General features: G+C 35.1%; 1 protein-coding gene across 1 annotated transcript; it reads left to right on the plus strand.

Moving 5' to 3' along the window:
- Positions 1-4369: 4369 nt before the first annotated feature.
- LOC125676227 (uncharacterized) lies at positions 4370-106655 on the plus strand. Its single transcript, XM_056161018.1, has 18 exons — positions 4370-4418; positions 5176-5370; positions 6705-6812; positions 9916-9982; positions 10134-10375; positions 10963-11031; positions 14498-14548; positions 22529-22579; positions 24607-24675; positions 30876-30905; positions 54651-54701; positions 68850-69347; positions 81679-81912; positions 92103-92597; positions 96601-96855; positions 101817-102047; positions 102239-102348; positions 104500-106655. Exons 1-18 carry the CDS (start codon positions 4370-4372, stop codon positions 105709-105711), a joined length of 4017 nt encoding a protein of 1338 aa, XP_056016993.1. The 3' UTR covers positions 105712-106655.
- The last annotated feature ends 37524 nt before the right edge of the window (positions 106656-144179 follow it).

Raw genomic sequence — 144179 nt, forward strand, 5'->3', positions numbered from 1 at the left:
TTCCATTTGCATTGTAAATTTTTAGCTCACCTGAACCGAAGGTTCAAGTGAGCTTTTCTGATCACATTTTTTTCGTCGTCCGTCTGTCTGTCCGTCTGTAAACGTTTCACATTTTTGACTTCTTGTCCAGAACCACTAGGCCAATTTCAACCAAACTTGGCCAAAGGCATCCTTGGGTGAAGAGCTTTCAAGTTTGTTCAAATGAAGGGTCAGGTCCCTTTCAAAGGGGAGATAATCACAAAAATGCAAAAATAGGGTGAGGTCATTTAAAAACCTTCTTCTCAAGAACCACTGAGACAGAAGAGCTGAAATTTACCCGAAAGCTTCCTGACATATTGTAGATTCAAGTTTGTTCAAATCATGGGCCCTGAGGGTTGGATGGGGCCACAATAGGGGATCAAAGTTTTAAATACAAATATTTAGGACAAATCTTTAAAAATCTTCTTCTCAAGAACCACTGAGCCAGAAAAGCTGATTTTTACATGAAAACTTTCTGACATAGTGCAGATTCAATTTGTTCAAACCATGGCCCCCGGGGGTAGGATGGGGCCGCAAGGGGGAATCAAAGTTTTACATACAAATACAATGTATCAAGGAAAAACTTTAGAAATCTTCTCAAGAACCACTAAGCCAGAAAAGCTGAGATTTACATGAAAGCTTCCTGACATAATACTGATTCCAGTCTGTTCAAATCATGGGTCCCGGGGTTTGGATGGGACCACAATAGGGGATCAAACTTTTACATACGAACACATATAGGGGACATCTTTAAAAATCTTCTTCTCAAGAACCACTGAGCCAGAAAAGCTGATTTTTACATGAACATTTTCTGACATAGTGCAGATTCAAGTTTGTTCAAATCATGGCCCCCGGGGGTAGGATGGGGCCACAAGGGGGATCAAAGTTTTACATACAAATATATAGGGATAAAGTTTAAAAATCTTCTTCTCAAGAACCACTAAGTCAGAAAGGATGAGATTTACATGAAAGCTTCCTGATATAATGCAGATTCAAGTTTGTTCAAATCATGGGCCCCGGAGGTTGGATGAGGCCACAATAGGGGATCAAAGTTTTACATACAAATATATAAGAAACATCTTTAAAAATCTTCTTCTCAAGAACCACTGAGTCAGAAAAGCTGATATTTACAAGAAAACTTTCTGACGTAGTGCAGATTCAAGTTTGTTCAAAACATGGTCCCCGGGGGGAGGGAGGGGGGTAGGATGGGCCCACAAGTGGGGAGGGGAGTCAAAGTTTTACATACAAATATAGGGAAAATCTTTAAAAATCTTCTCAAGAACCATTGGGCTAAAGAAGTTGACATTTACATGAAAGCTTTCTGACGTAGTGTAGATTCAAGTTTGCAAAAATCGTGGCCTCCAGGGGTAGTTGGAGCCATAATAGGGACTAAGGTTTTGCATGCAAATATATTTGGAAAGTCCTCAGATATGGGCCAAGGTGACTCAGGTGAGCGATGTGGCCGATGGGCCTTTTGTTTAATTTGTATTGCATCCGAGGGATTGTTTATTTTGGTTTGTTACAAAGGATTTCATTGGAATAATCTTAAGTTATCGTTAATCTAATTTAATTAAAATTACATGTTAGATCCGCTCACATACTCGTTACACAAACATCTAAGTTTGTGTAGCGAGTATGTGAGCGGATCTAACATTTGATTTTGATTAAATTGTCGTTTATTGAATTTGGTAATGCGCGAGGTGTTAAGATGGTTTACACAAGGTCAAGTTCAGGAGCCTTGTTTCGCAGGAAAACACATGTACCATATTTGCTAAATGCAACTGCGTATGAAACCCCCCCCTCTCGAAAATTCAATTAATCGCTTTTATGCGTCTATTTTGATCAGCGCATTCAAGCTTTTCCTCGCTTATCAACCTCGTGCTTAACCAGTGGCGGATTTATAAATTTCCGAATGAAAAGATGCAGTAAACGGCAGGATGTCTAAGGGCTGGCTTGAGACCCCTAGTGAGTCCAGGGCAAAGCTTTGGTGGGGGCCCCAGGGGAGATTAGGTTCCTTGAAACTACTGGGTTCTGACAAAATAAAACGTACATGCTTTTTTGACAATTTCATAAAAGAGAAATCATATTTTTGAGGGAGGTGGGGGTGTGTGTTTGACCGCTGCTGGATTCTCCATTGCTAGCTCCGTGTTCAGTTAGTCCTACACGGAACTGGTTGCGGTAGCTCAGTGATATATTTTTTCTCATGACCGTGAAGTGGTGAGTTCGAGCTCTACTCGTGCCGTGACTGCATCAAACATATGTAGTGATTTCACCTTCGCCAAACGCTCGGTATTTAGAAGTGAGAATCACGGGTCTTTCGGATACAACCTTAAGAGCAGAAATCCCGTGTTGCGACACATGTCGTTAAAGAACCCGCTCCCCCACTGCTATGGCACTATGCGCTAAGGATAGGTCTATCTGGGACACTTCACCTACATCTGGGGATGTCTCACTAGTATAAGTGAAAAATTATCGAAGGACATCCTTCGTTGCAAATCAAAATCGGATACAATACAAAAGAGATTTTTTTTTACAAAACGAATGGAAATTATACAATGCAAATACAAATTATATGATACAAATGGAAAATGTAAATTACAAATGGAAAATTATACATTATGAATAGAAAATATACAATGCAAAGGAAAAAATATACAATACAGATGGGAAAAATAGAATACAAATGGCTAATACATAATAAAAATAGAAAATATAGAATACAAATGGAAAATCATACAATACAAAATGAAAAAGATCAAATTTTGCAACGTTTGACATGCCGTAATCGTATGACAGAGCGTTGTCACTGTTGTGACATTAATTATGTTCAACCAAACATAAATTATTTTTAAATTAAAAACTGAAACACGTTTATAGGAAATGGCTCGCCTGTGTTAGTGCAACAGCTTATTATTTATTGCATATATAATAAACATTTGTACACGTTCATCACTTCGATCGTTACTCGACATTTTACAATAAGAAAAATTAAAACATTAGGAGGCGGGGGTTATATTGCAGGTAGAGCAGCAAATGCCTCCAATTTCCTAATACCTGGACACAGGTAAACTATCTGTTCCGTTCGAGTTCATCTAACTCTTGATATTAAACAACCCAACTGAAAACTTTGCACTATTAATAACCACTAAAACACTGGATACAAACACTAACGCATGCTTATCTCAACATTCTTAAATATATTCATTTTTTCATCTCAAGCTGGCACGTAGCATCGTTTTTTTTTCAAACTGGGGGAGCAGGGCTTGTTCATATTTGAAAATGACCATTAATATTGCTTGGTGCACATTCGGTATCCTCTGGCATTTCAATCCGGAACGGTCGATATCGGTTCAGATGTAGTTAAACGTCCGTGATTGGTAAAGCGAATTTTTGAACATCTGAGTCAAAAGTTGTTGGAAATAATAGCGAGCGCAGCGAGCCAGCGCTCCGCGCTGGCTCGTACTGCGAGCTCTAATGACTAGAGCGCGGGAAATAATCCGAGCTAAATCTCAATCTCTAACAAGAATTTTTTTTTGACGCCAATCCCAGAAGTCCCTCGTACAAAATGGCGGATGGTTCAAATAATAATAAAAAAAAAAAAAATCTTTGAAGTATTACAAACCTTTCTTATTTGAAAGGAAAGGATGCCAATCATATTCTTCCCCCTTTCTTTTTCTTTTTAAAATATTGTCTAAAGAAATGTAAACAGTCACGTCACAACTACCAGGCTACGTCACAACACGCTCGTTGCATTTCCCGCTAAACTGGTTCCTACATTGGCGAGAAGAGCGTATTGACAGTGAACCAGATCAGTTTCCCTTGCTTTCAATATAATTTTTTTGAAAATGTATTCAGATATGCTGCGCTCGCCCCAACGGTCACACCGTAATCATATTAGAAATGACATGGTTCGAATTTCCTCGATAGCTTTATATGTAAAGTCTTTATTTGTATTATCCCTGACCCGAGCGCCTGTGTTCACTACTAGGTGCGATATAAGTAATAATCAATGTTGGGGACGTGAACTCACTCATTTGGAATAAAACTTATATATGCCAGTGTTTTATTCTATATATATGTGTATATCACACTGATATCAAAAGTACAATATATTCAATGTTGTTTTGTATGTATCACACTGACATCAAAAGTACAATATATTGAATGTTATTTTGTGGTCCGTTTTTAGGTCAGTGCATCATGGGATATTTGATATACAGAGACCGTGGGGCAGCGGGCACCACACATTACAGATTATAGTTTGTACGATTTATGTGGAGTAACAACAGCCGGTAAGTATAACGGTTTCTGTGTAGTGACAACAGCCGGTAAGTATAATGATTTCTGTGGAATGACAACAGCCGGTAAGTATAATGCTTTCTGTGGAGTAACAACAGCCGGTAAGTATAATGGTCTTTGTGGAATAACAACAGTCTTTAAGTGGTTTTTGTGGGGTGACAACAACCGGTAAGTATAATGATTTCCGTGCAGTATCGACGGCCGGTAAGTATCCCCTGTTGCTACAATCTTGGAGATTAATGCACAAAACAAATGTAATTATTTACATTGTCATTGCTTAACGGTTGATTGTTATATGCAATAACCCGAGAAAATCTAATACACCGATTAAACATCTACATGCGGTGGATAAAATACACAATCCTGTGACTTATTGTTGAGTCGCATTCTGCTACCAAACATAAAAACACATGTCTTGGTACTAAGTTATTTGATTGCAACATTCTAAAAACGTGATCTTTAAATCAAGCAGCTATTGTTGCATCGGAAGTGAATTGTAGTCAATCATCACTAATTTGTATACAAGAGTTCCTGAAACGAAAATTTTTTGTAACTTCTTTTGCTGAAGAGCTCCAATTTGTTTTAGTTTCAATATTCTGCATTGCTTTACATTCAGATAAGGTAATTGTACAGTAGGAGAAAAAACCATTTCTTAAATGTATTTTATTTAAAATAAAGTTAAGTTTTCAAATTCAATCACTTTTGAATCCTTTCAAAATACTATCCTCATCAGCTGATTTTTCAGATTTCTTACAATATCATACAAAGACTTAGTGTGTACAATGCATTAACACTTTCTCCAATTTTTAACTTTTGTTCCGTCTTGACACTTTCTTCTTTCTACTCTGGTATCAACAGGTATGAACTACCATGGCTTTGGCTACATTGTGGACTCCTGTCCTGTAAATGAGACGGAACAGAGAGCAGCTGCTAGGAGACTGAACTGTGGTGTGGATCAATATAGAAACAGTCAGTATGTCTGTGCTCCGAATGCGCAACGGACGGCTATTGTTGAATATTGCTACAGTGGCACTGTGGGACTTCAAAATCCAGGTAGTATGCCTTAGACATCGCCAAATTGTCCTTGTCTGATGTTAAAAAAATCATATTCTTTACAACCGTAGATGTGTAAGAAAAACTTACTGCACAATGATGTAGAGCACGTAGAGCAGGAATGCCTTTACCAGCGATGTATATTTCATGATTCCTAGGATAGGGTTTACACTTCAGGCCTAGTTAAAATTTAGTATGCAGTGTTTATGTATAAAACATACAATTCATATTCTAAATGCTATTGATTATAAATTCAAGCTAAATAGATATTCAAAAGCAGCATGTAGCCCTTTACTAAATTTGTAAATTTCATGGCCTCAGTGGTAGAGGCTTTGTTATTAGGGTATGGCCAAAGGGGTCAGTAAAACTGCCAAATAATGACAAATGTTCAAACATTTTCTCCACAACCATGACAACTGTAAGGAAAGGTAAATCCATGTACAGTAACTCGCTTCTAAAGTGGAATAAAAATATTGTCATTATTGTCCTTATCATTTAAAGGGCTTCTTTAAGTTTACTACAATTAGGGTATAAAAGGTAAATGCATATTTAGGAAATGCAGAAAAGGGTATACCAACACTTTGATTTGTTTATGCCCCCGAGATGGAAGATCCGGGGGGGGGGGGGGGGGGGGGGGGGGTATATTGTTTTTGTCCTGTCTGTCATTCTGTCTGAAACTTTAACCTTACTAATAACTTTTGACCAGTAAGGGCTGGTGACCTTGCAGTTTGACCTACTTTTTGAAAACTTAACCTTGCTAATAACTTAAGTAAATGATAGAGCTTTGATATTTTACAGGAATATTCCTTGTGACAAGAACTTTCCGTGGGTACTAAACCTTTTGACCTTTACATTTGACCTACTTTTAAAAAAATGACATTGGTCATAACTTCTAAATGGTAAATATTAGAGTTTTCATATTGCACATGAGGATTTCTTGTGACAAGATCTTTCTACTAGTAGCAATATATTCATCCTTCATTGTGACCTTGGCCATTATCGGGGGCATTTATTTCACAAACACATCTTGTTTTACTCTAGGACGGGTTCACATTAGTCAGACCGTGTTAATGTTACATATATCATTAAGTCTTTTATCAGTATAGGCACTTTCGGGGGTATGTAAGTTTTAAAAACACATATTGTTTTATACTGTTGCTGGATATTAGAATTGAACTTACATTTATAGAACAGGAAATCTTTGATACATCTGATAACCCAGGTGGCCTAGTGATCGATACGTTAAGTAATACTCAGTTCTGTACGGATATTTTGTATCCGACACTTCCTTTACTTATTGATATTGATACTGTAACCACTTGCTCTCCAACCAGGCACCTGTTTGAAAGTATACAATGATGGAAGTTATGACGCAGTTAGCTGTACCAACTTTAAGAAGGGCTGTACAACGGATTACTTCAATAGTGCTAATCTGTATAAATGTAAGTACACTATATTGATTTAAATAATGGTTATGCATACATTCTAGTGACACTCTAGTTTATAGCTCACCTGAGCTGAAAGCTCAAGTGAGCTTTTCTGATCGCTTTTTGTCCGTCGTCTGTTTGTCTGTCTGTCTGTCCGTCTGTCTGTTAAACTTTTCACATTTTCGACTTCTTCTCCAGAACCACTGCGCCAATTTCAACCAAGCATGGCCAAAAGCATCCTTGGGTGAAGGCCTTTCAAGTTTGTTCAAATGAAGGGCCATGTCCCTGTCAAAGGGGAGATAATCACAAAAATGCAAAAATAGGGTGGGGTCATTTAAAAATCTTCTCAAGAACCACTAGGCCAGAAGAGCTGAAATTAACCTGAAAGCTTCCTGACATAGTGCAAATTCAAGTTTGTTCAAATCATGGCCCCCGGGGGTAGGATGGTGCCACAATAGGTGATCAAAGTTTTACATACAAATATATAGGGAAAAACTTTAAAAATGTTCTTCTCAAGAACCACTGAGCCAGAAAAGCTGATTTTAACATGAAAGCTTTCTGACATAATGCAAATTCAAGTTTGTTCAAATCATGGCCCCCGGGAGTAGGATGGAGCCACAATAGGGGATCAAATTTTTTTATACAAATATATAGGAAAAATCTTTAAAAACCTTCTTCTCAAGAACCACTAATTTAGAAAAGCTGAGATTTACATGGAAGCTTCCTGACATAATGCAGATTCAAGTTTGTTCAAATCATGGGCCCATGGGATTGGATGGGGCCACAATAGGGGATCAAAGTTTTACAAACGAATATATAGGAAAAATCTTTAAAAATCTTCCTCTCAAGAACCACTGAGCCAGAAAAGCTGATTTTAACATGAAAACTTTCTGACATAGTGCAAATTCAAGTTTGTTCAAATCATGGCCCCCGGGGCTAGGATTGGGCCACACTAGGGGATAAAAGTTTTACATACAAATATATAGGGAAAAACTTTAAAAAATCTTCTCCTCAAGAACCACTAATTTAGAAAAGCTGAGATTTACATGGAAGCTTCCTGACATAATGCAGATTCAAGTTTGTTCAAATCATGGGCCCCGGGGGTTGGATGGGGCCACAATAGGGGATCAAAGTTTTACATACAAATATATAGGAAAAATCTTTAAAAATCTTCTTCTCAAGATCCACTGAGCCAGAAAAGCTGAGATTTAGATGAAAGCATCCTGACATAATGCAGTTTCAAGTTTGTTCAAATCATGGACCCCAGGGGTTGGATGGTGCCACAATAGGGGATCAAAATTTTACATACAAATATATACGAAAAATCTTTTAAAATCTTCTTCTCAAGAACCACTGAGCCAGGAAAGCTGATATTTAGATGTAAACTTCCTGACATAATACAGATTCAAGTTTGTTCAAATCATGGCCCCCGGGGATAGGATGGTGCCAGAAGGGGGGGATCAAAGTTTTACATGCAAGGTGAAGATAACGAACAGTGATCAATCTCATAACTCCTACAAGCAATACAAATTAGATAGTTGGGCAAACACGAACCCCTGGACACACCAGAGGTGGGATCAGGTGCCTAGGAGGAGTAAGTATCCCCTACATACAAATATTTAGGGAAAAACTTTAAAAATCTTCTTCTCAAGAACTACTAAGCCAGAAAAGCTGAAATTTACATGAAAGCTTTCTGACATAATGCAGATTCACGTTTGTTCAAATCATAGCCCCCGGGGGTAGGATGGGGCCACACGGGGGATCAAAGTTTTACATACAAATATACAGTTAAAATCTTTTTCTCAATAACCACTGAGTCAGAAAAGCTGATATTTACAAGAAAACTTTCTGACATAGTGCAGATTCAAGTTTGTTGAAATCATGGCTCCCGAGGGGTAGGATGGGGCCACAAGTGAGGTGGTGGGGGGGGGGGGGGGGGGGGGGGGTCAAAGTTTTACATACAAATATAGGAGAAAGCTTTAAAAGTCTTCTTCTCAAGAATCATTGGGCCAAAGAAGTTGACATATACATGAAAGCTTTCTGACAGTGTAGATTCAAGTTTGCAAAGGGTAGTTTGGGCCATAATAGGGACTAAGGTTTTACATGGAAATATATATGGAAAGTCTTCAGATATGGGCCAAGGTGTCTCAGGTGAGCGATGTGGCCCATGGGCATCTTGTCCTTTTAGCTCTCACAAGTTTATTGTTATTTCGAATTTCCAAAATTTCTGCTTGAGCATCACTGAAGAGACATTATGTGTCGCTATGTGTATCTGATACATCAAAATTGGTCACGTACAAGTTTTACATACATGCATGTTGTAAAATCAAAATTTAATACATGATTCCATTAATTATGTTATGTTTTATCACAGCGTAAGTAAAAAAAAAAATTAAATTATAATCAATAGAATATGTTTATAGAGAAATATAATGATGTATTGTTAACTATTGTAAATAAATCACATTTGTATGAAAAGTCATTGTAAATTTTAATTAGATACAAAAGATCAGAAAATACAAGGTAGCCATTGTTAAAGGGATAGTAAAGGTCGTTTTATTTAAATAATTGAAATGAGTCCATTTGACTAAACACGTCACTTTTGTAATTAATAACAATTCCATGTATTTATCTGCACTTATTTCCAAATTTAAAACAATTATAATATTCCTACATCCCTCAATTTTTGCTTGTTGGAAAAAAAAATCAATCTGTTATATAAGTTGGCACCTAATGTAAATTTTGACGCACAGTGGATCATTTCAAAGTTGATAAATTTCATTAATTTATCTTTTTAAAAATAATATTAGAAGGAAATAAGATGATTTTAGATGAAGAAACAAAATCAGCAAAATGAACTTTTCTACCCCTCTAAGTATGGTAAATACATTACATATCAAGCATAGAAAGTAAGTTATATGTTTCAATGGTAGGTTTAATGCTTTAAAAAAACAACACAGAGTTAGATATGTTTGACAATAAAATCCTTGCATTTACATTTTATTCTGAACATGCGGTTGCACTCTTTGTAAAATTCCATATGCGATCTTTATGTGTTGTGGATTTACAGATATCACGCAGAGTGTAAATATTTCAGGCTACCTTTTCTCTTTTTCAGATCCAGCCTGTCATCAAATTAATACCCAAGATCGATGCTATTATGAAGATCCAACCTGTCCAAATATGTAAGTTAAGAAAGATGGTAAGAAACAGAAAGAGGTTAAATCAACAAACATATTATAAAGATAAGTCTATCGTTTCTGTTTTAAATAGAAAAGAATCCTGTTATGTTCTTGTTATATGAAATTAAAATATTGCTTTCACTACATAAAACAGGGAGACAACGACTTTCTCGAATGAGACGTTCACTTCAACACCCAGAAATCTATCGAATATCACAGACACAACCTTTAATTCTACCATGAACACAGCCATTCAGTCTGATGACAATGTCCTGAAGACAATACTAACAGGCAGTTTTGCTGGAGTCCTCGTTCTTGTTCTTGCAATCTTTCTATTTTGGATAGTCCGTTTGAGGCAAAGGAACAGAGCTAGAAAAGATGGACAAAGCGAAGAAGGTACAAAGCCTTATTCATCTACAAATTACAACAAAATTGTCTGAAGTACATGTCTTGATAAGGTGTATATTCATCCAATGATTTCGTTCTTGACACCACTATCAAAACAAGAAACATTACTTGCATGTTTTACAGGAATGAAATACATGCCATTGATATTATTTCATGTTCAGATGATGCTGTGTTTGGATAATTTGAACTCCTTGATAGAAATTGTTGTGTATTATTTTCGGTTGCTTATCCACTGAATTCATTGTAATCACTCGGCAATTCAGAAGTTCTTTTCATTACATCAGTTACACTGCATTATTGTTTGAAATAGTGTAAGTGGGTGCCAACTAGAGACATCACTAGAACTAAGTAATTGGATGCTAACCAAAAGAACCAAGTTTTCTGACAAAAAAGCACTGTATTTTCCAGAATACTTATAAATACAGCATCATTAGCAATTGATCCTGAGACTTGTGATACGGTAATTGAAGTAGAATTACATGCTTTAAGATAACGGATACACATCGAGCGATATCTCTTAAATGTTAACGACTACATGTATTCAGATTATGATGTTTTCAAAATTTCTTTTTCAGAAATTTCAAATGAACTTGAAAGGTTTATCAATGCAGATACGGACATACGACGCAGCACTTCACCGATAGGTATAAAATAATATATTTACAAACTTCCAGTAAGTAAAACTGATAACTAATAAGAAAAAGAGGACCATATTGAAAAATTGATATTGATTACTACCTCCAAAAACAAAGTTCTAAAACCACAAAATATTTCAGAAGAAAAAGCGAAATCCATTTTTTTCTATACTAACGTGTTGTCACCCATGATTAAATCCAGGCACAATTTGATCAGATATCTTATGGAAGATAGAATATATCTCATAAATCATACAATATAGCTTTATAGAGGAATATTATAAATAAGCGTGTCATACATCTCATTATTTTCTGTCGCATGCCAGATAGAATTAAGTGTATTAATACTCCTGACATTGCGTAATCTCCAGAAATATTCCGAAGAAGTGAGAAGCAAAATGAATCCAGTTAGAAATATCTAAAAATGTGAACCATCCCGCGTATCATGTGATGAATTAGAATATCACATTAACCAAATGCAGATGCTTCTTAAATGATACAAGTTACATTCATATCAAAAGTTAAAACAGAAACGTGCAAAATAAGCATATTTGAAGACTATCTGGATTGCACCAAAGCTGAAGTTGGTTTTGAGCTTTTGTTTAAAGATCTTATCAATCGTTGAATGAATGCAAGGATATCATTAATGTATCAACAGGATAAACAAGGGGTCCGTGGGCCAAATCGCTCACCTGAGTCACATTGACCAATATTTAAAGAATTATCTCTATATATTCGCGTGTAAGATTCTGATCTCTAATGTGTCCCCAACTTACCCCCGGGGGCCATGATTCTACAAACTTGAATCTGCACTATGTCTGACAGCTTTCATATAAATGTAAACTTCCCTGGCTCAGTAGTTTTTGAAAGTAGATTTTTAAAAGATTTCCCTACACATTTGTATGTAAAACGTTGATCCCCTAGTGTGTTCCCATCCTAGCCCCCGGAACCATGATGTTTATAAATTTAAATATGTACTACGTTAGGAATCTATCATATAGATATAAACTTGTCTGGAAGAGTAGCTCTTTACAGTTTATGAGATATATCATGAAATATTTGAGATATCTTATACGCTTTTTTTATGAAGGTTAGAAGATATATTGTATTATATCTTATAAAGTTTATGAGATATATTCTCTATCAGATATATCCTATGTTCAATGAGATATCTTGTAAGGAATATAATATATCTCATATTTTTCTAAGAAATCTTATAAAGGATGAAAGGTGAAGATAACGAATAGTGATGACAGGACATAAGAAATCTCAAATTTTTTAAGTCACCTTATAAATTTTTAAAGATATCTTATAACATTGATGATATTTTTAGGGAGTAATAAATATGAAAACGGCGTACCATAGGAGGTGACCCGATCTGTGTGTATAATTTTATCAATGTGACGGAGATTTTGTAGGGAATTATTCATTTTACGATGATGTTCAAGAGATAAGTATAATGTGTTGATTTTTATTTATACAGTGAAAACCAGTATATGATTACTCAGCAATTCGTGGTTTTTTTTTTCAAAATAGTTATGAAGTAGATACTTATTGTTTTAGAGATAGATACCTGTGTATTTAGCAGTTTCATTAATTAATGATAAATGCTACATGTATATAGTTTTGTGAAAGACGAACCTCACTTAGTGGAACTAAAATTAATGTCGGAATTTTGTCATTGAAACAGATAACAACTTTTGAATTTCTTCCATTGAATATCTCAACATTGCAATAGTGACATCGAACCTATTTTATTAAAAACATAAATTCATTTCCCGATGTTAAAAGAGAATATTTACATTTCCAATATTTTGCCTTCAATATCTTTACCAACTGTAATGATAGCAAGTCCAATAGAAATGTTATGCAGCCGTGAACAATGTGGGTATGAATATTGATAGATATAGTACATCTAGGTCTATTTTAAAGGCCGAAGCAAATGAATGTAGAATGTAAATATAAAAAAGAATGTCATTTTGATAATATATGAGGACATGAACTGCGGACACCTCACAGCAACATATTCTTTTCACGACGACCCACGGTGATTCATGAAGTATGCTGACGTAAAACGACACAGTTCATGACCTTATGTATTTTCAAAAATTATTTTTAAAAAAATACGTTTTGGTGTTAAATGAAAATGTAATACCATTACTTCAAAATTAGTTGTACATGTGGATAGAACAGGGTGGGGTCAACAAAAACTTATAGGTTAAAACTAGGGAACAAAGGACACATTTCTCACAATATTTTTGTGAGGTTTCCAAAATGATTTCAAAAGAAATATACAAAAACAAATTTCAAGGCCAGAGGTTTAAGTATTACGTTATTCTACAATCCTATAAAACACGACAGACAGTCTGTAAAACACTTGATATTCCGTGTACCTCTAATACTTCTCATGCCAATTTTCATTAACCATTGTCGCCGTTGTTGTTTGTAATCTATACTATTCTATACTATATACCCGCCGTAAAATGGTAAAAAGGGGTGTCCGTATCGCGGCAGGCATTGGCACGTTATAGAACCATCACCGTTATGTCTCTCAGCATGGGTCTAAATTTGTGGTACTTTACGTACAGCTGCAATCAAATTAAAATTAGATCATATTTGTAGCGATAGTAGATGAGCGGGTCCTGGGATCTAATTCTTATTAGATTGCCTAGAGCTGGCGAGATCTAAATATGATTGACAAATCTTCGACGGGATGTAAAACAAACAATCATTCAAACAACGGTGGGTAGCATTATCTGTCGCTGGATTAAACATTTCATATGTACTTTTATTAAAACGTTTGCCTGAAATGGATATGTGTGTGTGACTCAAAAGTAGGTCACCATGGGCTCATCTTGCAATTCATCCACTGTATTGTTTGTAGGACTTATGGGATTAATCACTGTTTGTTACCTTCACCTGTCATTCCTCCAAATATACATCCATGACCCACCACCGTAGGCAATCCTTAATGACGAAGACACAATTTAACACACATAGTGCTCAATAAAACATGCATGCGGTATAATTATTCAATAAAGGTCCTTTGAATACAAATTATCAAATTAAGAAAAGTAAGAAAAAAGCAAATATGTCCAACTTTTGGTTGCAAAATTAAATACAACATGACGCTTATCGTTTATAATAAGAAGTGAAATCCAACACAAAACGAAATAGGGACCGTAATGGTCCAATTGAGAAAGATGTTAATATCGACGATCAACAAGGAAGTTGTTCGTAACGAATTTAACAGTGACAGACATCCATCGACCAATTGTGAGTTAGCTATGTATCTGATAAAATATCGTACATTCACAAAACTAATAAAGTTCAAGCCATTTACAATGTATTGGAAATGTATTGGATTATTCCCCGTATATCCAATATTCAATACATTATCAAACCATTCTACAGCCGGAATATTCTTACTAATTGGTGCATGTACTTATAAATGTATTTTATTAATTCATTTTAGGAATAGCACCTCAATTAAGGAATTACCGTATGTGGGGAAAACATTTATCAGGTAAGATATACATTCAAATAATGTTCTACTGTCATATTCTAATTTTTAAAATGATTTTCGTGGATTTTAGGCACCCGAACCAAAGACTCAAGTCAGCTTTTCTAATCAAATGTGTCCGTCATATGCTGTCGTCGTTAAGTTTTGGAATTTCCATTTTTCTTTTCTACAAACACTGGAACAATACTAATCAGGCATAAAACAAATTATCAGCGGGTTAATTGGATTAAAGAATAGCTAAGGTCATGTAAAAGAAAAAATCAAGAAGCACTGTGCCAGAAAAGTTGTAATTTACATGAACATTTCGTGACATCGAGTGCATTAAAAATGTCTGAAGTACATATCTTGATAAGTTTTATATTCATCTAAAAAAGATTTTGTTTTTGACACCACTATCAAAATAAGAAACGTTACTTGCATGTTTTAGAGGAATGAGATACATGTCATTGATATTATCCCATGTTCAGACGATGCTGTGTTTGGATAATTTGAACTCCGTGAAATTTATGTGTATGATTTTCCGTTGCTTATGCACTGAATTCATTGTAATCACTCGGCAATTCATAAATTCTTGTGATCATGTCAGATACGCTGCATTATTGTTTGAAATGTTGTAATTGTGTGTCAACTAGAGACATCACTAGAACCAAGTACATAATTGGATGTTAACCAAAAGAACTAAGTTTTCTTCCCAACCACTGCATTTTCCAGAATACTTATAAATACAGTTTCATTAGCAATTAATCATGGGACTTGTGAGATGGGAATTGTAATAAAATGGCATGTTTTAAGATAACGGATGCACATCGAATGATAGCTTTTTAGCTCACCTGAACTGAAGGCTCAAGTGAGCTTTTCTGATCAAAATATGTCTGTTGTCTGTCGGCGTCGTTGGCATCGTAATTATACCCCCGCAACAAGTTGTGGGGGGGGGGGGGGTATACTGGAATCGGGTTGTCCGTCTGTCCGTCCGTCTGTCTGTAGACGCAATGGTTTCCGGGCTCTAAATCATTATCCTTTCCACCTACCGTCACCATATCATATATATGAACTACCCATGGGATGAAGATGTTCCCTATCGATTTTGGGGTCAGCAGGTCAAAGGTCACGCGCACTGGACATCGAAGTAGCAATATGGTTGGGTTTGTCATGCCATTTCTTTTTTACACTCAGAAAAGAGGTAGTTTATACCTATCACCAACATCCTTTGGGAGATTGGGGTAAGCGGGGGTTATTCTTAGTGAGCATTGCTCACAGTACCTCTTCTTTTTCACATTTTCATCTTCTCAAAAACCACTGGGCCAATTTTAACCAAACTTGGTCAAAAGCATCCTTTGGTAAAGGGTTTAAAGTTTTTTTTCAAATGAAGGGCCATTCCCTCTTCAAAGGGGATATACATGTAGTAACAAAAATGCAAACATAGGGTGGAGCTATTTAAAAATCTTCTTCTCAAGAACTACTGGGCCAGAGGAGCTGAATTTTTTATGCACGCTTCCTGACATAGTGCAGATTTAAGTTTGTTCAAATTATGGCCCCTGGGGGTAGATTGAGCCACAATTGGGGATTAAACTTTTATAATGAAATATATAGGGGAAATCTTTAAAAATCTTCTTCTCAAGAACCAATGATTCAGAAGAGCTAAAATTTATATGGCAGCTTTCTGACATAGTGCAGATTTAAGTTTGTTCAGATCCTGGCCCCCAAGTGTAGATTGGGGCTACAATAGGAGATCAAATTTTTACATAGAAATATATAGGGAAAATCTTTAAAAATATTCTTCTCAAGAACCAATGAAGCAGAAGAGCTGAAATTTATATGAAAGCTTCATGACATAGTGCAGATTCAAATTTGTTCAAACCATGGTCCCCGGGGATAGAATGGGGCCACAAAAGGGGATCAAAATTTTACATAGACATATATAGGGAAAATCTTTAAAAAAGTCTTCTCAAGAGCCAATTAGCCAGAAGAGCTAAGAATTACATAAAAGCTTCCTGACATAGTGCAGATTCAAGTTTGTTCAAATCAAGGCCCCCGAGGGTGGGTCGGGGCCACAATAGGGGATGGAAGTTTTACATGATACTACATAAAGAAAATCTTTAAAAATTATCTTCTCAAGAACCAATGAGCCAGAGGAGCTGAGATTTACAAGAAAGCTTCCTGACAGAGTGCAGATTCAAGTTTGTAAAAATCATGGCGTCCAGGGGTAGGTTGAGGCCACAATACGGACTAAGGTTTTACATGCAAATGTTTATGGAAAGCCTTCAGATATGGGTCAAGGTAACTCAGGTGAGCGATGTGGCCCATGAGCCTCTTGTATAGGTTAACGAACACATGTATACGGATTGTGATTTTTTAGAAATGTCACATGGACTTGAAAGGTTTATCAATACAGATTTGGACTCACGACGCGGAACCTCAATTATAGGGATAAAAGAATATTCACAAACTCCCACTATAAGTAAAACTGAAAAACTGATAAGAAAAAGGGGAATATATTTTAAAGTTTATATTCATTACAACCTCCAGAATCACTGTTCTAAAAACACAGAAGAAAAATCGAAGTTTAATTTTTCTGTAGTAAGGTGTTGTCACTCATGATTAAATCCATGCATAATTTCGAATCTATGTATTTAATGGTAGCACTTTGTATGTTTGCCATATAGATTGTCAATAGAAATTCATTTCATAATTCCTAATATTTGCCAATGTAAAACTCGGTAAAAGGACTAAGGTATATAGGACGTGGTATCTGATGTACATGTACATAAGATACTATCTATAAATAGCATGCAACAACTATGAAACTATGACCCCATATATAATAAAATTATAACGTAGTTATGGCCCAAATTACTTTGTCTGTAATGCAACATTGAAAGCAACATTCACCAAAGTAGCTTGCAACGTTAACCCTGTTGTAACCATATAAAAACAAGTGTTTCCCATTTCACATAAAATTACAAGAACATAAATTGTTATGATGTATTCACCATCCTTCCTGATCAATGAAGTCGCCACACCACTGCTACTTGATCGTCTCCCAATCTAGGCACGTAACATCGTCTCTCAAGGGAAGGGGTTGGTGTATTTGAGAAGAATTAAAGTTGACTTGTCTAGATTTATTGATACCCCCTAAAATAGCTCGATCTCCAATATCTTAAACTGTAGGGAGGGAGAATTTGGATACGTCATTGGGAACATTACCTGAAAAGGTTTTCCCAAGGCTTTGATTTCTAAAATCATATATATGGGTGTATGGAAGGGGGACAGTGCTCATCTTTTGGTACATGGATTCAATTCCTAATTAATCTACTACCATGTTCTTTTGTTATGTCTGTCACACATACATTTTAATCAAACTGCATCAACACCGCTAAACTTTGCAAAACAATATTCCACACATCATATTTATACTTACTGACACTTTAACTGACTCCCTCATTGAGATAATTCAATACGTTTAACATACCCATACAAACATATTGAAAAAAACATAAATCTAAAATTAGTACATTGTATAGTTGAATTCTTCAAATACAGTATAACGTAAGATAAGCAAAAAAGGTGCTCCTAACAGGCTTTGTCCTTTTCCCTGGTATACTAGAGAAAAAGTCTCGCTCGTCAGTAAGTTCAGAACATACCAGATATACTTTTGGATAATCTAATTCGAATTTCCCCTGCATCATATAAGGACAAAATTGTGACATGACACTCTTTAGGTCATCTACCCAACGGAGCTTTTCTAATGAGCTGTTGTTCGTCGACTGTCGGTAAACTTTTCATATTTTTTACTTCTTCTCTAGAACGACTGAGCCAATTTCAACTACACTTGGCAAAAAGTATCCTTGGAGAAAGTGCTTTCAAGTTTATTCAAATGAGGGTTCATGTCCCTTTCAAAGAAAAGATAATCACAAAAATGCAGAAATAGGGTGAGGTTATTTAAGAACCACTGAGTCAAAAGAGTTGAAACTCATTTGACAGCTTCCTTACATAGTGCAGATTAAAATCATGGTCCCTGGGGTTAGGGTTGGGCCGCAATAGGGGATAATGGATTTACATGCACATATAGTGAAACTGTTTTTAAAAAATCGTATCAAGAACCACTGAGTCAGAAAAGTACAAATTTATTTGAAAGCTTCCTGACATAGTGCAGATTCAAGTTTGTTAAAATCATAACCTCCGCGGAAAGATTGAGCCATAATAAGGAATCAAAATTTTGCATATAAAAATATCTGGAAAATCTTCAAAAAATTTCTCAAGAACCACTCGACCAGAAAAGTTTATATTCACATAACAGCTTACTGACAAAAGCAGATACAAGTTTGTTCAAAGCATGGCCCCCAGGGGGTAGGGTTGGACCACTAATAAAGGGAATCAAAGTTTTACATACATATACATGTATATTAGGGAAATCTTTAAAACTTTTCCTTAAGAACCACTCTGCCAGACAAGTTTATATCTATATGATAGATTCATGATGTAGTGCATATTCAAATCTATAAATATCATAGTCCCAGGGTCTAGGATGGGGCCACACTAGGGGATCAACATTTAGATACAAATGTTTGAGGAAGTCTTTAAAAATCTTCTTTCAAAAACTACTGAGCCAGGAAAGTTTACATTTATATGAAAGCTGTCAGACATAGTGCAGATTTAAGTTTGTAGAATCATGGCCCCCGGGGGTAAGTTGGGGACACGTTAGGGATCAAAGTCTTACACGCGAATATATAGAGATAATTCTTTAAATATTAGGCAATGTGACTCAGGTGAGCGATTTGGCCCACTGACCTCTTGTTTACTCTGTTGTTACATTAATGATATCCTTACATTCATTCAACGATTGATAAGATCTTTAAACAAAAGCTCAAAACCAACTTGAGTTTTGGTGCAATCCAGATAGTCTTCAAATATGCTTATTTTGCACGTTTCTGTTTTAACTTTTGATGTGAATGTAACTTGTATCATTTAAGAAGCATCTGATTTTGGTTAATGTAATATTCTAATTCATCACATGATACGCTGGATGGTTCACATTTTTAGATATTTCTAACTGGATTCATTTTGCTTCTCACTTCTTCGGAATATTTCTGGAGACTTCTCAATGTCAGGAGTATTAATACACTTAATTCTATCTGGCAATGCGACAGAAAATAATGAGATGTATGACACGCTTATTTATAATATTCCTCTATAAAGCTATATTGTATGATTTATGAGATATCTTCTATCTTTCATAAGATATCTGATCAATATCAATTTTATAAGATATCTTGTGTAAGGTACAGTTTGTATGTTATCTCAAAAGATGTATATGGTATGTTATAAACTATATACGACATTCCTAAACTTTACGCAATATATTGTATATTATGTACTATACGTTATAAAGTCTATTGGATATCTTATTAAAAAAAATGAAGATATCTTATAAATTTCTTTTTAGAAGATATCATGTAAAGCATATAACATATATTTTATCTTTTGTAAGATATCTCACCAAATTTATAAGATATTTTATAAGATAATGAATATTTATAAGATGTCTCGTCAACTATATGAGGCGTCTTATAAAATAAACAAAGTATTTAATATGTTTTGTTAGATATCTTACAAAAGTAAACTCAAATGATACTTGATAAAGTATGAACTATATAACAAATTTCACCTTGATCAGTTATCTTGTATATTCAACTCGTCATATCTTACAGTTTATGAGATATATCATAAAATATAGGTTACAATATATATTATATTATATCTTATAAAGTTTATGAGATAAATTATATACTCTATAAGTTATATCCTATGTTCAATGATATATCTTATAAGGAAAATAATATATCTCATATTTTTATAGGAAATGTTATAAAGGATGAAAGGAGTAGATAACGAATAGTGATGAAAGGACATAAGAATCTCATAAATTTTTAAGTCATCTTATAAAATTTTAAAGATATCTTATAACATTGATGATATTTTTAGAGAGTAATAAATATGAAAACGGCGTACCATAGGAGGTGATCCGATCTGTGTGTATAATTTTATCAATGTGACGGAGATTTTGCAGGGAATTATTCATTTTACGATGATGTTCAAGAAATGAGTAAAATGTGTTGATTTTTAATTATACAGTGAAAACCCAGTATATGATTACTCAGCAATTCGTGGTTTTTTTTCAAAACAGTTGTGAAGTAGATATTTATTGTTTGAGAGATACGAGCGTATTTAGCAGTTTCATTAATTAATGATAAATGCTACGTGTATATAATTTTTTGATAGACGAACCTCACTAAGTGGAACTAAAATTAATGTCGGAATTTTGTCATTGAAACAGATAACAACTTTTGAATTTCTTCCATTGAATATCTCAACATTGCAACAATGACATCGAACCTATTTTATTAAAAACATAAATTCATTTCCCGTTGTTAAAAGAGAATATTTACATTTCCAATATTTTGCCTTCAACATCTTTACCAACTGTAATGATAGCAAGTCCAATAGAAATGTTATGCAGCCGTGAACAATGTGCGTATGAATATTGATAGATATAGGTACATCTAGGTCTATTTTAAAGGCCGAAGCAAATGAATGTAGAATGTAAATAGAAAAAAAAATCATTTTGATAATACATGAGGACATGAGGACATGAACTGCGAACACTTCACGCCAGCATATTTTTTCACGACGACCCACGGTGATTCATGAAGTATGCTGACGTAAAACAACACAGTTCATGACCTCATGCATTATCGAAAATTGTTTTAAAAAAAGATACGTTTTGGTGTCAAATGAAAATGTAAAACCATCACTTTAAAATTAGTTGTGCATGTGGATAGAACAGGGTGTGGTCAACAAAAACTTATAGGTTAAAACTTAGGAACAAAAGACACATTTCTCACAATATTTTTCTGAGGTTTCCAGAATGATTTCAAAAGAAATATACAAAAACAAATTTCAAGGCCAGAGGTTTAAGTATTTCGTTATTCTACAATCCTATAAAACACGACAGACAGTTTGTAAAACACTTGATATTCCGTGTACCTCTAATACATTTCATGCCATTTTTCATTAACCTTTGTCGCCGTTGTTTGTAATATGTACTATTCTATACTATATACCCACCGTAAAATGGTTAAAAAAGGAGTGTCCGTGTCGCGGCAGACATTGGTACGTTATAGAACCATCACTGTTATAACCCTCAGCATAGGTCTTGGGTGGGATGTAAAACAAACATTCAAACAACGATGGGTAGCAGTCTCTGTCGCCAGATCAAACATTTCATATGTACTTTCATTAAAACGTTAGCTGGAAATGTAAATGTATGTCGTGACTCAAAAGTAGGTCACCGTGGGCTCATCTTGCAATTCATCCACTGTATTGCTTGTAGGAGTTATGGGATTAATCACTGTTTGTTATCTTCACCTTTCATCCGTCCAAACATACATCCATGACACACCACCGTAGGCAATCCTTAATGATGAAAACAAAATTTAACACACATAGTGCTCAATAAAACATGCATGCGGTATAAGTATTCAATAAAGGTCCTTTGAATACAAAGTATATCAAATTAAGAAAAGTAAGAAAATAGCAAATATGTCCAACTTTTCGTTGCATAATTAAATACAACACAACGCTTATCGTTTATAATGAGAAGTGTAATCCAACACAAAATGAGATAGGGACCGTAATGGTCCAATTGAGAAAGATGTTAATATCGACGATCAACAAGGAAGTTGTTCGTAACGAATTTAACAGTGACAAACGTCCATCCATCAATTGTGAGTTAGCTATGTATCTGATAAGATATCGTACATTCACAAAACTAATAAAGTTCAAGCCATTTACAATGTATTAGAAATGTATTGGATTATTCCCCGTATATCCAACTTTCAATGCGGTATCAAACCATTCTACAGCTGGAATATTCTTACTAATTGCTGCATGTACTTATAACTGTATTTTAATAATTCATTTTAGAAATAGAACCTGGATTTGGGGATTACAGTCTATTGAAAAAACCATCATCAGGTAAGATATATGCTCAAATAATTAGTAGTATTGCTCTTTTTATAAAATACACACGGATTACTAATTTGAAAGCGAGCCGATTCATCTTAATACCCCTAAAGTCCAGAATAACTCGAAATAAGTTCACTTAAAAATACTCTCACTGGATACTGTTATAATAACCTGGTATTTTTTGGTAGGTTTACGTGTCCAATCATATGTCCGTGCCGTTGTTCTACTGTCACATTCTAATTTTGAAAATGATTTTCGTGGATTTTAGGCAACCGAACCAAAGACTCAAGTCAGCTTTTCTAATCAAATGTGTCCGGCATCTGTTGTCGTCGTTAAGTTTTCGAATTTCCATTATCTTCTCCACACACACTGGAACAATATTAATCAGGCATAGCATAAATTATCAGCGGGTTAATTGGATTAAAGAATAGCTAAGGTCATGTAAAAGAAAAAAGCAAGAACCACTGTGCCAGAAAAGTTGCAATTTACATGAAAATTTCGAGTGCATTAAAAATGTCTCAAGTACATATCTTGATAAGTTTTATATTCATCTAAAAAAAAAGATTTTGTTTTTGACACCGGTACCACTATCAAAACAAGAAACATTACTTGCATGTTTTAAAGGAATGAAATACATGCCATTGATATTATTCCATGTTCAGACGATGCTGTGTTTGGATAATTTGAACTCCGTGATAGAAATTTATGTGTATGATTTTCCGTTGCTTATGCACTGAATTCATTGTAATCACTCGGCAATTCATAAATTCTTGTGATCATGTCAGATACACTGCATTATTGTTTGAAATGTTGTAACTGTGTGTCAACTAGAGACATCACTAGAACCAAGTACATAATTGGATGTTAACCAAAAGAACTAAGTGTTCTTCCCAACCACTGCATTTTCCAGAATACTTATAAATACAGTTTCATTAGCAATTCATCCTGAGACTTGTGAGATGGGAAATGTAATAACATGACATGTTTTAAGATAACGGATGCACATCGAATGATAGCTTTTTAGCTCACCTGAACCGAAGGCTCAAGTGAGCTTTTCTGATCAAAATGTGTATGTTGTCTGTCGTCGTAGGTGTCGTCGGCATCGTAATTTTTCACATTTTCATCATTTTAAAAACCACTGGGTCAATTATAACCAAACTTGGTGAAAAGCATCCTTTGGTAAATGGTTTCAAGTTGTTTTTTTTCAAATGAAGGGCAGTGTTCAAAGGGGATATAATCACAAAAATGCAAACATAGGGTGGAGCTATTTAAAAATCTTCTCAAGAATTACTGGGCCAAAGGAGCAGAATTTTTCATCCACACTTCCTGGCATAGTGCAGATTTAAGTTTGTTCAAAATATGGCCCCCGGGGGTAGATTGAGCCACAACAGGGGATCAAAATTTTATATTGAAATATATAGGGGAAACCTTTAAAAATCTTCTTCTCAAGAACCAATGAGTCAGAAGAGCTAAAATTTATATGACAGCTTCCTGACATAGTGCAGATTCAGGTTTGTTCAAACCATGGCCCCCAGGGATAGGATGGGGCCACAATAGAGGATCAAAATTTTACATACAAATATATAGGGACAATCTTTAAAAAATTCTTCTCAAGAGCCAATTAGCCAGAAGAGCTGAGAATTACACAAAAGCTTCCTGACATAGTGCAGATTCAAGTTTGTTCAAATCAAGGCCCCCGGGGGTAGGTTGGAGCCACAATAGGGGATCGAAATTTTACACGATACTACATAAAGACGATCTTTAAAAATTATCTTCTCAAGAACCAATTAGTCAAAGAAGCTCAGATTTACATGAAAGCTTCCTGACATAGTGCAGATTCAAGTTTGTAAAAATAATGACGTCCAGGGGTAGGTTGAGGCCACAATACGGACTAAAGTTTTACATGCAAATATTTATGGAAAGTCTTCAGATATGGGTCAAGGTAACTCAGATGAGCGATGTGGTCCATGAGCCTCTTGTATAGGTTAAGGAACACAGGTATACAGATTGTGATTTTTTTAAAATTTCTTTTTCAGTAATGTCATATGAACCTGAAAGGTTTATCAATGCAGATACGGACTCACGAAGCAGCACCTTAACGATAGGTATAAAAGAATATTCACAAACTCCCACTATAAGTAAAACTGAAAAACTGATAAGGAAAAGGGGAATATATTTAAAAATCTATATTCATTACAACCTCCAGAATCAGTGTTCTAAAAACACAGAAGAAAAATCGAAGCCCAATTTTTCTGTAGTAAGGTGTTGTCACTCATGATTAAATCCATGCATAATTTCGAAGCTATATATTTAATGGTAGCACTGTGTATGTTTACCATATATATTGTCAATAGAAATTCATTTCATAATTCCTAATATTGCCAATGTAAAACTCGGTAAAAGGACTAAAGTATATAGGACGTGGTATCTGATATACATGTACATCAAATATTATCTATAAATAGCATGCAGCATCTATGTAACTATGACCCCATATATAATAAAATTATAACGTAGTTATGGCCCAAATTACTTTGTCTGTAATGCAACATTGAAGGCAAGATTCACCAAAGTAACTTGCATCGGTAACCTTGTTGTAACCATATAAAAACAAGTGTTCCCCATTTCACATAAATCTACAGTGTTACAAGAAAATAAATTATGGTGTGTTTACCATCCTTCCTGATCAATGAAGTCGGCACACCACTGCTACTTGATCGTGACCCAATCTAGACATATAGCATCGTCTCTCAAGGGAAGGGGTTGGTGTTGGTGAGAAGAATTAAGGTTGACTTGTCTAAATTTGTTGATACCCCCTAAAATTGCTCGATTTCCAATATCTTGAACTGTAGGGAGAAAGAATTTGGATAGTTCATTGGGAATATTACCTGAAAAGGTTTTCCCAAGGCTTTGATTTCTTAAATCATATATGTGTGTTTATGGAAGGGGGACAATGCTCATCTTTCGGTACATGAATTCAATTCCTAATTAATCTATTATATGTCTGTCACGCAGACATTTTAATCAAACTGCATCAACACTGCTAAACTTTGCAAAACAATATTCCACACACCATTTTTATACTTACTGACACTTTAACTGACTCCCTCATTGAGATAATTCAATACATTTACCATACCCATACAAACATAGAGAAAAAACATAAATCTAAAATTAGTACATTCTATAGGTTAATTCTTTAAATGCAGTATAAGGTAAGATAAGCAAAAAAGGTGCTCCTAACAGGCTTTGTCCTTTTCTCTGGCATACTAAAGAAAAAGGCTGGCTCGTAAGTAAGTTCAGAACATACCAGATGTACTTTTGGCTAATCTAATTCGAATTTTCCCTGCATCATATAAGGACAAAATTGAGACATGGCACTCTTTAGGTCATCTACCCAACTGAGTTTTTCTAATGAGCTGTTGTTCATTGACTGTCTGTTAACTTCTCTTATTTTTTACTTCTCCAGAACAATTGAGCCAATTTCAACTACACTTGGCAAAAAGTATCCTTGGGTAAAGTGCTTTCAGTTTTATTTAAATGAGGGTTCATGTCCCTTTCAAAGAGAAGATAATCACAAAAATAGGGTGAGGTTATTTAAGAACCACTGAGTCAAAAGAGTTGAAACTCATATGACAGTTTTCTTACATAGTGTAGATTAAAGTGTGTTAAAATCATAGTCCCTGGGGTTAGGCTTAGGCCGCAATAGGGGATAATAGATTTGCATGCACATATAGTGAAAATGTTTTAAAAAATCGTATCAAGAACCACTGAACCAGAAAAGTACAAATTTATTTGAAAGCTTCCTGACATAATGCAGATTCAAGTTTGTTAAAATCATAACCCCCAGGGAAGGATTGAGCCATAAGGAATCAAAATTTGGCATATAAAAATATCTGGAAAATCTTCAAAAAATTTCTTAAGAACCATTCGACCAGAAAAGTATATATTCACATAACAACTTCCTGACATAGAGCAGATACAAGTGTGTTCAAAGCATGGCCCCCAGGGGGTAGGGTGGGACCACCATTAAAGGGAATCAAAGTTTTGCATACATATACATGTAGATTAGGGAAATCTTTAAAACTTTTCCTTAAGAACCACTCTGCCAGACAAGTTTATATCTATATGATATATTCCTGACGTAGTGCAGATTTAAATCTATAAAAATCATGGTCCCCGGGGCTAGGATGGGGCCACACTAGGGGATCAACGTTTTACATACAAATGTGTGAGGAAGTCTTAAAATTTCTTCTTTCACAAACTACTGAGCCAGGGGAGTTTACATGTATATGAAAGCTTTCAGACATAGTGCAGATTCAAGTTTGTAGAATCATGGCCCCCGGTGGTAAGTTGGGGACACATTATGGAACAAAGTCTTACATGCGAATACGCAGAGATAATTCTTTAGATATGGGTCAATGTGACTCAAGTGAACGATTTGGCCCACGGACCTCTTGTTTACCCCGATGATACATTATTGGTATCCTTGCATTCATTCAACGATTGATAAGATCTTTAAACAAAAGCTCAAAACCAACTTGTGTTTTGATGCAATCCAGATAGTCTTCAAATATGCTTATCTTGCACGTTTCTGTTTTAACTTAGGATGTGAATGTAACTTGTATCATTCAAGAAACATAGATTTTGGTTAATGTAAATCACGTGATACGCGAGATGGTTCACAGTTTTAGATATTTCTAACTGGATTCATTTTGCTTCTCACTTCTTCGGAATATTTCTGGATATCGCTCAATGTCAGGAGTATTCATACACTTAATTCTATCTGGCATGCGACAGAAAATGATGAGACGTATGACAGGCTTATTTATAATATTCCTCTATAAAGCTATATTATATGATTTATGAGATATCTTCTATCTTTTATAAGGTATCTGATCAATATCAATTTTATAAGATATCTTGTGTAAGGTACAGTTTGTATGTTATCTCAAAAGATGTATATGGTATGTTATAAACTATATAAGATATTCCTAAACTTTAGACGATATATTGTATATTAAGTACTATACGTTATAAAATCCATTAGATATCTTATAAAAAATGAAGATATCTGATAAATTTCTTTTTAGAAGATATCATGTAAAGCATATAACATATATTTTATCTTTTGTAAGATATCTCACCAAATTTTTAAGATATTTTATAAGATAATGAATATTTATAAGATGTCTCGTCAACTATATGAGGCGTCTTATAAAATAAACAAAGTATTTAATATGTTTTGTTAGATATCTTACAAAAGTAAACTCAAATGATACTTTTTTAAAGTATGAACTATATAACAAATTTCACCTTTATCAGTTATATTGTATATTCAACTAGTCATATCATACAGTTTATGAGATATATCATACAATATATGATATATACGCTTTTCTTATGAAGGTTACAAGATACATGGTATTATATCTTATAAAGTTTATGACATATATTATATACTCTATAAGATATATCCTATGTTCAATGAGATATCTTATAAGGAAAATAATATATCTCATATTTTATAAGAAATCTTATAAAGGATGGAAGGTGAAGATAACACTATTCGTTATGACAGGACATAAGAAATCTCATAAAAAAATTTAAGACATCTTATAAATTTTTAAAGATATCTTATAACATTGATGATATCTTTAGAGAGTAATAAATATAAAAACGGCATACCATAAGATGTGATCCGATCTGTGTGTATAATTTTATCAATGTGACGGAGATCTTGCAGGGAATTATTCATTTTACGATGATGTTCAAGGAATGAGTAAAATGTGTTAATTTTTATTTATACAGTGAAAACCCAGTATCTGATTACTCAGAAATTCGTGATTTTGTTTTAAAAAAGTTGTGAAGTAGATATTTATTATGTGATGGATACGTGCGTATTTAACAGTTTCATTAATTAATGATAAATGCTACATGTATATAATTTTGTGAAAGACGAACCTCACTTTGTGGAACTAAAATTAATGTCGGAATTTTGTCATTGAAACAGATAACAACTTTTGAATTTCTTACATTGAATATCTCAACATTGCAACAATGACATCGAAGCTATTTCATTGAAAACATAAATTCATTTCCCGATGTTAAAAGAGAATATTTACATTTCCAATATTTTGCCTTCAATATCTTTACCAACTGTAATGATAGCAAGTCCAATATAAATGTTATGCAGCCGTGACCAATATGAATATTGATAGATATAGTACATCTAGGTCTATTTTAAAGGCCAAAGCAAATGAATGTAGAATGCAAATTGAAAAACAAATCATTTTGGTAATACATGAGGACATGAACTGCGAACACTTCACACCAGCATATTTTTTCACGACGACCCACGGTGATTCATGAAGTATGCTGACGTAAAACGACACAGCTCATGACCTCATATATTTTCAAAAATTATTTTAAAAAAGATGCGTTTTTGGTGTCAAATAAAAATATAAAACCATCACTTCAAAATTAGTTGTGCATGTGGATAGAGCAGGGTGGGGTCAACAAAAACTTATAGGTTAAAACTTAGGAACAAAAGACACATTTCTCACAATATTTTCCTGAGGTTTCCAGAATGATTTCAAAAGAAATATACAAAATCAAAGTTCAAGGCCAGAGGTTTAAGTATTACGTTATTCTACAATCCCATAAAACACGACAGACAGTTTGTAAAACACTTGATATTCCGTGTACCTCGAATACATCTCATGCCATTTTTCATTAACCATTGTCGCCGTTGTTGTTTGTAATCTACACTATTCTATACTATATTCCCATCGTAAAATGGTAAAAACGTGGTGTCCGTATCGCGGCAGGCATTGGCACGTTATAGAACCATCACCGTTATGTCCCTCAGCATGGGTCTAAATTTGTGGTACTTTACGTACAGCTGCAATCAAATTAAAATTAGATCCGATGTGTAGCAATTAGTAGATGAACAGGTCATAGGATCTAATTTGAATTAGATTGCCTAGAGCTGGCGAGGTAGAAATATGAATGAAAAATGTTCAACGGAATGTAAAACAAACAAACATACAACGATGGGTAGCATTCTCTGTCGCCAGATCAAACATTTCATATGTACTTTCATTAAAACGTTTGCTGGAAATGTAAATAATGTGTGTCGTGACTCAAAAGTAGGTCACGGTGGCCTTATCTTGTAATTCATCCATCCAAACATACGTCTATGACGCACCACCATAGGCAATCCTTAATAAAGCAGACACAATCTAACACACATAGTGCACACTAAAACATGTTATATACATGCGTATATATATATTTTATTTGATAAAGACAATTTGTTAGTTTCTTAGATTTACTTAAAATGATTTAGGCATTGTTTAAATGTTTTTGATTAATTGTTAGAAATCTATAATTGAAATTTAATTGTTTTATTTGATCATTAGAAAGAACATTGCTGTACGTGTTTGTAATTTCTCAAACTTGACATCTTTCTCCCCGTCCAACGGTATCGATGCTATTCGCTTGAAATTGTTATCAGATTTTTGGTCAGATCTAAGACTGGTGTTTCTTTGAATTTGTTATGCTTACTCTAAATGTTTCCTGTCCTGTAAATTAATGTCATTGAGCTTTTCCCTAATTTTAGTACCGTTTTTAAATTTGTTTCATTGGTTCATTTAATGAAAAGTGGGAGGAGTTGTCAAAGATGAGACATGCGTGAGTTTGTCTGTTATTCACTCTCTTTTTACTTTTTACTTTTACTTTTGACTCTTACAAATTTTTGTGTTAAAATGCAGTTTTTAATTTTGTACTTTTTGGACTTGAATAAATTCTAAACTTTAATAAGGAATCATTATTTACAAAACAACGAAAACACTACAAACACGCATGTGGTATAATTATTCAATAAGGGCCCTTTGAATACAAATTATATCAAATTAAGAAAAGCAAGAAAAAGGCAAGTTTTCGTTGCAAAATTAAATACAACATAACGCTTATCGTTTATAATAAGAAGTGTAATCCAACACAAAACGATATAGGAATCGTAATAGTTTGATTAATAAAGATGATAATATCGGCGATCAACAAGGAAGTTGTTCGTAACGAATTTAACAGTGACAAACATCCACCCTCCAATTGTCTGTAAGTTTTAATCTGATGAAATATTGTACATTGACAAAAACAATGAAGTTCAAACCGTTTACAATGCATTGACATTATCCCAGTATATCTGATCTTTAATACTGTATCAAAATAACTCTACTGCCGGGGTATTCTTACTAATTGTTGCGTGCACTTATCAATGTATGTTTATAATTCATTTCAGATTACAGTGTATGGAAAACACCCCTTTCAGGTAAGATATACTTTAAAATAATTAACAGCATTGCTCTTTTTATAAAGTACACATGGATCACTAACTTGAAAGCCAATCAATTCATCTTAATATCCCTAACGTCTAAAATAATTCGAAATAATATCCCTGGATACTGTTGTAATAACCAGGTAGGCTGTATGAGGATGTCCCATCATTTGTCCGTGTAGTTGTTCTACTGTCACATTCTAACTTTGAAACTGATTTTGGTGGATTTTTAAGACACCTGAACCAAAGATTCAAGTGGGCTTTTGTAATCAAATTTGTCCGGCATTTGTTTTTATTATTGACTTTTCAAATTTCTCTTTTCTTCTTCACAAACACTGGAACAATATGAAACAGGCATAGAACAAATTATCAGTGGGTTAATTGGATTAAAGAGTAGCTAAGGTCATGTAAAAAAAAATATCAAGAACCACTGAGCCAGAGAAGTTGTAATTTATATGAAAATTTCGTGACATCGAGTACATTCCCCCCCCCCCCCCCCCCCCCCAAGTAGGGACAGTTTCAGGTAACAGTGGGGGATAATGTTTAACATGCGGTTGTGTAGGGAACACTCTTTTAAAATTGTATATAATTTTGTGAAAGACGAACCTCACTTTGTGGAACTAAAATTAATGTCGGAATTTTGTCATTGAAACAGACAACTTTTGAATTTCTTACATTGAATATCTCAACATTGCAACAATGACATCGAAGCTATTTCATTGAAAACATAAATTCATTTCCCGATATTAAAAGAGAATATTTACATTTCCAATATTTTGCCTTCAATATCTTTACCAACTGTAATGATAGCAAGTCCAATATAAATGTTATGCAGCCGTGACCAATGCGCGTATGAATATTGATAGATATAGTACATCTAGGTCTATTTTAAAGGCCAAAGCAAATGAATGTAGAATGCAAATTGAAAAACAAATCATTTTGGTAATACATGAGGACATGAACTGCGAACACTTCACACCAGCATATTTTTTCACGACGACCCACGGTGATTCATGAAGTATGCTGACGTAAAACGACACAGCTCATGACCTCATATATTTTCAAAAATTATTTTAAAAAAGATGCGTTTTTGGTGTCAAATAAAAATATAAAACCATCACTTCAAAATTAGTTGTGCATGTGGATAGAGCAGGGTGGGGTCAACAAAAACTTATAGGTTAAAACTTAGGAACAAAAGACACATTTCTCACAATATTTTCCTGAGGTTTCCAGAATGATTTCAAAAGAAATATACAAAATCAAAGTTCAAGGCCAGAGGTTTAAGTATTACGTTATTCTACAATCCCATAAAACACGACAGACAGTTTGTAAAACACTTGATATTCCGTGTACCTCGAATACATCTCATGCCATTTTTCATTAACCATTGTCGCCGTTGTTGTTTGTAATCTACACTATTCTATACTATATTCCCATCGTAAAATGGTAAAAACGTGGTGTCCGTATCGCGGCAGGCATTGGCACGTTATAGAACCATCACCGTTATGTCCCTCAGCATGGGTCTAAATTTGTGGTACTTTACGTACAGCTGCAATCAAATTAAAATTAGATCCGATGTGTAGCAATTAGTAGATGAACAGGTCATAGGATCTAATTTGAATTAGATTGCCTAGAGCTGGCGAGGTAGAAATATGAATGAAAAATGTTCAACGGAATGTCTTTAAAAATATTCTTCTCAAAAACCAATGAAGCAGAAGAGCTGGAATTTATATGAAAGCTTCATGACATAGTGCAGATTCAAATTTGTTCAAACCATGGTCCCCGGGGATAGAATGGGGCCACAAAAGGGGATCAAAATTTTACATAGACATATATAGGGAAAATCTTTAAAAAAGTCTTGTCAAGAGCCAATTAGCCAGAAGAGCTAAGAATTACATAAAAGCTTCCTGACATAGTGCAGATTCAAGTTTGTTCAAATCAAGGCCCCCGAGGGTTGGTCGGGGCCACAATAGGGGATGGAAATTTTACATGATACTACATAAAGAAAATCTTTAAAAATTATCTTCTCAAGAACCAATGAGCCAGAGGAGCTGAGATTTACATGAAAGCTTCCTGACAGAGTGCAGTTTCAAGTTTGTAAAAATCATGACGTCCAGGGGTAGGTTGAGGCCACAATACGGACTAAGGTTTTACATGCAAATGTTTATGGAAAGCCTTCAGATATGGGTCAAGGTAACTCAGGTGAGCGATGTGGCCCATGAGCCTCTTGTATAGGTTAACGAACACATGTATACGGATTGTGATTTTTTAGAAATGTCACATGGACTTGAAAGGTTTATCAATACAGATTTGGACTCACGACGCGGAACCTCAATTATAGGGATAAAAGAATATTCACAAACTCCCACTATAAGTAAAACTGAAAAACTGATAAGAAAAAGGGGAATATATTTTAAAGTTTATATTCATTACAACCTCCAGAATCACTGTTCTAAAAACACAGAAGAAAAATCGAAGTTTAATTTTTCTGTAGTAAGGTGTTGTCACTCATGATTAAATCCATGCATAATTTCGAATCTATGTATTTAATGGTAGCACTTTGTATGTTTGCCATATAGATTGTCAATAGAAATTCATTTCATAATTCCTAATATTTGCCAATGTAAAACTCGGTAAAAGGACTAAGGTATATAGGACGTGGTATCTGATGTACATGTACATAAGATACTATCTATAAATAGCATGCAACAACTATGAAACTATGACCCCATATATAATAAAATTATAACGTAGTTATGGCCCAAATTACTTTGTCTGTAATGCAACATTGAAAGCAACATTCACCAAAGTAGCTTGCAACGTTAACCCTGTTGTAACCATATAAAAACAAGTGTTCCCCATTTCACATAAAACTAGTACTTATTGTAACGGGGACCGTTACAGATGTTCCCCAAACATTCCCCCATTCAGCAAGTGGTGTCATTTATTTCAGTACAAGTGGTTTTTACCATTGCAAACTGAAACATGTGAATATATAACAATTTCATAACGTTCAGTCCATTTCATGCTAATACAAATCAGTTATAAAGATCTGAGAGTTTTATGCACGTGCACGTACGTGCATATAAATAATTCGACCATCTCGATACATCAGAAGTCATACTATATGTGTAGAAGAGAAGTTTCACAACTGTTCAATGAAAAAGGAGAAATTAACGGCAACTCAAAACTACAAAGACCGAGATCAATGCACGTGCATACACGTGCGCGTGAGTACCACACAGCAATTTTGTTGATGCTATTCAATAGACATTTGAACAATATACTTACTATATGAATTTGGTATCAATTGCTTCACTCATAAGAAAGTTATTGGGATTTCAAAATCGTCCAATCAGAATTAAGCACACGTGCATGCGCGTGCAGGGAAGTGATTTTGAGACTATTAATAAATTGAGAGGCCCGAAACATACCTGCAACCTAATTTTCAAACCTATTCATTGCAATCTCAAAATGTTATACACCAATAATTAAATTTAGACGTCAAAAATTACAATGGACGCGCATTCACGCGCACGCAATTTTGATAATGGAGAATTTGTTGACACCATTTCATAGACATTCATATCATAGATCCTCAGGGTAAATTTGAATTCATTTCAGTTTTTAATTCAATAGTTATGACCATTTTAGTACCCGAAAAATGAAAGAAAAGATATGCACGTGCATACACGGGCACGTGAGTATGACTGAGCATCAATGTTGATGTCGTTCAATAGACATTTGATAGATATACTTACAGTATGAATTTCATATTGTTTCCATCATTTATAAGAAAGTTATGGCGATTTGAAAATCGTCCAATCAGAATTAAGTACACGTGCATGCACGTGCCGGATAGTTATTTTGACTGTTTTCGTTTGTTAAGAATATCAAGATACATATACAATACAAGTTTGAAAAGATTTTGACAAAAAACAAAAAAGTTATGGTCATTGAAAGAATTGAATATTCAAATGTAAATGCACGTGCGTGCGCATGCGCATTTTCAAATTTTATAACATAGATTTGTAGATATTTATAATATTTACCTATCCTACAAATATCATTAAATTGTCTTAATTTACTTGAAAGTTATAAACGGTTTTGTCTTATCCAATCAAATTGAAGCACACGTGCATGCGCGTGCAGAATTGAAATTTTGACGATGCCAAACGGTTAAGGGTCTCAAGTTATACCTGGAATATAAATATCAAACGATTTCATTGAAAAATAAAAAAGTTAGATGCATTCCAAAGTTTGTAAACAAAAAATCCAATGCACGTGCATGCACATGCATGCATTTTCAGACAAAATGACGTTCGTTCCGCACATCTACAAAGAGTATTCTATCATCCTAAAAAGGTTTCGTCTTGATCCCTTCAGTAGTTTCTGAGAACACTCGTGGACAAAAAAGGGTGACAAGAATAAAGAAAGAATAATAATAATAATAACTAGAAACTCATTACTAGTAATGAGTAGGTCTTCCGTTAGACCACTTCCGGTAAAGAACTTTCTGTTCCTACAAAAACCATTTAAATGTATCAGAAAATGTGCCTTAACAATGAATGAGAAATGTATTATCGAATTTTTTACTCCTTTCTCGTAACTTCCGGTGACGACCGGAAGTACTATTCAGATGCGTTTTCCTATAAATGACAGCGACTCTTTACTGTCTATATTCCCTGAAAATTTCACGTCTTTATCTGAAAGAGTTCTCAAAAAAAAAAGTAAACCTAAGAAAGAAAAAGTAGTAGGTTACTACCGACCGGAAGTCAATTTTGAAAAACAAAATGATCAAAACTTTACAAGTTGATACTTTTATTAAGACATGTGAAAATCATATGAAAGACTTCAAATACAAGCGAGATTTATGGGGACAAAGAGACGAAAATTAAAAAGGTATTTTATCAAGAAACCGGAAGTAGTCGTTTTGACTACTGACAGAGTCAATATTCTTTTGACACTTTGAAGGAGACTTAATAAACTAGTATAGGTTTCAATTTAAAGGAAAAAGTTTGAAATTTGCGATTCTTTCCATCACTTCCGGTGACGACAGGAAGTGACGTTCGACATGTTCAAACCCCTTCTGGACGCCTACAAACGGAGATTGATCATCCCGGAATATTTGATGAACCTATATTTTACCTTTTCCAAGAAAAATGCTGGACAAAATTCCTTTTGAAAAACAGAAAATCGGCCATATTTTCCGACCGGAAGTGAATTTTGTAAAAACAAAAATAATTATAGCAAGGTCATTTCATAAGACATTATTCCTGAAAATTTCAGCCATCTCTGAGAAATCACTCGAAGAAATCGGAAAATCGACATTTTTTCAAATACTTTCGGTATAGACCGGAAGTGACGGACAAAAAAATTGAATGTATGTGTACAATGGACTAATGCCAGTTGATCAACTCTACAAGTTTCAAGCGTCTATCTATATTCATTGTTGAGAAACTGAAAAAACAAGGTTTGAATATGTCCACCCTATATCTCACGACCGGAAGTGAATTTTTTCAAAAATATTTAAATTTACTCTAGACATTTATAATGTCTATAACATATGTAAAATTCAAATCATTAACTTGTTTTATGACCGAGATTTATGGCACTGAAAAATGAGCGAATGAATAATCTTTCTTTGATATAACCGGAAGTTCGAGTTTCAACTTCCGGTGGGGTCAACATTTTTTTGAGAATTAGAACCAGACCTAGTAAACCGATATAGGTTTCAGTTTGAAAGAAAAAAGTTTGAAATATATGTTTCATTTAATCACTTCCGGTGACGACCGGAAGTGACGGCCGACATTCTTAACCCCCTACTGCACGCCTACAATTTGAGATCTATTAACTCTGAAAATTTGGTGACTCTATCTTTTACCGTTTCTGAGAAAAACGCTGGACAACGAAAACAGCTAATAAGCCGTATTTGCCGACCGGAAGTAAATTTTACAAAATTATTTGACGTGACTTTAGACATTTATAGTGACTATTATATATTTAAAACTCAACTCATTAACTACTTTCATGACCGAGATTTATGGCACTGAAAAATGAGAGAATGAATAGGCTTTCTTTGATATAACCGGAAGTTGAAGATTCAACTTCCGGTGGGGTCAACATTTTTTGAGAATTAGAACGAGATATAGTAAACCGAAATAGGTTTCAATTTGAAAGAAAAAAGTTTGAAATTCCTGTTTCCTTTAATCACTTCCGGTGACGACCGGAAGTGACGGCCGACATTCTTAACCCCCTACTGCACGCCTACAAAGTGAGATCTATTAACTCTGAAAATTTGGTGACTCTATCTTTTACCGTTTCTGAGAAAAACGCTGGACAAAATATCTTGTAAAAAGACGAAAATTGGACATATCTTGCGACTGGAAGTGAATTTTGAAAAAAATGAAAAAAATGCCTCGAGGTACCATTGTTCTCTATAACCTGTGAAAGTTTCAGGAAAATCCATCCAACGGTCTAGGAGACGAAAGGGAAAAAAAAAAAAAAAATAATAATAATAATAATAAACAGTAGAATCACTAGAAGGTCTTCCGTTGAAAACAGAAGACCTTAACTAGTACTTATTGTAACGGGGACCGTTACAGATGTTCCCAAACATTCCCCCATTTAGTAAGTGGTGACATTTATTTCAGTACACGTTGTTTTGATCATTGCAAACTGTGTAGCATGTGAATATATAACTATCTTATAACGTTCAGTCCATTTCAAACTAGTTCAAATCAGTTATAAAGATCTGAGAGTTTTGTGCACGTGTACGTACGTGCATGCACGTGCATATAAATAATTCGACCATCTCGATACATTAGAAGTCTTACTATATGAGTACAAGAGAAGTTTCACAACTGTTCAATGAAAACCGAGAAATTAACGGCAACTCAAAACTACAAAGACCGAAATCAATGCACGTGCATACACGTGCGCGTGAGTACCACACAGCAATTTTGTTGATGCTATTCAATAGACATTTGAACAATATACTTGCTATATGAATTTGGTATCGATTGCTTCACTCATAAGAAAGTTATTGGGATTTCAAAATCGTCCAATCAGAATTAAACGCACGTGCATCAGCGTGCAGGGAAGTGATTTTGAGACTATTAATAAATTGAGAGGCCCAAAACATACCTGCAACCTAATTTTCAAACCTATTCATTGCAATCTCAAAATGTTATAGACCAATACTGAAATTTAGACATAAAAAATTACAATGCACGCGCATTCACGCGCACCCGATTTTGATAATGGAAAATTTGTTGACATCATTTCATAGACATTCATATCATAGATCCTCAGGGTAAATTTGAATTCATTTCAGTTTTTAATTCAATAGTTATGACCATTTTAGTACCCGAAAAATGAAAGAAAAGCTATGCACGTGCATACACGCGCACGTGAGTATGACTCAGCATCAATGTTGATGTCATTCAATAGACATTTGATAGATATACTTACAGTATAAATTTCATATTGTTTCCATCATTTATAAGAAAGTTATGGCGATTTGAAAATCGTCCAATCAGAAGTTAGCACACGTGCATGCACGTGCCGGATGGTAATTATGACTGTACACTTTTGTTAAGAATATTAAGATACATATACAATACATGTTTGAAAAGATTTTGACAAAAAAATAAAAAGTTATGGTCATTGAAAGAATTGAACCTTCAAAACACAATGCATGTGCGTGCGCATGCGCATTTGCAATTTTTATTACATCGAGCTGTAGATATTTGGCATGTCTACCTATCCTGTAAATATCATTAAATTTCCTTAATTGGTATGAATGTTATAAACGGTTTTGTATTATCCAATCAAATTGAAGCACACGTGCATGAGCGTGCAGAATTGAAATTTTGACGATGCCAAACAGTTAAGGGTCCCTTGTTATACCTACGATATAAATAGCAAACGATTTCATTGAAAAATAAAAAAGTTAGACTCATTCCAAAGTTTGTAAACAAAAAATCCAATGCACGTGCATGCACATGCATGCATTTTCAGACAAAATGACATTCGTTCCGCACATCTACATATGCTATACTATCATCCTAAAAAGATTTCATATTGATCCCTTGAGTAGTTTCTTAGAACACTCGTGGACAAAAAAGTCCCAAGAAGAAAGAAAGAATAATAATAATAACTAGTAATCCTAATTGTTCGCGAACAATTAGAGGTCTTTCCACCTTTTCTGGATTTGTTTCTTGACCTTCAATCTTGATCCATTCTTCAGTAGGTCAAATGAGGCCAAAAAACTTTCAAGTCAATGTAAACTTGGAAAACTTTCAGGGGCCATAACTATTTAAAGGGGTTGGTGAATCTTTTCGCACTGAATAGATTGAAGAGTCTACTAAATCATTACAAAACATTAATGATTAAGGTTTGGTATCTCCAGGGGTAACGGTTTCGAAGGACTAGTGATAACAAGCTTTATTTGTAAGATGGGCAATAATTTTTAAAGGAGCCCGGCTTAAGGGCCAAGAAAGATGTTTTAACTGGTTTTAAAAGAACATACTAATGATGAAATGAAAAATGATGTATGTTGAAAGAGAAAAGAGATATAAAAAGAGCTAAATTCTCAATATTTGAAGTAACTTTGACCTTTGACCTTTACCTAATATTCAGGGTCAGAGGTCAATGATCACATTGCAGTTGGTCCCATGTTTCTATGATTATCCGTTTAAAAGTTAACGATTAGCACAAACACATAAAAGGGCAATAACTCATATAAGGGGTCAGCGGATCCTTTCACACTGAATATGTTGAAGTTGTGCTTTGAGAAACCGAAGACATTGGTGAAGGTTTGGTGTCTCTATGGTCTATGGTTTCAAAGGGGTAGCGATAACAAGGTCAATAATGTAAGGGGCAATAACTTTTAGAGGGTTCAGTCTTAGAGTACAGGTATCAAATCTTTGAAATGGATTTAAAAGGACATACTAAAGATTCAATTATATATGGTATATGTTGAAAGACAAAAGAGATCTAAAAAGAGCTACATTTCTCAAATTTTGAATGACCTTGACCTTTGACCTTGACATAAATTAAAAGGTCAAAAAATGGATATTCTAATGCAGTTGGTCCCATGTCTTTAGGATAAATGATTTTAATTTTTTTTAATTTTTTGTAAAAATCAAAAACTTTCAGGGGCGATAACTCATAAAAGGGGTCGAAGAATATTTTCGCAATGAATAGATTGAAGAGTCTCCTTGAATAGTTGAAGACATTGGTGAAGGTTTGGTGTCTCTACGGTCTATGGTTTCAGAGGAGTAGCGATAACAAGGTTAATACTGTAAAGGGCAATAACTTTTAAGGGGGTCAATCTTAGGGTACAGGAATTAAATCTTTAAAATAGATTTAAAACGACATACTAAAGATGCAATGATATGTAGTATATGTTGAAAGACAAAAGAGATCTAAAAAGAGCTAAATTTCTCATATTTTGAATGACCTTGACCTTTGACCTTGACATAAATTAAAAGGTCAAACGATGAAGATTCTAATGCAGTTAGTCCCATGTCTCTAAGATAAATGGTTTTAATTTTTTTCAATTATTTGTAAAAATCAAAAACTTTCAGGGGCAATAACTCATAAAAGGGGTCGAAGAATCTTTTTGCAATGATAGATTGAAGAGTCTCCTTCACTAGTCGAAGACATTGGTGAAGGTTTGGTATCTTTACGGTGTACGGTTTCGGAGGAGTAGCGATAACAAGGTTAATACTCTAAGGGGCAATAACTTTTAAAAGGGTCAGTCTTAAGGTACAGAAATTAAATCTTTAAAATAGATTTAAAAGGACATACTAAAGATGCAATGATATGTAGTATATGTTGAAAGACAAAAGAGATATAAAATGAGCTAAATTTCTCATAATTTGGATGACCTTGACCTTTGACCTTGATATAAATCAAAAGGTCAAAGGATGAAGATTCTAATGCAGTTAGTCCCATGTCTCTAGGATAAATGGTTTTAAATTTTTTCAATTATTTGTAAAAATCAAAAATTTTCAGGGGCAATAACTCATAAAAGGGATCGAAGAATCATTTCGCAATGAATAGATTGAAGAGTCTCCTTGACTAGTCGAAGACATTAGTGAAGGTTTGGTATCTTTACGGTGTTCGGTTTCGGAGGAGTAGCGATAACAAGCTTTTATTGCAAAAGGGGCAATAACTCCTTGAGGGGTCAAAGTTCATATATGCAGGGTGAACTGCCAAAATATTTTAAGGAGTACATTCTTATGGACTATAAATCTTTTCGATAAATCTTGAAACTCAAAATCACGTGGAGGAAAAATAATAATAATAATAATAATAATAATAACTAGTAATCCTAATTGTTCGCGAACAATTAGAGGTCTTTCCACCTTTTCAGACATTCAAACAATGTCTTTGAATACAAAAAAATGTGTACTTTATATGCTTTAGACGGTATAAAAATTGCTTATTTTCAAAGTTTCTAGATGACCTTGACCTTTGACCCTGACCTAATTTTCAAGGTCAAAGGTCAGGGATGTCACTTCAGTTGGTCCTGTCTTCCTACAACAAATACTTTAGGAGTTGTAAATTTCTACGCTAAATTTAAAATTTTTAAGGGCATTAATTCCCGTTAGGGATCAACCAATCATCAAAAACAGGAAGTCATCTTTTACAATTGATCAGGCAATAAGTTTAGTCAACATTTCGTGTTCGTCCCATTTACGGTTTCAATACTGTAGTGATAACAATGGTTTTTACGCAAGTCGCTGTAAATCGAAGAAAGGTCAAAGTTCAGAGTCGTAATGCAATGCATTGACTTAAGTTGGTTCTTGACTTATTGTGCATATTATACCTTATCTGTACTTTATATGCTTTAGACGGTGTGAAAATTGCTTATTTTCAAAGTTTCTAGATGACCTTGACCTTTGACCTTGACCTAATTTTCAAGGTCAAAGGTCAGGGATGTCACTTCAGTTGGTCCTGTCTTCCTACAACAAATACTTTAGGAGTTCTAAATTTCTACGCGAAATCGAAAACTTTCAAGGGCATTAATTCCCGTTAGGGATCAACCAATCATCAAAAACAGGAAGTCATCTTTTACAATTGATCAGGCAATAAGTTTAGTCAACATTTCATGTTCATCCCATTTACGGTTTCCATACTGTAGTGATAACAATGGTTTTTACGCAAGTCGCTGTAAATCGAAGAAAGGTCAAAGTTCAGAGTCGTAATGCAATGCATTGACTTAAGTTGGTTCTTGACTTATTGTGCATATTATACCTAATCTGTACTTTATATGCTTTAGACGGTGTGAAAAGTGCTTATTTTAAAAGTTTCTATATGACCTTGACCTTTGACCTTGACCTAATTTTCAAGGTCAAAGGTCAGGGATGTCACTTCAGTTGGTCCTGTCTTCCTACGACAAATACTTTAGGAGTTGTAAATTTCTACGCGAAATCGAAAACTTTCAAGGGCATTAATTCCTGTTATGGATCGAGAAACCATCAAAAACGGAAGTCATCTTTTACAATTGGTCAGGCAATAAGTTTAGTGAACATTTCGTGTTCGTACCATTTACGGTTTCCATACTATAGTGATAACAATGGTTTTTACGCAAGTCACTGTAAATCGAACAAAGGTCAAAGTTCAGAATGGTAATGACATGCGTTGACTTAAGTTGGTTCTTGACTACTTGTGCATAGTATACCTTATCTGTACTTTATATGCTTTAGACGGTATGAAAATTGCTTATTTTCAAAGTTTCTAGATGACCTTGACCTTTGACCTTGACCTAATTTTCAAGGTCAAAGGTCATGTATTCCATTCCAGTTGGTTCCGTCTTTCTACGACTTATATTGCAGGAGTTTTGAATTTTTCCGTAAAAATCGGAAACTTTCAGGGCCATTAACTCCCTTTAGGGATCACCGAAAACTTAAAAGTAAACACGACAACGCTTCAGCTTGATCGACTAAAGAATTTAGTGAAAGTTTCATGCTCTTATCATTTACAGTTTTCGAGGTGAACCGATAACAAGGGTTTTTTGCGTAAAGTCCCATAAGTTCGTTAGGGGTCAAAGATCAAATACGCAGGGTGAGATCTGAGCATGTTTCGAGATGTCAAATATGATGGTCTAAATTGTTTTTCGATAAGTCTTAAAACGTCAAGATCTTCTCGCGGCGGAAAGAAAAGAAGACAAATAATAATAATAATAATAATAAAAAACAGAACAATAACAAAAGGTCTTTCCACAGAAAGGTGGAAAGACCTAACTAGTACTTATTGTAACGGGGACCGTTACAGATGTTCCCCAAACATTCCCCAATTTAGCAAGCGGTGCCATTTATTTCAGTACAAGTGGTTTTGACCATGGCAAACTGTCTAGCATGTGAATATATAACTATTTCATAGCGTACAATCCATTTCATGCTAGTACAAATCAGTTATAAAGATCTGAGAATTTTGTGCACGTGCACGTACGTGCATGCACGTGCTGATAAGTAATTTGACCATCTCGATACATTAGAAGTCTTACTATATGAGTACAAGAGAAGTTTCACAACTGTTCAATGAAAATCGAGAAATTAACAACTCAAAACTGCAAAGACCGAGATCAATGCACGTGGATACACGTGCGCGTGAGTACCATACAACAATTTTGTTGATGCTATTCAATAGACATTTGAACAATATACTTACTATATGAATTTGGTATCGATCGCTTCACTCATAAGAAAGTTATTGGGATTTCAAAATCGTCCAATCAGAATTAAGCGCACGTGCATGCGCGTGCAGGGAAGTGATTTTGAGACTATTAATAAATTGACAGGCCCAAAACATACCTGCAACCTAAATTTCAAACCTATTCATTGCAATCTCAAAATGTTATAGACCAATACTTAAATTTAGACGTCAAGAATTACAATGCACGCGCATTCACGCGCACGCGATTTTGATAATGGAAAATTTGTTGACACCATTTCATAGACATTCATATCATAGATCCTCAGGGTAAATTTGAATTCATTTCAGTTTTTAATTCAATAGTTATAACTATTTTAGTACCCGAAAAAATGAAAGAAAAGCTATGCACGTGCATACACGGGCACGTGAGTAGGACTCAGCATCAGTGTTGATGTAATTCAATAGACATTTGATAGATATACTTTCAGTATAAATTTCATATTGTTTCCATCATTTATAAGAAAGTTATGGCGATTTGAAAATCGTCCAATCAGAATTTAGCACACGTGCATGCACGTGCCAGATGGTAATTATGCTATACACTTTTGTTAAGAATATCAAGATACATATACAAGTTTAAAAAGATTTTGACAAAAAACAAAAAAGTTAGGGTCATTGAAAGAATTGAACCTTCAAAAGACAATGCACGTGCGTGCGCATGCGCGTTTGCAATTTTTATTACATCGGTCTGTAGATATTTTGCATGTCTACCTATCCTGTAAATATCATTAAATTTCCTTAATTGGTATGAATGTTATAAACGGTTTTGTATTATCCAATCAAATTGAAGCACACGTGCATGCGCGTGCAGAATTGAAATTTTGGCGATGCCAAACAGTTAGGGGTCCCAAGTTATACCTACGATATAAATAGCAAACGATTTCATTGAAAAATAAAAAAGTTAAGACTCATTCCAAAGTTTGTAAACAAAAAATCCAATGCACGTGCATGCACATGCATGCATTTTCAGACAAAATGACATTCGTTCCGCACATCTACATATGCTATACTATCATCCTAAAAAGGTTTCATATTGATCCCTTGAGTAGTTTCTGAGAACACTCGTGGACAAAAAAGTCCCAAGAAGAAAGAAAGAATAATAATAATAATAATAATAATAATAACTAGATGCGATCTCGTTGCGAGCAACGAGTGGGTCTTCCGTCCAATTTTAGATGTGATGAGATAAGAATTTGACTGAGATTTTCGTTCATAAATAATGATACAAATATATTTTCTAAACGTAGAATTTAGCTTCAGTAATGTTTTACAAATATTAATCATTTAAGTGTTATAAATTAAAGACTCTCTGCCCCTCTCGGGCACTAATTAGAGAGGTCAGCCTTTTTTCGAGAAAAAAGTTAATAATTTTATTTACTGCGATACAAATTCGACTGATCAGGCGAGTCATGTCGCCCGGAGGCCTATCTTTTTTTTTTTATATATAATGCTAGATATATCTCGCAAAACTGAACAAATTTTGCTCTACATGTCCTATCAAAATTCTCTTGAGAAAAAAGTTATTGATTGCGACATTTATCAGATTGTTAAGGCGAGTCATAAGGCCCGTGGGCCTTTTTCTTGATGTCTCATTAAAAGTTTCTTGACTAAAATGTTATAGATTGCAACAATAACCCAACTGTTCAGGTGAGCCATGAGACCCGCAGGCCTATTTCTTAACATCGTTAGTTAACGCTTGCGAAACTTTTGTTCTACATGTCTTGTCAAAAGTTTCTCGAGAAAAAAGTTATTAATGTTATTAATTGTGATACAAATTCCACTGTTCAGTCGAGCCATGACGCACGGAGGCCTTTTTTTATATCTATAGATAGAACTTGCAAAACTGAACAACTTTTATTCTACATGTTTTATCAAAGTTTCGTGAGGAAAAAGTTAATCATTGTAACAGAAATTCAATGGTTCAGGCGAGCCATGAGACCCATAGGCCCATTTCTGGATACGGCACGGAAGACCTCAATAAACTATACAACTTTTGTTATATATCTCTAAACAAAATATTTACGAGTATAAAGTTATGCGACATTTATCAGACTGTTAAGGCGAGTCATAAGGCCCGTGGGCCTTTTTCTTGATATCGTTTGAAAGATCTTGCAAAACTGAACAACTTTTGTTCCACATGTCTTATCAAAAGATTCTCGAGAAAAAAGTTAGTAATTGTGACACTAACAAACTGTTCAGGCGAGCCATGAGGTCCGTTGGCCTTTTTCATGATGTTGTTGGAAAGATCTTGCAAAACTGAACAACTTTTGTTCTAGATGTCTTATTAAAAGTTTCTCGACAAAAATGTTATAGATTGCAACAATAACCCAACTGTTCAGGTGAGCCATGAGACCCGCAGGCCTATTTCTTAACATTGTTAGTTAACGCTTGCGAAACTGAACAACTTTTGTTCTACATGTCTTATCAAAAGTTTCTCCAGAAAAAAGTTATTGATTGTGACACTAATCAAACTCTTCAGGCGAGCTATGAGGCCCGTTGGCCTTTTTCATAATGTTGTTCGAAAGATCTTGCAAATCTCAACAACTTTTGTTATAGATATCTTATTAAAAGTTTCTTGACAAAAATGTTATAGATTGCAACAATAACCCAACTGTTCAGGTGAGCCATGAGACCCGAAGGCCTATTTCTTAACATCGTTAGTTAACGCTTACGAAACTGAACAACTTTTGTTCTACATGTCTTGTCAAAAGTTTCTCGAGGAAAAAGTTATTAATTTTATTAATTGCGATACAAATTCGACTGTTCAGGCGAGCCATGACGCCCGGAGGCCTATTTTTAGATATCAATAGATAGAACTTGCAAAACTGAACAACTTTTATTCTACATGTCTTATCAAAAGTTTCGTGAGAAAAAAGTTAATCATTGTAACAGAAATTCAATGGTTCAGGCGAGCCATGAGGCCCATGGGCCCATTTCTTGATATGGCACAAAAGATCTCAATAAACTGTACAAGTTTTGTTATATATGTCTAAACAAAATATTTACGAGTAAAAAGTTATCATTCAAAACGTGAAAAAAAATTGGACACTTTTTAAAACTCCATTTTCGACCCCTACCGAGCTTCCGTACTAGGCACTTCCGGAAATTTTGAAAACCCAGGTGCACAACTACAACATGTCGTCTAACATCACTGAAAATTTCAGCACTCTAGCTTTTATCGTTTTTGAGTTTTTGTCTGGACAAAATGGTCATCTGAAAATCGATAAAAGGGGGATAACTTCCAACCGGAAGTGATTTTTCAAAAATTGAAACGGCGGTACAAACTTCAAATGGCAACGCATCAATCCTGAAAATTTGAAGCAAATCGATCCAGCCATCTCCGAGAAATCTTCTGCACAAAAATCGGTAAGGAGAAAAAAAAAAGAATAATAATAATAATAATAAGAAAAGTGAAAAATCAACAATAGAATAATAGAAGGGTCTTCCGCTGAAGACGGAAGACCCTAATAAGAAACAGAGTAAAACCAATATGTTCCCAAACTTTGTTTGGGGAACATAATAATAAGAAACAGAGTAAAACCAATATGTTCCCAAACTTCGTTTGGGGAACATAATAAGAAACAGAGTAAAACCAATATGTTCCCAAACTTCGTTTGGGGAACATAATAACTAGTACTTATTGTAACGGGGACCGTTACAGATGTTCCCCAAACATTCCCCCATTTAGCAAGTGGTGTCATTTATTTCAGTACAAGTGGTTTTGACCATTGCAAACTGTGAAACATGTGAATATAGAACTCTTTTATATCGTTCAGTCCATTTCATGCTAATACAAATCAGTTATAAAGATCTGAGAGTTTTGTGCACGTGCACGTACGTGCATGCACATGCATATACATAATTCGACCATCTCGATACATTAGAAGTCTTACTATATGAGTAGAAGAGAAGTTTCACAACTGTTCAATGAAAAACGAGAAATTAACGGCAACTCAAAACTACAAAGACCGAGAGCAATGCATGTGCATACACGTGCGCGTGAGTACCACACAAGAATTTTGTTGATGCTATTCAATAGACATTTGAACAATATACTTACTATATGAATTTGGTATCGATCGCTTCACTCTTAAGAAAGTTATTGGGATTTCAAAATCGTCCAATCAGAATTAAGCGCACGTGCATGCGCGTGCAGGGAAGTGATTTTGAGACTATTAATAAATTGACAGGCCCAAAACATACCTGCAACCTAATTTTCAAACCTATTCATTGCAATCTCAAAATGTTATAGACCAATACTCAAATTTAGATGTCAAAAATTACAATGCACGCGCATTCACGCGCACGCGATTTTGATAATGGAAAATTTGTTGAGACCATTTCACAGACATTCATATCATAGATCCTCAGGGTAAATTTGAATTCATTTCAGTTTTTAATTCAATAGTTATGACCATTTTAGTACCTGAAAAATGAAAGAAAAGCTATGCACGTGCATACACGGGCACGTGAGTTTGACTCAGCATCAATGTTGATGTCATTCAATAGACATTTGATAGATATACTTACAGTATAAATTTCATATTGTTTCCATCATTTATAAGAAAGTTATGGCGATTTGAAAATCGTCCAATCAGAATTTAGCACACGTGCATGCACGTGCCGGATGGTAATTATGACTGTACACTTTTGTTAAGAATATCAAGATACATATACAATACAAGTTTGAAAAGATTTGGACAAAAAACAAAAAAAGTTATGGTCATTGAAAGAATTGAACCTTCAAAAGACAATGCACGTGCGTGCGCATGCGCGTTTGCAATTTTTATTACATCAATCTTTAAATATTTGACATGTCTACTTATCCTGTAAATATCATTAAATTTCCTTGATTGGCATGAATGATATAAACGGTTTTGTATTATCCAATCAAATTGAAGCACACGTGCATGCGCGTGCAGAATTGAAATTTTGACGATGCCAAACAGTTAAGGGTCCCTTGTTATACCTACGATATAAATAGCAAACGATTTCATTGAAAAATAAAAAAGTTAGACTCATTCCAAAGTTGGTAAACAAAAAATCCAATGCACGTGCATGCACATGCATGCATTTTCAGACAAAATGACATTCGTTCCGCACATCTACATATGCTATACTATCATCCTAAAAAGATTTCATATTGATCCCTTGAGTAGTTTCTGAGAACATTCGTGGACAAAAAAGTCCCAAGAAGAAAGAAAGAAAAATAATAAGAAGAAACAGAGTAAAACCAATATGTTCCCAAACTTCGTTTGGGGAACATAATAAGAAACAGAGTAAAACCAATATGTTCCCAAACTTTGTTTGGGGAACATAATTACAAGAACGTAAATTGTTATGATGTATTCACCATCCTTCCTGATCAATGAAGTCGCCACACCACTGCTACTTGATCGTCTCCCAATCTAGGCACGTAACATCGTCTCTCAAGGGAAGGGGTTGGTGTATTTGAGAAGAATTAAAGTTGACTTGTCTAGATTTATTGATACCCCCTAAAATAGCTCGATCTCCAATATCTTAAACTGTAGGAAGGGAGAATTTGAATACGTCATTGGGAACATTACCTGAAAAGGTTTTCCCAAGGCTTTGATTTCTAAAATCATATATATGGGTGTAAGGAAGGGGGACAGTGCTCATCTTTCGGTACATGGATTCAATTCCTAATTAATCTACTACCATGTTCTTTTGTTATGTCTGTCACACATACATTTTAATCAAACTGCATCAACACCGCTAAACTTTGCAAAACAATATTCCACACATCATATTTATACTTACTGACACTTTAACTGACTCCCTCATTGAGATAATTGAATACGTTTAACATACCCATACAAACATATTGAAAAAAACATAAATCTAAAATTAGTACATTGTATAGTTTAATTCTTCAAATACAGTATAACGTAAGATAAGCAAAAAAGGTGCTCCTAACAGGCTTTGTCCTTTTCCCTGGTATACTAGAGAAAAAGGCTCGCTCGTCAGTAAGTTCAGAACATACCAGATATACTTTTGGATAATCTAATTCGAATTTCCCCTGCATCATATAAGGACAAAATTGTGACATGACACTCTTTAGGTCATCTACCCAACGGAGCTTTTCTAATGAGCTGTTGTTCGTCGACTGTCGGTAAACTTTTCATATTTTTTACTTCTTCTCTAGAACGACTGAGCCAATTTCAACTACACTTGGCAAAAAGTATCCTTGGAGAAAGTGCTTTCAAGTTTATTCAAATGAGGGTTCATGTCCCTTTCAAAGAAAAGATAATCACAAAAATGCAAAAATAGGGTGAGGTTATTTAAGAACCACTGAGTCAAAAGAGTTGAAACTCATTTGACAGCTTCCTTACATAGTGCAGATTAAAATCATGGTCCTTGGGGTTAGGGTTGGGCCGCAATAGGGGATAATGGATTTACATGCACATATAGTGAAACTGTTTTTAAAAAATCGTATCAAGAACCACTGAGTCAGAAAAGTACAAATTTATTTGAAAGCTTCCTGACATAGTGCAGATTCAAGTTTGTTAAAATCATAACCTCCGCGGAAAGATTGAGCCATAATAAGGAATCAAAATTTTGCATATAAAAATATCTGGAAAATCTTCAAAAAATTTCTCAAGAACCACTCGACCAGAAAAGTTTAAATTCACATAACAGCTTACTGACAAAAGCAGATACAAGTTTGTTCAAAGCATGGCCCCCAGGGGGTAGGGTTGGACCACTAATAAAGGGAATCAAAGTTTTACATACATATACATGTATATTAGGGAAATCTTTAAAACTTTTCCTTAAGAACCACTCTGCCAGACAAGTTTATATATATATGATAGATTCATGACGTAGTGCATATTCAAATCTATAAATATCATGGTCCCAGGGTCTAGGATGGGGCCACACTAGGGGATCAACATTTAGATACAAATGTTTGAGGAAGTCTTTAACAATCTTCTTTCAAAAACTACTGAGCCAGGAAAGTTTACATTTATATGAAAGCTATCAGACATAGTTCAGATTTAAGTTTGTAGAATCATGGCCCCCGGGGGTAAGTTGGGGACACGTTAGGGATCAAAGTCTTACACGCGAATATATAGAGATAATTCTTTAAATATTGGGCAATGTGACTAAGGTGAGCGATTTGGCCCACTGACCTCTTGTTTACTCTGTTGTTACATTAATGATATCCTTACATTCATTCAACGATTGATAAGATCTTTAAACAAAAGCTCAAAACCAACTTGAGTTTTGGTGCAATCCAGATAGTCTTCAAATATGCTTATTTTGCACGTTTCTGTTTTAACTTTTGATGTGAATGTAAATTGTATCATTTAAGAAGCATCTGATTTTGGTTAATGAGATATTTTAATTCATCACATGATACGCGGGATGGTTCACATTTTTAGATATCTCTAACTGGATTCATTTTGCTTCACTCTTCTTCGGAATATTTCTGGAGATTTCTCAATGTCAGGAGTATTAATACACTTAATTCTATCTGGCATGCGACAGAAAATAATGAGACGTATGACAGGCTTATTTATAATATTCCTCTATAAAGCTATATTATATGATTTATGAGATATCTTCTATCTTTTATAAGGTATCTGATCAATATCAAATTTATAAGATATCTTGTGTAAGGTACAGTTTGTATGTTATCTCAAAAGATGTATATGGTATGTTATAAACTATATAAGATATTCCTAAACTTTAGACGATATATTGTATATTAAGTACTATATGTTATAAAGTCCATTAGATATCTTATAAAAATGAAGATATCTGATAAATTTCTTTTTAGAAGATATCATGTAAAGCATATAACATATGTTTTATCTTTTGTAAGATATCTCATCAACTTTATAAGATATTTTATAAGATAATGAATATTTATAAGATGTCTCGTCAACTATATGAGGCGTCTTATAAAATAAACAAAGTATTTAATATGTTTTGTTAGATATCTTACAAAAGTAAACTCAAATGATACTTTTTAAAGTATGAACTATATAACAAATTTCACCTTTATCAGTTATCTTGTATATTCAACTAGTCATATCATACAGTTTATGAGATATATCATACAATATATGATATATACGCTTTTCTTATGAAGGTTACAAGATACATGGTATTATATCTTATAAAGTTTATGACATATATTATATACTCTATAAGATATATCCTATGTTCAATGAGATATCTTATAAGGAAAATAATATATCTCATATTTTATAAGAAATCTTATAAAGGATGGAAGGTGAAGATAACACTATTCGTTATGACAGGACATAAGAAATCTCATAAAAAAATTTAAGACATCTTATAAATTTTTAAAGATATCTTATAACATTGATGATATCTTTAGAGAGTAATAAATATAAAAACGGCATTCCATAAGATGTGATCCGATCTGTGTGTATAATTTTATCAATGTGACGGAGATCTTGCAGGGAATTATTCATTTTACGATGATGTTCAAGGAATGAGTAAAATGTGTTAATTTTTATTTATACAGTGAAAACCCAGTATCTGATTACTCAGAAATTCGTGATTTTGTTTTTAAAAAATTGTGAAGTAGATATTTATTATGTGATGGATGCGTGGGTATTTAACAGTTTCATTAATTAATGATAAATGCTACATGTATATAATTTTGTGAAAGACGAACCTCACTTTGTGGAACTAAAATTAATGTCGGAATTTTGTCATTGAAACAGATAACAACTTTTGAATTTCTTACATTGAATATCTCAACATTGCAACAATGACATCGAAGCTATTTCATTGAAAACATAAATTCATTTCCCGATGTTAAAAGAGAATATTTACATTTCCAATATTTTGCCTTCAATATCTTTACCAACTGTAATGATAGCAAGTCCAATATAAATGTTATGCAGCCGTGACCAATATGAATATTGATAGATATAGTACATCTAGGTCTATTTTAAAGGCCAAAGCAAATGAATGTAGAATGCAAATTGAAAAACAAATCATTTTGGTAATACATGAGGACATGAACTGCGAACACTTCACACCAGCATATTTTTTCACGACGACCCACGGTGATTCATGAAGTATGCTGACGTAAAACGACACAGCTCATGACCTCATATATTTTCAAAAATTATTTTAAAAAAGATGCGTTTTTGGTGTCAAATAAAAATATAAAACCATCACTTCAAAATTAGTTGTGCATGTGGATAGAGCAGGGTGGGGTCAACAAAAACGTATAGGTTAAAACTTAGGAACAAAAGACACATTTCTCACAATATTTTCCTGAGGTTTCCAGAATGATTTCAAAAGAAATATACAAAATCAAAGTTCAAGGCCAGAGGTTTAAGTATTACGTTATTCTACAATCCCATAAAACACGACAGACAGTTTGTAAAACACTTGATATTCCGTGTACCTCGAATACATCTCATGCCATTTTTCATTAACCATTGTCGCCGTTGTTGTTTGTAATCTATACTATTCTATACTATATTCCCATCGTAAAATGGTAAAAACGTGGTGTCCGTATCGCGGCAGGCATTGGCACGTTATAGAACCATCACCGGTATGTCCCTCAGCATGGGTCTAAAATTGTGGTACTTTACGTACAGCTGCAATCAAATTAAAATTAGATCCGATGTGTAGCAATTAGTAGATGAACAGGTCATAGGATCTAATTTGAATTAGATTGCCTAGAGCTGGCGAGGTAGAAATATGAATGAAAAATGTTCAACGGAATGTAAAACAAACAAACATACAACGATGGGTAGCATTCTCTGTCGCCAGATCAAACATTTCATATGTACTTTCATTAAAACGTTTGCTGGAAATGTAAATAATGTGTGTCGTGACTCAAAAGTAGGTCACGGTGGCCTTATCTTGTAATTCATCCATCCAAACATACGTCTATGACGCACCACCATAGGCAATCCTTAATAATGCAGACACAATCTAACACACATAGTGCACACTAAAACATGTTATATACATGCGTATATATATTTTATTTGATAAAGACAATTTGTTAGTTTCTTAGATTTACTTAAAATGATTTAGGCATTGTTTAAATGTTTTTGATTAATTGTTAGAAATCTATAATTGAAATTTAATTGTTTTATTTGATCATTAGAAAGAACATTGCTGTACGTGTTTGTAATTTCTCAAACTTGACATCTTTCTCCCCGTCCCACGGTATCGATGCTATTCGCTTGAAATTGTTATCAGATTTTTGGTCAGATCTAAGACTGGTGTTTCTTTGAATTTGTTATGCTTACTCTAAATGTTTCCTGTCCTGTAAATTAATGTCATTGAGCTTTTCCCTAATTTTAGTACCGTTTTTAAATTTGTTTCATTGGTTCATTTAATGAAAAGTGGGAGGAGTTGTCAAAGATGAGACATGCGTGAGTTTGTCTGTTATTCACTCTCTTTTTACTTTTTACTTTTACTTTTGACTCTTACAAATTTTTGTGTTAAAATGCAGTTTTTAATTTTGTACTTTTTGGACTTGAATAAATTCTAAACTTTAATAAGGAATCATTATTTACAAAACAACGAAAACACTACAAACACGCATGTGGTATAATTATTCAATAAGGACCCTTTGAATACAAATTATATCAAATTAAGAAAAGCAAGAAAAAGGCAAGTTTTCGTTGCAAAATTAAATACAACATAACGCTTATCGTTTATAATAAGAAGTGTAATCCAACACAAAACGATATAGGAATCGTAATAGTCTGATTGATAAAGATGATAATATCGGCGATCAACAAGGAAGTTGTTCGTAACGAATTTAACAGTGACAAACATCCACCCTCCAATTGTCTGTAAGTTTTAATCTGATGAAATATTGTACATTGACAAAAACAATGAAGTTCAAACCGTTTACAATGCATTGAAATTATCCCAGTATATCTGATCTTTAATACTGTATCAAAATAACTCTACTGCCGGGGTATTCTTACTAATTGTTGCGTGCACTTATCAATGTATGTTTATAATTCATTTCAGAATTAGAGCTTATACTTGGTGACTACAGTGTATGGAAAACACCCCTTTCAGGTAAGATATACTTTAAAATAATTAACAGCATTGCTCTTTTTATAAAGTACACATGGATCACTAACTTGAAAGCCAATCAATTCATCTTAATATCCCTAACGTCTAAAATAATTCGAAATAATATCCCTGGATACTGTTGTAATAACCAGGTAGGCTGTATGAGGATGTCCCATCATTTGTCCGTGTCGTTGTTCTACTGTCACATTCCAACTTTGAAACTGATTTTGGTGGATTTTTAAGACACCTGAACCAAAGATTCAAGTGGGCTTTTCTAATCAAATTTGTCCGGCATTTGTTTTTATTATTGACTTTTCAAATTTCTCTTTTCTTCTTCACAAACACTGGAACAATATGAAACAGGCATAGAACAAATTATCAGTGGGTTAATTGGATTAAAGAGTAGCTAAGATCATTTAAAAAAAAATATCAAGAACCACTGAGCCAGAGAAGTTGTAATTTATATGAAAATTTCGTGACATCGAGTACATCCCCCCCCCCCCCCCCCCCCCAAAGTAGGGACAGTTTCAGGTAACAGTGGGGAATAACGTTTAACATGCGGTTGTGTAGGGAACACTCTTTTAAAATGTTCTACTACAGGGCCATAAAAGTTGAAATTTACATGGAAGTTTCATGACATAGTTCAGATCTAAGGTTGTTCAAATCATTGTCCCCGGAGGTAGATTTGGGGCCACAATAGGGATGAAAATTTTAAATGCAAATATATCTACGTAGAGGTGAAGATAACGAACAGTGGTCATTTACATAACTCCTATAATAAAAAAATATCAGTAGGGCAAACACAAACACCTGGACATATCAGGGTGGAATAAAGTGCCCAGGATGAGTAAGCATTCTTTGTTTGCATCTGCCTGTTACACCCGCCGTGAGTTCTATATCCTGTTCTGGTAAACGGAATAATCCGTAGTCAAACTTAATGTGCAAAGAACGGCCTAGCAATTGGTATGAAACATGTTGACAGCATTTGGCCCCATGTTAGATTGTTGTAGCAAATCGAACATAGAATTTGTGAAATACTTGCATTAAAAGGACCGTTGAAACCCTTGTGATATCAAAATACAATACAAACAATCACACGGATAACAGGAGAGAGAGAACCACTTTGAACAATAGATTAGAGTAGAGTTCAAGTTTATGTTTAACATGGATCCCCATTCAGTACTACTATATACCGTAACTCATTATGTTTCTAATATTTTTCTCGCTCGCTTCGGCACAAACACCGTAAACGTCACTCCTTTATAAATATGCACTAGAAAATCATTTTCTCCTTCCATTCTGTAGGCCAGTAATTTTTTAATAACTGGGTATAATTTGTCGAAATTATAAAAACGTATTATTTTTCATAGTCTATCATACTTACAAAACGTTGATCCTGTTTCTAACAGCAAGCAAATTACTTTTTGATACGGCACATATACCTTTAAGGAGCTACTCTACATCGTCACCCTCTTATGTTGTCCCACATGAAATAATTGAAGTTTATCATTGCTAGTTGATACATTGTGGATCAGACCATTGAACAAATAGGACGTGTCCTAATTCGCTCTGTGTAAAACATTGATTAGCAAGCCCAAAACAAAGACAGGGTAAAGACATTCGTAGATTTAATGCAATTTCGATACTTTTTTCTCGTATATTTTAGCAATCTTATGTAAACCTTTTCGGTTGTTCTGAAGATGGGATTGCTGGATTGTATCTTCTTTAACGTCTCTCTTGGGAATTTTTCACTCATATGGAGACGTCACCAAGACCGCTGAGGAGCTTCAAATTTAGGCCTTTACTCGGCGCCAACGGCCATTGGACAGTAAAAGTTTTTAGCGTGCCACACCTACAGTGGCACGGGACATCTGTTGTTTAGGTCATAGCCGAGGACCCGTGACATTCGCGCCTGATGCCGAGCGTTTGGCGATGGAACTGTCAATAACTGTGTTTACGACTTAGGTATGTCGCAGCCGGGATTCAAATCCCTACCTTCCGCATGCGAGGCGAAGGCTCTAAGCTCTAGACCATTGCGGAGGTTTGGAGATGGGGTAGGTCATCCCGGAAAAAAAAAGACAATCTATATGGAAATGTCTTGTGTCTTTCTGCCTTTCGTTCCCATCTAAAACCGATCGTTCGCGCAAAACGTTCGTTCCCGCATGGTAATTCGGAACTCGCGCGTCAGACAGTCAATTAAGGTCAACATAGCGCTTGGTAGATGTGGAAGTTGCTATAGCTGAAGTAGTAGTTGAAAGCTGACTTTTCTAAATGTTTGAATGGGAAGGAAAAAAAGGATTTTCAACATTCTAAATCGTGAGAAGAGAGGGATAGAGAATATTAAAGTCTTTATAAAAGAGCCCTACTTACAAATTGTTTGGCCAGGCTTCGATATCAGGTTCGTCGTTACCTGGATTCAGTTTAAAAGTTTACATTCTTCTCATTCACTGGTAGTATCAAAAACAGGTTACAGTCATCCAAAATATATTTATTTGCATATGAAAATAAAAGTTCGGAGAGGCTCCCCCCCCCCCCCCTCACTTCAATGCGTTTGAATAGTACATGATTGGGTATAGATAAAAGTAATATTTTTAAAAAATCCTCTCCGACAGAACACAACAGCGAGATCATGTTAGCAATATTGTAAGATATTTATCTTTACGTTGTATTGATTCTACTTTATAGGTAAAGCATAACCCTGTGGGAATAAAACGGAGTCCTAATAAAACTCGTCTGATGAAGAATAATAATGTCATTGTGACTCGGGATGAGGATTGTGGTCCCCTAGCCTCTTGTTGAATTCATAAATTGATACAATTATGGGACATTGATGTAAAGATATGTCAATGTGCTATTAAAAAAATTTAGTTTATCTTTTTTATTCTCAGGTGACCTATTGCAATTGGTTGTCGTCGGTCGTCGTCCGTCGAACATTAACAATTGAACAGTTTTAAATTCTTTTCAAACTTGGTATGAAGCATTATCGGGGCAAGGGGGACATCGGTTGTAAAATTCAAGACTCCAGCATGCTAGTGCTATTGATACTAAATTGAAACTAAATAGATATTTAGAAAGAGCAGGTCGTCCTTTACTAAAACTGTAAATCTGATGCTCCCTGGGATAGGGGTTTTTGGTATCAAGGTGAGGTCAAAGTTGTCAGTTATTTTTAAAAATGTGTAAACAATAGCAATTTTTAAACTTCTTCCTGATAACTATCATTCCAATTTTTTTTCAAATTTGGTATGAAGCATCTTTAGAACAAGGGAAACATAAATTGTAAATTTCAGGACTCCTGCACCCCTGGGGTCGTAGGGGCAGGACAAATAGTGCCCCAAATTGACCAATTTTCAAAAATCTTCTCAAGAACTCCACACGTGTAAGAAAAAACTAAATCCATAGTGATGTAGAGCAGGGAGGCCTCTACCAAATTTTTAAATTTCATGATCCCAGGGGTAGGGATTTTGGTATCAGGGTGTTGCCAAAATAGTCAGTTATCAAATGTGTCAACAATAGACATTTTATCTTCTTGATAACCATTGCCCCAATTGTTTTCAAATTTGATATGGATCATTTTTAGAACAAGGGGGGACTTAAATAGTAAATATCAGGATGCTTGCATCCCTGGAGCCTTAGGGGCGGAGCAAAAAGTGCCCCAAATTTACCAATTTATTTTCAAAAATCTCCTTTTCTAGAACCGCACATGTTTAAGTAATTCTGAATGCATAGTGATGACCTCTACCAGGAAGGCCTCTACCAAAATTGTAAATTTCATGATAACCGGAGAAGCGGTTCTGACCCCAGGGTGGGGCAAAACTTACTATATAGTCTCTATGTGTAAAACACTTAAATAACACCTTCTTTTAAGTGTTCTTGATACTAAATTGAAACTAAATGGATATCTAGAAAGAACAGGTAGTCTTTTACCAAAAATGTAAATTTGAGGACCCCCAGAGTAGGGGTTCTGACCCCCAGGATGGGGCCAAACTTAGTATGTAATGTTCATATGTGTAAGTTTGCTGATACTGTATAAAATCTAAATGCATACTTAGGAATAGCAGACAAGGATGTTCAAAAAATTATGAATTTCACAACCCAGGGTTTTGACTTCAAGATGGGTCCAAATGAGTCATATCTTTTGATGTTTTAATGTTAATACACCCATTATATTATGTAAAGCCTTTCATCAGTGTATGCACTTTTAAGGGCAGTGAAGTTTTATGAACATATTTTTGGTTTTATACTGTTGCTGAACATTAGAATTTAGCTTAGATATTCAGAACAGGATTTTTTTTCTAGATTTATCATAGCCCTTGGGAGTAGTGATACTTTTTCACTAGTATTCAGGTGACCGATAATGCCTTGAGGTATCTTGTTTAAATTCAAGATACTTCGATAAAAAAAACCAAACTAGTTTAAGTATCAGTCAAGAAGAAAACAATATTTTGTGGATAATCTATTTTTGATACATGTTTGCTTAATTCTGCGGATTTGCTCCTAAATTCCGCGTCAGCACAGTGGCGAACATGACCTATTACCAGGGAAATGATGACGAAAATCAACACAAGGGAACGTTCAAACGAATAAGTAACACCTTTTTCAATAACAATTAAGTTGTCACATTACTTATATCAACATTTGGATGATTTACTCAGGAACAAAGTATACTAAAATATTAGTTCTACGTGCGATAGAAACAAAGAACATTGAAACTGTTTATTTTCAATTAAAAACCTCCCGACAGCAGCCCCCCCCCCCCCCCCCCCCCGAAAAGAAAATGTCAATGTTCCCCGCTTACTATGACTGGTGTTGCTAAAAATATATTATGCATTTATGTTATGAGGAGGTCAGCATTTCATAGAATCAAACGGCAAAAAGCAGAAAATTACAGAGAGAACAGGAAGTCACCCTCAGAGTTCACCATTTCATATTGATACCTCATACTGATGCATTATTATGTATTTTACATGGCGTATTTTGTGGATGACTGTACCAACAGGCGTTTGCTCAATATATTGCATAGCAAGTTTTAATCAGAATATTAAGCAAGTGTCTGTTTATACCATCCTTTTCCCTGGCTTTGTTATCCCTCCCCCATATTAGGACAGTATGTTGTCTCATAAATGAAGAAAAAATAAGTAAGATAACATACTGAAAAAGACTTGAATTATAATTAAACCACTTTCAAATTTTATTACTTTATTCTGGCTGCGACCGCAAGAAAAGATTTTATGAACCTATCCAGTGAATAATAGGTACCCCTTCCCCCTCCTGTAAACAACATTGTAAAAGATATTTAGAATAATTTCTTGAACAATTTCCCCCAAACAAAGCCTTTTGAAATCAAACGTGCTTTTAATCGAACTAGATATGCAGATGACTGAATTTGACTTGGAATTTAGTTCTACATCTGGTGCAAAATGCATTTTTATTATATAGCTAATGAATAGTGTATTATAAAATCTGCGTAAAATCTAGAGAATGTGAGCGTTCAATATCCTGAGAATTTATTGAACGCTAACTTTGCATTGTTTAAATTGTGTGCGCCCGGAACATTCCGAGTATGAGCTTTCAATATTTACCTTACCGTAAGGTGGCAGGGGACAGATTCTTTGGTTCTGAAACATGTGGGGTGTACATCAAAGTCAGATTATGACAGAGTGATAAAAAATATTTCCCTTTTATATCAATACTTGTATTTCATATTGGTGTAGTTAATAAATTATGACCCTACATTACATGTAATCTATAAATACTGGTGCTGGTGCACAAAACATGCTCTGAGCAGGTGCCCCTTTTTTGCTTTGATTTTCTCTCATTTGGGATAATCCGCACCCCCCCCCCCTCCCCTCCACACAAATACCATCAGAGTACCAAGAATGGAGATTTAGACACTGTGCACAATCAAGAACTGCCCTTCTTAAAAATCTACATTTCATATGGGGCCATCCACCTTCCCTCTCAGCTACAGACCTTTTGCTGGACAATGCATGTTTTCACCGGAATTCTTCAGCATCTGACCACGTGTCTTAGTTTCGTATTTGCACCCATCTATATGCTAGGAATCATGGTGACACCTACATGTTGTATATGGACCTTTTTATCAAGCACTCAGCTACATTTAACATGCATCCTAAAATTATTGTATACATTTTTACATATGTAATATCACTTTAGATATGGGGTATTTTCATTTTTTTAAGTTGATAGTGCGAAACTGTCCCCTGCTACCTAACGATGTAAAGAAGCTAATGCATGCAAGCTCGAAAGCTCGTGTATTTTTGCACCCAACTCGTGCCGATATTCACCAATATAAGTTCAATAACCCTATAATGTATCACATCAAATTTTACAGCGAACGAGTCCGGTGTATTGAAAAAAGTTTTGTCTCATTTGGGATGAATCTATGTGAAAGTTCGTACATTTACCGAGGAATTAACAGATTCATTTCACAATATATCAAATAGTTAAAAGGCGAACACAAAATGTATAGGCCTATATGCTTGAATGGAGTTAAAATTCATCTCACAATTAACCTAAATCTTAACGTATACAAGTATTTAGTTTAGAAATGAACTGCCAGTTCTAAGCCCTCCCTATTTAGTATTGGAGTACTGCGGTCACCAAGTCTCTGTTAGTTAAAAAATAATCAATTAAACACAATATGTTTAACTTGTTGACTTAATACGATCATGGATTATTGTAATTTTATACATATCACAATTCCTGTTGTAAGTACACACATACACGGTATTATGTGTAAATACATGTACATGTGCTTTAATGACTTTTTGCCACGAGGGGGGTGGTGGTGGTTATGAACCACGTGTGTTCTTTTCATTCTCTACCCATAGGTGTCACTGCTCGCTAACATCTCTGTCTGCAGAAATTTCAAAATTCTTGTAAAACTCGTTTACTAGCGTTTAGCTAAATTCGGTTAATCAATTTATAATGCAAAATTTTAAGATAAAGTTGTTTTATCGCTTGTAAACAATTCCAAAATTGTTGATTTTAACCAAAATGAATATTTTTTCCCGATTTGTGGTGTTATCTATATTAATGATTCTAATTCATAAATTCTGTTCCGTTTTGCTTTCCATTTTCTATCCCCGTTTTAGCAACTTAGCGATTTAGAAGTGAGAATCACGAGTTCTTCGGATATGACCTTCAAAACGGAGGCTCAGTGTCGCGACAAGAGTTGGCACGATAAAGAACCCTCACTGCTATGGTCCTAAGCGACAAACATAGGTCTGCACGGTACCTGTACTTCTCCTACAGCTGGTGACATCTCAAGTTCAAGATCTTAATTACTTTAAGCTTTACAGCTTATCGGTACAGCGTTACAAACAATATGAACATAAACATGACGTGGTATATCTACTGGAGAACGTATATATGTACGTAATTACAAATAGTAAAGTCACGGATTACAACTTTCTCTTAGTATTATGCTATTATATATATTTTTTCCAAGGTTACAAATTTCTTTGAAATTTTCGGTGTTAAACATTTGTATTAAGGTAAGGTTTGCATTATTTTGACATGTAGCGAACAGAGTCATGTTGCATACTAGTATGTTCAGTAGGAATTTATCTTTTAAAAATTGATTTTTTGGAAAAACTTGCCGGTGTCGGTTTTTGATCAGATAGGCTTATTTTTGTGTGTTTTACATTTTCGGGATCTTTGTACAAAAAGGAATACTAGTGGTATAAAAACTACACGAGGCAGACTTGTGGGGTAAAAACCTGGTATAATTTTTAAAAAGAGTATTATCTGTAAGATTATACTAATTGGTAGAAAAAGATAATTTTAAAACACAAAAAGTAGCATTTTTTATATCTTGAGTAAAATTTAAATTGGTTGTCATGGCAACAAAATATGCATATTGAGCAGCTTTACAAGGTCTACGTCAGAAAAATTTCATTTTAAACATAATATTTGGACCGTAAACATTTAAAGCAATACAAGCTGTAACTGACGGTATTTTTTCAACTATCCAATTATTCACCAAATAACACAATCTGATTAAAATCAGATCCTAGAATACGCTCACAATCGCTACAATAGGCCTAGTGTAGCGATCTAAGTGAGCGGTTTTTTTGGATCTGGTTTTAATTAGATTGCCAAATAACACCACCCAGTTCAATTAGTATAATCCCAAAGATCTGAAGAAAAATTCTGCAAAATAAACAAGGGAATATTGTTTGAGAGCACACATACAATGAACGTTTTGTATAAACCGCCATTGTGTTGTCTACACGGACATGGGAACGATGATTGCCGAACATGATCGGGTTGCTGAGACCGAGGCCATATACAAACGCGAGGAACTACACGTGTCGTTTGATTTAAAATACTACGTTGTTTCATGAATGACTAAAATACTATGCAAGTGTAAAAAGGTAATAATTGCGCAAATGTGCCACTCAAATGAAATTTTGATTGTGAATTTTCTATAAAATTGGCATGTTAAACTGTTAAACATGTTAAACAAATCTAACACGTGCTCAGTGCCTCTCTTTCGCGTTTTCCGAACTGGTGACCTCCAAGGTCAATGCACATCGGAGGTTACGATCAGGGCTGCGTTCAAGATCGTAACGGCTACGAAGGGCTCGGTAGCGTTACGGTCTTGAACGATGTGCTAGGCTAGCCCTACGTAGGGATAATAAATGTTAATTCATACAGTGCGTTCAATAGACCTAGATATCTAGCCTAGCAGCTAGGCTAGCCGCTACGATTTTGAACGAGGCCCAGGAATTACAGACAGGATGACAATGATTCATGAATCTTTATTTTCTGCTGATTTGACGGGTTTATTGCTTCAGATTCACTTTGATCCTATTAAGTTATATATATTCATTCACATATATGTTGACTATTTGTTCTTTTATTTTTTAATTTATTTCCGTCAGTTACAGTAATCTAGTAAAAATGACACTAATAAATATGTTTTAAAAGTCGACGACATGCAGATGTTCCTCAGACAAAATTCAAACTATTTTAAGATATACTAGAGAAGACACCTTTTTATTCTTACGTGATCAAATCAGTCGCGTTTTCTACATTTAAAAGTTCATGCGATAAATCGCTCTGTCGGCCCAAGTAGATTTCATAGCATTGAAATATAAAGTGCATGTAATTAGAGAGATAAAGCATTGGCAGGTTTATTTTTAGAAATGCTTGTGAATGTCATAAGAATTCCTAGCTTCGTTGATGTCGAACCTTGTCTTTGAGGATACTATTCACAAACAATGATCGATTATAACAGCGTCAAAATAAATCCTACTTTCCCTAGCAAGATTTGCAGAGATTACATGTTCACAATATAATTTTAACGGAAATTAACCGTAGCGCATACTACATATGTATATATAAAATCAAAGTACTGAAAGTACTCATGGGAGTTGAACATTGTGGAAATTCAGTTAGAACATATAGCACTGGAAGGATAGGGAGATAAATGACTGAATATTATCATGATTTTAGATACAAATCAACTGTTGTTGTTTTTCAAAGCGTTACAACAGCAAACATGGATAATGGAAAGCCCATAGTCCACAACGCTCCTCGAGTAACCGAAATCGTGGTGTTGTTTTCTAGAATTTCACCCCTTTATATTCTCATGAAAAATGTGACCACATATTATGGCCCAAACATTCAAATCAATATGGTTATCAATGCCTTGCAGTTATGAAGAAGTTTTTTCCCCTGTATATATACATTCAAGTTTAATCCTAGTTGTAGCTAATTCTAAGGATTCATTACTTGAAAAGGTAGTCCAATATGCTAAACTGTCACCTGAGTATACTACAGTCCTGTAGAGGATCAATGGAATGGCAAATGATTGTATAATAACTCAAAATAATTGAAATGCAAAAAAATTAAAAATCGTCCGGCATCGGAGATGCACAAACCGAGTTGCGCAAGGAATGGGCATAGAGGGAACCGGCAGAAAAGTTTGCAAGAATTATCAAGCAGGGAGCAAAATTCTGCGTACATAAATTTCAGCCGACTTAAATCCTTTGTGACCTTGACCTTTAACCCTTGACCAAAATCAATAGGCTTCTTTGTCTCATCAAGGGCGATAATCCATCTAAGTTTAATTGAGATCCTATAATTTGTTAAAAAATTATAGTGCAGAAAACAAAATTTTCTCCAAATTTCAGTCTATTTATAGCCACTGTGACTTTGACCCTGTGACCCCGGAATCGATAGGCTTCTTGTCTTACTGAGGGTGACAATCGATCTAAGTTTGATTGGGATCCTATAATTCGTTCAAGAGCTATGGTGTGGGAAACAAAATTTTCTCCAAATTTCAGTCTATTTATGGTCAGTGACCTTGACCTTTGACCCCAGAATTGATAGACTTCCTCATCTTACTGAGGGTGACAATCCATCTAAGTTTGATTGAGATCGTATGATTCGTTCAAGAGCTATGGTGCGGAAAACAAAATTTTCTCCAAATTTCAGTCTATTTGCAGCCACTGTGACCTTAACCTTTGACCTAGTGACCCCATAATCAATATACTTCCTCATCGTACTGAGGGTGACGATCCATCTAAGTTTGAATGAGATCCTATAATTTGCTCAAGAGCTATGGTGCGGAAATGAAATGTTGATGCGTGCCCGCCTGCTCGCCCAAAGGCACTTCATCAGATCATAATCCGAGTTCGACTTCATCGCAACTCCGCTAAAAATGAAACACTAGTCAAATAATGTTAATTATCGTTTATTTTTCTATGTATATCAGTATCAATTTGATCGAAATCTTGTATTCAAATTGATTTGAATACAATATCATCGCATTTACTTACATGTTAATTATCAAAATTATATTAATTCAGAAAAGTTACATGGATTATTTAATGGCAGATGTTTATAAAAGTTTATGTTGATTTACCTAGGAGTAAATCAGCTGACACAGAACCCCCGCTGACGACCACTATACAAATCAATACAAATTACTGCGCAGAAAAGTGCGTGATGACCAAGGGAGATTGAACATAGTTCAACTCCCAAAAATGTAGACTTCTATAATATCAAAGAAAATAATTTATAAATGATCATTTGAGAAACATTATTATTATTATTTTGTCATAGAGGGTTACACATACGCCGCTCGACACTTGACAGCGGTAGTCAAACTCCCCGTCGAGGCCTCATTACGTCATTTACGAATAGACCTCTACTATGTGACGCAGCACAATATACAGATTTGTATATTGCGAGTCCGCAATTATCACGCAGGCAAATAACACCAAAGAAGTAGTTCGCAGTTAAAAGTTTGAAGATATTGATATTAAGAGCATTAATATAAAAGTATGGAATTTATTTTAAACATAAAATGATCAACAGATCGTTAAAAAGTAGGGAGACTCTGTTCAAATTATTGTGTAAAGTAATGAACTTGATGTTTACCTTCCAAACTTCCACCAGAGTTCGTTTGCGCACAAACCAAACTCTTCCACTTAGGCATTATGGGATAGCGATTTCATATGCCGCGTATACTGTGACGTCACTGTAGAATGACGAAAAAACATAACGTCAAACATAAACAACCATCAAAACAAGAACGTAAACATCAAGTTCATTACTTTACACAATAATTTGAGCAGAGTATCCCTACTTTTTAATTATCTTTTGATCATTTTATGTTTAAAATAAAATCCATACTTTTATATTAATGCTCTTAATGTCAATATCTTCAAACTTTTATCTACGACCTACTTCTTTAGTGTCATTTGCCTGCGTGATAATCGTGGACTCACAATATACAAATCTGTATATTGTGACTCACAATATACAGATCTGTATATTATGCTGCGTCACATAGGAGAGCAATCGAATCATGCGCTTGTCTTTTCCCGTAACCGGTAAGAAGACTCGGACGTGGATCGGCGCAAGAATTGCATCAAATCGATGCATTTCTTCGCCGGAAGCGCGCCCGTGGATGAGAGTTAAAAGGCCAGAACCGAATCCCTGAATAATGTTATTTATATTTTCACCACAGATTTAGTTTTGGTGTCATGAACGTCTTATTTACTCAAATACATAACATGTAGGTGGAAATTGATAGTGGTACAATACCTTAGATGTGTCTAATATCTTAGATGCAGTTGAAAGTTCACGTTTCATAGTGTAACGTACGACTGTGAAGTCAAAGTTACGTTTATGTATACGTAACAACCAACTCTGATGGCGTCGATCCACATACGAGGTTCATTTGCAGTTACGGAATTAGCCGAGTAGTTACGATTGATAGGAGAGGTATATTCGTAGGTGACGTAATGAGGCTTTGACGGGGAGTTTGGTTTACCTTCTTGTTTTAAAAGTTGTTTACGTTTGACGTTATGTTTTTTCGTCATTCTACAATGACGTCACAGTATACGCGGCCTAAGAAATCGCTATCCCATAATGTCTAAGTGGAAGAGTTTGGTTTGTGAGCAAACGAACTCTGGTGGAGGTTTGAGCGGTAGTAGACAACAAGTAAATATTATGACGCTTTCCCTCGATACAACTATGACGTGACGCATGTTTTCATTATGACGTCATAAAGCGCGAAGTGAATTGAGGTATATCAAGAGTTATCTCCCTGTTGTTGCAAACCTTACCTTAATTTAAACATTGATGGTTTTTTATAGGAATATTTCTTAATATGTTTCCCCCCGTAGTTCTGTATATATAATTATAACTAATATAAAATGGTATTCATCTTCAATATTATTCCCACAAAAGTACAACATCTATTAGTTCTGATTGCATTAAAATATCTGCCTGGTTCTATTCCTAAATAGTGCGAGGATGAAGACATTTTGGATATACACCTTTGTAACTTTAATGGAATCTATTTTCTAAGATAATATTGAAGATATCATCCATCAATAAAATATTTGTAAACTGAACATTTTCTTTGAATTTTCGATCTTTGTATGAGCGAAACATTCTCGACTGGACGTAAAATGAAAAACCGAACACCCCCCCCCCCCCCCCCCAACAATCAATCTATCGCTAATCTGTTCCTGATAAAGGTGTTACTTAGAAGGGCGAATCCAGAGGGGGACCAAAAGAATTTCTTATTCAATTTCAACGAGACTTTGAGTCAAAATTATCAGAAAAGTGCATATACTTACATGTAGGCCTAATTGTATCATTCAAATTTATCAACAGCATTATATAATTTAATTATACAATAAATAAGACGACACACTGATATATATTTACGATATTTTCGGCAGATACAAGAATCACTTAAGAATTCTTAAAAAGTATATGTAACATTAATTTTTTTAATTTTTTTTAATTAAGAAGTATAAAATTCAAAAGTTAAAAAGAAGTGCCAGGGAATGCTCAAAATGCAGGATTTTGCTCCATTTACCGCAGACCCCCGGCCTATTGGGAGAACCTTTTACATGTAACTCAGTTACAACGAAGACTAGAACTTAGGAATCAAACACACTACGTAGTAAACTAACAGCATCCTCTTGTATAAACGTGTCTCAACATCTCCCTAAAATGTTGTGTACACAACCAAAAAAGTGTAAATGAGTTGGGGTGGAGATTGTGAAAAGTATCTAAAACCCTAAATCTGCCTATAACTTATTCCAAAGTCATTACTCTAAAATCGATGACGATGTTAAATTACATGAGCTATTCTGACTCTTTATTGCGTCATCAGAAACGTCAGATCATAGACAATTATGTCTGGAAAGTTGGGTCAGGGAAAGCCTGTGTAAAGCTGGATCTGGATCTCTATATTCATACCCAAGAACTACCCTCCCCTATCACACATATATACGCTTAGGAAGAAAGTAATAATTTGTCAACATAGGGCCTATGTTGAAAAAGTATTTCTTTCTATGCGTATATATGTACATTCTTGTGCTATAGTTATACTTTCTGAGACCCATTTCTACAACATATAGCCTACATACATAGACATTTAATTTAATGAAAACTGCAATCATGTTTGGTACATGTAATTATCCATGCAGTGTTCTGTTGAAATGTTTCTGATGATTAATTAAAGAAAACTGTTCAACCATTATCAATCATAATCAGACTCCGCTGAAAATATCCTGTTTATATATTTTTGAACAAAAACAACAAAGACTGCGACTTATGACTTTCAACTTTCATGGTAGTATTTTTTTCCAGACCAGTTCTCCTCCCTGTCTGATGACGAGGTGTACGTGTTATTCTGTTTTCTGTGTTCTGACTCCGGTACCCCCGACTTTACTGATGCAGACGGGCTGGACTTTCTTAATGAGATACGACGTATGATGTATGGTAAGAAGAACAGTGTAACAAGTGAGGAGGCACAACGGACTCTGGACGGACTGAAGTCACGTGGATTTCTTTGGGATCAGGACGGAGTAGACATCACTGAGGACGCCAAGGACGAGACCATGTACCGTGTTACAGAAAGTGGTATAGAACGTAGTGTTCCAGTGCTCACCGTGCATAGTTTATCCAGTTATACTACAGCAGTGAGGTATCTGAGATCACAGAGATACACCAGGAAGTCTGGAGAGAAATGTGTCATTACTGACGGCTCGTTATGTGATTCCTTACTCATACACCGTCTACAGATGAACATACTGACCCACGTCACCATGGAGGACACAAGTATCTGTGATGAAGTGTCACGTTACTGTAAGTATTAAACAGATTGTGAAACAACTGTATTCAATCTAATGTTTATCTAATTATAAATAGATCAATCATGTATTAATCTATCGATGTATATTGTTTAAAGCTAGGGTATCGTTTTGTACATTAAGGTATTTATAATTAATGATACAGTGGATTTCAGTGTATATATAAAGGTCTACGGAAACAATCCCGTATGTGTAAAAAAGTTCCAATGTCTACTATAAGTCTCGGAATTAGTTGGGACACACAGATTTCACAAGACTTGGTGACATTTCAGCTAAACATAAAGATTACACCATTATATTACAGAATATAGATATGGTTAATATATGTAAAATTGTTGTATGGGAATATGAAACTCTGTAAGAAGAAGATATATTTTGTGTCATCATTGATTTCTGAGATACTAAACGTCAGTACAGGGGGTAATCCCGTTTTGAGCCAGGATTCTGTAATGCATCAATATAGATTTATTCAAGGCATCACAGAGTTCGAACTAAAACGGGCTTAGCCCCTGTTAATGTTAGTAATCGCATAGCGATGACATCATATCAACTGATACACGAACTAAATTTTAGTAAAACAGAAAACCCAGACGTCCGATGGAACTCGTAATTGAGAACGGCTTTCACCACATATAGTGGAAGATTGCATCTCAAATGAATTATATTCATCTGCTATAGTTTCAAATACACACAATCAAGTATATTGCAATATGTTATGTACAGTATTTTGGAAGCGGCTACTTTTTAGATCGGATTTCGATCTTTCATTTTTTTTCCCGTTTTTAGTTCACCTGAGCTAAGAGCTCAAGTGAGCTTTTGTGATCACCCGTATTCCGGCGTCCGCCCGTCTGTCTGTCCGACCGTCTGTCCGTCTGTAAACTTTTAAAATGTTTGTCTTCTTCTCAAACACCACTGGGCCAATTTCAACCAAAGTTAGCACAAAGCACCCTTAGGTAAAAGGAATTCAACATTCTTAAAATAAAGGGACAGGCCACCTTCCAAGGGGAGATAATCAAGAAAAGATAAAAATAGAGTAGGGTCATTAAAAAATCTTCTAAAAAACCAATGGGTCAGAAAAGATGAAATTCATAGATAAGCTTTATTAGGTAGTGCAATTTCTAAATTGTTAAAATCATGGTCCCCGGAGGTAGGATAGGGCCACGATAAGGGATCAATGTTTTACATACAACTATATAGGAAAAGTCTTTAAAAATCTTCTTCTCAAGACCCACTGAGCCAGAAAAGCTGATATTTATATGAAAGCCTCTTCATATAATGCAGATTCAAGTTTGTTAAAATGATGGCTCCCGGGGGTAGGATGAGATCACAAAGGGGATCAAATGTTTTACATACAAATATATAGGAAAAATCTTTAAAAATCTTCTTCTCAAGAACCACTGAGCTAGAAAAGCTGAAATTTATATAAAATCTTTCTAATATAGTGCAGATTCAAGTTTCTTAAAATGATGGCCCCCGGAGGTCGGATGGGACCACAATAGGAGATCAAAGTTTTACATACAAATATACAGAGGAAATCTTTAAAAATCTTCTCAAGAACCACTGAGCCAGAAAAACTGATAGGTACATGAAAGCTTCCTAACATAGTGCAGAGTTAAATTTGTTCAATTCATGCCCCCTGGGGTAGGATGGGACCACAATAGGGGATCAAAGTTTTGCATACAAATATATAGGGACAATCTTTTAAAATCTTCTTTTCAAGAACCATTGGGCCAAAGAGGTTCACATTTACATGAAAGCTTTCTGATATAGTGTAGATTCAAGTTTGCAAAAACCTTGGTCTCCAGGGCTACCTTAGTGCCATAATAGGGACTACGGTTTTACATGCAAATATATATCTGATATGGACCAAGTTGACTCAAGTGAGCGATGTGGCCCATGGGCCTCTTATTTTTTAATGTTTTAATGTTTGATTTGTGTGTGTATGTGTTTTTTTGTTTTTGTTTTTATGTTTATTGTATCAACTCCTCTATGCAGTCACTCGGCTGAAGGTGGTGTGGATCTTGGCACTTCTTTACAAACAGATGCAAGGTTCAGCGCTAGCACTAAATAGGTCGTAAAACGTGTGTACGTATTCAACGTGTAAATGCATAATTTCTGTAAAACTCACTTTTCTACCGTCAGTCAATATGTAAATTGAAAAACAACCAAAATATTATTAGAAATGCACTCTAATATCAACAGCGATATTTCACATATTCGAAAATTCTTACACGCAGACGGAATATCATCGATCATAATACAGTACAGGTAAAAAACACGGTGCCCCGCGGACTGAAAGCTCTCGCTTTAGCATGGGCTTAGATTGATTGATTGATTGATTGTATCTTGCTTAACATCTCGCTCGAGAATTTTTCACTCATATGGAGACGTCACCACGGTAAAGGGCTTCAAATCTAGGCCTGTGTTTGGCGCTTACAGCCATTGAACAGTGAGGGATCTTTAGTGTGGCACACCTACTGTGACACGGGTCATCCGTTGTTAAGGTCATCTCCGAGAACCCTTGACATTCACACCTGATGCTGATCATTTGGAGATGGAACTGCCACTACCTGTTTTAACGACTTAGGTCTGTCGTGGTCTGGATTCGAACCCCGGTCTTTCGCATTCGGGGCGAACGCCTTAACATCTCGGCCACCGTGGTGGTTGCATGGGCTTAGAAAAGTCGGTGTCTTTGAAATTGCGGTTTCTGCTTATTCTGTAACAATTGCATGGACCTTTCAAATTCAAGGACACATATACATGTACACATGTGTTCACAATCGGGAAATCAATCGATCGACGATGATAGTCGCGTCAACTGATTTGTGCTCAAACACAAATTAAAGCGAACTGAAAATATCGTACATCGCCACATTCAATGTTAGAGTGAAAGTATTTAGTTTCCACCTTATTTATAAACCAATAAATGTGTTTATGAGTTGGGCAGTAAATTTATTTTGATTATTTTAATGTGCACACAACCAGTCATGCAGTTCAAAATTTCAGTTTTAAATCAATCATTGATAAGGAAAATATTTTGTTTTGTGTTTTCAAGAACATGTGTCATAAAAAGTTTGAAATTCAAAGTATACGCCATAGAATTTCAAGTTTTTCTTAAATGCACATTTTTCCGTGGTCGGCAAAAAAGTACTTTAAGATGACATTGCACACTTTAAAAATCCCCTACACTGATTTAGAATATTTCACAAAACTATATGTAAATTCCCTATGGCACATCTTCTGGGATTCATGTGACGCAAGTAAACTTTATTCTATTCATTGAAAAGTAAACAAACTGTGTCACTTCGTAATGGAACGCCAGGACATTCTAGAATACGCACCGTACATTCAAAATTGACCCAATATCACCTACTGAACAGAGGACTTCGGTCTGAATGTATATCTTGTGACTGTCCATTAACTCTACATCACATACTTTTAGAATGCAATGATTTTATGCCTGTAAGGGATATACTTTTTAATTTGGTAATGTGTAATCAATGCAAAACATTTTACAAATATTGACCACCATTACATTATACAACATTTACAAAAATGGGATTTTTACAGACAAGGTTGAATACTTTGATAATACAACTGTTGATATAAACGAAATGATCTGTATTTTTTCCTGAGTAAATATTCTTAACTTTTAGATCATTTGGATGGAACGTTAACGGATGTCGCGTATTAAGGAGCACAACCCCCCGGCACGCAAAAGATCGTTTCCCTGATTTTCGAGAGAGAAGGCTCACTGGGGCCGTCAGGGAAACCCAAACACTCAAAACTAAACATATTTCATCTATTCAACCGCCATAAAATGGCTAAAATATTGCCAGATCGGCGTAAAAACGCAATCAACCAATCAAATACCAAATTAGTTTTTCTTTACTAAATAGTTAGACTAAATGATTTCATTGCTTTTAGATTCACAATAACTTTCCATTATACCCGGCCGATTAATTAATATCAGGGGCGGATCCAGGAATTGCGGTTACGGGGGGTACCATTTTATGAATTAGGGGATCTGGGGACCGCCTTGAGGTGGTCCAGGGCGAAGCCCTAATGGGGACCCAGGGAGGGTTAAGCTCCGAAAGCTGCTGAATTTTACAGATCTTATAGGGCTTGAAAATATGTCTCCTATTTAAGTCATTCATACTATTTTCAATAATTTTTGATAAGGTGAAATTTGTTAAATGACGCAAATTTTAAGGGTTTTGAAAAAAATTAAATTCTCCCAATAAATTAATTCAAAATATCAAAATAATTTCTCATTTATTTCCATGGGAGTGGAAGAAATTGTTTTTTTTTTTTATCGTTTAGTACATTTTTATCAACAAGATACCTCGATTTAATTATAATGGGAGGGGCGCCGGCTCCCCCCCCCCCCCCCCCCTTCAATCCGCCACTGCAATTTTGATAAGCCATTCAGCTGATCATAAAGCAATGAGCGGGTAATAGGCCCGCGAAATCTACAGTTCCTGATTTTAATCAATGTTTAGCTTCCATTTCAGGCGCAATATATATATATATATATATATATATATATATATATATACACAAGATCAACTTTTTGAAATTCAATTCAACAATGCATTTCACCCGTATACTCATTAAATCATGTTTTCACCACAGACATCTGAACTATGGATATTACTAATCCCCTCCCTTTTTAGGTCACCTGAGTAGACCTATTGCAATCGTGACCTATTGCAATCGGTTGTCGTCCGCCGTCGTGCATCGTCCGTCATCCGCATGGTGATGGGGAGCAGGAAGGCCTGTACCAAAATTGTAAATTACATGATCCCCGTGGTAGGGATTCTGACCGCAGAGGAGGAGGGGGGGGGGGGGCAAACTCAGTATATAGTGTTTATGTGTAAAACACTTAAATAACATTTTCTTTAGTGCTATTGATACAATATTGAAACTAAATAAATATTTAAAAAGAGGAGATAGTCTTTTACCAACATTGTAAATTTGATGATCCCGGGGGGGGGGGTTCTGGTATCAGGGTAGGGTCAAAATGGTCAGTTAATAAATATGTGAACAATAGACATTTTTAACTTCTTGATAACTATCATTCCAATTCTTTTCATATTTAGTATGACGTATCTTTGGAACAAGGGAACATAAATTGTAAATTTCAGAATTCCTGCACTCCTAGTGTCTTAGGTACGGGGCAGAAACTGCCGAAAATTGACCAATTTTCAAAAATCTTTCTCTCAAAAAACCTCACACGTGTATGGAAAACTAAATACATGGTGATGGAGAGCAGGCAGGCCTCTACCAATTTGTAAATTTCATGATCCCCGGGGTAGGGGTTCTGACCCCACGACGGGGCAAACTTGTTATATTGTGTTTATGTGTAAAACACTTAAATAACAACTTCTTTAGTGCTGTTGATAGTATATTGACACTAAATAGATATTTAGAAAGAGCAGGTAGTCCTTTCCCAAAATTGTAAATTTCATGATCCCAGGGGTATTGGTATTGGTACATGTATCAAGGTGGGGTCAAAATTGTCAGTTATTAAATGTGTGAACAATATCCATTTTTATCTTCTTCTTGATAACTATCACTCCAATTCTTTTTATATTTGGCATGAAACGTCTTTGGAACAAGGGGGCATAATTTTTAAATTTCAGGATTTCTGCACCCCTGGTGCCTTAGGTGCGGCGAAAAAAAAAAACTGCCGAAAATTGACTAATTTTCAAAATTCTTCTTCTCAAGAACCGCACACGTGTAACAAAAACTAAATGCATGGTGATGGGGAGCAGGAAGGTCTCTTCCAAAATTGTAAATTTCATTATCTCTGGGGTAGGGGTTCTGACCACAGGATGGGGCCAAACTTGTTATATAGTGTTTATGTGTAAAACACTTAAAACATCTTCTTTAGTGCTTTATACTAAATTGAAACTAAATGGATAGAGCAGGTAGTCTTTTATGAAAATTGTAAATTTGATGATCCTAGAGTAATGTTTCTGACCCCAGGGTGGGGCCAAACTTAGTATATAGTATTTATGTGTAAGTTTGCTGATACTGTAATGAATCTAAATGCATACTTAGGAATAGCAGAAAAGGATGTACAAAAAATGTTGAATTTCAATTAAAACCCAGGCTTATGAGTCCAAATTAGTTATATGTTTTGATTGACTGATGTTTGCCGCCACACGCAACGATTTTTTTAGTTATCTGGTGGCGCCCAGTTTTTGTTGGTGGAAGAGAGAACCCAGATACAGTATACCTGGGAAGAGACCACCGACCTTCCGAAAGTAAACTGGGAAACTTTCTCACTTATCAGCGCGAGCGGGATTCGAACCCACGCCGACAGAGGTGAGAGGCCGCGTGATTTTGAACGCGCGTGATTTTGAACGCGATATTCTAACCACTTGGCCACGATGCCCCTTCATATCTTTTGATGTTTTAATGTTAATACACCTACTATTTAGAGCCTTTCATTGGTGTATGCACTTTTGAAGGCAGTGAAGTTTTAAGAACACATCGTGTTTTATATTGTTGCTGAACATTAAAATTTAGATATTCAGAACAGGAATTTGTGTTTTCTAGATTTCGTAGCCCATGGAAGTAGTGATACTTTTTCACTAGTATCCAGGTTACCGATAAGGCCCGTGGGCCTCTTTATTGATATTTTTTTGTGATGATGATTTCTCTGAAATATGTGAATTACCTCATACCTCCTTCGATAAATGTAATTGTGTCACGCTTTTTGTAACATTTAGAGATTGGCCTTCTACTGGTATATGATAAAATACACTACGCATCATCGACACCGGATATTGCTATATATGTACCAGTCGAAGCGGAAACTTCGTTAGGCTCGAGTAGGCACTTGCCTATACATTTTTTTTTCAAAACACATTTTGTCCATATATATTTGCAAAAATAATATGTTCATATATATTTCTAGTTTTTAAAATCGGATATAAAATTATTGTTCCGTCGGACCTTAATTTTCTTTTTATAATGCATTCTACATGACATAAATAATGGTTGCATATTTTCTATAAACTTATTGTGATCACAATGACTCACTCGACTTAACAATTACAAATCTTTGAAAAGTTATACAATATTTAATATGTATTAAAATTATTTTGATGCTCAGAGTAATGCAAATGAGTCCCAGCAGTTCAAAACATATTTCTGTGGTGACACCCCGAGCAACCCCCCAGCGGAAAGGGGCAACCCTCTCCCGCACCCCCCCCCCCCCCCTCCGGCGTTTCTCACCTCGGTCAAACCTTCATCGTTCGGCCTACACATTGAAATAGTCCTTGCTATGCCCCTGGTAATAACACACTAAGATGGGAAGTCCTTTTAAACCACTTTTTACGCATTTGCTAACAGTACCCCCGTCAATGACTTAGAATTACACGAAATAGTGTCAATTTCAGTTGTATGACTTAAAGCGACGCGTCTGATACGTGTGAAAACCGAGGAGTCGTCCTCTGTATGCGAATCAAATACAGCTATAGTGATGTTGTTTCACTGTTGCCCGTTATGAATAGTCATGATTTTGAATGATATGTACATTGAAATCAATGTTGGCCCATAAACGTGGATTTCACCTGTGGCGGAATTAGAGTCTCTCCCCCTTTTTGATATCTATTAATATTATCATGCGTATGAAGTAAAGCTAAAAGAACCTATAAAAAGAACCTAAGAAGACTCAAAACACTGGAGCCCCCAGCAAGCTATTGCCGCCCCAACTTTTAGCAAATCATGGATCCACCACTGATCATCAGAGATTAAATGAATATCATCCTAACAATGCAATCAAACTAAAGGCACTAGAAGGCCGGAATTTACAGAAGTTCCTTGAATCTGCCTGCATGACGAAGCCGTTTTGCATAAATTATCACACTTGGTGCTGTTGATTACCACACATACCCAACAAACTAGCAAGCTGAACAGTGATTCCTTACGGTACGACCATCGCAGATTTCGTATTAGTCCGCGCTCCCTTCGCGGTGTTAATCCTTCCTGCGCTATCTCTCCGCGGGATTTCATCGCGGGGCAGAGTTACACCTTCGCGGTGTGAAGTACCGTTGTTTATCTGTTATGGCAAACTACTTGTACAATGGCTTTTTCATTCGTTGAAAAAAATGAGAACGGCATGCTTATCTTCAGCTTTTTAGCATTAAATATCAGTATAACAAATGAATCATTTAAGAAATAATAAAAACGAAAATCAGGGACCTACATGTATATTGGTCCTTACTAAAACCAGATATACATAGGATTTAGCATATTTGATATATCTCCACTTTTTTATTGAAGAAATCGACATTTAATTGTATGGTGTTTTTCTTGGGGGGGGGGGGGGGGGGGGTTGTATTTTTAATGCTACATATCATGATAATGTATCTTGGATAAGAGGATGTGTCCTGATAATTTTTACATTGAAAAAATAATACGAATATATTTACAAATGACCGTATATGAGTGCAAAATTAATATGTTTCGTCTGTTTTAATGGTATTTGTGTAGACTTAGAGAATTTATTCAAAAAATTATTGATAACAAAATATTGTTGGTGCTTTTAGGAATAAAAAATGTAAATCTTATCTTATGCTAAAAGAAAGAGTTTGGTTTCCCCTTTCAATCGAACTTTGTTTTCTATGTACACCTGTTGGGTCTGGCCAGCACGTATTCGTAAAACAACACACAGGAGAAAACCCAGTGTGTATATGTTCATTACATGTACACAATGTCTCTACTCCAGAGCATGCAGGCTTATCGGCTTACAATTACCTATACCTAACAAACCAATAGTAATCAAATCAGTTTTATTTTCCAATTCCCTCGTCAAAACCTAGTTTCCTCGCTTACAAATTATTTATTCTTTTTCTTACGGTTAATGTCAGAACTATCAACAATACTTTCTAATTGCATACGACCCCCCCCCCCCCCCCCCTCCAATATAACAGATACAATATAATCATCAATTGAAATACTCAAGGCATTCCATGTTAATGTTCATAGTTCCTGCGTATTTAATTTTCATTTTCTGTAAACTGTGATATTTACATCCGGTTGTAAGTTGTGGGGAAATTGACACACTGGAGATTCAAATATCATAGAGAAAACAGGTGGCGAGGTAGAGATATACTTGTTATTACAGATTCCAATGTCTTTGTCTGAGATAAAATTACAAGCAAGGGCATGTCTTAATTTTCTCATCATGCAGGATTACCACCACACACTTCTTTCGCGACAAGAAATTAACCCCCTGACAGTTTATTGAACAACTTTTATTTTCTCTCTTACTTAGAAAAAGTTTACTTTAATTATATCCAACTTCCAATTGACTTTAATTGTATCCAAGATAAATAAATAATGTAAATATAGGGAGTTGTTTTGGTTTTATGGTGCTATCTGTCGGTTACCTCCTGTCGGTTTCCTTTGGGTTTATTCAAATTGTCACGGGAGGAAACTGACTGATAACACCATCGATTAAAACGGGAAAAAAGCCTCGATGGTCAAGGTCACCGCGGTACTTCTTGTAGACATTATACAGGCCACATTTTTGGTCAACTGATATGATACACATATACATAATGTACCTTTGGCATCAATCATGAAAGAAACCAATTGCATTCGGTGTCAAAATTCAAGTTCACTACGGGACTTAAATTCATAGTCAACGGTAGACATTCTACATATCACATTTTGGTAGGTTGATTTGAAAATTCAAATGCAGTTTTGTTATCGAGAGAGGAAAACCCAATGCTTTTTAGGAATCAAAAGGTCAAAGGTCACGATGGGACTTCATAGAAAAAGCTTGTAAACACCCTCAGTAAAGAAACGTTTTTAAATTTTGGGATCAAAAAGTTGAAGTTCATTATGGAACTTCAAAGAAAAAAAAAAACTAAACACTTTACATGCCACATTTCAATCGACTGATTTGATAGTTTGCATGCAGCTTTGTTATCAACAGTATCCTAGTGATGCGTCGTGTAACAAGGTAAGAGGTCAATGTCATTATGACATTTTGTAGAAACAAAATCGTGATAGCCATGCCTTTAGCACTGTTTATCAAAGGATGGAGTAATACAAAAATTACAGAACACTCCCACACCAAAACCTGCCAATTAAAAGGGAGTTAGGCAACTCCACCCCAATAGCCAACCTGTTAAGACCAACATTTCAGATTATCTTTCATTAATTATTTTGTAGTTTATTGTTCGTGACTGTAAGATAATAACTGCTGGGTATATACATTACACGATTTCTTATTTTGTCAAAGATTGATATCGACAAATTAAATAGGCGGTATGCATGTTTAATAGACTTGGAATGCAAAATTAATCCTGGTAATTCTGATGGAATATGTTTCTTTGTAAGTCCAAGATATAACTGTAAGTATTTCTGAAGAGAAAATGGTATGTAAATAATTTAGATATTGATAAATTTCCTTAAATTTTTTTATTTTTTCTGAAGGTCACGAGTATGAAAATCGTCATGATTTCTGTTGTAAAATTTTAAGAATTCTGAACACCTGTTATATTTCATAATTTATGACTTATTGCGATGCGTTTGGATGTACAGGTTAAAAGAGTTGTCCTCATTTCTTTGCTTCAATATTTGACTGTTGAATTTTTACCTATTATCTCCAAGACATTAATATAAAATGATTTTCATATGAACATTTTAGTTATGTTATGACTTGTTTAAAACATTCAAAACAAAAACAAAAAGAAACATCTTAATAAAAGAAGCGTTTCATTGAAAAGTTCTACCTTTTGAAAAACCAAGTCCAGTAAAGTCAAGGTCGTCAGACATACTTTAAATAGATGTAATGTAATCGTCAGTTATATGTTACAAATAAGTTAAAAGTACACAGCCCATCAGTTAGACATGCATTATACCTATGTCACATGAATAGTCTAAACCAATCAGTTAGACATACGTTATACCTATATCACATACATATTCTTAATCAATCAGTTAGACGTACGTTATACCTATGTGTCATAAATAGTCTTAACCAATCAGTTAGACATACGTTATACCTATATCACATACATATTCTTAACCAATCAGTTAGACACACGTTATACCTATGTGACATAAATAGTCTTAATCAATCAGTTAGACATACGTTATACCTATGTCACATAAATAGTCTTAACCCGTTGTCAACGTGTGGTATTCATATGAGGGAGTTCTTGTACCGTGCATAAAGTTGTACATTACTTACATGTTGCGTACAGCCGACATGTGGCGAATTACAAGTAATACTTTGATATACGTTTGAACTTAGAGTATGCACAAGAATGAAATGAATTTAAAATGAAACACGCCAAACAGCATTTGACCCTTTGGCATGTCGTATTGGCAAATTAGATCGATATAATAACCACAATATAATTTGCGAAATGTTGAGTTTAATGAATGAGATTGTTGAAACCCCTGGACATCCATTTCTCTGTCAGCAGCCTGACTCGATTAAAACAAACGATAATTCGCAGAACAACTTCTTGAGTATGTAATCAGTTGAAAGGCATAACACCATATGCAGGTATTTAATGGAAAATTGCTATATATGAATATGAGAAGATAATGATAATGAAGCTGAGGTCATTCCATTTGTGATTTAGTTGATATGTTAGTTTTCCGTTAACATATATTTTCATTCAATTTGCTGCAACTTATGTATTTCAGCGTGACTGTCAGCGTTTCCAAGTTTATCCCCAGTGCATTGAATTTATTCCAGCGTGTTTGCTTCATTTCTCTTCGCACAATATTTCACCGATTTATTGCACCTACAGCTCACAATCCGTGTTGCTGATCACACTCTTGTCACCCGTGATTCTTAAAGGTTTCTAGTGACTTATGACTCGAACTTTTACATCCATCTACGCCTCTGTGACTTCAACATGAATTCCAAGATTTATCTATAGCAGTTCTTATGCTCGAATATAATGTTAAAATATAAATATTGTGAAAAGGAAAGTAGACTTTTTGGAATTTGGTTTAGTAAGACGGAACATTAAAATGCAAAACTGTTTCATGTCTTGCATCCTTATAATGTATGAAGTACAAATAGGTAGAATTAACATTCCTAATATACTATATTTATAACATTAGATGTTGAGTTAAGATCTAATACCACCTGGTCATTATTAAGTGGATACACGTCGCATTGCTCTCCGATGTTGTAGTTTATACCACGAGTACATAAGTAATATGAATAATAAAATGTAGCATTTGTTTATTCACTGTAATACACATCAATTAAATCCTTCAATATGTAACTTACAACGTGCATGTTATCAACGATGTGTGTTTATCATTTTCTGCAGTACATGTTCCAACAACCATATTACAAGACATGACGTTTGATCAACGACAGGAGTTTATAAGGGACCTGGAACATAGTGGGGAGTGTGTGCACTGCAGAGGCGGATCACAGGGCAGTGTACAACACGTCAAGTGGCTCTGGAGATACGCGAGACCTGACATCGTGAGATCATGTATAGGTCTCCACCCACACTGGGATATTTACATAATCAACAACACAGCTTACAGAAAGCAGAGTAAGTCAAAAGTTGATTGGTTCAGAAAAAAAACCACTCAACGGTACATGTAACGACTAAAAATCATTAATTATCAAGCTTAAGTATTAAACATGACTACATATTCGTCAATTACCAAATGTTCTCGCAGACAGGTATGACTTTCAGAAACTAGAATTCTTACTATATCAGAGAGCTTTCATGTAAATATAAACTTGTCTGGTCCAGTGGTTCTTGAGAAAGTATTAAAATGGCCCCACATTATTTTGAATGTTTTCTTTTTACATGTGTATCCCCTATGAAGGAGTGTAGCTCTTTACTTGAACAAACTTAAATCCCCTTTACCCAAGAATACTTTGTGCGATGTTTGTTGAAATTGGCCCAGTGTTTCTAGAGAAGATGATGAAGATGGGGAAAAGTTTACAACGATGATGACAAACACTGGAAAACGTTCAATTTAAAACTAAATCATACTTGAGCCTTTGGTTCAGGTGAGCAAACATATGTAATTTACAGTGGTTTTAATATAGAGTAATTAACGAAATTTTAGTAACAAATTCATTTTTATTCCAAATAAAAAGGTGAAAATATGTTTCTAAAACATTTCTTGTTTATACAATACATGTGTTTGAATTTTATTTCATTTCTGTTGGAATTTTCAGCCGTTGAAATAAACGTACTATATCTTTCAAGATTCATACGCGCTTTGTTAACAATGCAGCGCATTCATGAGGAAATTGCCAATCTAATTAACATCAGATCCTAGAATACGCTCACAATCGCTACAATAGGATCTGACATAACCCAATAGGGGGTCATGTCCACATGACCTTTTGCTTGGAATATTCATGAGAACTATCAGCCAGTCAGATTGCGCCATACAGACAATGATGGCTATTTAGGCGGTTCCTGATAATTCGTAAACAAATTGCTGTAATCTCTCTCCCACGAAGTTTATTCCACACTGTAGAAATATATATTCTCGCATAACGAATTTTAAACTTTCGCAATAATGCCTAATCAATTCCGTTCATACAAACAACAAAACGTACGATATGAAATACACCTAAATTAAATCATTTGTGAATCCCGATTTATGTATGAATAGGGATGGGTACGATTTGAATAGTTTTCAAGATGGTTTACTTAAATAACGCGAGGAATAAAACGCCAGTCGATATAAACGGTGCATGGTGACGTCGCATCTAGCTGCGATATGTTTTCTTTCAAACCAAACAATCGCAGTCATTTTCCTTGAATTGTGAACACCTACGATTTCAAAGCCGACGCTCTGATTGGCTGACATAAAGTTCATCTGAACATGACACCTAATCGGATTATGTCAGATCTACTTCCTCAGCGTATACGGCGCGGATCTAAGAAGTATGATTTTAATTAGATTGAGGAAATTAATATCGTTATGTAGTAGTTACTCAGTAGATAGCTCAGTGGTTAGAGCACCTGACTAGAAATGCAGGAGTCCCGGGTTCGATTCCCGGTCCAGCCAAAGATTTTCTCCTTTATATACTACAGTTGCAGCAATTTAAGTTAAACTGTAATTCTAATTCGTTACCTTATTTAGGATCTAGACCTGTCTAAGTGCTTAGAAAAAGTTAAGGGGCGAGATCAAAACTCTAATGTCAGACAAAATACTAAATTCACATAGTTTCGAAAGTCCCCCTTAAAACTAGATACGATGAATGTTGAAACTAATCGCTTCATAAGTAAACACATACAAGTATACATAGCACTCTATATACCGGTACATTTTCTACTGTTTATTCACAAATGAAAGTTAATTAAAAGCATTAAATGTTCATTGAAATGTGATATTATTACATTTGTATGTGGTTTTTAACCGTCGCTTGTCGTTTTTCCCACTAAAATGTAATCGATGTCGGATAACATGAACTTACGGGATGTTCTATCCTCCTCTCACTAACTATTTGAATTTAGATTTTTATCCGACATCAATCTTTTGATCATGCCCCTAACAGGGAGGTCATTGATCGTGGTTACTCCTACCTTGAAACAGGACGTCGGTTATTTAAAATTTCTTCCACAATAACCACGACTTTATTGAAATACGATTTTGCTGTGTTTATGAGGATACATGAAATGCACCAGTAGAAAGATGTTTGTGAAGGATTGAAGTTTTTGGAAAATGGTTTTCCTCCGAATTTTCGAATGAAGTTTTGTGAATGATGAAATATAGGTGAATAGGAGAATGCTGTGGTAAGTATTTAAGGAATGACTTTAATTTTGGGTCATATTATACATGTACGATAAAATCTAATTTGGGTAAGTTTACTCTCTATAATCCACAAAGCGGATTATAAAAAAACCACACGTAAACTAACCCAAATTAAGTTATATCATATAAGATGTCCCAAAATTAGAGTAATTCCTTATCATTTTATGCAATCAGAGAAAGTACTAATCTTCCGTTTATCAAATTGTACAGATATACTGAAAAATACAGATCATTTGCACACCGCAATGATTCACATACATGTAGCAACCACAACGAAGCATTGCGCTGTGAAGACGGTCATCTTAGTTCTACGGAGCTTATTGATCAGAATATTGAAGGTGACGTTCGCTACGATATTCATAACAGAAATCATGTGTAGGTTATGCATGCAATGCATATATCGCTGCCTTTGAAGTCACTCCAATATTGAGAAAATGCTGGGAATTGCAGTGTTTAGTCTTTGCCACTACCCACAATATAAAATATGTTTATATCAGAAAATGCAATGATTTGCGGATTTTGATTCTATGAAAGTTTTTACTACATTAAAACTTACCCTTGCATACAACATTGCCGCTAATAATGAATCCTAGGAAGAATATATGTAAGCAAGTGACCTTTCCATGTTTCAATGTGATATGGCGTCATTATGATTACGTAAGGTCTCTAAGGTCTCTTATTCATGTTGTGTTTTTGCTTTGAGAGACCGATAAATCCCCCTTTCCAGTGAGAAATGTATTTCAAAACGAGCAAGGCAATATTTACACATACTTAGTTTACCATTAATTTGAATATTTTTGTTTTAATCTATTATTCAAACATCATACAGAGAATGCATTGATTTTTACAACAGTCATTTGCATGTAAGTAGATTATATACGTCTTGCTCACAGGCAATTCTATCCCTTGGGTTCGAATTTACTATCAAAGGGTAAAGGTGTAAAATTCAAAATATAAGGTACCCTATTTCGCTGATATGAAAACAATTGACCAAATGGTATACAATTTTACTCTATGCGCTAATATATTCATACAAAATAAATCTACATTACTACCAAAGTCAATCCCAAAATTCCGTATACCTCCAAAGATAGTAATATGCAGGAACGAATTCGGAAAATGCGTATTATAGTTTGGTTGAATTTTAGTTGGACATTGTCACTACACGACAACTCAGAATGTTTGAGTATTGTAACAAGTCATTGCATAGAATTTGCAGTATTATATATAATTTCTAAGTTGAATTTCTAACCCCAATTCATAAACTGAACAATAAATAAATAACAAACCGTCTGTACTTTCACTTATCACGTCCATTTATTACCCAAATTAACGTTATAATAAATCGTTAAACACCTGTGTTCATGTAGTTTGGATAAAAATAAAATTATAAATTTGTATCTTTTTAAAGACTTATTATTAGCATAATCTGTGTACTATAATCAATTAATATTGATACAATGTATTTGAGTCTATATATCGTTCTGGGCCTTTAATCATTTGTTGGGTAATTAGTTCCACTGGGACGATCTAGACAGTATTCGATCTAATACCAGGTATGTTTATGAATTACATTATGTACATCGTTGAAAGGACAAGAGAATTTGCTTTGCAAAATGGCAACTATAAACGAGACTGTTGAAACTCCTGTTAATTAAACATTTTTGTCAATAGTCTACGTCAATTCAAAACGTGATCCTACGCAGAACATGTTCATGTTTATCGAGTCATACGGGAGACATAAATACCATGATATATTGTAACATGAATATGAGAAGCTGATGTGCTTTCGCATTAGGGAAATCATAGTTAAGTTATGCTGATGTTGTGCTAGGTTTCTGTACAGATAAATCTGAGTTCTGTCCAAATCATATCAAAAATATATACGAAATAAAGAGAACCTTTGAAACACTCGTCTCGATTGCTCTTTATTTAAGAATATTAAACACCGTTAAATTTCAGTTGTTTACAAATCATATGACACAAAAATAAGGACGAAAACTTTCCAAACACCATCCCTGATTATCATTCAATCTGATACATTATTTCTATAGCAAAACCAAGTGTTCTGATTAACAAATGTCACTTTTTTCAAGCCTTTTTTAAAACTTTGATGCAAGCTTTACCCATTCATTTCACTCTGAATAAATATTGTTCAAATTTACTAAACTTTTAAGAAAATTACCAGAAAGATAAATACCAATTATGCATAGGTTAAATGTTCATTAGATATGAATAGAAAGGCTATCATTATCCAAAATTACTTCTAATAAAAGAGAAAGAAACAAGCACCTGATCCCACCTCTGGTGTGTCCGGGGGCCCGTGTTTGCCCAGCTATCTGTTTTGTATTGCTTATAAGAGTTATGAGATTGATCACTGTTCGTTATCTTCACCTTATACATGAAATACAGATCCTCATTTATATACTTGGGATCCCGTGGGGATCCGGGTTAGAATAGGTCCCCAGTATCCCTTGCTTGTCGTAAGAGGCGACTAACTGGGGCGGTCCTTCAGATGAGACCACAAAAAGCGAGGTCCCGTGTCACAGCAGATGTGGCTAAAAGGCCATAAGCGCCGAGCATAGGCCGAGGATGTGCAGCCCTTCACCGGCGGTGGTCCCCATGCGAGTAATATATTCTCGTGAGGGACGTTGAACAACATTCCATCAATTAATTTAATATACTTGGGTATCACACTGTGCATTGATAATATTCTTTAGGGACCGGTGAATATTTATTGGGGGTGGGACCAGTGAATTCCATATTACCATTTGAAAAAAGCCCTATGTCATATCTTTTAAAAATACAAAAAAGTTCCTGTCCTATATCAGATGTGTAATAAAAGTGTGTGTCCTATCTAATAAATAAATATCTATGTTAGAATAAACAACATTTTTACTCCATTTTAAAAATCTCTGGAGTTCTTCATAATAATCACTTAAAATTTGTCTCTCCATTGTTATATCAGCTGAGGGATTCAAGTTCCTGGGAAACGTTTGTTTACTTTGTCATGTTTGTTGGATAATTTGTCCAGCGAAGTTACAAATCTCATTATTTTCATCTTATCATTTTCTTACAGTGTTGTTTAAAGTGCTATATTTTGCAATTTTTTAAATTACTGTTTTACTGAATTGTTGTATCATGTACTTGCAGGTATTTGTACATCTCAATACTCTCTAGGTGATGATAACGAACAATGATCAATCTCTTAACTTCTATAAGCAATACAAAATAGAGAGTTTGGCAAACACCGACCACTAGTTATACCAGAAGTGGGATCAGGTGTCTAAGAGGAGTAAGCATCACCTGTCGACCGGTCACACCCACCATGATCCATATATCTTGATCACGTGAACGGGGTTATCTGTAGTCAAAATCAGTGTGCCAAGAACGGTCTGACAATCGGTATAAAACAAGTCGGACAGCATTCGACCCAATTATAAGTTGTATTGGCAAACTATCATATTATTAAATATGTGTTTAGACTTTAGTTAATTTCTGGTCTGTATCCTTCAGGTTATGACCAACATGATACACCATTTGTATTTTCTATGATTGAAATCTATACTCCATGCAAAACGTATATGTAATGTTTGCAATTTTATTCACATCTGAATACTTCTTTTGTGATTTTTTTTTATTACATGTTTTGATATTGAAAAATTTCAAAGATCCAGTATGTTCTTGCAAATTATCTCTAGTATATTCAACCTGGACATGAAATAAATCATGAACACAATTCAACATTATTGTTTGTAAGATAGTTGAATTAAAAGTTTAAATACTTTATGATATTTTTTGTTCATTGCTACATTTGCAAAAAAAAAAAAAAAAAAAAATCAAAACAATCAGTGTTGACAATAAAAAAGTTGGAGTTCTATAAGTATGTAAGTCAAGATAAATGTGTGTCCTTTTGCATTTTGCACCGGTCCCAACTCCCCAATAACTATTGACCAGTCCCTGATGAGCTATTACAAAATAGCTGTAATATTGAAATGTGAAAGGAACAGGAGGAAATCCGGTAAGGTTAAATGCACTTAATTAAAAAGATTCATTTGTAAATAATTTAATAACTTTTAAAGTGATGATGTAACAACGATGCAGATTGGATGAAAAATTCCTTTAATTTCTGTGTCAAAAAAAAAAAGTCCGGACTTCATCTGCACTAATCACGCGGGACTAGTTTTCTCTGGAATGCTTCATTCCCCTTAACGACCGATCTCATTTTAGCGCTGCTTATAGAACGGGAATTTCCAAACATGCATTGTAAACAAAATTTATTTATTTGATGATACCAAAAATAAACACAACCAAAGATGTGAATAACATACAAATTATTTTAAAGAAACAGCACACGTAGGCCTAATGATGACGTGGCAGAATAGTCAACTTGATGACGTAGGGTACTGACTGGTAGAAGTAATCGTAACTATTTCCGTAACCGCAAATGAACAGGTTACGGAAAAGGACGAGCGCGTGATCCGATTGTCCTTTAATTTGACGTAAAATCCATTTAGTTCTGCCCAGTAACTGCGCCTCACCTGAACGCACAGCCAGTTTGGTCGTTGTTTCCATAGTATTGTTATGTTTAGGTATTCCTACGCATCAGAAACGTTGATTCAACCTTTTTTTTTTAGGTGAGAGAAACTATTTGTTTTTCTATTTTAAAGATATAATTAAATGATCAGAAATAAAACTTATAATTCTTTATTTGATGCATGTATAAAACGAAAATTTGCTACGCGCAATGATGAAGTTTTCCGTCCAATTTTTTGTTTGATACATGCATGGAGTGAAGAATTATAAGTTTCATTTCTTAAAAGAACTTAATAAATTAATGTTATCTGGAATTAATCTAATGAACTATGGAGAAATGATGAAAAACGTTCAAGGTCATAGATAAGATGAAAGTCAAATAATTATGGCACAACTGAATTGCTTTTGATTTTTTTTTAATCAGTGTATGACGTCTTTGGAACAATTTTTTTCTAAGCTACTCAGTTAAGGATTTATAACGGTCAATCAAGGTCACAGAAACACAGATATAAGATAACGTTACTATAAGTCATTATAATAATCAAATATAGTAATATTTTAGGGGTGGGGTCCAGGAATTCTGGTTAAGGTGGGGGGCGTGGATTTTTTTCCAAGACGCCCCCGGAAGCTCCTTAGTTTTAGTGATTTTAAGAGTAAAATTTAATCCTATAATTAGCCTTTATAGTTGCAATTACACCCCTATTACAAATACAATTGGAAAAATTTCAGAAAGTTTTGAATTGTAGTTTAGGAAAAGTATCAACAAAATAAATAGGTAAGGTTAATATAACGTATCTTTATTTACATGTAATAATGTCGCGATTACATTATCTCCAATGTTCATGGAGCATATAAAGGCAGATATAGGCGGAAATTCATATATTTAAGCCACGGTATCAAATATGGGTATATCATCTTTAACCCATGACTTAGACCTCCATCTAAGTGGCTGTCAGGTGAAAATAAGCATGTTGGCGCTTCGACGCAGGAATCAATGTGATAGCGCATGAGAGGGAAAGTGCTTACTGATTTCACTTAACATATGATAGATATAATATATTCCATATTAATCTATTGTTATTTGTATTTGATATATTCTTGAAGTGTCTGTTATAACTTATTGACATTTCATTGTAGATTTTCATCATGATAAAAATTACATCACAATCACATTCGTTTACAAACTGCGTAGGATTTCCCGAAAGTGACGGAGTTAGGGACTTTACGTATTTTGACATTCATGCAACTTTTAGAATTAATTATTATATTCATGTATATGATTTGATTTTCCCTCTTTCTATAGTTCGATTTGATTTGTAACCTAAACTTTGAAAACAAAATAGACAGGGGGGGACGCACCTCTATATCCGCCAGTGTATTTAGAGATATTCATTATAGTGTATCCATACCGTGTTAGCTACTGCTGTGATATGATAATTTTACGTGTGTCTCTGTGTTGCAACCGTAAAATAGTGGACGCATGTATTATCTGCATTTTGTACACAATGAGAGGAAAGATTAATTGATGGGTATGACAGTTTCATATTGAATTGCTTTTGAAATCTTGGAAATCAATTAAAAATCGATTATAACACATTAGTTTTCAAATGCAATTCAGCTCGTTTTCGTGATAAACCCACACACTGAATTTTAGATCCCCCCACCCAGGTAAGGGTTGTGAACTAAGAGAGTGTAGCCCCTCGGTTTTTTTTTTTTTTTGTTTTTTTTTTTTTTTTTTTTTTTACACTTTTCCTCCAAAATAAAATTGAAAACTTGAATCTTCACACATGAATAACACCGACATATACGTAAGATAAGTATATATGACCTAAACCAAATCGTCAAGTCCGCGCTATACGTTCTTATTTCTGTAGACCAAACATTTATGTAACGTCTAAATGATACATGTAACCATTGACACAAAGCAGAGTGACGGTCGACTCTGTGTGGCGGGAAATGTGTTCTTAGTTTTGCAGCCCTCGCACCGGGATGTATAGAAAGCGAGAGGGAAAATTTCCGGTAATATAGATTAATACATTTGTACAGCGATTGTTCACGTGTCGATCTAATGACCTTTCAAAAACAATTAGATATGGCGGGTATAACATTTTTGATTAATTGTGGAATTACGACACTGGAGAAAATACCAATGATCAAACGTTCATGTATTGTATTAAAAGACCTTTTGTACATACGGCATGTCAAGCCTGATTAATCCATACAGAAGTAGCTGTATTGTAGATCGTTAAAACTGTGATGTTAAACAATGTATGCTGAAGGCCTAGTTTTTAAATGAACATATTGAATATTTTGAATGGATTAATTGATTGATTGGATATTGTTTAACGTCCCTCGAGAGAATATTTCACCCACATGGAAACTCCACCACTGCCAGTGAAGGGCTGCAAAATTTAGGCCTATCTTAGACGCTTATGGCCATTCAGCAGGGCTGGATCTGTATCGTGCCACACCTGCTGTGACACGGTACCTCGGTTTTTACGGTTTCATCCGAAGGACCGCCCCATTTAGTCGCCTCTTACGACAATCAAGAGGTACTTATGACCTATTCTAACCTGGATACCCACGGGATGAATATTTTGAATGTCTGACTAAAACTTTAACTAAAGATCGAATAGATAGCATTATAAAAGACAAGACTAGAATGTTCTACGAAACGTTTCGCATACTTTCAATGAAATGCTTGCATTTGAATAAACTAGGTATGATTTATAATTTCATTACAAGTGTTAAAACAGTCTTATCACCTCCACCCTCCCACTTTATTCTAACACTTATCGGGAGTCGTGTATCAATGTCTTTTAATTTTTTTTTACATCACTTAGATAAAAAGTGAATAATCCAAAATTCTTAATCGAGTCTTAAAATTTGATATTGTCCATAGTGAAATAATTACTGTTCGGTGTAGAGTATGAGCGTAATAAAACAGGAGGAAGCCGGAGGATGTATCACATAACAACTAGGCTAGCTCTGTTTAAAGTTTCTCCATGTGTCATTCACCAAAATTTTGATAAATGCATGCATTCTTAAAAGCTGTCACAGTGGCATTGTACTGTTGGGACAATTCATTGATCCGAAATACACACGTTTGAGTGATATGTACCATCAAGGGATCAAATACGTTTCAGCCGTCTGCCGCCAAGACCAGCAATACTGACTCCTTTCGACTCTTATCTGTCTAAGAAGTCTCTATTGACTGTTCCGAAGTTTTATTTTCTTCCCTCATAATTCAGCTGCAATCTAAAAAAATATGAAAATAATAATTCTAAATTCACTGGTTTGATTCGGACATTGTACGAACTATTCTGCTAGGTTAGGCCAGTAGACTGAGCGACATTTTGTGTTAATGTTAATGATTGTTAATGTTAATTAAGAGTGCATCATCAAATTTTACTTGTAACAGGTAAATATCACGAGTATCCAGATAATGTCAGAAGTCGTCTGTACTGTCTTCTGTTAGCTGAGGAACAGACCGTAAATACCAAGGGCCACAAACAACAAGATGTTCTAAGGAAAATCAGAGAGAGGTATTTTACAGAGCTTGCATTGTCTGATGACGTCCATATGAGGAATCTTCCAGATGATATCATTCAGACACAGGACGAGATCATCACATTTAAATCAGACGACATCCGACATGACGTCATGTACGCGTTCGTTACGGAGTGTCTGGTGGAGGACAGTGATCTGAAGTTTTTCCTGACCACGGCGTCACGTGACGTGATATCAGAATACTGCAGGTCGTGGGATTATAAGAGGGGTGAGGGAGAGAGATGTCTGTATATACCGAGGAAACCGGTTGAGATGTACGAGCTGTTCATAGACAGACTACAGCTGGACATCCTCACACACTGTACCGTGTCAGACCGCCTCATTCATGACAGTATCAGTGAACGTTGTAAGTATGATTATCATGGATCACCTGACTTTGTTATCCACAGAATGTTTCTACATTGATTACCAATACTTTATCAAGAATCCTTTAAATGACATGATTATTGATGAATAGGTGACAATGTGCTTATGATGCTAACTTAGAATAGAGAATTTGATCTGTCATAATCGTTCGTCTCCTACATTTCGTTTTATTGTTTATATAGAATCCTTCAGTACTTGTATCTTTTCGCTAGAAGTTTAGCATTAACACTCTACTGATGCTGCACATTAGTTATGAGATTTATCACTGTTCGTAATCTTCACCTTTCTTTGAATAAGTGTGAGTGGGTTAACAACATCACTTAAGTCCTGATTGTGGTCTATTGAATCATACAGTACCACGTTACGCCATTTCTCAAACTAGAGGGGGAGTCAAACATGTAAATATCATGCCTACAGAATCCTGTCACATGGTGATCAGGTGCTTGCATACGACCAAGAGGTATATTATTCATTCAATTATCTATCTTTACTTCTACATCAAACTTGTGGTGTTTAATTATTTTATGGTTTTATTCTCATCAAGCGCCCGATGTCGTATTGTGGGGACGTCCCCTCTCCCAAAATAACATTTTCCGGAGAATTGGATATATATATATATATATATATTAGATGCAGGTGACGTTTTAATTTATTTTTTCCTTTTTTTTTTCTAGAAAAAAATATTTTACAGAGATATGGTCGGGATCAAAATCAATTACTACCTTAAGTTAGATATATTTTCATACGAGAGTTATTGTGATTAAGAAAATTGATTTTAAAAAAGTTAAATTTCTTTGTCTTCCACTTTTAGAAGAAGCGGAAAATATAGTTCTTTGGTTTCATCAGTCAATAATCTGTATCAGAAACTGGGTTAATTTGAGTGGAATGTGGAATTCATTACCTCATTTTGCAACATTTGAAAATACAATATTCCGAAATAAAGGAAAATACCACAATGGCCGATGAAAATATTTTTGACACAAAAAATATTGTTTGTCATATATTTAAGCAATGAATTATTATTTTTTGATAGATGAAATGTGAAGATAACGAACAGTGATCAATCTCATAAATCCTGTAAATAATACAAAATAGATAGTTGGGCAAACTAGATGTAGCAACGGTGTGTTGATTCAAACTGAATAATGCACGTTGGAAATTGACAAGAACTCCTGTTTCTATGCACATAATAGGTGATTTCATTAGTAAAACACAGGAGCTTCAGGGGATTCATACCCGGGCCTCCATTAGGTCGTTGCTCTCGATCCACGTGGGCCTCAAGGGCCCCAGACCCCTTGCCATGTTTTGCGTACATTGCATTTCCTTTTTTGGCTACGTGCGTGCTCTGTATGAGCGACTGACGATACAAAGATTTCAAATTTGGCGAAAGCAGTAAATAAATTTATTCACAATGTCGTTCATAGATATGGGCGTAAAATCCTTGTGAAATCAGTTTCAAATGGCATTTCAGGTATCCGATCCATAAAAGCATTTATTTTCAGAAAAGACAATGTCTGTAGCACTAACTCTTTTGTGAAAACAGAATGCTTGATTTTTAGTGAGATAAAGATGAGAGAGAGAGAGAGAGAGAGAGAGAGAGAGAGAGAGAGAGAGAGAGAGAGAGAGAGAATGATGATGATGATGATGCCACATTTGAAACACCATGGTAGTAGGAATCTTTCACAATGAACTTTCTTTGGAAATCATATTCTAATTGACTGTATATGTCAGAAATGTGTTTTGTCATAGGGACTCTATAACAGATATTTCTTATATGTCTTACCAATTTTGGTGAATCACTGTGTATGTTAAGTATTTTTCATTTGATCAAGTTTTGTATAACATAGCAATTAATTATTGGGGGAAAATGTGGGTTTTATGGATCAGATACCTTAATCATACATAGGCATTAAAGTGTGGCATAGTTTTCTTTTCAATTTCAAAGTGGGGGAATTGACTTGTCTAGACTTAAGTTAATGGTTATAATTATAAAACGTGTTTTGCCCAAATTTCATAATGCGAAATTGCACGTGTGTGGGGTTCTTTTTTCATTTCCTTCTCCCTATCACAATCGATCCTAGCACTTTAGTGTTCCGAATGACAGTGCAAGGCCAAAGAGTGAACGCACAGTGGACACTTTGTGAACGGTGAACGCGAGCGGTTGGTGAACGGTGAGCGCACAGAGAACGCACCCTGAACGCACGGTGAGCGAACAGAAAAATATTTGTAAACTAGAACACTTCGGGGACTGTACCTAAAACATTACCTTGACCGGGAAAATGTTAATAAGTGTTGCTTTTCTTATAACTATGATCCCATTTCTTGTATTACCGGGTGTCTGTGATTTAAAAAGAATTTCTATTTTGTATTGATTATAGGAGTTCTGAGATTGATCGCTGTTCGTTATCTTCACCTTTCATTATTCCATTGAATAATTAGAAATATCGAAACCGGCTATTAGAGTGTACGATTTGCATATTAAATGTTCTGCAATTTTAATCCAATGTTGGAAAATTCAAATGTTCACCCCGAATGCACGTGGGGGTGACAGAAACATTATATCATTATCTCTGCCAATCAGAAAGCTGGAAATATTCCAATAAAGGATGTTTTGATATTCGCTCTCTCTCTCTCTCTCTCTCTCTCTCTCTCTCTCTCTCTCTCTGTGTTTGTGTGTGAATGTGCGTGTATGTGTGTGCCAAACATTAGTAAGCGTGTATCATACATTTATGATGATTGGGTGACCTTGTCTCTCGCTTTCACCTCTGATTTGATAGATAGGACACGTGTTTAAGTGGCATTATGTGTCTACCGCACACCATTTACAGTTTTTTTTTTAATTATTTCCTTTCTATTTATAAAATACTTCTGCGGATACCACTAGTAGCATGCATTTTGTCAGAATTCTATTTGATTTTTATAAATTCTAGTTAAACTTTTTGGCACCTGTTCAAATAATATGACTCCTGTAACACCTGTAACATACATGTGATGTACATATGTATGCATTATTTCGAGGGGGGGGGGGGGTCTGTTTATTGTTATATTTGCACTTCAAAGTGATTGATTCTACTGAGTGACTCTAGAGTCTATTATATGCACACATTGGTATATACAAATGTTTGCATAACAGATATATGATGTGATTTGGATTTGCATTGTGATTTATCTTGGATCAATTTCTAACAACGGTCTTTGAAATCTTTTTGGTATAGATAAAAAAGATATTCTAAAATCACTCATATATATACAGTGTGTATGATAGTGTAAAATGTATATTTGTGGAGTAATTATTCGTGGGTGACGTAGATTCAATTTCTCCTTAAATGTACTGTCATAAAGCATGTGTGAAAATTGAGATTCGAGGCAATTGGGGATGCCTGGAACAGGAATGCCTCTATTACAAATATAACTTTCATGAGCCCGGGAGTAAAGGTACAGAATACAGGACAGAGCCAGAATGGCAAATTAGTAATTATATGTGCGGGTGTGACCGGTCAACAGGGGATGCTTACTCCTCTAGGCACCTGATCCCACCTCTGGTGCATCCAGGGGTCCGTGTTTGCCCAACTATATATTGTGTATTGCTTATAGGAGTTATGAGATTGATCACTGTTCGTTATCTGCACTTTGTATGTAATATTCTTTAGTGCTATTGATACTAAATTCATAAATTTATACTATTTGGATGTTTAAAAAGAGCAGACAGTCATTTACTAAAATTGTAAATTTCATGACCCCAGGGGAGGAATTTCAGTATCAGGGTGAGTTCAAAATGGTCAATGTCATGTTTATTGAATATAATAAGAATTGGGCATCTCTAACTTCTTGCAACATATTCCTCATTTATATCCGTGGATTCCGATAACTGAGCCATTTAAGCAGATTATAAATGAATTCAAACGACGTTGACAATCATCTGATAAATGAGTTTTTCAAATAATTTTAATGTAAAACGTTGAATTGAGGGATTGTTTTTACAGTGGAAGTACCTCTAGAAATATTGCTCTGGGACCAAGAGGCCAGAGAGCGGTACGTGGAGTACGCCAAGAGAGGAACACAGACCGTCCACCACGCCAGGGGGATGATCGTAGGATGTGCCGGGGCCGGCAAGACCACGCTACTGAAACGGCTGCTCAGGTGTAGTGACGCAGAGATACGGGATGTGACATCAACGGAAGGACTGGAGGTCCACGAGGAGATATTCCAAATATGTGAAGAAACGAAAACATTGAAAGGTAAACATAGTGATTGATGAAATAATATTCAATGACGAAATACCGCCATACTTCGATGAAATACGACGTTATATGAAGGTCCCACGTATATATCGGTCCATCACTGATTATGACGTCATGGAACATGCACTGGTTAACTATCCATCATGACAAAATATGCACTGAATGACAAAATATGTTCAGGGGTTGTTTAAGAAAGTTAGCCACTCAGCTTTTGAGTATAACTGCGTATAATGCTACCATAACTCTGTAGATAACGATTCAATACTTATTCTATTTAACGTAGTATATCATATATTTACCACTTACATATATCCTGTTAAATGTTTGCATGCCGATTCAAAATGTAAAACGGTTTTAAATGGATTAAATCTTGTGGTGGAAGGATTCTTTAATCCAAACGATATAAATTTGCAGTTTTTGTGTCTTATGCAAAAATCGATAATGATTATATATGTCGAAATGCGCATCTGGTGCATCAAAATTGGTACTGTATAAGTTTTACATATTTAAACGTGTATATGTTATACAAGTAGCAGTTTCTACATTCATCTAGTCCAGAAAATGGATGACTTCAGCAGGAGTCCCAAAATCTGGCATTTGAATAAGGAATGTATAAGCAAACTCAAACAATGTTTAATTTGATCCAAAATTGTTCTGTGTTATATGACAGGAGATTGAAGTTCGCATAAAATTACCACAATTGCCAAAAATAAATAAAACATATTCATAAATTCAAGGGGTTCTCCCTTGAGAAATCATATAGCCCATGCGTCGAGCAAATTCATATTCAAATACATTCTTCATCTTCTATTAATGCACAATATATATTAATTTCATTTTGCTTTACGGATGGGCAAACATTTTCCAAACAATGATCTGGATGAAATTTAACAGTTACCAGGCTCCATTTGAATAAAAGGCGGGGAAACGTCTGATCCTTGACGTAATGATGCTATCAAATAAGCAATAACTTTGAATTAAGTTGAAATAGTATACTTGGCATCCATTTCACTTGCTGAAAACAGACCAAGCTTAATTCATAACACACTTAAAACAGAGAAATTTTGTGGACCTTTTTTTTTTTATTGATATACACAATCGTACCTTGTTCTTTGGTTCATATATTTTATAAATAGAACGCATGTTCTTAAAAAAAACATATTTCTGATTTACTTGAAATTTCTAATGAACATTCAGCATTTTGGCCAATAATTCACAAATTCAATCCATAACTCCTTCTTGTTATTCATAGTTCATAGAGGAGGGGCATATTGGTTTGCACCTGTCAGTCGGTCGGTATGTCGGTCGGTAGACCTCATGTTGTCTGCTCAATATATTGAGGACCATTCACTTGATCTTAATGATATTTCATATGTGGGTTAAGGAGCATTATTGTTTTTCAGGTCAAAAGGTCAAAGGTCAATTTACTCTTGACATAAGAATATATTGTCTGCTCAATATCTTGAGAACCATTTGATTGACATACGTCAAACTTGGTACACTGATACAACCTAAAGAGTAGATGGCCCCTTTTGATATTGACATCACATGATCAAAGTCAAGGGTCAAACTGGACATTGGAGTTTACTGTACGCTCAATAACTTGAAAACCCTTTGCCTGAGGGACACCTAATTTGGTATACTGCTACAGCTTTAGAAGAGGAGAACCCTATTAATTTTGAGGTCACTTGGTCAAAGGTCAAGAGTCAAACTGGACATTGAAATGTACTGTTCGCTCAATATCTTGAGAATCCTTTGCTTGCCAGACATTAAACCAGGTACACTGATATATTTGTAAAATAGGATGACCGCTATTGATTTTGCAGTCACTTGGTCAAAGGTCAAGGGTCAAACAGGACATAGGAATATACTTTCCGCTCTATATCTTGAGAACCTTTTGCTTGACAGACCTAAAACATGGTGCACTGGTACATCGTCAGAAGACGATGACCACTATTGATTTTGAGGTCACATTCTCAAAGGTCAAAGGTTAAACTGGATATAGTAAATCTGTCTCCTATATTGTAAGTATTAATTAGTTGCTTGTTTGACACCGAACTTGGTGCACTAGTACATCATAAGCAGTAAACGACCGTTATTGATATTAGGTCGCATGGTCAATTCACTCTTGACATAGGAAAATATTGTCTGTTCAGTATTTTGAATTGGTGAAGCTACTATCAATTAGACGATATGTGTGTATAACTCTAATCAATTTTGCACCATTGGGGACATCTGCGTTTTTACAAACATCTCTTGTTTCAGAACTATGGTCGATATAACTATCTAGTTTACCAACGTAACCTACCATTGGGTCACATGTTGTCCGACTTGTTTCATACCAATGGTTAGGCCGTTCTTGGCACACTGATGAAAGGTGAAGATAACGTACAATGATCAGTCTCATAACTCCTATAAGCAATACAAAATAGATAGATGTGCAATCATGGACCCCTGGTAACACCAGAGGTGGGATAAGGTGTCTAGGAGGAGTAAACTTCCCCTGTCGACCGGTTACACCCGCCGTGAGTCCTTTATCACGATCAGGTAAACGGAGGTGTCCGCAGTCAAAATCAGTGTGCCAAGAACGACCTAACAATTCCTATGAAACTCGTCTGACAGCATCTGTCTCAATGATATATATTGACTACTGACAACCCAGAAAGGGCTCACGGCGGATGTGAGCGGTTAACAGGGAATCCATAATCCCCTAGGAACCTGATCTCACCTCAAGTATATCTAGGGGCCATGTTTGCCCTAGTATCTATCTTGTATTGCTTAAAGGAGTTATGAGATTGATCACTGTTCGTTATCTTCGCCTTTCATCTATATCTCAAATATTTAAGCTAAGCTTTTTGATGATATGTAATTTAAAAAGAATGGAGTTACTCTTGAAGGACTTTCAAATTCCGTATTGTGAAAAATCCGTATATTAAGTGCGAAAAGGTCATCATTCGCATTTCAGTAGCATTGAACATTTTTTTATATAGATATCATATTGATAGCTGTCATCAGAGCGTCCTGATTTCATTGATTTCTGATGCTTCTTTTCTGTTGACATCAACAGACAAATCGAGTTCATGGTAATATTTCGTTAATACATTCTAAGTGAAAAAAGACATGTTAATACAGTGTGGCTCAACAACAAGCACCATGACCCCCCCACTTCTTCTTTTTAATTTCATAACTCCCCTTCAATGTAGAAATCAATACTATATCCAAAGAGTGACAAAACTCCCAAAACTCAGGATCGAAATTGTAAATTCTACGGATCCTCTCATGTCTTCATACTCTTATAGATGTAGACTTTGCTGTTTTAAAAAAAATATGTTATGTTTTTGATATATAAGTATTTTGACTGCGGATAACTCCGTTTACCTGAACAGGATATAGGGCTCAAGGCGGGTGTGACCGGTCGACAGGGGATGCTTACTCCTCCTAGGCACCTGATCCCACCTCTAGTGTGTCCAAGGGTCCGTGTTTGCCCAACTATCTATTTTGTATTGTTTGTAGGAGTTATGAGATTGATCACTGTTCGTTATATTCACCTTTCATAAGTTTCTTTGAAATGTATATGCCCTCTTATTTGGATTTCAAATACAACACATCCTCATCATAATAATCAAATGATGAACTGTCTTGTATCAATATGTAGACCACTCATTGTCCTATCCTCTTTCTTTTTTTTTTTTTTTTTACGAAAGTCGAAGTCACGTACAAATCGTTGCAGCATGCATAAGGTCTGGTCGTGGACAATTTAAAACAATTTCTTAAGCATATATCAAATCGGAAATCTAAGGAAGACGTGCTTTAGTAGTATCATTCCTTTATGTCAAGGCTTTGTGATGTTACACATGTTCATTGTCACATATTGCCGGAGGCGACGATATGTACATGTATACACCCTCCTAGTACGTATGTTCCGTGTGAACATATTGTCGCTTACAACAATATATATGCTGAAGCCATCCTGTTCCCCAATTTAAAGAGGTACATATTGTCGGCGACGATATCTATATTTATGAATACGACATCTTGAAATAAGTTGAATTTTTTTAACAAATCAATACTATGAAAGGTGAAGATCACGATCAGTGATCAATCTCAGAACTCCTACATGAAATACAATATAAAGAGTTAGATAAACATTGACTACTGTAACCATAGTTGGGAGCATGTGCTTAGGGGGAGTACGCATATCCTATCTACCGGTTACACCAACCATGATCTTTGATCAGGTAAATGAAGTTATCTGTAGTCAAAATTAGTGTGTCAATAACGGTCTAACAATCAGGTATGAAACAAGTCAGACAGCATTTGACCCAATGATATGTTTGATTTAAAAACAAGATTGCTATAACGACCATAGAATATGCAAACTGCTGACTTTAAACGAGATAGTTGGGATCTCTGCACCACCAACTTGTTTGTCAGTAGTCTGTCTCTTTCTAAAAATTGATAGATCGCAGAACAAGCTTCAGTGCTCTTTTGCATCGAGTCAATTGAGATGAATAAATACGCAAAACAAGTTCTTGCATAGAAGCTTAAATAATCCCGTTTATCATAAAGTTGAGATGTTCGTTTGTCGTTAATATCTGTTTTCAATAAAATATCTAAGTATGAAGCAAAGGTAAACGACTCTCGTGTTCCTTTTTCATTTGATTATGGACATCCTCTATCTTTAATAATGAAACTATTTCAAAATCCCAACTCTATCAATAATTTTCTAAGATTTCAATGTTCATTTTTTTTTTGGTTAAAAAAATCCCAATTACTCGTTTAAATGTTTCATCGTTACGCTAGACCACTAGACATGTTTGAAATTTACCTTCAATGATTACGAAATTCTTGCCACTTCGTCATATGCTAAACATCAATTGAGAATGGAAATATAACACACTTTTTAGACATAGATTTAAAACAAAACCTGTTTAGTGATAATATATTGCTTTTTACAGTTAGGTCAAAAGATATCGGTGGCAAAAAGAACAGCAATGGGACTGATGAAAAGACGGTAACTTTCTTTGACTTTGGAGGGCAGTGTGCGTATTACGCCTGTCATCAGATTTACCTGACCAGAAGAGCTTTCTACATGGTGGTAGTGGACGCCTCTAAACGTCTGGACCAGGTGGTGGATAAGGAAGTGTGTGACCAGGCGGACACCGTTTTTGCTGGATGGACATACGGAGGTACAAGTATATATGTTTCCTGTGTACTCATATTTACGGAACTTTTGAGTCTCTCTCTTATGCAATTTAAAATGTTCTTTTCACATCATTTCTTAGGTTCAGTCCATCCTCATGTTTGATCCATGTGTAATTAGCAACATGTAAATGTAAGAGTTAAGCCCCGTTGTTCGTATGGATCTTTTTTGTTATAGAATATTTCATATTCTGGCTGAAATCTGTCCATACTTATTGTTCCACAAGAGATGGACAGAAGGTGGAGATCATCATCGTGGCCTCTCACTGGGAAAATACAGTGTACAAGGTAATACAAAAGAAGGGAAGTATGTTTTACTAGGGCCCGCCATATGGATGTGTCATGTAGTAATCGTTCTGTCCTTTCGTCTATGCGTCCGTCTGATTTCCAATCAAACCTTTCTATGACACGCTCTAACTCGAGTTGCCTTGGTAGGATTTCCATAGATTTATACATAACTATTGAATTAGGCAAAGGCAAACCCCTTTTTCAGATTCCTAGGATGTGTCTATAGAGTTATGAGACTTAGAATGTCTTGACATCAATAATAAAATGACGGTTTATGCAGCACGCAGTATCATGTGACAAATTGAGCAGATTTGTATAGAATTTACACGTAATGCTAGAATTAAGATAAGAAAAAATCCAAAAAAAATATTTGGTTTTCAGTTTTATCAGTTCTGCTGTTCCGGAGTTATGTGACTTTTACATATTTGTATTAACATTTCCGATAAGAGACACTGTCTTTTTTTATATGCCAACTAAAGTAAATTATTACCAACGGAATAGACTAGATGTTTCTTCAACTTCTGTCGGTTTCGTTATCATCTGTCCGATATTCAGTTATACGTATACCAAGTTTTCAGTCAATTTTAATGAGACAGTAATGGATTTTCATCACAATGTTTGTCGTGTAATATGTTAGTAAGTTATTCTTCATAGTTGATGTATGAAAAGAATGATATTCAACATAAAAATTCACTTCATGCAATGATTATATGTACCGGTACTATGCTCATACGATAGGGAAACACCAACTGGGTTTGGTTCGTTATGTGAAAAGTGTTACTTAACTAGTGGTATTATGTTCTCCATTAGAGTTAATGAAAGAATTAGTACAATAGATGAAATATAACTCATTCAGCGAAAACGGTGCGATGCGGTGTCATATTTAGCTTCAGTAGTTTTCTTTAATAAACAAGCATATCAACAGCAATAACCGACTTTTTGAAATTTACAAAGGTATGGGAAAACATGTTTGGTTATTAAACACGTCTGTGGTACTTTCAAAACAGGTTATTTTTTATGGGGTTTTCGATGAAGTACCGCAGTGACGGTTATATTTTTCCAGAACATATTTGATAATCCTCGTCATTTTTGCTGCGATTTCACAACGTGCTAGAGGCTTATAGAATCATTAATGGCGGGTTGTCGGGCTGGCGGGCGGTCGTCCCTGTAAGAGTACCTACTTCATGTAATCAACTCCTCTCACACCTCTGACTTGACGTTCCTTTAACATTTTACAGCTGTTATGGATACATTGGAAAGGTGCATGTGCCTTTTTGAAAGTGATCAGACATTTTTCGAAAATTTTACGTCTAGTTGAACTTAGTCATTGTTTAAGCATTTCTTGAATAGACGGTACCTATTTTATGTAATCAACTCCTCTCACACCTCTAATTTTACGTTTCTCAAACTGTGTACAGTTGTTTTAGGCATATTGAATATGTGTATAGTACTTTTGAAAGTTATTATATATTTTTCAAAAAAATGCACGTGTAGTTGTACTTAGTCATTTTTCAAGCATTTATATGACATCCTTCAGACCTTGAATAGCTGTTGTGGAACCATTGAAGATGCGCATGCGTCTTTTTGGAAGTGAGCGGACATTCTTTGAAAAATTTACATGTACATGTAGCTGAACTTTGCCATTTTTTAATCGTTGTGCCTACTTTGTGTAACCAATTCCTCTAACAACTTTTACTTAGCATTTTTCAGACCATGTACATTATAGATGTTATAAAATCATTGAAAATATACATGTGACATTTTAAAAGTGCTTGCTTTTTTGAGAATTCTACATTTAATATTTCATTTTTCCATTATGTTTTGTACTGCTGTTTTAATGTTTGTAGCACTGGGTGGGGTGGGGGGTGGGGGGGGGGGGGGTAACATGTGTAATTGCAGTTGTTTATACACAGTAGTAGTACTTAGTTTCAATATTGCTATATATTTCAAAGCATTGAAAATGCGTATTTTGATATAATTTTATAGTAACAAATAAGTAATTTAGTTGTTCAAAACACCTATTCTGTCCTTGAGCAGATTCCTTGAATTAGCTTGTTTATGAAATCATACATTTGATTTCTAATATGTTCTTAATTTACAAGTTATTAAATGATTATTCATAATTTAAACATAACTATTTTAATTCAACAGGACAAGGCCAATTTCCTGGATTGCCTACTAGATGTAGTACCAGCTCAATCTGATCTTGCACAGTATATCAGAGAAGACCGGTGTTTTCTGATACAGTTTCCACCAAGTCAGTCAATCGATGAACTGGAGAGATGCATTATCGACATTACAACTCAACCAAGATGGAGCGAGAAGATACCGCACGAGTGGGTTTTTTTGAACAGCGAGATCAATGAGAAGAAAATGGAAAGAATTGTACCTATCTCGGACATTCATCGTAGACTGCCTGTTAAAGGAAAAGAGAAGGTCCAGAGTGCAGCTGATATGTTGCGTTACTATCATGATGCTGGACGGGCTCTTTTCTTTAATGAAGAAGGACTTAAAGATTCAGTCATTATTGATGTCCAGTGGTTTGTGAATGCATTTAAAACAATCATCACAGACCGGCTGCACGTAAGCGGATACAATGCTAGTCGCCAGGACTGGATTGAGTACTACAACACAGGGAACTTGAAAGATTCACTTCTGGTTGATATATGGGAGCTGGAAGAGAAGAATATCAACACTCAAAATAAGAAAGCTGACAGCGAACATTGTAGGGGTCTGCTGCATCATAAAGGTTCCATGTTGAAATATATGGAACGACTCGGGTTATTGGCTGTTGGACACGACCTTCATTATATCCCTTGCATGAACAAAAGGAAATTTGAAGAAACCCAGAAAAAGGTCATCCAAGATACAACATCGAAAACATCAGTGTTAGTGTACGTCTTTGACTTTTTGCCCTACTTCCTTTTTTATCGAATTGTTGTGGCTTGTATGCAGATCAGAAAATGGAGAGTCCTCAAGAATAATGATATCAAATGTCTGTACAAGAACGCTGCCATGTTTAAGCGTAAAGATCACTATGTCGTAATACTTGTTACATCTACTTCAATCCAGCTTCAAATAATACGAAAGGGAGACATGCTCATTAAACACATTACAGTTGCGATCAGAAAGAGAATTGACCAGCTATTGAAAGATGTCACCGACACATTTCACAAACACCTGTCTTTCAAAATAGGCTACGCGTGCATGGAAGAACAGGATCAGATTATCGGACTGGAGATAGAGGGGAGGTTTTTAGAGGAAAGTAAACTGGGGTCAGGGAAGAAAGTGAAATGTCCTCATCACGAAATGGAAGACTACCATACAGTTAATGCTGACTATTTGAAAAGGTTCTGGAAGTAAACAACAATCGGTTTATATTTGTACGCCCATCATCAGACTCGCAAGCTTCCTTTCGGAGGAATACAAGTTTAATTTGCGTTTTAACTAGATTGATTCATCGGAACCTACTTAAGTGTTAAGAGTAGGTCAAAAGTTTCCTGGACTTTTTCTCATCATGAATAAAGATATTGCGCTGACAATTTGTCACAACTTTCCTCACAGAGAAACACATAATCAGTTCACATGCCAGCTAAACTGATGTGATACTATTCACACTGATTCGTTACTTTTCATTTCCAACGTAGGACACGTGAAAGTAAATAAACACATTTGGGGTATGTTAAACTTCCTAAATTGACGCTATGTCTTTATTTGATATACTTGTACATATGTTGCCACTTACGTGCTGTTCACTAAATGTTTAATATTGTTATGTTTCTATTCTTATTTTACCTGTTGTAAACACATTTTGTAAGCTGCTATATTTTCATTTTGTATTTTCATTATAATAATGGCGTAATGTATAATAACTTATTTCTGTTGTACTTCTCTGGTCCGACAAAATATTCTTTCAATCGATTACGTTTTGTTGGATAAAAATAAGACTTAATTTTTGTAAGGTATTTGATATATCATCGAATTATCAAATTTATGTTATTTTAATATGTTTACCTATTTATAGTTAATGAAACTATTTCTTCGTTGATTTTCATAGGGCTGTTTACCTGTAGATTTAGAACGGATGTCATTGGATTGTAACGGACTATTGGGTGGCGGGACTGCGTCAAATAGTGCGAATCCTTTCTTTCATACTTTCGAACTAATGGCTCCGTAGAATAATGCGTTATATTTTCATATATCTTGTATATATATGCTACATGTACATGTCATTCAGATGTGCATTTCTATTTTCTCTTTAGCGAACATGTATATGTGATTTAGTTAATAAATAGGAAACAAAGTGTCATAGTTGTGAAAGATTTGGTCACGGTAACAATATAGAAATTACTTATTCAAAATAAAGCAAATCATAAATTGCTGCGAAGTATTCATTCGAAAAGACTGTTACGTTTATATCATAATTAATTACCTTATTCATGCACAAGTACATACATGTATATCAAAGGAACCGAATGCATGATATTTTCTTTAAAAATGTCAATAAAATAAAAGTAACATGGATCAAATTCGCAACAAATGCATGCAATTCTTCTATTCTGTTCAAGATATAGGACTTATGGAGGGTGTGACAGGTCGACATGGTGTGCTTACGCCTTCTAGACACCTGATCCCACCTCTTGTATATATATGTCCATGTTTGCCCATATCTATTTTTGCTTGCCTTTAGGAGTTATGAGTCCGATCGCTGTTCGTTATCTTAACTTTTCATTATGATACAGTTGATAGACCTTGCAACTAGTTATTTAAAACATATTTAAAAACGCATCATTTTGGAATGGTGAAAATCACGAAAAACGATCAATTTCAAAATTCCTATTAAGTAATACAAAATTGAAAGTAGGGCAAACACGGACAGCTGGATATACCAAAAGTAGGATTAGGTGCCTAGGCGGAGAAGGAGATGTCCCCTGTCGACGGGTCACATCCTATCCATTACAAGCTGATCCAGATGTTTGGCGATTTATGAGTGCCAAGAGTATACTCTGGTGGTGCACAGGTTCTAATATTTCTGCTTCTATGGGAGAAGTCTGACTAACCCTAATGTAATTGTAGGTTAGTGTATAATGAATATCTCCGCTGTTGGTAGGTGGGGTCTATATCATCGCTTCCTCTTCCCTGTCCGAGTTGTGTCCGCTTGACGTTCTGATATTTCAGTGGGTTAGATGCCCGAGACTGTTACCAGTGATATGATCGTTTGTTTGAACTGTTTGATATTTAATTTCATGTACTAAAGTAATTTTTCAAGCATTATATTTTCTAGATACAACCGTGTTGACATTTCAAAGCACACTGGAATAATTAATGTTTTATAAAGTAGAATCAGTGAGATTGGGTTGATACTTGAGGGAGGGTTATGAATGCATAACATGATACGTTTTGCTCATTAATTTTCAGGTTTTGGGTAAAGATACCAACGATTTTCAACATACCACATGCTAGTTCATGTCGTCCATGAAATGTTGGAGGTTAGGGTTAGTGACACGTCATTTCCAAGTCAAATAAAGTTATAAAGTTTGTGTTGATGATTTACTGAAAATATCCCAGGCATTCATTGATCACCAAAGCATTTCAGAAAACATAATATGTGTGCGCCTTATACCAGCTGGACATGTCATTACTGGTGATGTTGATATAGTTGAAAATGAGGACCTCAAATCACTTATTCTTAAAGGTCCTAAATACAGAGAACCTCGGCCTTTTAATTGGCGACAGAACTTCATCTCTATTATGAGTTCTGTCGAAGATTATGCCAGACGATGGGCTAAATATGAAAAAGAAGAACTTGATACATTGTCAGAATGGGTTAAAAGCATAAGAGGGATATTAAAATCCCACATTAGACACATGAAAACAAAAGAACGTACCATCTATCCTTCTGTGTTTAGTAAACCAGAAGTGATAAAAGAATTAGATAGGTTACATGAGGAATATGTTTTGGTTCCAGCTGACAAAGCTAGTAACAACATTGTCTTTGTTTGTAAGGCTCATTATTACAACTGTATTTTAAACGAACTTGGCATTAATTCCACTTTTGGTAATCATACTTATACTCCAACTGCCCTTTCAAAAGACGAAATTCTTCAAAACCATGCATCAGTTTTAGACACATTTAATATTCCAGTCAATGGGTCGAATGAATATGAGTTACCGTACCTATACTGGATTCCTAAACTACATAAAAACCCTTACAAACAAAGATACATTGCTGGATCCAGTAAGTGCTCTACCAAGCCCCTATCTTTGCTCCTCACGAAAATGTTAACAGCTTTGAAGGAGAAACTTTAAACTTACTGTGCGACTACATATGCCAGAAGTGGTGTTAATCAAATGTGGATTCTAAAAAATTCTAAAGAACTTTTAGTAAACTTGAAATCACAGAATTTTTCCCAAATCAATAGCATTAAAACCTATGACTTTTCAACACTATACACGACCATTCCTCACAATAAATTAAAGACTAGACTTTTTGACATCATAGACAGTTGCTTCTTCAACAAAAACGGAAAACGGAAATATTCATATCTCATGATCAGTCATACCAAAACTTACTTTGTTAGACACCACTCTGATTCCACGCACAAGTACTCTGAAGTTGAAATAAAAAATATGCTAGAGTTCCTCATTGACAATATCTTCGTGGTCTTTGGTGATCAGGTCTTCCAACAGTCTGTTGGAATTCCCATGGACACGAATTGTGCTCCTTTGTTAGCTGACCTGTTTTTATATTCATATGAAGCAGAATTTATTCAAAAACTTCTACGTGAGAAGAAAAAATCTCTCGTTGTGACCTTCAATTCGACTTTTAGATATATCGATGACGTTTTGTCTATTAACAATGATAGCTTTCATTCATATGTCGATTTGATATATCCATGTGAGCTGGAAATAAAGGACACCACAGAGTCGTCCACTTCTGCTTCATACTTAGATATTTTATTGAAAGTAGACATTAACGGCAAACTAACAACTCAACTGTATGACAAATGAGATGATTTCAGCTTCTTCATCGTCAACTTCCCACATTTATGTAGCAATATTCCATTATCACCTGCATATGGTGTTTATATATCTCAACTGATTCGATATGCAAGAGCTTGTTCTGGGTATAGTCAGTTTTTAAATCGAGGTAATCTACTGACAAACAAGTTGATGGTACAGGGATTTCAACAGTCTCGATTGAAGTCAGCATTTCGCAAATTCTATGGTTGTTATAACGATCTAGTTCGTCAATACAACCTCGCATTGGGTCAAATGCTGTCTGACGTGTTTCATACCGATTGTTAAGCCGTTCTTGGCACACTGATTTTGACTGCGGATAACTCCGTTTACCTGATCAGGATATGGGGCTCACGGCGGGTGTGACCGGTCAACAGGGGATGCTTACTCCTCCTAGGCACCTGATCCCACCTCTGGTGTGTCCAGGGGTCCGTGTTTGCCCAACTATCTATTTTGTATTGCTTGTAGGAGTTATGAGATTGATCACTGTTCGTTATCTTCACCTTGCATATGATACAAATGTATACACAATTGCAAAGTAGATTGAAATTGACTTAAAACTACTATTTCAATATTTCTCTGCGGTCGTCCACACTAAATTATGTGAGTCCTTTTCACCTGTACTTTACTTTTACGTTTTGACTGTAACATATACCAGTCATGAATGCTGTACATTCCCAATCTTGCCAATTAATGTTCCACCGTCTCAAACCTAATTAATATCAGTTTTCACTAATATTTTCTTAAATTCATTAATCCATGATCGTTGCAAAACCCATAATTAATACAAATATTATTGATGTTTTGAACAAACTGATATATTCTATGATATGAAAAATAGGGGGGGGGGGGCATTCAATACATTGGATTTCAGCTGGGAGTCTCAAATTTTGAAAACATTTATTTCCTTTTTATATTAAAAGAAATGCATAACTGTTAATGTATAGCTTATATCATTTTGTTCATTGTGTTATTTTTTCCATCTATTTTGTTGAGATTTTGTAACAGAATCTGTCGGATTTATAAACATTTGTAATTGACCGATATATTAACTTTATATCATAATATAGGAAAATGAATATCGTAAACGTGAGATGAATTTGAAATTCTTAGTTACCATACGTAATATTGTTTATTTTGAGCATCAATAGAATTGTAAACATTAATATATTCATTTTCAACATATACATGTGAATTAGATAGCTAAAACAGCTTCAATTAAGCCCTATACACATAGGTGTCTAAGTCTACTGAAATATGAGCAGGAAGTAAATTTTATCTGTTAAAATCAAGCACCTGTCCTTCCACCTTCGGAGTCACATTGAAATGAAATGACCGGCTGTTACTTTTCTTTCTGAAACGCTTTTGAAACTGAGTTAGAGCTGCGTTTACGATAAACAAGTTTAACGAGTTGGTAAGAAGTGGTTCTATTTATTAGATACAATATATCTCAGACTAGTTTACTTTTACAAATGATAGTGTGGATGTTGTTATTATTCAATGTTTAATTTTATTTTTACAAAGAGGAGTCCTGTGGAAACAGTGTATACAGTTGCATCAGTACGATAAAAAAAATCCTCATATCGAACCAGTCTAAATGCATGACGAGGATAGCGGGGCATTACAAAACCACACAATTGTGGGTTTTTTACTCAAGTATAACATTGAACTATTTAAGATTTTCAATAATTGAATAGCGCTGAATTATTTAAGATTTTGTCTATGCATAATTTCAAACGGTTACCCGGAAGACAGTAGCTGTACCCCTTTATTGAGTGTGACAAGCACACAAAGGTTCGGGTCGGTACTTGTCAGTTAGTGAAGGATCACCCCTGTGGGAAATTTTCGCTAAGACATTTTCGATTAATTATTTATCAGGTACACTGTCACTGTTAAAGATCATATCAAAGATATTATAAAACGGGAGAAATGTTGAAATGGTGGAGGAAAAATATTTTTATTAAGTAAGCATAATTATAGACCTAGTAATGCATGTTCCGTGGTTCTAGGATTTGAGCAACATCTAATATTCTTCAAAACTAATTGTACTGTCACAGCTTTGAAGAAATAGATGTGCTACATGTCGATGGTTTAAGCTTTATTGACCCGTATGATCAGTTGTATAAACCAGTAAACCATTCATAGCTACAACAGACCCGCAATCATTTATTCATTATTTTTGTTGATGTAGTGTCAGTTCCTATGTAAAGTTAACTCGTTCTCAAGTCCTTTCTCTTTCAAAGGTTTCAATGCTAGAACATTGCTCTGACGTCATTTCTTTGTTCGTTTGGTCTGAAAAATAAATAACTTCCGATATCGCTGAGTAGCCTGTCATTAATTTAGGTATTAATTAATGCTTAAGTACAATAAATGCCTAACACAGTTTTGTATGAAAAGAATATCAAACAGTTGTCTACTCTAACGGGCTTCACTCTGATATTATTTAAACAGAACTGTATACAGCAATCCAATATAAGTTCATTTTTTGATAATTTAATATGACGCCATTCTTGTTCTCAGAATGATACCTTCTACGTTTACTCCACCCCCCTTCTCCTACATCATTTTCTTTGTAGTTCTACATTATCAAGTAAAATAATGTGGTTTGCCATTTTTCTTCTATATGACACTAACTATACTTTGCTCTCTTTTGCTAAATCATCCACTACATCGCGCTCTGGTACATCATCCAGTTCCCTTTTAATATCGAACTCCTATCAATGTTTTTACAGGTGATTAACTCGGATAACCAGGATTTAATGCGTGGGTAATATGCATCTGTCTTAGTAAAATTGGACGACACAATACAATTAGAAAAAACGAATATTGAAATGAGCGATAAAAATATAATATCATATTACTAATTAGAAAATCGATAATAAAGATAAACTAGTTATGACATCATATTTGTTATTTGTACGGGTTTATACCACTCAGTGTGTGTTTATCGTTCCCATCCGACCATTGATGATGTAAGCTGTACAATAACTTGTTACACAAGAGTTTACAGTTGTATTCAGAAGGTTACTTTGAGAAGATCTACGCTACGGAAGCGTTGCGTAATCACTGCCAAATGAAAAACTAGACTTTATCTGTGTATTGCGTATGATATAATAAGTAGTACTATCACAGACTAAGTGATACACGTGACATAAATAAGTCGTACATACGAGATAATAAGTATGTATGTACGATAATCTGTACCGTACTGCGATACAACTGAGTAGTACGTAATATATGGCAAAGTGGAACGGTTTTGAAAAATCAAAATTTGAAATTCATTCTCTTGTATTTACATTCTGCTTTTATTTCAATCGGAATTCCCAGCAGGGAAAATGAACGTACTATATTTATCTATATTCATAAGCGCATCAACGAGGGAATGACTATCACTACAACTTCTAAAAACATTGACGGCAAACATATTTGATAATATTGAACTCACAGCGGGTGCCATTGTTGCTACATGCAACTATTTTAGACATTTCTCTGATATTCCTCCACTGTAATTAATGCTGCTGCTCACTGCGCATCTTACAGGAAGTCGATTGTAAAATCCTATAATTTACATGATTGTTTATAACATTGCAAATCATTTTTTTTTCCATATTATAATAAGTTATGAATTAAAGTATCAGAATAAAACGAGAGTGGAATCAAATCAGTGATAAGAGCTGAACAATTGTTTACTTCACAAATAAATTTCATTTTACCGCACTTCATAGAAAACGTGAAGCGCTGCAGTTTATAACCTCATGCATCTTCAACTATGAAATTTATTTTTTCATATTCAAATTTTACATTCCTTACTGTCAAAATCTGCAGGCATTAAAATGGACACAAGATACTTATATGTATTCATAGGTGCGTTGTTCACCTCTGCAGTGCATTCATGAGGAAATGTTTATCCCTAAAATCTGTAAATATATCAAAGGCAAACACATTGGAAATGTGAATATAATAGGATAAGTGCATGTATGGTGTAAAATAAATGTTTGATAAATTCTAACAGTAATACCAGCTTATTCAATGCGTGTATATTTGTAATATGATCAAGTTGAAGATGTACAATGCAGTTGAATGTTTTGTTTTGGAGTAAGAATGTAACTACCGCTAGTACACATTATTATGTTCCCCAAACAAAGTTTGGGAACATATTGTTTTTACTCTGTTTCTTATTATTATTATTATTATTCTTTTTCTCCGGTACTTTTTTGTCCGGTAGTGTTCTCAGGAACTACAAAAGGGATCGATATGAAACTTTCCAGGATGATAGTATAGCGTTTGTAGATGTGCATAGTGATAGTCATTTTGTCTGCACGTGCATGCACGCGCGCGCACGTGCATTGCAATTTTGGTACAAAAAATGCAAAATCAGAATATTGAAGGAAGCGATATAAAATCTAAATAGGATGATAGTATATCATTTGTACATATGAAAAATAAAAGTTATTTTGCCAGCACGCGCACGCATGCGCGTGCACGCACATTACAAAATTTGTACGCTAACTTTGGAATCAGTCTAACTTTTTTGTTGTTCATTGAAATGGCTTGAAATTCATATCATAGGTAGATATTGAGACCCTTAACTGATTTACATGGTCAAAATTACCAATTTGCACGCGCATGCACGTGAGCTTCATTTTGATTGGATAATGCTAAAACGTTTGTAACTATCTTATTTATGAAGCGAATGAGATGATATTCACAGCATACGTAGACAATATGTGTATCTATATGTTGGTGTAACAAAAAATGCCAACGCACACTCGCATGCGCGTGCAACGTTTTTTAAATATTCAATTTTTAAAGGACGATAACGTTTTTGTTTTTCATCAAATTCTATTCATATTAGGGGTTTAGATGTATCTTGGTACTCCTTACAAATTGCTGTGGTTAAAATTACTGCTCAGCACGTGCATGTACGTGTGCTGATTTCTGATTGGACGATTTTAAAATCGCTATAACTTCCTTATATTTGGTGGAAACGTTATGAAATTCATACTGTGGGTATATGATACAAATGCCTGTTGAACGACATCAACAAAAATTCGGAATCATACACGCGTGCGCGTGTATGCACGTGCACCGCTTTCTTTCATTTCTTGGTACTGAAATGACCATATTGAACGTACTACATGTAATTAAAGGCTAAAATAAAATGATTTTTTCCTATAGATTCACAAGGACATCACTTTTTAATTGGGGGAGGTTTGGGGAACATCTGTAACGGTCCCCGTTACAATTAGAACTAGTTTAATTTAGTGTTTCATTGTTGTCATAATTAATGTGCAAAAATATTTCTTCGATTAGAAATGTTCAGCTTATTCTCTTCAGCTTGATTCTCAGCTGGACCAGTGCTTGACTTATACTTGAAATTCTAAGCGACATCGTGCACGTTGAATTTAAAATGAAAAACAAATAGTATACCGTCCTCATAAAATATTTCGCGTTTTAGTCTCCGTTCGCAAGTAAAAGATCGCTAATTACAAAGCCAATAGAAAGTAACTCAATATAACATGTACATGTATTTGAAACAAATTAGAACTAAACAAAAATCAATGATGTTGAAAAGAACCCTGTATGACAGTTCTTTGCGTCGATGAATCGCGAGCTGTTTTCTAACGTAGTCTTGTTTTGTCAGTAGAGTAGTAAAACACATTGTAGTGATGTCTACGTCCACGATGAAAGCAATTTCTGTCCACGGACTACTCTTCTCTCTGATAGGTAAGTCAGATCCACGCATTGAAACTCTTACATGTGATGTATCATTAAATATTAATCATCAGATGAACGAAACTTGCAATACATCTATCGCTTAATTAGATTTAGTTTTACTTTTTTCAGTTCTTTCTTCATGTTTTATTAATTTATTTCTAGAAATGTTGTTTTAAATACCCTGATATTACAATTAGCAGTCAGTTTCAGCAACACGATGCTGGACGGAAGACAGTGTTTCCCCACAGTTATCAAATAAGGGTTACTAGCAGATTGATTTCCTAATGAGTTCAAAACTTGTATATTTATCGCATTACACTGTATGAAATAATACATGTTGCTATGCTAAAAATAGAGTCTGTATGATCCCGAAATCGGAGACTTAAAGGCATACAGTTGATGACATGACCGCCTCGCTGTTTGTCCGCAAAAACATAACTTGTGAGTGATAGGAACTTTATATTTCATCTGTGTATTCCTTGCAACAAGGCATTTCTTTCCGTACCATTTTTTGAACTGATGACATTGACCTTCAGTTTGACCATAACATATTGTTTCACAAACACATTTTGCTTCCATGCTCAAAATGACACGAATTGCATCCAATTTAATGAACATCACGATCGAATAGTGTAAGTCGCGGATCCAAGAAGTCTGGTTGTTGGGGGTTGATTTTATCTACTCCTTTATGCAATAACTTGGCTCAGGGTAGTGGGGACCTTAGCACTTCTTTAAAAAAAAAAAACAATATCACAAGTTTGAAAATCAAACCACACGCAATAGAATTTCCGGTATTTTTTAGCTCAGGTAAGCTGAAAGCTTAAATGAGCTTTTCTGATCGCCTGTCGTACGTCTTCTGTCCATCTGTAAAGTTTGGTGGGTTTTTTTTTTTTTTTTTTACATTTGCGACTTCTTCTCCAGAACCACTGGACCAATCATAACCAAACTTGGAATCCTTGGCTGAGGGGCTTCCAAATTTGTTCAAATTAAGACTCATGCCCCTTCAAAGGGGAGATAATCACAAAAATGCAAAAATAGGGTGGGGTTATTTAAAGATCTTCTTCTCAAGAACCACTGGACCAGAAGAGCTGAAATTTACAGCTTCCTCAAATAGTGCAAATTCAATGTTATTAAATTCATGGCCCCAGGGGTTCGATGGGGCCACACTAGGGGATCAGAGTTTTACATACAAATATATAGGAAAATCTTTTAAAATCTTCTTCTCAAGAACCACTGGGCTAGAAGAGCTGAATCTTACATGAAATCTTTCTGACATAGTGCAGATTCACGTTTGTTAAAATTATTGCCCCGGGGTACGATGGGGGCCACAATAGGGGATCAAAGATTTGCATATAAATATATCGGGAAAATATTTTAAAAACTTCTCAAAAACTACTGGGCCAGGAAAGTGGAAATTTACATGAAAGCTTTCTAACGGTGCAGATTTAAGTTTATTACAATCGTGACCTCCGGAAGTAATAGGAGATGAAAGTTTTAGGTACAAATACATAGGGAAAATCTTGAAAAATCTTACTTGTTAAAGCCATGACACCTGGGGTTATAATGAGGCCACAATAGAAAGTTTTACATAACTAATAAATAGAAAAAAAATATTTACAAATGTTCTCCTTTAAAACCATTGGGCTAAAGAAGTTTACATTTGCACAAAAGCTTCCTAACATAGTGCAGATTGAAGTTTGTAAAAATCATGGTCCCCGGGGGTAAGATGTGGTCACAGTAGGGGATCAAAATTTTAAAATTTTACCTACAAATATATAGGAACAATCATTAAAAATCTTCTGAAAAATCACTGGCCAGAAAAGTTTACATTTACATGAAAGCTTCATGACATAGTGCAGATTCAATTTTGTAAAAATCATGCCCCCCCCATGCCCCCCCCCCCCATTTTGGAGTAGGTTGAGGCCACAATAGGGATCAAAGTTTTACGTACGAATATATAGGAAATATCTTTGAATATGAGCCAAGGTGACTCAGGTGATTGATGGGGTCCAGCAATACAAAACAGAGAGCTGGGGAAACATGGATCCATGGATATACCAGAGGTTGTATCAGGTGCTTAGGATGAGTAAGCATCCCATGTCGTCCGGTCACACCCGCCTGAGCCCTAAATCTTGATCTTGCTCAATGAAAAAGACGGAATAAAAAATGAATTTCTTGATATTCTGTTCATTATGTCCAGTTGAATGATATTTTTTCATGGAAGGTGGAGAGAACGAACTGTGATTAATCTCATAACTCCTATAAGCAATACAAAATAGAAAGTTGCATAAACACGGACCCCTGGACACATCAGAAGTGGGATCGGGTGCCTAGGGGGAGTAAGTGGGAATATTTAATAGTTTGGTGAATGCATAGCATTTACCTGTCGTTTTGTCAACTGCTAAGTGACATGTTTCATCAGGCCGTTCTTTATATACTGCTTATGACTACGAATTATTCCGTTTACCTGATCAATATATAGCACTCACGGCAGGTGTGACCGATCAATTTTGTATTGCTTATAAGATTGACCACTGTTGGTTATCTTGACTTTTTATGCTGATTTATCATAAGGCCACATACTGGTTGACTAGAATATGTACTGGTCTAGTTTCCAAACGTCTTAGATTCACATTTCGTGCCACAATTATCCACAATGTGATCTTGACCATTATCTGAAATGAGAAGTTGGTTATATGTAAAACTCATTCATTGGTTTTTGTGGCTTTAAAATAGGTTTTGGGGATTTTATTTTATCAACTCCTCTATGGAATCATTCCACTCAAAATAATGCAGACTCTATCACATCTTACCATCTTTACAATTAGATTTAATATTCAGCTCTAGTAGCAAATACTTTGCTGAACGTATTTTATTATATATGATATTATGACATTATTTGTCGAAATGTGCATCTGACGCATCAAAATTGGTACCGTATAAGGTTTATATTACAACCCCTGGGTTGAGGCCTCTGCTGATGGAATGTAAGTTCCTTAGGGTCTCTACAGCCCAGAAGCTAAGTACTTCGTATACGGATATTGATCTATATTTAATTGCTGTGATAAGATTTAGAAATTCATTTGAAAATTAAGGATTGTCTCCCTCCTACATAGCTCTGATACTCAGACGAATTTGGCTCCAGTCTTTGGCACACTGGTTTTCCTTTTAGCTCCTACAAGTTTATTTGTATTTCGGATTTCCAAAATATCGGCTTGATCATCACTGAAGAGACATTATTTGTCGAAATACACATCCGGTGCATCGAAATTGGTACCATATAAGTTTCATATATATATATATATATACAACATGATCAGAAGCAAGTTCGTAAAACTCACATGTATGAGTTAGTAACATGTGTACATATTCGACGTTTCAATGCAAAATTTCTGTAAAACTGACTTTTCTACTGTCGATCAAGTGAATATGTAAATAGAAAACAACCAGAATATCACTAGCAATACAATCTAATGTCAACAGTGATATTTCACAGAATTCTATTCAAAAATTCCTACATGCAGAAAAGGATTAGTAATGGTAATTTCACCGACCATATTGCAGTATTGGTTAAAAACACGGAGTCCCGCTGACTGAAAGTCCACGCTTCAGCGGTACCTTGGAGGTTACGGTTTCTACAACAACCTTCAATCTGAAAAAAAAAATCCATGTAACATGGTGTGTTCACAGAGTGTTAAGGTGATTGCTGGAATGCGATGATTTCATGTTTCCAATTGTCATTTTTGCTGATTGTTCATTCGTGATTTGAGGAGTAACTCTTATTGATATTATGGCTATATCGTCCTTGTTATTTGTTTGTTTATTTATGTGTTGGGTTAATTGAAGGTATCAATAATGGATTTTCTAAAAAGGACATCGGCTTCAAGACTATTCGGCATATTTTTATAACACATGTGTTTTCATGCATAGACCCATCTCCAAAACCATATAGAGATTCGTAGTCATATGTAAATTTTATATAACGATAACAGTTCCGTGGACCTTTCAATTCCAAAGATATGCATTTATTTACATACGTGTCAGCAATCTAGAAATCATTCCATCGGCAAAAATAGCGTCAACTGATGTCTGTTAGCGTGAAATTGAAGCAAACTGAATATATTGTGCATAGCCACATTCAATGTTAGAGTTGGTGCATTCATTGTCCACTTTAACGATAAAACCAAGACATGCTCGGCAGTTAATTCTTTTATTTTAATGTGGAAACAACCAGTTTAAATTTCAGATGTAAATTGAATCAAATATTGATAAAAGAAATTTTGTTTTCAAGAGAACTTCTTTGAATTTTCAAATTGAGCCATACGCCCTAGAATTCCATTTTTAATCCATATTTCTCGTGGGCTGCAACCAAGTTCTCATGCAGTAAGTGTCAACTGATTTACACATAGAACACGTGTACCTCGAGTGTAACAAATCGGTAGTGACTAATAAATTGAATAGTTTTATTGCCTTTTAGATTCATAATGGTGAAATAACTTTCCATAATATCTGATTGAATGATATTCCATTAGACTTTTGCAGCACTCATTGTGTAGAATTAATCACGCTCATATTATATATGTACTTTTCTGTTGATTCACGTAATCCTCATTATTTGTATACAAAATTGAAGCTATTAAAATTTTGCCCAAAAAAGGGTCAAAATTGCTCATTAAAAAGAAGGTAATGTAAAAACTACGATTTTTTTATATTATGTTCATCATGTTGAATTATGCCACAAAGCTTGACAGCTGTATGTACAATTGTACCATCTACTGTAACTTTAGTTTTACAAAGTTGTCATTAAATCACATCTTAAACCAGAAATTGAATTATTTCTACCATTTGAATGAGAGGTGAAGATAACGAACAGTGATCAATCTCATAACTTCTACATGCAATACAAAATAGATAGCTTGGAAAACACGGACCCCTGGACACATCAGAGGTGGGATCAGTTGCCTAGGAGGAGTAAGCATCCCCTGTCGACCGTTCACTCCCGCCGTGAGCCGTATATCCTGATCAGTAGATAGAAATATGCTGGCATAACCAACAAATTTTAGAAAGAGAAAATCTTCCATATATATGCAAAAACCATTAGCTACACGAAATGTCGAAAGGGTAAGTACTAAGAGAATACTGGTAATTATAAACATGGATACAAACCCAGTGAAGGCATCGAACCCGGTCAGAGATGCCACACTTTCATTATAACTGGCCAAGCCGGTTGTGGAATGACTTACATATGCACGGATAAAAATAATAGAAACCTGTAGTATTTAGCAGATTAGTTTTCATGGATTCCGAAAAAAGACCATGAAAGCACAGTTGACAATGTTCCACATGTTAACAATATGGCCAGGTAAACAGAGTTACCCGTAGTCAAAACCAGTGCACCAAGAACGGCCTATCAATCGGTATGAAAGACGTCAGACAGAATTTGACCCAATGATAGGTTGTATTGGCAAACTAGATCATTATAACGACCATATAATTTACGCGATGCTGATTTTAAAATTAAGACCATATGGCTATTTTTGTAGATTGGATATATAAAACTTTCATCGTCAATTATTGATGCTTACGAACTTACATATGTGGGTATTTTCCTACTATATGATTTGCATAGAGCTCTGTGAAATGAATTTCAAATTTTCAGTAACATCATAGACACTTTTAAAGATAAAGGATAAGTTTGTACCTTGAGGTTTTTAGTAGAAGTTCTAGTAATTTAAGTAATGATAAATTGTTTAGTTGTGTAAGTCATGCCAATCCCCCCTTCTCTCCATTTTCTTAAAAGAAGAGTTGTATTAAACCAAAATCAAATATAAGCATAAACCAAAGAATTATTACATTAATAGTTATCAAAAATGTTCTTGTACTAAATTATCAACATGAAATATTTTAACAAAAATGGACAATTTTTAGCGTACCTGATATGTTAAAATAGTGGAGTACAATTCAGACAACGTTTTCACTTACCAGTGTCTATATGCAATGTGAAGAAAACGAACAGTGATCAATCTCATAACTCCTACAAGCAATACAAAATAGATAGTTGGGCAAACACGGACCCCTGGACACACCAGAGGTGGGATCAGGTGCCTAGGAGGAGTAAGCATCCCCTGTTGACCGGTCACACTCGCCATCAGCCCCATATCCTGATCAGGTAAACGGAGTTATCCATAGTTAAAATCAGTGTGCCAAGAACGGCTTAACAATCGGTATGAAACACGTCAGACAGCATTTGACCCAATGCGAGGTTGTATTGACGAACTAGATCGTTATAACGAGCATAGAATTTGCGAAATGCTGACTTCAATCGAGACTGTTGAAATCCCTGTACCATCAACTTGTTTGTCAGTAGCTTACCTCGATTTAAAAACTTACTATACCCAGAACAAGCTCTTGCATATCAAAGCAGTTGAGATATATAAACACCATATGCAGGTGATAATGGAATATTGCTACATAAATGTGGGAAGTTGACGATAGAGAAGCTGAAATCATCCCGTTTGTCATACAGTTGAGTTGTTAGTTTGCCGTTAATGTCTACTTTCAATAAAATATCTAAGTATGAAGCAGAAGTGGACGACTCTGTGGTGTCCTTTATTTCGAGCTGACAGGGATATATCAAATCGACATATGAATGAAAGCTATCATTGTTAATAGACAAAACGTCATCGATATATCTAAAAGTCGAATTGAAGGTCACGGCGAGAGATTTTTTCTTCTCACGTAGACGTTTTTGAATAAATTCTGCTTCATATGAATATAAAAACAGGTCAGCTAACAAAGGAGCACAATTCGTGCCCATGGGAATTTCCACCAGACTGTTGGAAGACCTGATCACCAAAGACCACGAAGATATTGTCAATGGGGAACTCTAGCATATTTTTTATTTCAGCTTCAGGGTACTTGTGCGTGGAATCAGAGTGGTGTTTAACAAAATAAGTTTTTGAATGACTGATCACTAGATATGAATATTTCCCTTTTCCGTTTTTGTTGAAGAAGCAACTGTCTATGATGTCAAAAAATCTAGTCTTTAATTTATTGTGAGGAATGGTCGTGTATAGTGTTGAAATGTCATAGGTTTTAATGCTATTGATTTGGGAAAAATTCTGTGATTTCAAGTTTACTAAAAGTTCTTTAGAATTTTTTTAGAATCCACATTTGATTAACACCACTTCTGGCATATGTAGTCGCACAGTAAGTTTGAAGGTTCTCCTTCACAGCTGTTAACATTTTCGTGAGGAGCAAAGATAGGGGCTTGGTAGAGCACTTACTGGATCCAGCAATGTATCTTTGTAAGGGGTTTTATGTTGTTTAGGTACGGTAACTCATATTCATTCGACCCATTGACTGGAATATTAAATGTGTCTAAAACTGAAGCATGTTTTTGAAGAATTTCGTCTTTTGAAAGGGCAGTTGGAGTACAAGTATGATTACCAAAAGTGGAATTAATGCCAAGTTCGTTTTAAATACAGTTGTAATAATGAGCCTTACAAACAAAGACAATGTTGTTACTAGCTTTGTCAGCTGGAACCAAAACATATTCCTCATGTAACCTATCTAATTCTTTTATCACTTCTGGTTTACTAAACACAGAAGGATAGATGGGACGTACTTTGTTTTCATGTGTCTAATGCGGGATTTTAATATCCCTCTTATGCTTTTAACCCATTCTGACAAAGTATCAAGTTTTTCTTTTTCATATTTAGCCCATCGTCTGGCATAATCTTCGACAGAACTCATAATAGAGATGAAGTTCTGTCGCCAATTAAAAGACCGAGGTTCTCTGTATTTAGGACCTTTAAGAATAAGTGATTTGAGGTCCTCATTTTCAACTATATCAACATCACCAGTAAAGACATGTCCAGCTGGACTGTAGTTGAAAGAAGATGAAAAACAAGAACATGTTGGTGGATTACGTATAAGATGGTTTATATCTAAGCACTGCAAAGTTTGTTTATAATTAAAAATTGTGGATGCCATAGTAGAAGTATAGCTGTAGGAAATACAGGGTGTAGACTTGAACTTGAAATAAGTTGGAATACACGACTGAACCCTTTTATGACGAAGAATGTTACTTATGTTGACGGCATCTATTCCTTTGTTTGTAAATTTGAGCTTAAGGAACTGACGGCATGATTTGGAAGGAATATCATACATGGTCCGTGCTGGTTTATAGAACCTGTGGTAGGCAACATCCATAATCATAGAGTTAAGTCTATATTCAGGTGTTGAAAAACCGAAGTATAGACTAGACATAGCTTCTTCAAATAACGTATGTAAAACCCTCAATGGAATAGAGTAAAGTTTTGTACGAATATGATGTGGACCCAATTGTCTGTTGACTTGAGGCAAAAGTTAATCAAACGTGACATCATTTATACTTGGTCTTTTATCATATTCACAAGTCAAGGGTTATTGATTCGTTACCTCGCACTAACCCTTGACATCAGTCGCTATTTAAAAGTTGGGCTCGAGAAGAAGCATATGATTGGTTTGCAGCCTGAAGCTGCAAACCAATCAGACAACGGCTTTTATATCGGTCGAAAACAAAACTAAACAGTAAACACGCATGGCGAAGGCATTATGGTGTAAAATTTGTGGCCAATTAGTACAAGACAGATACCGTCGATTGATTTTCGGGAGTTCGTTTTGCTTGAAGAAACAATTAGACGAGGATTTGGGGTATGATCCGAATGAAAATGATGGATTATCGAAGTACGTTTGTCGACTATGTTTTAACAAATTAAACAAATTGTCCAAAATAATGCGAACAACTTCGTAAGATAGCGATTTACCACTGCCGGTTTTAGTCCCAATAAAAACATCTTTTCCTTCTCTGATACATGATATCGAAAGCTTTTGGTTTTCAGTCAAATGATCGATTTGATGTTTTTCACATATCTTTTCGTCAACGGACGCCAATTTTTACTTTCTGTTTATTCCCTTACCAAACTTTCATCTGAAACAAGAAATTCCATTGGCTGATTAATTTTAGCGTATTGCGTCATCCTTCTTCTCGAGCCCAACTTTTAAATAGCGACTGATGTCAAGGGTTAGTGCGAGGTAACGAATCAATAACCCTTGACTTGTGAAGATGGGTCTTTTATATGAACGACGTATATCTATGTTGAGAAACTTAATTGTTATAGAGACACAACATACATCAGCGCAAGCTAATGGTTTTTAGTGTAATTCTCTATACCTTTTTATTTTGGAATAATTCCATATGTGTCTGGTGCATATCTTTCAGTACCTTAATATATTTTTAAACTTCTACCCTAGACATAATAAGCATGATAATCCCTGATGATTATGTCATGTCCTAGGCTGCTTATTCTCTTTTTCTTGAGTTGGTAGACATTGTTTACTTTTTTGTTTACTTTTTTGTTCTTTTCATAGAAAAAGTCATTAATATATATATATATATATATATATATATATATATATATATGGTATAAGTATTGCGATTTATGAAGAAAAAACCTAGTAAAGGATATTTGGGATATAATTTGATTCCACTTTAGGACTTGTCGAGAGTTTGACGGAATTTTGGAACTCTTGTCGGAATATGTCATGGCTACTCATAAAAGAGTATTTTTCTCTCATGTTTCTAATAAGTTTTCGTTTTCCATGTGCCCAGAGACACCATATTCAGAATTTTCAAATTAAACAATTTTTATACGCCCGTCGAATACGGGACGTATTATGGTATGGCGTCGTCCGTCCGTCTGTCCGTATGTCCTGACCTTGTGGGCAGGATACAGACTGAACCATAAGCCCTAGGACTTTACAACTTTGTACATTTGATCACCAAGATGAGAGGAAGATGCCTATTGTTTTTCAAGGTCAGAGGTCAAAGGTTAAGGTCGTAGTATCACTTATTAGGAAAGCCTTGTGGACAGGATACAAACCGAACCGTAAGCTCCAGCATATTATAACTTGGTATATTTGATGACCATGATGAGAGGAAGATGCCTAATGTTTTTCAAGGTCAAAGGTCAAGGTCGTAGAATCACTTTTTAGGAAAACCTTGTGGGCAGGATACAAACCGAACCGTAAGCTCCAGGATATTATAACTTGATATATTTGATCATCATGATGGGAGGAAGGTGCCTATTGTTTTTCAAGGTCAGCGGTCAAAGGTCAAGGTCGTAGTATCACTTATTTGGAAAACCTTGTGGGCAGGATACAAACCGAACTGTAAGCTCCAGGATACTATAACTTGGTATATTTGATCATCATGATGAGAGGAAGGTGAATATTCTTTTTCAAGTTCAAAGGTCAAGGTCGTAGTATCACTTTTTTAGGAAAACTTTGTGGGCAGGATACAAACCGAACTGTAAGCTCCAGGATATTATAACTTGGTATATTTGATCACCATGATGAGAAGAAGATGCCTATTGTTTTTCAAGGTCAAGGTCGTAGTATCACTTTTTAGGAAAACCTTGTGGTCAGGATAAAAACCGAACCGTAAGCTCCAGGATATTATAACTTGGTATATTTGATCATCATGATGAGAGGAAGGTGCCTATTGTTCTTCAAGGTCAGATGTCATAGGTCAAGGTCGTAGTATCATTTATTTGGAAAACCTTGTGGGCAGGATACAAACCGAACCGTAAGCTCCAGGATATTATAACTTTGTATATTTGATCATCATGATGAGAGGAAGGTGCCTAATGTTTTTCAAGGTCAAAGGTCAAGGTCGTAGTATCACTTATTAGGAAAACCTTGTGGGCAGGATACAAACCGAACCGTAAGCTCCAGGATATTATAACTTTGTATATTTGATCACCATGATGAGAGGAAGATGCCTATTGTTTTTCAAGGTGAGAGGTCAAAGGTCAAGGTCGTAGTATAATTTATTAGGAAAACTTTGTGGGCAGGATACAAACCGAACCGTAAGCTCCAGGATACTATAACTTGGTATATTTGATCATCATGATGAGAGGAAGATGCCTATTGTTTTTCAAAGTGAAAGGTCAAGGTCGTAGTATCACTTTTTAGGAAAAACTTGTGGGCAGGATACACACCGAACCGTAAGCTCCAGGATATTATAACTTGGTATATTTAATCCCCATGATGCGAGAAAAATGCCTATTGTTTTACAAAGTCAGAGGTCAAAGGTCAAGGTCGTAGTATCACTTATTAGGAAAACCTTGTGGGCAGGATACAAACCGAACCGTAAGCTCCAGGATATTATAACTTGGTATATTTGATTATCATGATGAGAGGAAGGTGCCTATTGTTTTTCAGGGTGAGAGGTCAAAGGTCAAGGTCGTAGCATCACTTATTAGGAAAACCTTGTGGGCAGGATACAAACCGAACCGATAGCATATTTATGAAGTAGCACATTCTAAGGTTATCCCTCTTTATATCTTGATATTCATTTCTACAAGCATAATAATGAATTAGCTCACAGAGGACAGTGCTAACTTCACTAAAATATGAATCCCACTAAAATATGTTTTCCTTGAGCAAACTCTACGGGCGTATTATGCCACGTTGGCGTTGCTTTTGTTTGCTATACATCCCAGGATCATTCATGACCTTGATTTTGGCAACTTTGTTGCTGATAGAAAATCAACCAATTATTGATTTATTGAATATTACTAGAGTTAGTCCTCTTTGATTAAAGATAACTAGGGTTATTAACATGCGTTCACACACACAAATAGTACTTGTAATTTGCTGATCGATTGATTGTATCTTGTTTAACGTCCCTCTCGAGAATTTTTCACTCAAATGGAGACGTCACCAACACCAGCGAAGGCTACTTATTGACTTTGAGAAAGTCTTTAATACTCTATCTTGGAATTTCATACAGAAAACTTTGGATTTCTTCAATTTTGGTCCTTCTATTAGAAAATGGGTTAGACTTTTGTAATACAAATGTAACGTCAACAGTTAACCAAGACGGTAGTCTGTCTGAAGTGTTTGATATTCCGAGAGGGTGCCGACAAGGAGACCCTTTATCACCTTATATATTTCTAATATGTACAGAAATTCTAGCAATTCAAGTCGAAAACATAAAAACATTAAAGGCATTACTATAGGAAATGTTGAAAGAAATTCTCAACTGGCTGACGATACTTCAATGAAAGGTGAAGATAACGAACAGTGATCAATCTCATAACTCCTATAAGCAATACAAAGTAAATAGTTGGGTAAACAATTCTTCTTGATGGAAGTGAACAGAGTCTATTGGAAACTCTAAGGACTTTACAAAGGTTTTCAGAAATGTCTGGCTTATGTATCAATTATTCTAAAACTTACCGTATGGATTGCCTCTAAAAAAAATAAAGTAATGACGTTTTATTATCCAACGGTAATCTGCAATGGGTACTACTAAAATATCTCTGTTAGGAATTATTTTTGCATTGCACAAAATGTCTAAGCTAAATTATGATCAAAATTTAGTGAAAATCAATTCCATTTTAAATCAGTGGGGGAAAACATTTAAACCCTATTGGCAAGATTACAGTAATTAAAACATTAGTTCTACCCCTATTGACTCATATTTTATGTCTATCCCCAACCCATCTGTGTTTTATTCTAAAGAATTAGAAAAAAGATATTCTGTTCATTTGTATGGAATGGTTCAACTCATAGAGTATAAAAAGATGTCCTTTTTAAGAAATATGAAGAGGGAGGTTTAAAGATGATTAATCTAAAATCTTTCATAGCATCAATGAAATTATTCTGGATATGACATCTTATTTTTACAAACAGGGAATTGAATAACTTGATACCTGGCTTTGGACTAACTAGGTTCATTTCATGTGGGATTGAATATCTCAAGTTACTGTTGAAATCCTTGGAAAATAGCTTTTGGATAGATGTAATCAAATCCTGGGTTGAACTACAAAATGTTTGTTCAGAATCAAATGCTTCTGCAGATACACCTCTTATTTTATAATCATATGATTCATATTGGTGGGAAAACTTTTCTTAATAAACAACTCTGTCAGTAACATCAGACACATGAATGATATTATTGAAGAAGATAGTATTTTAGCTCACCTGAACCGAAGGTTCAAGTGAGCTTTTCTGATCACATGTTGTCCGTCGTTCGTCTGTCTGTCCGTCTGTAAACTTTTCACATTTTCGACTTCTTCTCAAAAACCACGGAGCTAATTTTAACCAAACTTGGCACAAATTATCCGTAGGTAAAGGGAATTCTAAATTGTTAAAATAAAGGGCCAGACCACCTTCCAAGGGGAGATAATCAAGAAAAGGTAAAAATAGAGTATGGTCATTAACAAATCTTCTTCTCAAGAACCACTGAGCCAGAAAAGCTGAGATTTATATGAAAGCTTCCTGATATAGTGCATATTTTAAATTGTTAAAACCCTAGCCCCCAGGGGTCGGATGGGGCCACAATAGGGGATCAAAGTTTTACTTAGAAATATATAGGAACATTTAAAAAAATCTTCTTCTCAAGAACCACTGAGCCAGAAAAGCTGAGATTTATATAAAAGCTTCCTCATATAATGCAGATTCTAAATTGTTAAAACCCTAGCCCCCAGGGGTCGGATGGGGCCACAATAGGGGATCAAAGTTTTACATAGAAACATATAGGAAAAATCTTTAAAACTCTTCTTCTCAAGAACCACTTAGTCAGAAAAGCTGAGACTTATATGAAAGCTTCCTGATATAGTGTAGATTATACATTGTTAGAATCATGGCCCCGGGGGTAGGATGGGGTCACAAGGGGGATCAAAGTTTTACATACAAATATATAGGGAAAAACCTTAACAATCTTCTTCTCAAGAACCACTAAGCCAGAAAAGCTGAGATTTACATGAAAGCTTCCTGACATAATGCAGATTCAAGTTTGTTCAAATCAAGCATGAGCTCCCGGGTTGGATGGGGCCACAATAGGGGATCAAATATATAGGAAAAATCTTCTTCTCAAGAACCACTAAGCCAGAAAAGCTGAGATTTATATAACAGCTTCCTGATATAGGGCAGAATCTAAAGTGTTAAAATCATGCCCCCGGGGGTTGGATGGGGCAACAATAGGGGATCAAAGTTTTACATACAAATATATAAGAAACATCTTTAAAAATCTTCTTTTCAAGATCCACTGAGCCAGAAAAGCTGAGATTTATATGAAAGCTTCCTGATATAGTGCAAATTTTAAATTGTTAAAATCCTGACCCCCAGGGATCGGATAGGGCAACAATGGGGGATCAAATTTTACATACAAATATATAGGAAAAATCTTCTTTTCAAGATCCACTGAGCCAGAAAAGCTGAGATTTATATGAAAGCTTTCTGCTATAGTGCAGATTCAGGCTTGTTAAAATCATGGTCCCCGGGGTGGGATGGGGCCACAATAGGGGATCAAAGTTTTAACATACATATATATAGGGAAAATCTTTAAAAATCTTCTCAAGAACCACTAAACCAGAAAAACTGATATTTACATGAAAGCTTCCTGATATAGTGCAAATTCAAGTTTGTTAAAATGATGGCCCCGGGGGGTCGGATGGGGCCACACTAGGGGTTCAAAGTTTTACATACAAATATATAGAGAAAATCTTTAAATATCTTCTTCTCAAGAACCACTGAGACAGAAAAGCTGATATTTGCATGAAAGCTTCCTAACATAGTACAGAGTTAAGTTTGTTCAAATCATGACCCCCTGTGGTATAATGGGGACACAATAGGGGATCAAAGTTTTATATACAAATATATAGGGACAATCTTTAAAAATATTCTTCTCAAGAACCACTGAGCCAGAAAAATTGATATTTACATGAAAGCTTTCTGGCATAGTGCAGATTCAAGTTTGTTCAAATCATGGCCCCTAGGAGTAGGATTGGGCCATAAGGGGGGAACAAAGTTTTACATACAAATATATAGGAAAAATCTTTAAAAATCTTCTTCTCAAGAACCATTGGTCCAAAGAAGTTCACATTTACATGCAAGTTTTCTGACATTGTGTATATTCAAGTTTGCAAACACCATGGCCTCCAGGGGTAGGTTGGGCCATAATAGGGACTACGGTTTTAAATGCAAATATATATGGAAAGTCTTCTGATATGGACCCAGGTGACTCAGGTGAGCGATGTGGCCCATTGGCCTCTTGTTTTTAGTTATGAAACCTATCCGAATGTGAAAATCAATTTCTTAGTATATTCAAGCAGCATTCATGAAAGGTGAAGATAACGAACAATGATCAATCTCATAAGCAATACAAAATGGATAGTTGGACAAGCACGGACCCCTTGGCACATCAGAGGTGAACCAGGTGCCTAGGAGGAGTAAGCAATAAAGACCTGGATTAAAAAGTATTCCAAAAACATTAATTTTAAAAACTTGGCAAATTTATTTACTATGTCAAACACATACATGTACAATGTACTAAAAAATTCAAATGCTTTTATTAACTTCTCAACAAAAAATCCTCTGTGACAACAGGCAAAACAAAATGGAGTGAGCTCTGATAATACTTAGTGGAAAATATTCCAAACATACCTTTCATAATAACAAAAAATAGTAAACTTCAATGGTTCCAATTTAGAATACTTAATAAGATTTTAGTAACAAACTTATTTTTATTTAAAATAAAGAAAATGAACTAATGTGTACCTTTTGTCACAATAAGGATGACACAATAGAACATAAGCTATGGGAATGTACATGTTTTCAATCATTTCTAGCTGGTTTTGAAGTTTATTTAGAACAGAGAACAAATTGTGAACTAGTCTTTACAAAAAAAGTATTTTATAGCATGCATCCTTGAGAAAAAACAAGGGTATACAAAGTTTTCTCATCCTTTGGTTAAAGTATTATAAAATGAGTGTGTGTTTTGCAATATCATTTTTAAAGTTATTCTATGAAACGCTAAATTTATTTCTTATAAAAATAGTGATACTGAAAAATTTGATGCCCTTTGGAATAGATGAAACCAATTGCTTTCATAACTCTCTCTCTCTCTCTCTCTCTCTCTCTCTCTCTCTCTCTCTCTCTCTGTGTGTGTGTGTGTGTCTCGCTCTCTCTCTCTCTCTCTCTCTCTCTCTCTCTCTCTCTCTCTCTCTCTCTCTCTCTCTCTCTCTCTGTTACTGTCTTTCTCTCTCTATCTGAAATTATTAAACACTTCTATCTATAATTCTGTATTACATGTATATTATGTAGATATACCTTGAACTATTTACAGAATGTTTGTTGAAAAATAATAAAAAAAATTAAAAAATACCGATGAAGGCTTCAAATTTAGGCCTATGGTCGGCACTTACGGTCATTCGGGCAGTGGGTGTTCTTTCACGTGGCACGCCTACTGTGACACGGGCTATCCATTTTTTGAGATCATGACATTCACATCTGATGCCGAGCGTTTGGCAGAAGAATTGTCAGTACCTGTTCTTACGACTTAGGTCTGTTGCGGACGGTGTTGATAAATCATCATATATTCAAACATTTAGTTATCAACCTTAACATCAATAACGTAAACTATAGTATGTATAAAACTGACACATGGTAAAATGGGACTCTAGCCCTTAATCAATATCGGGATGGCATGTGACATCATTTAGCCTACATGTGGGGGAATCTTAAGGTGCAGCGCTAAGTCATCTGATCTTCTACCAAGTCCAAGTCAAAATCGCATGTTTTCTATTCAAAGGAACATTGATACTGATATTAATTGCATATTTATCTAACGGCGAGTGAAGTGGATTTTGTTTGTAGACATCTAGATATGGATTTTACTTTCGTTTCCAAAAGGCCAAACCTACAAGGGCTCAATTCTAATATACATTAGAGAGAAAAGGGTGATCCAAGATATTAAATCACCCATACGTGTTCCTTCTGATCGGTTTTTGTGTGGCACATATTTAAAAACCACGAGTCCTCACATAATTGTTTTCGTTATTCCTTTAAATTTCAAAAATGTTATATATGAGCATCACGTATCACATCATTATTATGAAGTTTGAACATTTGTTTCTTACAACACTGCTGGGTTTAATAATAATACGTGATGTGTAATCACTTACTAAATATAAAACATTCAAATGTATTTATTTTTACTTCAGAATAACAAAGATTGCCTTATAACCAGTTTGCAGTATCAGTTTCCGACAAATTCTACCTTGAGTGCAAAGTACATCAGAGACGACAAAATTTTTATGGCACAGTTTTCACAGGAATCTCCGATAGAAATATTGTCTGATCTAGAGAAACACATTATTGATATTGCATGTCAAGACAGGTGGGCTGACAACATACCAAAAGAATGGGCTTTTATGGAAATTGAAATCCCCCAAAAGAAATCCTCAGAAAGAATAGAAAGTATTGATGAAATATCCAATAAAATGCCAATGGAATTTCAGAAAGCAGTAATCGATATGCTGAGATACTATCACGATGCCGGGAAAATACTACACTTTAATGAGACGGACTTACAGGAGTTAATCATCATTGATGTACAGTGGTTCGTCGACGCATTTAAGAACATAATCACAGACAAACTACATCAGAAAGGAATCGAGGCGTCTATGGATGATTGGGACGAGTACTACCAGACAGGACACCTCAAAGACAGTCTTCTTACAGAAATCTGGCGGAAGAAAGACCAGGATCTACACAAAGAATTACTGATGAAAGGCAGGGCAGCCATTGAGGATGACACATCAGATGATCCACGGTCTCTGCTTCCTCACAAAGACGAGATTCTGATGTTTATGAACAGACTGGGACTAGTAGCGGCTGGTGATGAGTCCCACTATGTTCCATGCATGAACCGGGAAGAAGTAGATAGAGAACTTACAAGCACAATTTTTGGATCAAACGAAAAATCTTTCGTTCTTCTTTTTCAATTTGATTTTTGACCTTATTTTCTGTTCTATCGGCTTGTTGTTTCATGTATGCAGATGGGGACATGGGAAGTACTTAGGAGCAAAGGCAAACCTTGTCTCTACAGAAATGTGGCTCTGTTTTCCACCAAAGACAATCACTTCGCAATCGCCGTTACAGAAACAGCGATCCAGTTTCAGGTATATCACCCAGTGCCTGAGGAAATTTTGGAAGTTGAGAAAACCTTGAATATTCAAAGGATAATAGAGGGGAAAATGAATGAAATCACATCTTCGTTTCGTAGAGGAATGAAGTTTATTAGAGGGTTCATTTGCAAAAACGGAAATGATTTGTCGAAAACATTGAACATTGAAGGACATTTCATTCCGGAATTAACACTGGGAAAAAAAGAGAAGGTGGTTTGTCCTTTACATCAAGGGACAGACCTTCACGTCATCAACACGAACGAAATGACAAAATACTGGGAAGTACAGAGTAAGTAACATTTGATGTTGATTTGACTTCATACAATGCATGTTGGGTTTATGTGACATTGTCGTGGAGTATTGGTGAAATTTAAATCAACACCCTGTTCATAGAACAACATAATGTCAGGATTGTAATAGTGGTCATATGACAATGGTATTATCACTCGGTATATAGTCTTCTGATGCAACATTTTAGTGCGACATTGCTGCATATATCTCTGTTTATGACCGTAAATAAGAAATATATATGTTTCATCATATGGTCAACAGGGGATGCTTACTCCTCCTAGGCACCTGATCCCACCTCTGGTGTGTCGGGAGGTCCGTGTTTGCCCAACTACCTATTTTGTATTCCTTGTAAGAGTTATGAGATTGATCACTGTTCGTTATCTTCACCTTGATGGTAACGCATATAAATTAAGAAAGTAAAGTTATGGCATATGTATCAACACGTATCATTCAAATATTAGCAACAAAAATATGTTTAATGTATTTACTCCTTTATATCAACGTATAGGTTTTGAATAATACAGGTGTTTAATTTAGTTATGATTATGTAAATCCTATACCACTGAGATTGATTCAAGCAGTGTGTCTATTTCACAAAATTCCCATGATGTAGATTACGTTGACACATTTCTAGGTCAAGTATGATCAATTAATATGACTTTGAAGCAAGAGCAATATTCTAAATTTTGTTTGAAATACGAAATGGTTTATATGTTTGATATCATTTCCATGAGTTTGTTTTGTTCAATATTTCTAGGATTTGCATAGACTAATAAACATATACTCATTATTATCTTACTTATTTCAATGGTGTCTTTGCTCTGGTTTTCGCGGTCTTGGATTTGATTTTATCATGTCATCCACACGTAGTCTCCTTTCTGCAGCCTCTGATGCACTTAATGATACTTGGTATGTCACTTGCAAAGATTCAGTGATTCCACACTTCTCTATGTCTCCTACCTCACCGTTTCCATGGGAATCCGGGTTAGAATAAATCACAAAGACCCCTTGCTTGTCGTAAGAGGCGACTAAATGGGGCGGTCCTTTGGTTGAGACAGCAATAACCGAGGTTCCGTGATACACCAGGCGTGGCACGATAAACATCCTTCTCTGCTCAAAGGTCGTAAGGACCAAGCATAGACCTAAATACTGCAGTCCTTCTCCACCAATGGTGATGTCTCCAAAGGAGTGAAATATTCTCGAGAGTGACATTAAGCAATATTCAATTAATAAACCCTACATTGCCATATCTAAAGAATAAATTACTACCACATATCGAAAGACAGAAAATAATTCACTTCAGATCGGAAGACAGATACAAAATCACTACTGATCTAGATACAGAAAATAAATCACTACTGATCTAGAGACAGAAAATAAATCGCTACAGCTCTAGAGACAGAAAATAAATCAATACAGATCTAAATGCACAAAATAAATCACTACATATCTAGATACAGAAAATAAATCACTACTGATCCAGAGACAGAAAATAAATCACTACAGATCTAGAGACAGAAAATAAATCACTACTGATCTAGAGACAGAAAATAAATCCCTACATATCTACAGACAGAAAATAAATCATAACAGATCTACAGACAGAAAATAAATCACTACAGATCTTAAGGTATCACACCGGTTATTGTCTAATCAAAATGAACTAAGTTGATTGTAGTTTCATGTATTGAGATTGATCAGTGTTCGTTATCTTCACCTTGCATTCAAAAGAATATGTTTTCATGCGCTATTTTTTTTCTTTCATTTTCTCTTCTTTTCTATTAAATGTTGTACTCCTGATTAGGAAATTGTGTGTAATTTGTAGAAATAACCAAGTGTATACAAAGGAACTATTTGATGTTGATAGCTGTTGCTACTTATTAAGGTTCATTCCGGCTGTTTGCACACATGTGAAAACACGTGGATTTGATGGTAGTCTTGTTTGTGGGTAATGTTTGTTTTCGAAAATACCGCGAAGGGTATTATTTTCCCGGTGTTTAAGGTTTACAGTAAATCACTACAGATCTAGAAACGGAAAATAAATCACCACAGATATACAGATATAAATCTGATATAGATTTATGTCTAAGGATATAAATCACTACAGGTATATGGAGAGAATAAATTACTACAGTTTTTAAGACAGAAAGTAAATCACTTCATATCTATAACCGACTCTGAACTAATTTTTTTTGTCGAAACTATTTTTTTTTCTAATATAAGATCAATGTTTGGAGTGATTTGAAAAGAAATGGGGCAACTTTGCCAAGAGCCAATACAGGCATTGGCCCACTCTGTGGAGAACCAATGCAGGTATTGGATCACTCATTCAAGAGCGAATGCATGCATTGGGCCATTCTATCAAGAGCGAATGCAGGCATTGAATCACTCACTTAAGAGCGATTGCAGACATTTGGCCTCTTTGTCAAGTGCTAATGGATGCATTGGATCCTTCTTTCAAGAGTCAATGCAGGTATTATGCTGCTCTGTCAGGAGCCAATTCAGGCATTGAATCACTCTGTGATGAGCCCATGCAGGCATTAGGCCACTCTGCCAAGAGCAAATGCAGGCATTGGGCTACTCTGTTAGAAATGAAGCAGAACACTGCATGGTCCAGATATGTACTGATGAATGCGAATTGGCTATCTAATTATACAGAACAATTGCATATCTCGACTATATATATTTACATTGCTGAATATTTTAATTAAAATTTTGCATAGTTCATCAGATGTTTTATACTGTATAAATAGGATATTTACAATACAAGCCCTAAAACACATCATTGAAATAAAAAAAAAAAATAGATTGGACAAATAAAAAAAGTTCACACTCTGTTCTATGGAGAAAAAGATAAATCACTGAAAATCTGAATACAGGAAATAAACCACTACAGATTTAGTGACATAAGATAAATGACTACAGATCTGCAGACAGTTAATAAGTCACTACAGATTTAGAGACAGAAACAAACTCACTAAAGATCTAGAGACAGAAAATAAATCACTACATATCTACAGGCAGAAAACAAATCACTACAAATCTATAGACAGAAAATAAATCACTACAGATCTACAGTCAGAAAATAAATCACAACATGTCTACACACAGAATATAAATCATTACAGATCGAGATCGAGATCGAGAGAGAGAGAGAGATTGAATCACGACAGAACGAAAATAAACCACTACATATCCAATGGGAGAAAATAAACCACCATCTAATAATAACCAAGATAGCAAAACTAAAATATTGTATTCTGACATAATATTGATAGCCATTTTCCCTACTTTGAAAACATGATCAAAGGACTTATTTTGGCTGAGCAATAACAATGAAAACTAGATACCAATTACTGGAAATGAGTAGGTCTTTCGTTAGATTAATTCCGGTACACATATTCTCTTAATACGAGAAACATTTAAATAGATCAGAAAATGGGGGTGAGGGTCAAAAAAAGGAATCCGGTGATCGAAATTTGAAAGTAAAACTCAAGTCTATACCAACTTATCTAGGCGAGCTCTTCCAGTCATGTTTCACCCCCTTAAATATCAGCGTCCCTTATTGACTATAAGTTCTGGAAGTTCCATATCTCTATCTAAAAGTGTTTTAAATGAAAAAAAAAAACTGGTGGACAAAAAAGTGGTGCAGATTTACCGACCGGAAGTGAATTTTCATCACATCGTCAAAGAAAGTTTACAAGTATCATATCCGAAAATTGACATTTTGACTGAATACTTCAAATATGAGAATTTTTCTCATTAGAAATTATATTCGATCACTTCTTGTGACCACCGGAAGTAACAGACAAAAATGACAGTCCTATATCAGAAGTCTACATACTATAGTTTATCATCCGTTCAACTTTCACAATTAAATCTCAAACTCAAATAGCAAGAAGAATAGAACGCATAATTTTAAGTCGCTTACTCCCACGCATGCACACGCAAATAGATTCTACAATTCACTTTTGTATATTCTACGCATTGCATAACAAGAATATACAGTGTTCCCTCGATATATTGCCAAATTTTGTTCAAGATGAATTTGGGCAATAATGCGGGATTGGCAATATAACGAATCCACCATTCCTAAGAATGCACTGAGCAGTCAATGAATTTCAATTTTTGGTAAATCTATTAGGGCTGCATTCTGTATTTAGATAATCTTGAGTTTTATTCGACAGTTATTAGTAACCAAGCTGACCACCTGAGTACCTTGTCCACACTAGTACACTTCATTGCACTATTTTCAAAGTAAAGTTGTGAATACAGATGGGTGTTAGGTAATTGGCAGTATCATTGAGGGGAAATACTATAAAATCTGACAATTTCTCTGTGAAAATCAGTGGCATATGGCATTATGTGGGATTGCCATTACAACGGGGTATTACCATAGCGGGAAATCTGTTCTTTAGGATTTTCAGGAAATGCACGGGGTGGCACTATAGTCGGGGAGATATATCGAGGGAGCACAGTAAATAATACGAAGCACAAAAAAATAGAAATTTTTATTCATTTTTCGTAACTTTCGGTGATGACTGGAAGTGGCATTTAGATGCGTTTTCCCATAATTCACAGTAATTGTGTACTGTCTATATTACTGGAAAGCGTTACGTCTGAATCTTAAGGGTTATCGACAAAATGATACACTAAAGAAAAAAGTCGTGGGTTACTACCAACCGAGAGTAATTTTGAAAAACAAAACAAAGTTGACTATAAATTCTAGATATTGATACCGCGATATACATATATGAAAACCATATCAAATACTTGAAATATAAACAAGATTTATGGGGACACAAAAGATGAAAGTTGTGAAAGTATTTATTGAGAAACCGAAAGTTGCCGTTTCAACTTCAGAGTACCATATCAAACACTTGAAATATAATCAAGGGTTTTTGGGACACAAAACACACAAATTGTGAAAGTATTTATTGAAACACCGGAAGTTGCCGTTTCGACTTCAGAGTTCAGACGGTGTCAATATTTTTTTTTACACTTCTAAAGAAGCTTGAAATTTGCGTTTTCTTTTATCCCTTCCGGTAACGAGGGGAAGTTATACCGACGAACGAGACTACCGAAAAGCATTACACAATTGATAGATCTATTACCCCTGAAATAGTCACTCGGTTATCTGTAGTTGGATATTTGGAAATCATCCCCGGACTAAATGCGTGGGGAAAAAACGAAAATCTGACATATATCACAAACGGAAGTGAATTCTATCAAAATGAAAAAAGAAAATACCGAAGTGTATTACAATTCTCTATCATCTCTGAAAATTGCAAGAAGACCGGAAGTGACGGACATACATATAAACAAAGTATATAGCATGTATTATCCTTGCAAATTTCAAGTGTCTATCTTCACTTGTTCTTGTTCCTGAGAAAATGAGAAATCAATTTATAAATTTGTCCACTCCATATCTCACGACCATAAGTGAATTTTACAAAAGAAAAAAAACCATTATTCTATACATATATAATGTCCACTACATATGTAAAATTCAATTCAACAATTTATGGCACCCAAAAATGAAAAGTATTTTTTTTAAATAACCGGGAGTTGAAATTTCAACTATCGGTGGGGCAACCTTTTTATTACTTTCGAAAGAAACCTAACAGATAACACTTTAAAGGAAACATAATAAACGGGCATATGTTTCAACTTAATAGAAACAGATTGGAATCTGCGATTTTAATCACTTCCAGCGATGACTGGAAGTGACGTCGACAAACGAAACTAAGAGAAAACACCATGCGATTGATTTATTTATCATACCTGGACGTTTCATTCGACTATCATTAGTCGTTTTTAATATTTACCCCGGAAACAAATGTCTGTCTAAAAATGGGAATCGGAAGTATTTCACGAACAGAAGCTAAGTTTGAAAATATTTTTTTAAAGTCTGCAGATAATACCATCCGCTATCATTTCTGAAAGTTTCGAGAGAAGCCATCAAACCATCTCTGAGAAAGCGTGTGTACATGAAAAGGGGGAAAATGATAATTCACAGTAGAATTACTATAGGGTCTTACGTTGCAAATTGAATACCTTATTGAGGAGATATAGCAGTATTATCAATTTTCAACGAGGTTGTATTCCACATAAAGTTTGCAGATTACGTAAAATAGCATTCTTGCACACATAATCAATGTGTGCAGATGAAGTAAGACAGTCCAAGACATTCTAACTAAGAAGTTTGTCAGTTTCAACAGTATCTATAACTTTGACAGCTTTGTGCGGTATCAATCAACATACCCAGTGTTTTATTTAGGTCCACCGTAAGTTATTTCTTGCATATTGTACAGCATGTTTGGGTATTTGAATTGGATGCATGTTATATATTATTAAATGACATGCTTTGACCGTTGACCCCAGAATGAAGAGTCATCCTGGTATATGTATCTGATTTGGACATGGAAGTTCAAATTACCCAAAAGGACACAGTCTAGTTGAAATGATATGTTAACCTTTGTGTTTTGTACATGTGCCGTAATCAACCAACTTGGATGTGATAGTATATGATTTCAAACAACAGTACATGTATCGATGTATTCCCACACCATATGTGTTTGTATTACCTCCTAGCAATTAGTAGGAATATCGTGAATATACCGTGTAATTTCATAGTCATTCGTAAGAATATCGTATTAATCATTTTTTATATCTGACATAGTCGTAGTAAGATTCCAACGCGTTCGTTACGTATTCGCTTTTTTCGTACAGAAATCTCGTCCTGTTATAGTAAAAACATCGTAATAAAACGCGGATATTCAACTTTGATCAATTCGTGGGAAATCGTAGTATAAACCGTAGTATAAATCGTAGTATAGATCCTAGCAGTGTGCCAGGGATTTCACGCATGAATTGGAGTAAACACAGGTGTAGTTTTTCATACGAGAGTACTTATATTTTAATTAGGTTGATAATGACTAAATTACGAGGGGTATGTTTTCATAGCGGTCGTGTTTTTACAACTAGCTATTAGTCTTATAGATTTAAACAGTCACGTTATCTCGTATCCGTCTTGAAAGGGAGAAAATGATACTTAAAAAGTAAAAACGCAGTAAAAAGCAGCGATTAACCGGTTATGAAATTCGCAACGACTGCTAATCGATTTATCGGCTAACCGGTAAACCGTTACCACCCCTAGTTAAGATATATCTCTCTTCGTTAAGGAGATATTTCTCTAGATTTTAAAGATATGTCTTTAAGTTAAAGGAGACTGGTATGTCATATAAGTTACATTATTCCAATGAAGATTTTTAAGAGCCTACCTTTGTTTGGAACTGCCGTCTGCCATCTTGTTCTTTTTCCAATCCTGCACACGATCATGACAGTGATTTAGAGCTCCATCAAAAATCAACCCTGCAAGCATCACTATCGGACATCGCGTGGCTAATGTCCCAGACTACATTTACACCTACCCCTGCACACCATAGCTGATCGCATCAATCCACAGAAAACGCTATGAAAGAATTACTGTGGTATTTCTCCGACCCCAGGTGACTTCTATCGTTCGAGTTAAAATAAAAATGAAATGCCCGTGGTTCATAAATTGAAATTTTAGCCAGGATGAAAATTACAGTTACAATAATTAAACTCGGAACCCAAATAAATGGAAAGTAGGTTATGCGACACCAACCAAGGGGGTATATAATATACAAAGGGATTCGAGATATCACTCGTTTATATATATATATATGGGGGATGAGTGATTTTATTGACTTACTTTCATTTTAATCTTAGTTTTATTTTTATCTTCTTCAGACAAACGTTTATAATACCGAGCGAAGCTCGGACAGGCCGAAGGCCCGTCCGCGAAGCAAGGCTCTAAAGGTAACACGTATGTAAAAGAAAAAAGTCAAAATCAGCAAAATAAAAAGAGATAATCTCTATATACGTTCACTGAAATTTTCGTGATCCATATGGGCGCCGCCATTTATTTTTTCATTACCTGCTTCAACAGTTATTCGTGTTTTATTTTGAATACCAATAATAGAAGACTCTGACGTGCAATTCGTAATTTAAACACTCAGTTTGTTCAAAGTGAATAGTATAATTATCATTGTAACAGGTTTTAGCAAATAAATACATATAAAACCGTAATACGACTAAATAGATGAACGAGTTCATGAGTTTCTTTAATAAGAATATACGATAAAATTACGGTTACTTTTTTACCATTTTGAATTTATTGGTTAATCTTGTTTAGTTTTAACGGCCTTTTTCATTGCATACGGAATATATTATTGTTGTTTATAATTGTTTGCTTTGAAAAAGGGCTAAGTGTGACGTCACAATGCACAGTTTACGTCGCCTTGCGTTTTATTTCCCGCGTTCAATGAATAGGCGGATCATGTAAAACTGTTGTCCCCATATAAACTCCTTTAATGAGATGTTACTGGGTGTTTAGCGCAAGGAAATTTCATTCAATATATATTTTTTTAAATGAATCACAATCTACCGTACTTAACGGAATTATGATTACCACTCGGGAAACGGAGTTACGTACATGCTTCGCTCGGTCCAACGATCACATCGTATACATATTATGTTTGATGTTGTTAATATTTAATGCTCTCGGTTGGTTTTTAGTTCCCCCCCCCCTCTCTCTCTCTCTCTCTCTCTCTCTCTCTCTCTCTCTCTCTCTCTCTCCCCTAAATTTGTGGTATGGTATGTAAAACTGATTTACCAGTCTATGCGATCCATATAATATCACGAAATTTTAGCACCTTTAATTTTCTTTTTAGCGAAAGCGCCCTTTAACAGAAGATCGGGAAATGCCCGTGTTATTAAGATTGTAAAAATTACACGCTTACCTTTTTTCATATTATTCAAAATCGCAATGCATTCCCCTATCACCCGTACTTAATTTACCTGAGATAACAGCAAAGTGAAGTCATTGTACACAGACGCCATGACGGTAGCACTTTGTAGAAGGGAGGGGATCAACACCCGTCTGACAACTATACATTAGTACCGCGGACAGCATATCTGCTGGAAATATATCAGGTACGGAGGTTATGAAATATACATACTGTGTTCCTATTAGATGAAAAATAATGTTGAATGTACTTTCGCTTTGAACACGTTTTCCTCATTACACGTACATGCAAATACACTTGGTGTATTTTTATGAATTATGAATTGTGAACATGATTATGAATAATTAATTATGTAACATATGTTAAAATCTAACAACGCTTTTATGCAGTGATAATCACTTTAATTTAAGATGACATATATGTCTGTTGAGTGATACTAAGTTAATCTCAATTGTCGTAATTTTGTTTCACCCGATTTGTTGGACATTAGAGCTTGATAAAAAAAAATGCAACATTTAAAAGCTTTCATATGCATGCATATAGTCATGTGCTTATCATCGACAATAATATACGACTAGTAGTACATAAATATACCCATATCATGCAGTGCATCCCAGTATTTTCCTTACATAAAATCTTCAACAGTGGGGATGTTTTCTTTTACAGAATGAGTCCGTATAGGGAATTCTTGTCCCCACTGTACGTCATTTTTTACGTTTTCAAGTATATAATATCATGAAGATACTCTGCGCAGTTTTTGTTTGAGGCAGGCACAAACCATCACCAATTGAATTGAAACTTGTCATTCATTACGTAAATGTCTACAATAGGAAATACAGTTGCAGTATACAAAATGCACATAGTACCTGCATGGAATTAGAAAATTAGTAAACATTTGGCAGGTTAACCCTATATTCCTCCAACATATCGATGATAGCAGTAAAACTGTAACAACAGATACCTGGCATTTGGACTCACACCCATTTTAATCCACCGTTCTATTTCTAGTGTGCAAATTAAAGCTGATAAAATATCTTCATCTACACCTATTGAATCAATTTTATCTTTGCAGTTTTATCAAACTCCTAACTTACCTAGTTTTATGGTCCATATCAGTGGGGAGTATTTATCGTGACAAAGGGGTTTTCCGTTTTAAGGTCACATCCAAAATACCCGTGAACTTTACTTCTCATATCGCGAAGGAATAGCCCATACATGTTATTCGTCTTTGAACCAAGACCAGGATTGGGGATCAATTCGAGGCCCCTCGGCTGCGAAGTAATAGCGACCTAATCTTGTCATATGATTCACAGAAGAAAACGATACACATCATTTGGAATGTCCCATGATGTGGTTTTAATCTGTTCACTGCATATAATGTTCTCATATTTGATAACATGTCGTGTATGAGTTTACATTCAGCTTCATTTATACAGTTAACAGAAACAAATTAAAATTTAAAAGTAATGCTGTCATAGAATTAGAACATGTAGATTGGTTGAATGTTATTGTTAGTGTTTGATGTGTACAATATATACCATCATGTGTATAAAATTTATACTGTGTACTATCACGTAATGGGTTTTACTTCAATACCAGGTGCGATATAAATTACATTAAATGATTCAGATGTGAACTAACTTAATTATCATAAAAAATATCTAATCCAGTATAAATTAAAAGAAACCCAATATATTTTATGTTGATTTGTTGTAAATTTTCATTTTCCTGCATCATGCAATGTTTGATATACAGATGCCGTGCGCTAGGGGGCACAGGGAATTACAGAATATAGTTTGCACGATTCAAGTATAGTGATAACTATCGGTAAGTGTAGTTGTTTTTGTGGAGTTACAACAGTCGGTAAGTATAATGGTTTTTGCTGAGTAACAACAACCTGTAAGTATAATTGTTTCTGTGCAGTGACAACAGCCGGTCAATAAAA

The sequence above is a fragment of the Ostrea edulis genome, chromosome 3, assembly GCF_947568905.1.
Source record: "Ostrea edulis chromosome 3, xbOstEdul1.1, whole genome shotgun sequence".
NCBI lineage: Eukaryota > Metazoa > Mollusca > Bivalvia > Ostreida > Ostreidae > Ostrea > Ostrea edulis.

Coding starts and splice junctions, on each gene's coding strand:
- LOC125676227 (XM_056161018.1), top strand. CDS start 4,370: ATGACAACAGCCGGTAAGTATAATGCTTTCTGTGGAGTAACAACAGCC. Junction 10,376..10,962: donor AGATGGACAAAGCGAAGAAG/GTACAAAGCCTT, acceptor TTTCTTTTTCAG/AAATTTCAAATGAACTTGAA. Junction 14,549..22,528: donor GTGGGGAAAACATTTATCAG/GTAAGATATACA, acceptor AATTCATTTTAG/AAATAGAACCTGGATTTGGG.